The sequence below is a fragment of the Mustela nivalis genome, assembly GCF_964662115.1.
Source record: "Mustela nivalis genome assembly, chromosome: 11".
In the NCBI taxonomy this organism is placed as follows: domain Eukaryota; kingdom Metazoa; phylum Chordata; class Mammalia; order Carnivora; family Mustelidae; genus Mustela; species Mustela nivalis.
Genome location: NC_139030.1, coordinates 81,583,226 through 81,708,326, shown reverse-complemented (window position 1 = coordinate 81,708,326; position 125,101 = coordinate 81,583,226). Strand labels below are relative to the sequence as shown.

The window sequence follows — 125,101 nt, the reverse complement described above, 5'->3', positions numbered from 1 at the left end:
CAAGGAGAGACAGAGAGAGACAGAGCATTCCAGATTGGTGGGTGGCAGGTTTAATAAGATAGGAATTTACAAGGTTCATCTTTGGATGGCCTCAAAATGGGTAGATCTCTGTCCCTGTCACCACAATCTTAAGAGTTTATATAGATGTCTTAGCTGGGCTCAGTCATCTATATTGACCAGATAGCTGGTGTCCAGCTCTTGGGTCAGTCAGCATTCATGTCCTCTTGATGACCTCCTCCATCATGGACTTTCCCTGATACACCCTTTCGAGACTAAGGGCATCCACCTGTCCATGGTTTCTCTATCAACCTCCTTGTAGCCTTGCACTGCCCGTGTTTGATTCCATGGCTATCAACCCCAGTTACCTGTGAGGTCCTTCAGAGCCAAGGCTTGCCTTAGAAATGTTTGATTTCTCCATGCGTGCATATCGCATTGCTTCTCACACAGTATGAGCTCAACAACTGCTTGTGGATTATGGAGGCAATGACTGTTAAGAATACCTCATTTAATTGGACAGACACATGCAGAAAAATAAAACTGGACCATTTTCTTACACACCACACATGAAAATAGACTCAAAATGGATGAAGGACCTCAATGTGAGAAAGGAATCCATCAAAATCCTTGAGGAGAGGGGCACCTGGGTGGCTCAGTGGGTTAAAGTCTCTGCCTTCAGCTCAGGTCATGATCCCAGGGTCCTGGGATCGAGCCCCGCATCGGGATCTCTGCTCAGCAGAGAGCCTGCTTCCTCCTCTCTCTCTGCCTGCCTCTCCCCGTACTTGTGATCTCTGCCTGTCAAATAAATAAATAAAATCTTAAAAAAAAAAAAAAGAAAGAAAGAAAGAAAAAGAAAAATCCTTGAGGAGAACACAGACAGCAACCTCTTTGACCTGAGCCACAGCAACTTCTTTCTAGGAACATCGCCAAAGGCAAGGGAAGCAAGGGCAAAAATGAACTATTGGGATTTCATCAAGATCAAAAGCTTTTGCACAGCAAAGGAAACAGTTAACAAAACCAAAGACAACTGACAGAATGGAAGAAGATATTTGCAAACGACATATCAGAAAAAGGGCTAGTATCCAAAATCTATAAAGCACTTATCAAACTCAACACCCAAAGAACAAATAATCCAATCAAGAAATAGGCAGAGGCCATGAACAGACATTTCTGCAAAGAAGACCTCCAGATGGCCCACAGACACATGAAAAAGTGCTCCACATCACTCAGCATCAGGGAAATACAAATCAAAACCACAATGAGATATCACCTCACACCAATCAGAATGGCTAAAATTTACAAGTCAGGAAATGACAGATGCTGGTGAGGATGCAGAGAAAGGGGAACCCCCCTACACTGTTGGTGGGAATGCAAGCTGGTGCAGCCACTCTGGAAAACAGCATGGCAGTTCCTCAAAAAGTTGAAAATAAAGCTACCCTACAACCCAGCAATTGCACTACTGGGAATTTACCCTAAAGATAAAAATGTGTTGATCCAAAAGGGCATGTGCACCCGAATGTTTATAGCAGCAATGTCCATAATAGCCAAACTATGGAAAGAACCTAGATGTCTGTCAACAGATGAATGGATAAAGAATATGGTGTATATATACAACGGAATACTATGCAGCCATCAAAAGAAATGAAATCTTGCCATTTGCAATGATGTGGATGGAGCTAGAGGGTATTATGCTGAGTGAAATAAGTCAATCAGAGAAAGACAATTATCATAGGATATCCCTGATATGAGGAAGTTGAGAGGCAACATGGGGTGTTTGTGGGGTAGGAAAAGAATAAATGAAACAAGATGGGATGGGGAGGGAGACAAACCATAAGAGACTCTTAATCTCACAAAACAAACTGAGGGTTGCTGGGGAAGGGGAGAGGGTTGGGTTATGGACATTGGGGAAGGTGTGTGCTATGAAGTGTGTAAACCTGGCAATTCACAGACCTGTACCCCTGGGGCTAATAATACAATATATGTTAATTAAAAAATAAAAAAAAATTTTTTTAAAGAATAACTCATTTATTAAAAGAAATGAATGAAATTAGAGAGTCCATATTTTCCTGTGACTGACAGAAGGATCACAAAAAGAGACTGGGATGATTTGTGTTTTAAGAAATAAAGGAAATTTTGGTTTTCTGTCTCTAACATTTTAGTTTGGAAATATGACAGTATCTGAAGTCAGCCCGCAGCATAAATCCAAAGGTAGCCCATGGATTAAGGAGTTAAAATACTCACCTGAAATTGCAGTGAAATTAGAATTCATTTCTTTAAAAATGGCTAGAATAATTGAAAAACTACATGAGACAAATCCAATGTGGTCAGGAAATAAGAGCCTTGAAACTGCCTTATTAACCACCACTGAATTTTAAACAGTTTAAACATTAACTCTTTGCTGCAGGGGGTCTCAAAAGCAAGAGATCTTGTACTGCTAATTGCTAAAACACTTCTAATTTGTTTCTAAGGGTTTGAAACAGTTCTTAATTGCTCCTCTATCTCTGATCAAGGCAAAGAAAAAAAAATCATTAATGTTAAATTCATTCAGTTTTCCCAGTGCCCAACAAAGGGCATATATGTTAGTTTTTTAAATATAACCAAAAATTGGAAAAACGGACATTGGCAGAAATTTCAGTTGACAACAAATATAAAGAGTCAATTGTCTCTTTTAACTGTAAGTCCTAGAGAGTAAGGGTTCCCAGCCTGGTATCTCCTTAACATTCACTTTAATTTTGCAGAAGTTATAGGATTATATTTTTTACTCACCTGAATATTGAAAACATTTCAAGATTATTATATATTTTCATTTCAGTAGCTTGGATATGTTCACTCATATCATTTAAAAAGTTACAAATAGAAAAATAAGGATGAACAGAGCAGAACAGTTAGTAGTGAACACTAAAACAAGTTCTCTTTTAGTAAAAGGATTCCATGCTTCTCTGAAAACAGAACAATTTCACTCAAACAATCTCAACAAACACCAATATAAGATGAAGACATCTGTAGCAGACAACGGGTTGCCCCTCCAACAACCATCTTCCAGCTCTTTCCAGCCCAACAACTACCCTCTTCTGTGTATATGCTCAAGGAAGATGCCCCAATCCCCAGTCCAAGGGTAAATCCAGATCAGTCTTGTCTTCCATAGCAATCTTGTTCCCTTTGCCAGTGATTCCTTTATGGTAGACTTGTGTTCATCAGTTGATCAAGGGAAGACAGTTCCTCTTCTTTCCTTGGAAGCTGTTTTGTCAGGATCACATGCATGGAACTGTAGCTGCCATCTTGAAAAACAGAGGTGGAGGATCTTGAAGGGCAGAGCAGAATAGATCAACAAAGCGGACCTGAATCCTCAGTGACTGTAAGGAGCTCCTCAGTCAATAAACCCAAGGGTCACCTTACCTTGGATTCTTTGTTCTACAAGATGTTAAATTTCCTCTATATGTTTAAGTTATCTGGACCAGAATTTCTTTTTTTTTTTTTTTAACTTTTTATTTTTTATAAACATATATTTTTATCCCCAGGGGTACAGGTCTGTGAATCACCAGGTTTACACACTTCACAGCACTCACCAAAGCACATACCCTCCCCAATGTCCATAATCCCACCCCCTTCTCCCAAACCCCCTCCCCCCAGCAACCCTCAGTTTGTTTTGTGAGATTAAGAGTCACTTATGGTTTGTCTCCCTCCCAATCCCATCTTGTTTCATTTATTCTTCTCCTACCCACTTAAGCCTCCATGTTGCATCACCACTTCCTCATATCAGGGAGATCATATGATAGTTGTCTTTCTCTGCTTGACTTATTTTGCTAAGCATGATACGCTCTAGTTCCATCCATGTTGTCGCAAATGGCAAGATTTCATTTCTTTTGATGGCTGCATAGTATTCCATTGTGTATATATACCACATCTTCTTGATCCATTCATCTGTGGATGGACATCTAGGTTCTTTCCATAGTTTGGCTATTGTGGACATTGCTGCTATAAACATTCGGGTGCATGTGCCCCTTTGGATCACTACATTTGTATCTTTAGGGTAAATACCCAATAGTGCAATTGCTGGGTCATAGGGCAGTTCTATTTTCAACATTCTGAGGAACCTCCATGCTGTTTTCCAGAGTGACTGCACCAGCTTGCATTCCCACCAACAGTGTAGGAGGGTTCCCCTTTCTCCACATCCTCGCCAGCATCTGTCATTTCCTGACTTGTTGATTTTAGCCATTCTGACTGGTGTGAGGTGATATCTCATTGGGGTTTTGATTTGTATTTCCCTGATGCTGAGTGATATGGAGCACTTTTTCATGTGTCTGTTGGCCATCTGGATGTCTTCTTTGCAGAAATGTCTGTTCATGTCTTCTGCCCATTTCTTGATTGGATTATTTGTTCTTTGGGTGTTGAGTTTGCTAAGTTCTTTATAGATTCTGGACACTAGTCCTTTATCTGATATGTCGTTTGCAAATATCTTCTCCCATTCTGTCAGTTGTCTTTTGATTTTGTTAACTGTTTCCTTTGCTGTTATAAAGCTTTTGATCTTGATGAAATCCCAATAGTTCATTTTTTCCCTTGCTTCCCTTGCCTTTTGCGTTGTTCCTAGGAAGATGTTGCTGCGGCAGAGGTCGAAGAGGTTGCTGCCTGTGTTCTCCTCAAGGATTTTGATGGATTCCTTTCGCACATTGAGGTCCTTCATCCATTTTGAGTCTATTTTCGTGTGTGGTGTAAGGAAATTGGACCAGAATTTCTTTCAAGCAGCTAGAGACCTACTAACTGATACAATACATTAAAGAGGCTGTGGACTAGCAAAAGACTCTGTCAGGCTTACTTAGTTCATCAAAATGAGAAAGTCCCTTAGACATTCATTTGCCTGAAAAACTGTGGAGTCTTCAGAGCTCCCTCTGTGCTAAGTACAAATAAGATTTAAAAAAAAAAAAAAAAAAAAGAGCTCTCAGAACTGAAGAGGCTTTGGGGGATTTGAGGGGAGAGCTTGTCTTCCCCATGTGTCTGGGCTCCACCTCCTGCCCAGCAGTTCTCCCAATTTTCCTCTCTTCTCTTCGACTTCTGAACATTTCTTGTACGTGGAACACACACCTAGAGACTCTGCCACTTACCAGCCTTGTAATTCAGGCAAACCACATAATTTCTCTTGGCTTTGATTTTCTCATTTATAAAATGGGAGAAATAGTAGTGCCTAACATGTGAAGTTATTCAGAGTATTGAATTTTGTAATATATGAAAAGTGCTTCTCAGAATAATGCTTGGTAGCTCCTGTGAACTATTACCATTATTATTATTATTATTATTATTATTATTATTAAGTCAGATTTGCCCTTGACTAGGATGGCATTGTGTACCTCTATATTAACTGTAGCATTAAGGACTATGATAAGAATACACAAGTATTCCTCCCTCTTCAAAGTCCATGCTATGCCACTTTGCTTTTATGAAAGACGTGTTAGTACCTGTATTTGTTAACCAAAAGAAATCCAAAAAAGAATTTTTGCTTTTATGAAAAAAAAACAAACAAAAAGCAAAACCAGCATTCATTCCAGGGAGCTATTATAGACAGCACATACCCTGAACAGTGAGGGTGGCCCTGTGGAGCTTTGTCCCCTGAAACTATACCCAGCATCTCGGCTTCTGGCCACTAGAGCTTTGAAATGTGTCTTTGAATATCTGTGTTTTATCTCAATTTATTTTTTGTATCTGTTAGCAAGATGTGTCCTAAGGTATCATAAAAGCTTAAGAGAGGATATTTTTGGGGTCTGAGAATGTTCAAAATTTTTTCCATATAAATTAATGGTAAGTGCTTCTTCACTTTATGCCATTTCAACTTATGAAAGCTTTCTTAGAAATACTCTCTGTATTTGTCCTGATCAAGGCAGATTATCATCATTATACAGATAATGTACTTTTATTTATTTTAAGGCATTTTCCAAAGTGTTCAGAATAGCTATGCTCACACTTTACACTATGAAAATACTTTACTCACAGAAGCATGAATTTAGAAACAGTAGACAGAAAAAGATAATTTGGGAAAATATCTTCAGCATTTTTCCAACTGGCTTGAGAAGACTAATGCCACAGTCAAACACACACAGACACACACACACGAAATACCTTTGTTGCCAAATAAGGAGGAAAAACATTAGGCTAAACGGCATTAAACAGCTTCATAATCAGGCTTGCAGATTCAATAAACCAAACTTGTATTTGTAACAGCACATTCATCTGTTTTGTTCAGTCACCATTGAATTCAAAATCAAGTAGATAGGGGCGCCTGAGTGGCTCAGTGGGTTAAAGCCTCTGCCTTCAACTCAGGTCATGATCTCAGGGTCCTGGGATTGAGCCCCACGTCAGGCTCTCTGCTCGGCGGGGAACCTGCTTCCCTCTCTCTCTCTGCCTGCTTCTCTGCCTACTTGTGATCTCTGTCTGTCAAATAAATTAAAAAAAAAAAAAAACCTTTAAAAAAAGATCAAGTAGATAATGGAGTATTGGAATCTACAATCAATTAATATATCTTAAAATATCCATTTTTTATTATAACTTTTTTTTCATTTAATTTTTTATTTTTTTATAAACATATATTTTTAACCCCAGGGGTACAGGTCTGTGAATCGCCAGGTTAACACACTTCACAGCACTCACCAATTTTTTTTAAAAATTTTACAATCAATGTCATTAAGTCAACTCTTCAATTGTCAGGTTAGTAAAAGTTCAGGGACTTCAGATGCACGTATATATTTTGTACATATGGGAGCTTTTCAGATCCATATTAAGAGGTAAAATATATTAGACTTAATTTGGAGCCAGTGAAAGTCTAAATGTTTGGTTGATATCATGAGGTAATTTATCAAATAAGCTAGGCCAGGAACCCAGGTATTAAGAACCAGAATATTACCTTATATATAAAATTGCATTAAAATTGACTGAAGGTTTAGGCCATAGTAATATAAATTATTAAATAATAAATAAAGAAAGAAGGAACAAATCTTCCCAATAATGCATGAAGAATTCCCAATAATTCATGAAGCTATATCCTCTCCCCTTCTAGGAAGTGGAACTTAATTTCCTTTTCCTGAGTGTAGACTGGACTTAATGACTCACTTCAAAAGAATCAACTATATCAAATGGAAAAAAGAGCAAATTGACAGTGGGAAAACCTGGCAGGAACCACCACAGCTACGTGGTTGGGGGTAGCGTCCCAAGTCCTAAATTCCATGATATCATGGAGCCTGATACAATATGATGAGAAGGGTATTTCACCTCTGTCATATTCTTCTCAAAACCCACAATACCAGGCTCATCAAGAGAAAAACATCAGATACACAAATTAATGGACATTCTACAAAATGCATAGCAAGTGTTCTTGCAAGCCATCAAGGTTTAAATTGATAGTTTGCTGTCAATTGCTTCTAATGAAATTGGAAGCAAGATAGAAACAGATGAAGGAGATATGATGATGAAATGGAGTGTACTAAACCACCATTAGATTCTGAGCCAGAAAAGGTGTTAGCAGAAAAACTAGTGGAAGCCAAAGAAAGTCAAGACTTTAGTTAGTAGTAGTATGGTATCTCTTAATATCTTGGCTATATAACACGTTACTCTTAGAAGAACTTGCGTAAATGATACACCAGAACCCAGTGTGATATATTTGCAATTTTTCTGTAAGTCTAAAATTAGTCCTGCCACTCTGCCTGCTTGTGTACTCTCTCTCTCTCTCTCTTCTGACAAGTAAATAAATAAATAAGTAAAATATTTTTAAGAAATAAATAAATTAAATAAAGTTAGTCCAAAATAAGAAATCTATTTTTAAAAATTGACAAGAAGCTGAGCAGATAAATTCTTGTTAATATCTCCATTTTATAGATTAGAAATCAGAGGGAAATAGATTATGTAAATTGCCTAAGGTTATAAAAGGAATAAAAGTAAGAGAATCTAAATTAGAATATAGGTCACTTGACTCAAGAGTTCTAACTTTTAATTGTTTCTTAAATTATTTAGAATTTCTTTTCCATACATCTTTTCCCTTTCTTGATCTTAAAGGTTAAATACTCAGGCTGATGCACTGGTAGTTTAAATACAGAGCTTTTCTGAAACACAACTGCTATTGCTTACCATCTATAATTTCACTTTTGGATCATAATATGTCCCAAATTTGTATTTGTATATTTCTAGATTAAGCAAAAACTGTTATATCTACTATGCCAACACCTGGATCCTGTGCTTCTTTTCTCAAAAAGTATCTGTAAGGATTAAAAAACTTACCCACAGAGCAGTTTCCGTGACTGGCACAGAGTACACAACTAGTTGGTGTTGGTCTTTTTATTGTTATTGTTATTGTTATTATTTTTATTGCTAATTTCTCATCTCTGATTCTAGTTTATTAATATTCCTTTTAGCTGTGCCTACTCTGACATTTACTCTGCCCACTGAGTTTTTAATTTTAATGACTGTTTTTTCCATAATTTATCTTTCATTCTTTCTGAAATCTATGTACAATGTATTGTTTTATACCCATGTGCATTTTATACTTATTTTCCTCTAAATCATTTTAAATATGTGTCATACTTGGTCTCAGTTCATAGCCTTCCCAGTTCCTATAGAAGACATCTCTCTCTCTCTCTCTCTTTCTTTTATTTTTTGCCATCTGATAAAAAAAAATAGAGTGTTTTTGCATTGTTTCTAATTTTTATTTTGCCCTTATTTTAAGTAACACTTGTTTTTCTCTATAGTGTCAGGGTTATTGAAATGTATGTCTGAAGATGTTTTCATCTTATTCCTACTTCTTATCCCAGTGGAATCTCTGCTCTGAGTCTAATTTTTACGTTAACCTTTTATCCTGAGATTTCTTCAACAAAGGTAATTAAAATTCAGACTCCATATATATGAGATCATAGACTTTATATTTCATGGGAGACTTATTTTTTCTCCACTCTGATCTATATACCTCAGATAAACTTTCTGTGGCCTTCCAGAGTAAAGACATGGCTTATCTTCTTCAAAGTTCTACCTTCCTTAGAACTGCACCCATCAAATTTATACAAGAACTTCAAATTCAATATTGGACCGATACCCACTCCTCCAACTATGTTCTTCATTCTCAGCCTTGGTCTGGATATTTACGAGTTTTGTGGTTCTACATGAATTTAAGGATTTCTTTCTATTTTGATAGGGATTGCATTGAATCTGAAAAGTAATTAAAAGAGTATAATACTGGAATAAAGAGAGACATGTAGACAAATAGAACAGAATGGAGAGGCTGGGATAAAACCACACACATATAATCAATTAATCTTCAACAAGGGTGTCAAGAATATACAATGGGAAACAATAGTATTTTTAACAAATGGTGCTGGGAAAACTGGATATCCAGATGCAAGAGAAAAATTGGACTCATGTCTTACACCACACACACAAAATGAACCCAAATGTATTAAAGAGTTGAACATAAGACCTAGAATTATAGAATTTCTAGGAAAAAAAATTGAGGAAGGTCTTCTTGGCACTGGTCTTGGTAATCATCTCTTAGATATGATCCCAAAAGCACAGTCAACAAAAGCAAAAATAAGTAAGTGGGACTACATCAAACTAAAAAGCTCTGTACAGCAAAAGAAACAATCAACAGTGTGTAAAGACAATTTACAGAATGGGAGAAAATATTTGCAAACTATGTATCTGATAAGTGGTTAATATGCAAAATATTTAATAAACTCCTACAACTCAATAGCAAAAAAAAAAAAAAAATTGAGACTAATAACCCAATTAAAAAATGGACAAAGGTGGGGGGGCACCTGGGTGGCTCAGTGGGTCAAAACCTCTGCCTTCAGTCCAGGTCATGATCTCAGGGTCCTAGGATCGAGCCATGCATCAGGCTCTCTGCTCAGCAGGGATCCTGCTTCTTCCCTCTCTCTCTGCATTTTCTCTCTGCCTACTTGTGATCTCTCTCTCTGTCAAATAAATAAATAAAATATTTTTTTAAAAAAAAGAAAAAAAATGGACAAAGGGGGTGCCTAGGTGGCTCATTCTCTTGAGTATTCAACTCTTGACTTCAGCTCAGGTATTGATTTTGGGTTCATGAGTTTAAGCCCTGTGTTGGGCTCCATGCTGGATGAAGAGCCTACTTAAAAAAAAAAAAAAAAAAAAAAAAGGGCAAAGACCCGAATGCATGTTTCCCAAAGAAGGCATATAGATGGCCAATACTTATGAAAAGTGTGCTCATAATCACTAATCATTAGAGAAATAAAGTTCTTTAAAATATTTTACTTATTTATTTGAGAGAGAGTGTGTGCAAGAGAGAACATGAGCAGAAGAAGGGGAAAGTGGGGGAGGGACAGAGGGAGAAACAGACTCCCCACTGAGCAGGGAGCCCAATGTGGAGTTCAATCCTAAAACCCTGGGATCATGACCTGAGCTGAAAGGAGATGCTTAATCAACTGAGCCACCCAGTGCCCAGGAAATGCAGTTTAAAATTAAAGTGAGAGATCACTTTACACCTGTTAGGATGGTTATTATTTAAAAAAAAAAAAAAAAAAAAAAAAACAGAAAAAGAAAAAGATAAATGATAACAAATGTTGATGAAGAAATTGGAATACTTATATACTGTTTTAGGAATATGAAATGGTGCAGCTGCTATGGAATACACTGTAGAAGTTCCTCAAAAAATTAAACACGGAATTAGCAGACAATCCAGCAATCCTACTTCTAGATATATATCAAAAAGGAAACCAGAATCTATGCATTCTCATGTTCATGGTAGCATCATTCCCAATAGCCAGTATATGGAAATAATCTAAGTGTCCATCAGTGGATACATGGGTAAAGAAAATGTAATATATGCATGTGATGGAATATTACTTGGCCTTTAAAAATTAACACCTTCCTATTAGCAACAACATGGATGAACCTAAAGACCATTATGTTAAGTGAAATAAACAGTCATGGAAGGACAAATACTATGTGATCCCATTCATATGACAAATCTAAAATAGTAAAACTCATAGAAGCAGAGAGTAGAATGGTGGCTGCCAATGGCTGGGGAGATGGGAAATGGGGAATTATCTTCAGTGAGTATAATGTTTCAGTTCTACAACATGAGTAAGTTCTAGACACCTGATGTACAACTTCGTGCCTGTAGTTAACAGTAGTGTATTTGTACACTTAAAAAAATTAATAGAATAGAGCTTTTGTTAAGTGTTCTTTTTTTTTTTTTTTTAGATTTTATTTTTATTTATTTGACAGAGATAGATCACAAGTAGGCAGAGAGGCAAGCAGAGAGAGAGAGAGAGGGAAGCAGGCTCCCTGCTGAGCAGAGAGCCCAATGTGGGACTTGATCCCAGGACCCTGAGATCATGACCTGAGCCGAAGGCAGCGGCTTAACCCACTGAGCCACCCAGGTGCCCCTTTTGTTAAGTGTTCTTACCAAAAAACAAACACAAGAAACATGCCTGGGTGGTTCCATCAGTTAAGTGCCTGCCTTCAGTCCTGGGATTGAGCCCCACATCAGACTCCTTGCTTGGCAGGAGTCTGCTTCTCCCTTTCCCTGTATCCCTCTCCCCTGCTTCCATGCGCTTTCTCTCTCTTTCAAATAAATAAATCAAGTCTTTAAAAAAAAAAATGAGCATAAGAAAACTTCTGAAGGTAATGGATATGGTTTGACATGTCCATACACCCATGGTTTCATGGGTGTATGGACATGTCAAAACTCATCAGATTGTAAACATTAAATATGTGCAGTTATTTTGTATATCAATTATATCACATGTAATAAAGCAGTTTAAAAATTGAAAGGAAAAATGAAATAAAAGGTGTTAGTGTAAAAAAAGAAAAAGACACTCTCCTCTGCCCCTGCATAACCTATGCCATGACCAGGACCAGTCATACCTACCCTGGGGGGTTCCCATGTTGTGGTAATCAACATTCTCTACAATTCTACTGCACGTACTGTTCCCTTTTCCTTCTGGCAAAGTCAGCAATTGTGATGCTTAATTCAACGTGTCAACTTGGCTAAGACACTGTACCCAGATATTTGGTCAAACACCACTTCAGTTGTCACTGCGAAGGTATTTTTTTTTAGACAAGATTGACATTTTAATCAGTGGACTTTGAGTAAAGCAGATTACCCTCCATAATGTGGGTGGGCCTTATCCAATCAGTTGAAGGCTTTATGAAAGACTGACTTCCTCCAAGGAAAAAGGAATTCTACCAACAGACTGCCTTCAGATTCATGCTGCAACTTTAACTCCTCCCTGGATCTCTAGCCTGCCAGGCTGGCCTGAAGACTTTGTGTCTGCCTCCACAATTGCCTGAATCAATTTCTTTAAGAAATAAACACACATGCATTCATACACACACACACACACGTGCATACATTCTATTGGACCTGTTTCACTAGAGAACACGGACTAATATGCCATTTTTCTTTAAGTTTCTTATTTTGATTTTATCCAAAAACTCTAGCTGTTTATAGAAGTTTCTATTTTAGCCTAGTGTTTTTCTTAAAGAGCCACCCATACAATTCTTAATATTTTTATAGAGAATTTATTCACAAAACAAAGGTGTTATGTTTTGTTTCCCTTATCTTGTTATGAAGCTATAAAATTAAAGTTAAAATTTATAAGTGATAATAATTTGCATGGAGGAAAACCTGCCTGAGATAACACCTATCACAAAAACAAAAATATCAAAGTCAATCAACTGGCATTACATGTCACACTTTAATTATCTGAGGAGGATGTTTATATGGAGCACTTCCAGTTTTACATGTGAAGTGACACGCTGCTTTAATTTCTAATTAATCCAAAAGCTGTCATTTCAAAACACCCATCAGCCATTCAACCATGTTAGAGTTGGATTTTTCAGGTTTGATTGTCGGTAGGCAACAGTTCAAAGATTCCTAATAAAAAGCAAAATAAGAAGAGTTTTTTTGTGGAGATCTACTAGTATTCAAATAATTATAATTGTTAGGAGATTGCTATTGGATATACACCCATAATTTCCTGCCTCTGAATATTAATAAAAGACAAGGTTCACTGTGGATTTCAAAGCATCCCAGCTAAAATGACAACCTGAGAGCCTGGAAATCTAATTAAGTCTACTGACCCGAATGTTCCAGATATGCCATTGTTTATTTGCTTGTCACCATAGGCCATTAGATATATTCTTAGTGTGTGGGGACCTCTATATACACACACATATATAAAATGTCATATTTAAAGGAAGTAACAATTACATCAATTGTTACCACAAACACATAGAAAGTGTTTCCTCCCTGATAGTCACCGTCTTAAGTATCTGACATTTGTTGTCTCATCTAAAGCTCTGTATAGCTCCTCAGGGTGGCTACTTTCATTACTCTTATCTTCCAGGTGAGGGAACCTGAGGATCCCAAAGCTGAAGAAATTACACAGCTGAAAACTGACAGGGAAGTGATCCAAATCTCAGTTTTCTCAGTGTAGACAGGGGAGAATAATAATAATAATAAAAATAATGGCCCCTGGATGGCTCAGTCAGTTAAGCATCCAACTCTTGATTTTAGCTCAGGTCATGATCTCAGGATAGAGCTCCAGGTTGGAGTTTGCTTAGGACTCTCTTTCCCTCTCCCTCTGTCCCTCCTCCCTCTCTCTCCCTCTCTAAAAAAATCAAAAATAAAATAATGAAGCTCTTGCATAAAAGTAATTGTGTTTTATTAAACATTGTTTTGGATATTTTAACTGATTTCATCCTTACTACTATAACCCCCATTTTACGGACATGGAACTGTAGTAAAAAATGCAAAAGAACATGCCCAGGACCCCACAGTGAGTAAACAGTGAGGCTGGAATTAAAACCCAGGGATCTTGTTCCACGGCAGCACAACCCTCTTACCCATCATGTGATACGACAGTGATTCTTCAGAGAAAGACAAAAGCCTTTCAGAGGTGCCGCAACATCAAAACTATTTTAATAAGAATACTAAGATATTATTTGTCCTTCCTACTCTCATTCTGTCATGAGTGTTACACTGGGAGTTTTCCAGAGGCTGTGTGGTATGTGATATTGCTGCAAATTAAATGTGGAAAAAACCCATGAGAACCTGCAGTCCTTCTATTAAAGCAGCCATTAAAGAAATACTGCAAAAATGAAAAAGAATGTCATGCTTTGGGAAGAGATAGCTACTTTTTGCTTGAAAAATAATAGGTTGTGGGGCACCTGGGTGGTTCAGTCATTGAGTGTCTGCCTTCAGCTCAGGTCATGATCCCGGGGTCCTGGGATTGAGCCCCACATTGGGCTCTCTGCTCAGCAGGAAGCCTGTTTCCCTCTCTTTCTCTGCCTGCCTCTCTGCCTACTTGTGATCTCTGTCAAATAAATAAATAAAATCTTTAAAAAAATAATAGTAATAGGTTGATAAATAATGGGTTTATGATTGTTCTTCCCTCTTTAAAGGAAATAGTAAATAAATACTAACTTTTTTCTGTTTCAATTTTTAACAGGGTAAATATTGATGAATATAACCCATAAATAAAAACTCTTTGTGGTCTTCAATAAGTTTTAAGAGTGGTAAAAGGAATGTCAGAAACCCAAATTGGGAAATGGCTACTATTCTGTACACTATGCACTTCAGTAATAGTGTCTACTCTTGGGGATGGGAGTTGGTTTGTAAGGATTAAATGAGATAACCAATTTTAAGCACATAACATGGAACCTGGCACATAGAAAATGTCAGCATGTGTCAACTGTTATTGTCATTGTTATTAGACAATGGAACATTCTGGAAGTCACACCATCAGTTAGAAAGCAGGGACTTCCAAAAAGCTCTAATTCTCAAAAACAATGTCATAAGCTGCATTCAGTAATTATTTAAGAAACTTGATGACCAAATTCCCTTCCAGTGAGTAATAAAAGTAGCACAGAAAAGAGAACTGTCTGTAACTAATACCAAGAAGCAAGCTAATGGGGTATAAAGAATTCTGGACAGATGATTACGATCTAGATTCCAGGCCTGATTCTGCCATTACCTAAATTTGTCATCACAGGCAAATCACTTGAAGTGTCTGAATTACTAAGTTCATATGTATAAAACACAAGAGTATAGCTCTCATCTACTCAACAAACACAAAATACCTTAATTTATATTAAAATGCTCTGAAAAGTATAAAATGAGAAAAGAGTTTCCTACCTTACTTCCCACACCAAAATAAATCCCAAAGAGAAACAAAATGTTAAAGTCAAAAATACAACCAAAAACTACTAGAAGAATGTATAGGAGAGCATGTATATCATCCTAGAGTGAGGAGAAACTTTCTCCTACATTCTGATAAGTTTTTTTTGCCAGTGCAAGCAATCTCTCCACCCCCAGTGTTCTCAGCCACTCTACCCACAGGAAATGACCTCTCCATTCCTCTGAAGGGACTAATCCTGAACTGCCTGAGGAAATAGTACTGGCCTCCCCTGAGTAGTTGCCATGAAAGACAATGCTAGGTCTGCTCAGCTGCCACCCTTCTTTACTTCCAGACCTGTAACTAGACTCAAGTCCCAGCAGGTCCCTAAAATGAGGTACAAAATGTGAGGAAGTACACCATACTCCAAAAGAACTACTTAAGTCTTCTAATTTATTCAATCAGAAATCTGGGGAATATGTGTGGGGATGGATACTAAGGGTGTGGGATTATGGTGGAAGGAACGGAAAGTAGGGTCAGACCAAATGTATTGTTATGGACTTCCTAGAAGAGATTCTACATTTAATGTTACATCTCAGGGAGTTAGAAAGGGTTCTAAGAGTAGTTATTTTTGAATGGTGAGATTGTGATCTTTTCCTAATGCTGATTTTATTTTCCCTTTTTTTTTTCTTAGTACAAAATGGATAACTTGCATAATCTTTTTCTCAAATAGAAGTGTATATGTAGAAATTACAGCACATTGGAGAAGAAACGTGCTTTTGACCAAGGCAGGTTGCACAAGCCCTGGTTTTCTCAATGACCTTTGTTCACAAAGACCTTTGGATAATAAGCAAGTCACTCAACCTCCCCAAGGCTCAGTTTCCCCAGTAACCACTTTATAAAGTTGTGATTAGGAGATAAAGTATTTTGAGGTCTTAACATGGTACCTCCATATCATAAATGCTTGGTAGATGTTATTCTCATTATGATTATTATTTTCATCATTATCATTACAATTAAGGCAGAGTCTCCATTGTTTATATATACAGGATACAGGACATTTAAATATCCATATAGACCAATGGCCAAACTGTGCTACCCAGTGGGCTCCCTTTGTCCAAAGACCGAGACATCTGCCAGTGCCCCTCCAGAAGAAGAAATAGTCACCAATCACCACATTCCCTTGTTACTGTAGGGCATTTTTTATTATAACTCTGTAATACCTGTTAGTTGTGTACATCAAAGCCTAGTTAGCTTGTGGTTTACCTGTGCTATTAGGAATTAAAAATGAATAATAATGGGAAAAGTATAAACAAGGTGTTGCAAAGTATAAACAAAAACCCATAGCTATGTGGGCTAACTATGGAGTTAGCCACTTTTTGTAATGTCAGAAAACAATAACATTATGATATGTTATAAAAATACATAGATTGTTACATAATTTAAGATGCAATATATACTTTTCTTATAATGTAAAATATACAGACATTATAATAATAAATAATATAATATCAGAAATCAGGCATTTTTCCAAGTTCCAAGTAACTGACTTCCAAATGAAACTATGTACTGTAACATGCAGGGAACAGAATAATGTCATATTATACACATAGATGTGTATTTTGTGTTGTATACCTTTTGTTACATAAATAATGTTATTTTATATATAATCTAGAGATTATGCATATAAAATAATATACACATAATCTCTAGGTTGTCAATATTTTTTTAAAAATGCAGGTACTAATAGTCATTTAATTATTTTGGTGTTGTTGACTTTTAAAGAAAATCAAATCATGTGAATTAAACCATGTCTGAAGAAGTGACTTACTCAGCTTCTAAAATATTAAACCAGTGATTGAAGATTCTCCTCTGATATCTTTGAAAGAATTAGGGAAGTTACGGGTGTGAACTGCTTTTGATTTCACCCTTGAGGGATCCTGTATGTCTCATCTTTCTAATGTGGGAAAGTATCAAAAAGGCAGAAAGCAGCAATTTTGCTAACAAGTTTTAGGTAAAAGGGCAAAGCTAAATTGCTGGGCAGATTATGTCTTCTACACTTACTATAGTCACCTGGTAAGGGATATGTCTTTTAGATGAAAGTGTCATTTCCCAAAAGTTTCCTTCTTTAATCCATTTGGTCTGCTGTGCACAGACTTGTATGATCTTTTCTAAATTTAAAAGAGCAGCTGGGCTGTCCATGTTAGTTTATAACAGGTCACCACTACTGGAAAAACAAAATTAGAGTGTGGGGGATATCAAAAAATAAATAAAAAGCTGTAACCTTTGCTGTAATGGAGAGTTCATATACAATGAGACAGACTCTAACTAAACTAATCCTTACAGGTAAATATTCCAAGACCTCAAAGGGTGATACTGTCAACTCTTTGGGAGTCATTAACTTACAGGTGGGTTCTAAGGCTGTGCACGAGGGTTAAATTGTCCTCGATGGCAGCAGATTACACTACAGATTCCCAAAGTGCACCAGGGAATCTGCATATTTTGAAAGTGTCTTAGCTCTTAACTACTGATGGAAAACCAATTTGGATACACTAACTTAGGAAGTAAAAAATGACAAGCAAACGAACTTTTCGTAAACTAATCTGCAACCACCCAATGACATTTCAGCAAGACATCGAAGTACATAATCTTTACTTTCAAGCAATTTTGCCATAGGCTGAAATAGCCGTATTTGAAAGAGGAAAGATTTAAACAGTACATCGGGGGGCACCTGGGTGGCTCAGTCAGTTAAGTGCCTGACTCCTGATTTTGACTCAGGTCGTTATCTCAGGGTCCTGAGATCAAGCCCTGAGTTGGGCTCCGTGCTGGGCATGGAGCCTGCTTGGGATTCTCTCTCCCACTCTCCTTCTCTTCCGCCCTCTAAAAAAGTAAAAAATAAAAAGAATGATTCATCGGGTATTTTTGCTTTGGGATGACCTGTTTGGCTTTTTAATCGCTCAGCTGCCCCACCTAACTGAGCAGTGGTTTTGAATTATGAAACAATACTTCCATCTCAATCTCCAGTGACATATAAAATTGAGGGACAGAAGTAAACTAGCATCATGGACTCTATAATGGTATGACAAAGGTTAACATTATACATACTGAACTAATTAGGCTAATTGCCTTCTCAGAAATCTAAATTTGAAGATACTATAAACAGTGGCAGTTTATTCCCATATAGCTAATGTTACAGATGGAGCTCAATCAGCAAATCCACAATGCTCTCAGATTCAATCTTCAAGTTCTGGCAATATCTCTGGGCAAAACATTAGCAGACCTGCAGAATCTCAACCATGTCTCCTTGATAGTTTTTCAACTTTCATTGACAACATGGTCTCATGGCAATCATACTGGGAGAGTTGAAGATTCAGGAATTCTCCAAGTGACCTTTCACTACCAGAATGAGACTTAACCCAGGACCCCTAGGGCAGCTGTGAAACCTGCATTTTTACAAGCTACACATGGTTATTCTGATGTAAGCACACTGCTCAAAGTTCTATATCCAACTTTATCATCAAGTGTATTGGTTAAGATCAATGCATAATCGCTTAAAATGCCTTGATTTGCCAATCTATACAGCAGAAAAGTGACATTTGGATCTTCCTTTCCTCTAGAAATATTGGAAGGATGACATTAATGAAGTTATATTTTTGGAGGGAGGGGTGAACAGAGGGAGAGAGAGAGAAAATCTTAACTGGGTTCCATGTCCAGAGTGGAGACAAATCTGGGGCTCCATCCCACAAGCCTGAGATCATGACCTGAGGCAAAAATCAAGAATCAGATGTTTAACTGATTGAGCCACCCAGGTGCCCCAGTGAGGTTACATTTAAAATTTTAAACCTGAGGGTTATGTTTAAAAGAATAGCTTAATAGTAGTTCAAAGTAACAGGTTTAGCATTAGAAAAATTTGGATCGCAAACCAGTCTACAACTTATTTGCTGAACTGTGTCTCAATTTCATATATGCAAAAAGGAAATAATAACATCAACCTTGCAGTTATATGAGATTTAAAAAGACATATGCAAAGTGCTAGTCTCCTGACTGCCACATTAAAGATACTCAATTAAAAAAAAAAAAAAAAGATATTACTCTGGGGGACAAAGCTAAAAATTTGTTGGATTTTTGCCAAGAGTGAGAAATAAAACTACATTGTTATAGCCATATGACGTAAGTCATATGTCATTTCCTAATATTTGGGGAATGTTTGTTACTGCTGTATAACCTAGCTCTCCTGATTGATACATAGGTCAATTGATGGAGGAATGTTTTGCTTTTAAATAAAGGAATTATTAGATACAGCTTTCTCTCTGACCTTTGGTTATTATGCACATCAAAGTCTTTAAGCAATGGACCATCTGCAAGGATGCCAAGCACAGAACTTCTACTTATACATATCACTTGCGGAAACAAACATGAAGAGCCCCTGGCAGAAATCTGCTTCTTCTTTTTTTTTTTTTTTTTTTTAAATAAAGATTATTTATTTATTTATTTATTTGACAGAGAGAGAGATCACAAGTAGGCAGAGTGGCAGGCAGAGAGGCAGGGAGGAAGCAGGCTCCCCACTGAGCAGAGAGCCTGAAGTGGGGCTCGATCCCTGGACTCCGAGATCATGACCTGAACCAAAGGCGGTGGTTCAACACACTGAGCCACCCAGGTGCCCCAGAAATCCACTTCTTGCCAGATGTTAAATTTCATGTTTAAGCAGATGCCCAGTTGCTTTTATTTTCCAGGCGTAGTTGTTACTAGCATTTGCCAGGATGAGATCTTGCAACATCGTAAGAGAAAGCCTCTCTCAGCAACTCAAGGGCATGATGTTTGCAGCAATGCGTAGTCTCCTGACTGCACACATGCAAGAGTTTCCCCCTTCCCTGGGATTATAGTCTTTCTAGAGAGCAGTCTCTTCAGCTCAGATCCATCAGTGCTATGACTGTGTGAGACACCAGCCGCCCATTCCCTGCTTGTTTACTACACTGGCAGCCCTCAAGCCCTCCTCACAGAGGCCCAGAGGACTCCTTGAATCTTGTCATGTCTGTCACAGATGAGGAGTTTGCACAGAAAGACGCTGATGTAACATGTGTCAGGAGAGAGAAGTAATGATAAGAAACCAGTAGGAGTGAAGCATAATGCCTTTTATTCTTATGGATAAACACCACATAGGAAGTAGAGCGGAGGGTGGAAGGAATACAGAATTTGGAGTCAAAAAGCAGGGATTTGAATCCCAACTCCTACATTCCTGCCGGAAATAACAATACCTGACATTTTGGAGCACTCTTTACACCCAGTATATGCATCTTCCCATTTCATCTTCACAACATACACATGAGATAGCTGCCACTGGATTATTATGACCCTGGCTTTGTGGATTGCAGGACGGAGGGAAATGTAGGGTCTAACAATAGTGTTCCTTTCAGCCCATCAAACCATTCCTTTCCTTTTAAACTCACATGATAGCCAATTCTTCCGTCATCTATACAACGTACACCTACACTCTGCCGACTATATTCAGGAAGCTAGGAGTCTGAAAGGTCTGTGTGATTGATTTCTGGTACAATCAAGGAACGACGGGGTGGTTTGGAAAGCCCTCCTACAGAGCAGCACGGTGACATTTGCTAAAGGTGACATGTAAGACAACAGCATGTGCGTCTTCAACGGAATTGGGCACAACTGGAAAGAAAGAAGGCTTCCTCATTTACAGACTGAGGTGTGTTTTTCAGTTCCCTTACACTGGGTTACATTTTCCTCAGGTATTTTCCTCCAAAACTGTTTCACGTAGATAAACATAATTTTGAAAGCTCTAAGCATCTCATCCTCCCTCTTAGAAACCTTCAGCAGCCCCTTCATACTCAAAGGAAAAGGTCCATAGCCCTTAACAAGGTTCACAGAAAAGCAGTCCAAGGGTTCCCCCTATTTTCTGCTGGTTTGCTACCCATCTCAGATGTTCGTAGCCTTGTTAGACGCATCCCACCCACGCCCTGCCTTCATGCTCCCATGGCTGTCTCCCTATGTAGGCCTATTTCCAAATTTCCCCTTTTTAAAAGGATACCAGTCCTAATTAGATTAAGGACCCACCTTATTCCACTGTGACCTCAATTTAACTAATTACACCTGCAATCACCCTATTTCCAAATAAGTTCACATTCAGAGCTACTGAGGCTTAGGACTTCAATATATGAATCTCAGGGAATTCAGCCTGTAACATCATGCTTCGATTCTTACATCCAAAACTACCACTTCGGGGCGCCTGGGTGGTTCAGTCGGTTAAGCGTCTGCCTTCAGCTCAGTCGTGATGCCAGAGTCCTGAGCTCACCCCCACACTGGGCATCCTGGTTGGCAGGGGGTCTGCTTCTCCTTCTCCCTCTGCCCCTCCTCTCACTCATGCTCTCTCCCTCTCAAGTAAATAAATAAAATATTTCTTAAAAAACGACAATTTCATTTAAAATCATCTCTAAATTCTGAGGTGGAATATAAATTTCTCTCCTCTCAATTTACAAAGGTGATTTACAGGGCACCTGGGTGGCTCAGTGGGTTAAAGACTCTGCCTTCAGCTCAGGTTATGATCCCAGGGTCCTGGGATCTAGTCCCACATCAGGCTCTCTGCTCGGCAGGGAGCTTGCTTCCCGCCCCCCTGCCTGCCTCTTTGCCTACTTCTAATCTCTCTCAATGTCAAATAAACAAATAAAGTCTTAAAAAAAGAAACAAAAACAAAAACCCAAAGGTGATTTACATTGAATGACTTCTGAATGTCTCATCCTATATCTCCTGATACTTCTGTTTCCTGGCTTATTCATCATGTATGCTTTCTCCTGTAGGTAGGATTTATTTCTTGTTTCTCTCCGTTCTTTTCTTGAACATTTCCTTGACCCAGTTGGTGCTTTATCCATGTTTGCAGAATAGAATTTAATTTAATTTCCTCCTTTGGTTTCTTCTCGTGTACTTATTGTTTCATTGTTTTCCTACAGGGAAGCTGCAGCTGCCAACACCAGGGTATTCATTCCCTGGTCACAGAGCTGGCCTGGGAACATGCATGAACTAACCGCATTCCTCAATACTTTGGCTGACATTTTGGAAGCATCAGTGTGTCACACAGATAGCATTTCGCACAAATAACACCCTTTCTAGAATACCAGGTTGGTATTTTACATAGGTAGTTGTATACATATAAATCTTTCTTTTTATTCTTGCTCCACTAGCCAAATGCTACTAGATTTACTGTTAAGAATTTGAAATTGTCCTATTTCATCTGCTAAACCTGCTGCTGAAGACTTCAGATCCCATGGACCCAGTCCTGAAGCTTTAATTAGTCTATACTAGGTGTCATTGTGGACAACAAGGGAGTTTTTCTGTGGATAAAGATTGAAGAAGATACCAGAGACGGCCATTTCTAACAGGATTTCTTTTCCCTGAACAAAATGTGAACATTTAATCACAGATTTATGTAAATGTTAATAAATTTGTGATCAGGGACAAATCAACCACACGTTATAATAACCCAAAAAACAGTATTTAAATGCCTGCATCTAAAACCAGTATTTAAAATCAGTACTTAAAGACGAAAAGACTGAGCTGTTTGAAATGTCTCACATTTGCTATTATTTCTTGCATTTCTGTTGCTTTTTACCTTATCTAAGATTGCCAGCCTGTTTTATTCTCTGGTCTCCTTCTATCCCTCTCAAAGATTTCCAAGAGCCAGAATGGAGAGTTTGCTACATCTTTCTGCCACCCAGCTGTCCCTGACTTTCCTATTTGTGCAAGAAGCTTGTTGGTCCATAGAACCTTTAAGTAAGACATTCTCATACCTGACTGCATATTGGAATCACCCTGGGAGATTCTGAATGATGCTAATTTCTCAACCCCAGATTTTCTTATTTAATTCGTTGGGAAAAGGGCCCGTGCACAAGAGCTGCTTTGATATTTTTAAAAAGATTCCAAAAAGCCTAACACTCAGCCAGTTAGTTTCAGGACCACTGAACCAACTTTAGCCTATGTCTCGAAACCAGTTTCTCAATGTGCGATCCACAGACTTCCCACATCAGCTGAAAATATTAATAAAAAGGGAAATATCCAGGTCTTATCCCAAACCTACTGAATCAGAATATGGGGACCAAGATCCAGACATCTGCTTCAAACATGTCTTACATGATTCTGAGAACTTGGGAATTACTATTCTAAGTCAGTAGTTTCCCAATTTCTTTTGCAGGGGCTCATTTTTTGGGTTACTTTTCGTCATCAAGGGTAAGCCCTGTGAAGTTGTGATATGACACACTCTGTTGGTTGGCTTACTCGGCAATGAATTCTAGTCTTTTTCTCCCTTTTTTTGTGTTTCACTGTAGATACGAAAAAAGCTAAATACCCACTTCTGTCAGCTCCCACACAGCTACTGGCAATGAGGCACTATGACCCAATTTGGAAAATAAGTTACAAGACACATTCACTAGTGGGACTGGGAAACTGGGTTCTTTATAAAAGGGAGTTGGGGGAAATTGGAAGGGGAGGTGAACCATGAGAGACTATGGACTCTGAAAAACAATCTGAGGGGATTGAAGTGGCGGGGGGTGGGATGTTGGGGGAACCAGGTGGTGGGTATTAGAGAGGGCACAGATTGCATGGAGCACTGGGTGTGGTGCAAAAACAATGAATACTGTTATGCTGAAAAGAAATAAAAAATAAATTAAAAAAAAAAAAAGGGGGACTTGTGCAAGCTGTAGGCTCCTGGCTTTAGCCCTTCCCTATCCTTTCTGCTTGGAAACTGGATGTGAGCCTGTCTTATGACTGTGGAAAGGCAAGTGTAAAGACAAAAGATGAGCACACTAGGGCTGACAAAGTAGAACAATGGAGTCCTGATCAATACTATCATCCACCACAGCTTTCAACATTCCTAACTGATAAATCACCCACCTTCCTAATCCATTCCAGAGAAAAACACAATTAAAGAAAAATGACCTACTTAGAAATTCCCATTTGTCTACCTTCCCAAACATTTGATATCATCCAAGAATCCGTCTACAAAACAATGTATAAAGTCTTTTACCCCAGTCTCCACCTCCACTTTCACCCTGTCTAATCCTAAATGTCTTTCATTCTACTGTCCTCCACCCAAAAGAAGAATGTGTCACTGGCTCACCCTGTCCCACCCTCTAGGTGCCTTGAGTCCTTCTCTCCTCCCATGATGTCCTTCGCTCTCTCTTCCCAACATGCCCCTCCTCTCTCTCCAAGGAGGACACATGCTCGTGAGTTGTTTCTGTTCTCTCTTCAGACTGAGAGGAGCAAGGAAAAGCTAAGCAGGGACCAAGGAATGGGAAAGCATGGATTGCTTCATACTGATGATCTTTAACCCCTCACACAAGGAAACCCAAATGTAAAAACACATAGACTTACTTGTTCTAGGACTGAAGGCAAAGGGGAGAGGGTAGCAAGCCTTTGCCCACATCCATCCATAAAACTCCAGGGACCCATTTTCAACCCAGGCTGCCCTTCTGGATCATCATTGGAGCTTTCCAAATTACAGACTCCTGACTAGTACCACCTGAAATTCAGATTCCATAGATCTGGGTGGGACTCAGATATCTGTGTTTAAAACTTTTGGGTGTCTGAGAAGATACAAGACTGGTAACCCCTGATCATAGAGGACAAGCTTGAAGAACAGAACAGAACTCTCAATGGAATCAGGAAGTCTTGTTTCTTCCTCTTGGCTGTGTTACATTTCAAGTGATTCAAACAATGACTAAGGCAATTTCCCAGCCCTCTGGTCACTGAGATTTTATTTTACCTAATTGGAAAGCACTTGCAACTTCACAAAAATGTGGGTTCCTTCTTAGATTCCTCCAGAATCTGTCTGACATAAATGATTTAGCACAAGGCAAGAGTAGCCTACTCATCTACTGTTTTTATACTAAGTCATGTTACTTTGTCCACAAATTGTTTATCCCCTACTTCTAATAGGCAACCTTATTCAATGAACAAGGAACAAATACTTCTCCAAGTATTGGAGATTGAAACTGTTTAATACTTTCACACATTTTCAGAACTGACAGAAATATAACCACCATAATTATGCATAGTAGTAGAGGCTGTGTTCAGCCACATTTTTTTACTTAGCATTCTATGCTTATCTGTTCAGAGAGATAACAGATGAAATATCTTAGTCTATTTCTTATTATAAAATTTTAATTATAGTGATGAAAATCCTTTTCCTTTTGGAAATGGTCTTAGCATCTCCAAATGCAAGATGAAATGGTCTGTGAATATCTACATGAGGTAATAGCAACGTGTCAAATGATATGTATCCTGTTAAAGGCTCTGATAGGAATCAGTGGAATTCACAGTCATTATATCATGGTTCATCTCCAATGTGTCACTATTTGATAAAATTTTCCAACATTTCCTTTCTTTTAGGCTCTCCGTTTCTAAAATAAGGATGAACGTCCAACATGACTTCCAATCTCACCAGCATTTTGAGACACTGAATACTTCCGGGAGTGTAGCATGATTTTAGAAATGACTAAAGGAAAAGTATAATTTCCCCAGCTAAAAGATATTTGTCTTTAGCACTAGTTATTAGTTCATCTATTCAAGTGAAATGATTCTCCATAGAAACTGATCTTTCTTCATTAAACACGCTGAACCCAAATGAAATCGAGGCCTCGTAATTATCAGGGGGAAAGATAAATTGAACTGATACTGTTTCATAAGGCTGTCCTTTTCATTTATTTCCTGTGAATCATATGAACTTCAAGGAGATCTCACACCCATGCTTTTCATCAAGGAACAGGTAATGCGTTTAGAACTTTTTTATGACTCAGTCTAGGGAACACTATGATCTGGCCCCTGGGGTTTTGAAATAAACAAACTACTTTCTCATCAATATTGAGATAACTCCAAGAGAGGCTGAGAGCTCAGTTTCACTCAGAAAAGAAAGAAAGTAATGTGTGTCACAGAGTCAAAAAAAAAAAAAAAAAGCCATTCTATCTATCTACTATCTATCTATCTATCTATCTATCTATTTATCTATCTATCTAATCTACAAGATGATAGAGGTTTTCTGCCAAGGTAGTCACTGAGTGTTGTGCCATCACTACAAGTGTATGGCACAACACTCATCTGAGCCTACAGGTCAGAAGGGTAATTCCCTTTGACACAGCAGATCCCAGGGTCAACTCTGAGAGGGAGGCCATAGATTGTTCTGCTACCTGTGCCTACAGTACAGATTCTCACTGTTCTCCTGATGCAGGCAGTAGATTACCTATTGTTTTATGTACCTACATCATCATGAAGGCACACTAAGAGTCTAACTTCAAGGTGAGCAATACTTGGGATCAGGTGGGGTTGAAGGGCAGGGGATCTGTGTCCTTAGTTGGTGGAACAACATGTGTGCCCCCCACCCCCATAACCACCTTGTATGACACAGTCTTGCTTTTTCTACCATGCTCTCAGTATCGCTGTGCCTGTTGAGTTTATATGTTACTCTTTTTTAAAAACAGCGGTTTGGAAGGCTAATTAATATACAAGAAACTGTACATGTTGAACGTATACAGTTTGTTGAGTTTGGACATATGTATACACCTGTGACACCATCACTACAATCAGGGTAATAGATATATCCATTGCCTTCAAAAGTTTCCACCTGCCCCTGGTTTTTTTTTTCCCCCCTTTGGTGTGTATGTGTGTTAAGAGCACTTAACATGAAATCTACCCTTCTAACAGATTTTTTAAGTGTATAATACAGGGCTTATTTTGGGCATATACCCTTTATAAAAATGTTGTTGGAACAAAAAACCACATTTGTAGAATGTGCTCAAGGAGAAAGACTGCTTCTCCTAATCTTCCCCTGGAAATGCATCTATCATTCACAGAATTTTTTTTTAAGATTTTTATTTGTTTATTTAATAGACAGAGATCACAAGCAGGCAGAGAGGAAGGCAGAGAGAGAAAGGAGGAAGAGGTTCCCCGCCAAGAAGAGAGCCCGATGTGGGGCTCAATCCCAGGACCCTGAGGTCATGACCTGAGCCAAAGGCAGAGGCTTTAACCCACTGAGCCACACAGGTGCCCCTCATTCATAGATTTTATATGATAACTAAATAATGCTATGACTATCCTGAGAAAGGAGAAACTATAGGATATATTCTTCAAAATGTCTTTGTATAAACTCTTTAAATAAGCCAAGATCTAAGGTATATGGACCCAAAGTCATTTCCTTTCCCAGAGATTATTTCTTACCTCCAAATTACATTCATCCTAATTAAGAAGACAGGGTTTTTTGTTCATTAGAAACAAGCACATATTACAAAAATGTCCAAATCTGTTCATAGCATCTTTTGAGGTCCCCCAATTCCATAAAAACCAGCTCGCATTTTTTCTACTTTTTTCCCAGCTATTCAAAATTTCTCAAAGCTTTCCCTCTCTCCAAAAGAGGAAATAGAGATTGGTCAGAGTAATAAAGTCTGCGCACATATGTCAAACTAATGCCCTTATTATCCTGATTACAGTACAAGAACAAATTCAAGCAGTCTCCCTCTCTGACTTCTGCTTTGGTGTTTGAATCTGGTCATCACATGCTCTCGGAAATTGTTCCATCTCTGGCGGAGGTACATTAGGTTGAAACAGAGGAGGAAATTATTGCTTTGGTTCAAAAAATAAGTCTAAGTGGTGGGTCTAATAATTGTCAGGTAGCTAAAAGAAAGTAACCATTGAAAAAAAGGGGATTTTTCAAAGGGGCTCCTGCCCCCCAGTGTTTATAGGAGCAATGTGCATAATACCCAAACTACGGAAAGAGCCCAGACATCCATCAACAGATGAAACAGATGAATGGATAAAGGAAAAAAAAAAAAAAAAAAAATATATATATATATATATATATATATATATATTTGGACAAATATATATATGGACAAAAATGTCCAAATCTGTTCATAGCATCTTTTGAGGTCCCCCAATTCCATAAAAACCAACTCGCATTTTTTCTACTTTTTTCCCAGCTATTCAAAATTTCTCAAAGCTTTCCCTCTCCCCAATAGAGGAAATGGAGATTGGTCAGCATAATAAAGTTATTATTATCCTGATTACAGTACAAGAACAAATTCAAGCAGTCTCCCTCTCTGACTTCTGCCTTGGTGTTTGAATCTGGTCATCACATGCTCATCATATATATATTATATTATATATATATATATAAAATAGAATACTACACAGCCATTGGGAAAAAAAAATGGATGTCTTGCCATCTGCAACAACATGGATGGATTTAGAGGGTATTATGCTAAACAAAATAAGTCAATCAGAGAAAGACAATTACATGATTTCACTCATATGTGGAATTTAAGAAATGAAACAGAGGACCATAGGGAAGGGAGGGAAAAAAAAAACAAAATTAAATCAGAGAAGGAGACAAACCATAAGGGACTTTCTTTTTTATTTAATTTTTTTTCATTGTTCCAAGATTCATTGTTTACACACCACACCCAGTGCTCCATGCAATATGTGCCCTCCTTAATACCCACCACCAGGCTCACCCATCCTCCCACTCCCCCCTCAAAACCCTTAGTTTGTTTCTCAGAGTCCACAGTCTCTCAAAACCATAAGAATCTCTCAATCATAAGAAACAACTAAGGGCTGCTGGAGGGGAGGTTGGGGAAGAATGGGTTAACTGGGTAATGGACATTAAGGAGGGTATGTGATGTAACGAGCCCTGGGTATTATACTAGACTGGTGAATCACTGAACTCTGCCTCTGAAACTAATAATACACTGTATGTTAATTAATTAAATTTAAATAAATAAATAAGAAAAGGAAAAGATTTTTGACTCTGTTTCCAAACTTGATCTCAGGCATGAAGAAATTTCAAATCAGTTTCAACCAAAAAACTTAGTTTACACAGACTGTGTTAGAGGCAGAAGGGGTGATATAAAGGCTAGAGAAAGTTTAATGGAGAAAAAGTTTATAAGAAAGGCCATGAACCATCTTGTGCATGTTCAATGGTATCGCATGTGGTGGCCCATCAAAGTCACTTAATACATATTTGAAAAAAAAAAAGAATGTACTTAGGTATCTCCCCACCTTGTTAAGAAGAACATAAGGTACTTTGGAGTTCATCTTAAGACCTTTTGCGTAGATATGATGAGCAAAAATGAGTTATGACTCAGTGCCTAACTAGAGGAAATGAGTCATAAGATGGTGTATTTGGCCGTTTGAGTTTCAGCATCACATTCAGCCCATCTGACACACAGTTTGTTTGAAAGTTGAGAAGTAAACTTCCTGAATACTATTTTTCTGTTAGTACATTCATTTTCCAACATAAAATACATTTCTTGATCTCATAACTTTGGATTGAACCTTATAATGAAGGTTCAAGAGGTTTAGATTTTCTTCTATTTTTTCCAAGTAAAAATCTGCATTGATCATGGAACTTATTAAAATAACAAGAAACTCATAAACACAATTATATAATCTATGCTCTTTCCCTGTGGGGCATATAAATTCATATGTATTAAAAAGAAGTTAAATTAACTATTTGAAAAACCCAATCATGGCAACTCTGCAGCACCCACATCATAAAATATACAACCTCAGGTCTATAAAATGCTTCATAATTTGTCCAATGAAATACAAAACATCAAATTTTTCATGCTATAGGGGAAAATAGTCTAAATTTCTATTGCATTTGGTTCTCTTATACCCATCCAAACACTTGGATTCATATTCATGATGAATAAATAATCTCTTTTTAAAGCAAAGTAAGACCATGAAGACAATGATAGTTTGTTATATTTTTCTAACTATATTGAGATATAACTGAAAATAAAATTGTACGTATTTAAAGTGTACAACTTGAGAAATTGATAAATGTATATGTTGGGTAATGATTATCATGGCCAGGATAATTAACACATCCATCATCTCAGTTACCTTTTGTGTGTGTGTGTGTGTGTGTGTGTGTGTGTGTGTGTGATGAGAATGCTTAACATCTACTCTCTTAGCAAATTTCTAATATACAATACAAGTATTATTAGTCATAGTCACCATGTTGTACATTACAGCTCCAGAACTAATTCATTTTATAACTGTAAGTCAGTACCCTTTGACTAATAGCTCCCCATTTCCCCTCTCCTATCCCTGAAAACACCATCTTCTGTTTAATGAGATTAACTTTTTTTTTTTTTTTAAGATTCCACATATGAGTGAAATCATCTCATGGTTGTCTTTATCTGTCAGGACCATTTCACTTAAAATGTCCTCCAGATTCATTCATATTATCACAGGTGGTAGGGTTCGGCTCCTTTTCCAGGCTGGATAATATTCTATCTATCTGTCTATCTATCTACCTATGTATTTATTTCTATCACATTTTCTTTGTTTATTATCTGTTGAGAGACACTTTGGCTGTTTCTCTATCTTGGCTATGTGAATAGGGCTGAAATGAATATAGTGCAGATATCTCTTGAAAACCCTGATTTTTGCTTCCTTCACAAATATATCCAGAGATGGATTGCTGGATCATATGGTTGTTCTATTTTTAATCTTTTGAGGGACCTCCATTCTGTTTTCCATTATGGCTGTACCGATTTGCATTCCCACCAACAGTGTACAAGGATCCCCATTTCTCCACATCTTCGCCAACACTTGTTACCTATTGTCTTTTTGATAATAGAACTTCTAATAGGTGTGAAGTGATATCTCATTGTGGTTTTGGTTTGCATTCCAGGATGTTGGGTGATATTGAGTTACTTATTTTGTACCTGTCGGCCATTTGTATTTCTTCTATAGATAAACATCTATTAAGTTTATTTGATCATTTTTTGATGAGATTATTCGGGTTTTTACCACTGAGTTGTTTGAGTTCCTTATATATTTCAGATGTTAACCTTTTAATGGATGTATGGTTTGCAAATATTTTCTTCTATTCTGTAAGTTCCCTTTAAACTTTGTTGATTTTTTCCTTTTCTGTGCAGGTTTTTAGCTTGATGGATTTACACTTCCTGATTTTTTTATTTTGTTGCTTGTATATTGAGGGTCATATACAAAAAAAAAAAGTCATTACAAAGACTTACATCAAGGAACTTGTATCTTAAGTTCTTTTCTAGGAGTCTTATAGTTTCAGGTCTTACACCATTACAGTATGAGAACACTCTGAATTTGGCTATATACTTACTTTTACCAATGAGTTTGATATTTTCATGTTTTCTTATTATTAGTTATCATCCTTTCATTTTAGCTTGAAGAACTCCCTTTAGCATTTCTTATAAGTTAGGTCTAGTGATGATGGACTCTCTTAGCTCATGTTTGTCTGGGAAAGTCTTTATCTCTCCATCAGTTTTTGTTTTCCCTAGGCAATGCCCTGAAGGAGGGTGCTGGTCACAAATAAGGAAAGACACTAACTGCTGAAGCTTTATGGAAATGGAGAATTTCTGCTAGGAATTAACGGGCAATATTCTAGAGTGACATCAATAAGATGGCAAAATAGGAGTTTTCTACCATCACCTTCCCACAGAACGTTACTTTCAACATTCACTCACAGATAAGAGTAACTTTGTGGTAGTTAGGAATCCAGCAGAGGATACTCAGCACACCACTGAAACCAAAAAATCTGATAACAGATCCATTGACGAGGAATACTGAGGTGATCTGCATGGCTGAGAAATTGGGAGAGGCTAGGAGAAATAATACTAGCAGCCAAAGACTCTACAAAATTCTAAACATATACCTTCTTACCCAGAATCTCTTCATATAACCTACGATTAGGTATTTTTAGTCTCAATCTAACTGATGCAAAAGTTGAGTATCAGAGAGTTAAATGCGATCTTGGTCATTAGCTAATAAGGGATATATCTGAACTTGGCACATAGATCTTTTGATCCATGTCCCACACACTTTTTACCATCAATTACTGCCATATAAAGTCCTAAGTATAATTGGAAAAGGAGAGAAAATTTGGCTTCAATATGCAACATCAAACACTGAGTATATTCACATTTATTTAAAACCCTTGATCAACCATCATCACCTAAGGGTGTTGGCAGAATATACAAGCTACTTTTGACAGGTAATCAAATAAATTCTCAAGATTTTCATTTTCCATTAATGATCTTCATGCCTTGATATCCCCTGAGAAATGTAACCTCATCTGATATAGAAAAGAAAATGATAATGACTCAATGATTCACTAATATTTTAAGGATTTATTTATTTATTTTAGAGAGAGTGTGTGTGTGTGTGAGTGTGTGTGTGTGTGTGTGCAAGAGCTTTGAGTTGTAGGGGCAGAGGGTTAGAGAGAATCTCAAGCAACTCTGCACTGAGGGTAGAGCCTGGCATGGGGCTCAATCCCATGACCCCAAGATCACAATCTGAGCCAAAACCAGGAGTCAGTGGGATGCTTCATCAACTGAGCCACACAGATACCCCAGATTCACTAATTTTTTATACTAAAGATCCACTATCTTGAAAGTATTACAGCATTTATTTAAACCAGATGTTAGCAAATTGGCCTTTTCTGTGAGAGATCAGTTAGTAAATATTTTTGGGTTAGTGGGTCATATAGGCTCTGTCACAACTAGTCAACTCTGCTGTTGAAACATGAAAGTGACCATAGACCATATTTAAAAGAATGTGTTCCCATAAAACTTCATTTTCAAAAACGTATGACAGGCCAGATGTGGTATACAGTAATAGTTTTCTGGCCCTTGAACTAAATTATCACAGGGGATTTTATATTTCCTACTTTACATTAATGCAGGCAATAATGAGGAAATGAAAAATACAAAATGGTAAATCTTAGACATGAGAATGATTCATATAGGGCTTTAACTTCTCAGAGAATAACATGTTAAACATTTTCCCTCCCTATTTACAACTGATACTAATGTCTTGGACTGGTAAATGGGTTCAAAATATATTTTGGAGGAAAATCAATAGCAAACAGAACTCACTAATGGGTCAGTGTAACAGAAGAATCAAAAGATGACTCTAGACATACCAGCATAAGTAAATGGTGATGCCATTTGTTGAAATGGGAAGGACTGGCAGGAGAATATTTGGAGACGAGGGGTAGAATTAAAATTTCTGTATTGAAATGTTAATTTTGAAATGTTATGAAACATCAAAAAAGAACTGTCAGTTAGGACTTCTTGAATGTACTCAGATAAGGGGTTTTGACGAAAAAGATAAATGTGGGAGTCATCAGCTCATCGATGGCATTTAAAGCCATGGAAATGGATGAAATTACCTAGGCAGAGAATGTAGAAGGGAAAACAAGAGGAGGAAAGATCTTGATGTACTTTCTGAATCATCCAAGAATGAACTAATCATGTTCAGCTTAGTTAACCAATGCTAAGAGGACTTATACTGTACTCTCAGTCTGGATAAATCTATAATTTGTGGGTGGTAATAAATGCACATTTCTACTCCCCAAGTAGTTTCTGTTTTCAAACTTACTCAACCACATAGCCCTTTTCAAAGAAATATCTTGGGGTTTCTGTTCATCTAAACAAAATTTGGGGAATGCTATACAAGATAATAATGACTAGGGTATTGTATTTAATTTTTTATAAATTCTTTTTCTCATACTTACCACCTGTAGTTTTCTAGTCAAAGAGATAATATTAGCTTTTCCAGTATAAAGAAAAGAAGCAGATTTCAAATCTCTGCTATTGAGACTTCTGCTATATTTTACTTCTATCTGCCTAATATACTCAGGGCATTCCTTCCTGAGGTATTACCCACCCAAAGATATAGGCACATTCCCTGTGATTTAATCATGTGGAGAGAACAGCAACTAACAGAGTGGATACTTTCTTGTCATCTGCTCAAACATTTGTCCTTCTCTTATGCAAGACCACGCTCTATTTTCAGGAAGTCAATGGGAAAAAAAATTGAGAGTGTTCAAGACAAAGGATTAGTGGAAATAGCCATTCCATTTTCAGAGGAGTGGGGAAAGAGGTGGGTGTACTTCAACTTCTGCTAAGGTTGAGTGGCTCCTATCAGACTGACCCTCCAGTAAATAACAACTATAAACTCTGGACAAGATATAAAAATACCCAACTAAAGGTACTGGAGGGTGAACAAAAGCAGGCAGAAAATGGAGTGGAGACAATATTTATTAAAACGGACACTGGGTAAAATTCCAGTTTTTATAACATTCTGGTGGAAGGCAGTCACAAGGACAAATGAATTGATACTTGAGCTACCACCTACTACAGAGGAAACAAAAATTGTCAATTTCAGCTTAGCCAAGTTACCAGCCTGATTTTTAAAAGACCTATAGTCTTCAAATGAACATAATAGAAACAAAAGTTTCTATAACATTTTCTACAATGTTGAGGATACAATACAAAATTGCTCAACATACAAATAAATAAGGAAACATGGACCATTCTCAAGACAAAAGACAAATCCTGAGACAACACAGGTGTTGGGCAATTGGCAGGCTAGGATTTTAAACCAGCTGTTACAATTAACGCCAAGGATAGAAAGGAGAATATTCTCATATTATGTGAAAACTCAGATACCTCAACAGAAAAACAGAAACTCTAAAAAGGAATCAAATGCTAGAAAATGCTATTTCTGAAATTAAAATGTTGCTGGATGAATTCAGCATCTGAGTGGAGATGACAGAGAAGTCAGCTAACTTGAAAATAGATCAATAGAAACCATCCAATCCAAAAAAGAGTAGAAAAGTAGAAAAAATTAAGAAAGGAACAGAACCTTAGGGACCAGTGGGACAATATCAAAAGGCCTACAATGTGTACAATTTGAGTCCCAGAAGAGAAGAGAAACTGTGGGGGCAGAAAAAAAATATTTTAGGAAATAATGGCTGTAATTCTTACAAATTTAATAAAAGCCATAAATATACAGGGTAACACCAAGCAGTATTAATACAAAGAGATCTATACCCACACACATCACAGTCAATTTGGTGAAAGCCAAAGATAAATTTCTTAACAGTAGACAAAGAAAAGCAATACACCGAGCATAAAGGAAAAAAACTCGAATGACTATTGTCTTCTCATCAGAAATAATTATTTTTAAAGTACTGAAAGATTTTCTTTAATAGTCAATGTAAAATCTTATCTCCCACAAAAATCAAGGTCAAATAAAGAGATTTTCAGGTAAGAGGATATTAAGAGTTCACAATGTCCAGACTCGCACTAGTAAAAATGCTAAGGGACATTCTTCAAGCTGAAGGGAAATGAAACCAGATGGAAACCCAAATCTTCAGGAAATAATGAAGAGCGTCAGAATTGGGAAATATTCAATAAATATAGAAAAACATTTTCCCCTTAATCTAAAAAAATACATATGAGTATTTAAAGAATCATACTGATCCAACTATTTGAAGCTAGACTGAATTTTTCATTTTCCATCTAAAATGAAAAACGTTTCATTTTAACATTTTTCATGCTATCAAGCTTAGATCTTAAAAGGTCATCAAATTTTTCCTGGCATGAAACTGACATTTGTATATAATGTGGTGATTATTTTCTGAGGTTAAATATATATATATTTTATCAACATTTACTTATCACATTAATTCTATTTGGATTTTCTCCCCTTTGTAGAGAAATGTGTCTGGAGTTGATAAGCTTAGCAGGCTTCTAGCCTAATAGGATTATTCTCAGAACATCTCTTAAAAGAGAGACATTTTCCTAATGGGCTTCTATTTTGAGAGATTTCGTATTGCTAATCCATGAACTCCCTCCTGTATAGTTAGAATTCCTACATTCCTGGAAGTGTACTTCATTCATTAAGTCTGCTAATATTTCGTTGCAATAAAGATCAAAACATGTTTAGAAAAAGGTAAAATTCATAGGGAAAAGCAATTAAATCATGTCCCCCAAATTACAACGAAAACTCCTCCAAAAAGAAAAGCATAATTGAAAAATTAGGTTAAAAATGCCTTCAAAGGCTGAACAGGGAAAGGATGCTGCGTTCGATTAAAAATCTAGAGCAAAATCTCAACATAAAGTCATCAAAGTTAGACTCAGATTTTTAAGATATTTTCTACAAGTAAAGAAAAAATTTATTTTCCCAATTTTTGCATTTGTCTGCTGGACAGTTGCTTGCTCCATCATTGCCTCAAGGAAAATTAAACTCTCCCTCTTCTGTCTCAAAGAAATTTCCTCTCCTCACTTCCCATTCCTTGATACCACCATCTTCTTTGTCTCTAAAGTTTTAAGCGTAATCATTATCTTTGGTTTCACTCTCATCTTTCATGAAAGGTATTCCCCTGTCTTGACAATCTTTTCATTGCAGTTTCTAAAAGCTAACATTATCTTTCCCTTCCTCTGGCCTTCAGTCTGATTTAACTTGAGCCAAGAAGCCTGGGTTCAAGGACAAAAAATATAAAAGTGAAGAAGGTAGTGTCCATACCTTAATAATAACTGGTGAGTTTTGAGCATTTAGATTTATTCCTCTCATTCTTACTACAACTCTATGAAGGAAACATGATTATTATCCTAGTTTTAGAAGAAGATGAACACAGAGAGAAATTAAGTACCTGCCCAGGTAACAGATATATGTACACTACGAAGTGGGGCCTAGACTGTATCAAGCCCAAGTCTACAATACACATCTTAACTGGGGCAAGAAACACCTTCCAGGGGCTGACACAGAGGCTACAGGCAGCTTGATGACATCCCTGTGTCTCAGCTCCAGGGCAAGTCCTTGCAAATCAGTTAAGTTCAATGTGCAAAAACACAGTGGTCACAGAAATGTGTGCCAGAGGTCAGTCCCTGGTCTATTCTGATGTGCTCTCCTTCACCCCCAGCTTCAGAGGATAGATAAAAATGGAATCTATCCTGGCTAACTGGTGATAGTTTAGCCAATTTGTCAGGGGAAGACCCATTTGGAACACCAGTGGGTTCAGCTTCTGCTGAGGTGGCCCTAATTATTTATAGCTACCCTTCCCTTGGTCACTAAGACCATCCTCTCTCCATAGGAAGAAGTATAAAATGCATGAAAAGCAGAGTTTAACGAGAAATGGCCCTGCCAGCTCTGGAAGAAGATAAAGGGAACAGTTCCTGTTGAAAATACCCATGTCACGATCAGAAAGCTGTTCCTGCATGAACCTGAGAGTACCGAAAAGGAAGGGCCAAGAGGGAAGAGAGAAACTCTAAGGCTGCCAATTCTGCCTCCATGATGGAGCCTTTGCTTTGCTTTCTGGAATGAACCTCCATTCATTCACCATGAAGATGAATGAAATCATCTTCAACTGTGCCTGCAACCTGGGGTACTGGAACACTGTTCTGATTGACCTCTTAGCACAGATTGGAAAGAAGCTCCCAGAGACTGGGCTGGATAGCCTGGAAGAGTAAGAGTATTTGCTCTTTTTGAGACTCCCGGAATATCTCATCCAACTGTTGACTTCGTCAGTGAAGTCTGTATGTGGCTTTCAGCCTGAGGCATGGCTGAAAGGGCCACACACCTGGGGGAAATTGGCAGGACTGGAGCTTTTACATCTGTCAAAAGCCATACTGGTGGGCACAAGAACAGAAATTTGTTTTTAAAATTGAACATGTTGGCCAAATTAATCCCATTAAATAAGTGACATCCCATTGAGGAAAACTCATTAAAAAAGGATGCTGCTACATTACAATTCCTTCCCTACCATAGAAATCTTAGGAAAACAAAATTTTTGTAAATGTCATAGAATGTCCGAGATAGGGATAATCTTAAAGATTACAGTCCACCTTAGAGATCATCCCATCCAACCATCTTATTTTGCCAGTGCTTGGTGTAATGAGAAAAAATTCATCAGAATATGTGAATTACCTGAGGTTTTTTTTTTAAGCTGAAACATATAATATATGAAATATATAATATCTCTAAGATGGTTTATGAAATAAAATAATTTTGATGGCTTCTTTTAGTCCCTTAAAGTAAATCTCATTATAATCTAATCCAAAGCCTCTTCTAAGGATAACTTGTAAGAGTTCATTATGCAAAGTTCTAATTTATACTATTCCTGTGTTGACGCAATTGCCTCCTCTGGCCAGACTGAAATTGTCTCCACCACTAGAATAAACTTCATAAATCACTTTCTTTCTAAGCCCTAACTCATTCTTGGTATGCTTTCTCAGGTTTGAATCCACTGCCTTCCCTTTATCACTAGACACATCTTGACTTCCTTCTCTCTGTGTACTTATCTCTCCATTGAACTTTTAACACGGCAGAAGTTCTTGTTCCTCAGGTTTTGAGTTTCCAATGTCAATCAGAGTTTTGAAAAACTAGGCAAAGTTCAGAATGAGACACACTATCACTATTACTAACAACAATAGCTAGTATATGGAAAGAGCTTAGTAAGTTGGACAATTTATGAAGTGGATGACCTCGTTATTATCATGACACCTGATGTTGTGAGGAGATTGGTGATATATTAAAACCTCCATATCACAAAAAAAAAAAAAAAAAAAGGCTTAGAGTTAGGAAATTTGGTCCAGATCACACCAGTAGAATATCAGTCCCCACAGTCTGATATCAGAGCCCTCTGTCTTGATGACTATGCAATCCTGCCTATGAACCTGTGATAGACCATGGGAGAAACAAAGCTGGAAACTAATTTAGGCCTAGATTTTCTGGGGGGCTTCAAACATTGTGTTGAGGAGCTGCATAGGAAAGGGCCACCTAACCCAGCCTGAGAGGCCTGAGAAATCTTACACATGAATTGCCCTCAGAGCTGAGTTTTGAAAGAAAAGTAGGAGTTAGTACAGCACAGGTATTCTTCAAGCAGTGGGAAGAACATAGAGAAAAGAACAGAGATATAAAAGAGCACGGTGTATGTGGGTATTAGATAAAATATAAGGATCATTATGTAGGTAGGTTGGTGAATAGATGGCTGAATTCATGGATAGACGGATGAGTTTTGATGGAAATTAATATTAGAGAGGAAGGTGAACTACTTCAAGAGGTAAATGTTCTAAATGCTTTACATGCACTTGCCCCTCTCACAGCATCTCCGTGGGGCAGAAGCAGTAGTCATCTTCATCCTCATTCCAGGATCTGAACCCAGGCAGCCTGGCATCATAGTCTGTGATCTTGACCACTATACCAGCTAGCTCCTCGTATGCGTGCAGGTTTGGGTATCTTCTGTCCTAGGGCATAGGGGCCAGGTTGGTCATTTTCAGCTGAGTCTGTGACATATAATATTCTGAGCTTCAGCAGAAAATGCAAATAGTTATACATACCTAGAGGGTTGTGCAATTAAGTTATTTAAAGCACTTAGCCCATAAGAGAACTAGTATTAAACAAGTACCGTGGCCAGTCTAACTGAAGTTTCATATTCCCCCTGGGACTTTCTTGCCAGCCTGGAGATTATGCAGAGAGATACAAATGGTTCTGGTTGCCCCCTTACCACCAGCAAACTGGCTAGCTGACAGCCACTCAGATATGTATCCACATAGACTACTTTCATGGAAAGAAACTATGAAATGAAGGTTTTTATATTTAGTCAAAATGTCTTTTGTCTATCAGGACATAGAAAACAGGTTTTTTCTTTTTTAAGATTGTGTTTATTTATTTGAGAGAAAGCGAGCATAAGTGGGGGAGGGCACAGGAAGAGGGAGGAGCAGGCTCCCCCTGAGCAAGGATCCTGACAATGTAGGGGCTTGATCCCAGGACCCTGGGATCATGACCTAAGCAAAAGGCAGACACTTAACAACTGAGCCAACCAGGTGCCCTAGAAAACAGTTTTCAATGTGGCAGAACTCAGGTACATTGTACACATATCCCCCTCCTGAGGATCTCCTGGAAGATGAGCTTCACCCAACCAAGAGATAATTAAGTAAACAACAGAAAAAGAATGGATGGTGAGCATTAAATATATATAATTGTAGATTTAGGACTCAGCAACCATGAGAACAAAAGAAAGAAGAATGATATTTAAATGTTGTATGTTCTGGCAAGGTATAAATCGTGCAATTAAAACATCAGGAGACAAAGAGGTAAAGAGGGAAGAAGAGTGAGTTCACTGATTCATGAATGGGCAACTGGTGGGTGTCATGGGATAGAATTAAAAACTCACAAACCAGATAATAAAGATCAAACAAGGAAACATGGGCCGGAAACATTTTTAAAAGGAACTAAAAAAGATAACCTCCCCCAAAAAAGTACAAAAATAATTACTAAAAAAAGTAGAAAATGTAAGTACTAGAAAAAATAAAACCTTCCTAAATATGAAAAGCAATTTTTTAAAAAGAAAAACACATCCTGTAGAGAATAAGCCACAAAAAAATACAATACAGGACACAAAGTATTTATAAAATAATTTGAAAAAAAACAAATGCAAATGTCATACCAATAAATGTACATGGGCTTTATTCACATATTATAAGAACAGAATGTCTCAGTGATGCTCACAATGCAAGACTCAACTGTATGCTGTATTCAAGAGATGCAACTAAAATAAAGGGACTCAGAAAGGTTGAAAATGAATGGATGGGCAAGGATAAATCAGGAAAATGAAAATAATAAGGCATCAAGATTTCAGATTGTTATGTATCAAATAAATAGAATTCAAGCCAAAAGTCATTAAAGGTAACAAATGACCATTTTAAATATTAAGTGTTAAAATTCACGTAAAGTTCAAACAGTTACGAATATCATGCATCAAAGGAAATAGAAACTACTTTTATGAAGCAGAACTTCAAAAAAGAGAAATAAGTAGAAACATACTAAAAACAGGAGACTTTAACACACCACCCTCATCTCAAGATAGATCGAGTAGACGATAAACAAAGACATAGAAGACCTAAAGAACATATTTAATAAGACAGATCTCATGGATTTTTGCTGAAATTTGACCTGATAAGAAAGAACGCACTTTCCTCTCAAGCACACATAGAATGCTTACAAACATGATCAAATATTAGATCATAAGGAAAATAACAATAAGTCACATAAAATTTAAAAAAACCTCTAATGACAACACAATAAAATTGATAATTATTAATAAATATTTTTTAAAAAGCTAAAAGTCCCTCCAACCCCCAGAAATTTAAAAAATACTATTGAATCTATCACAGGCCAAAGCAGACAAAGGAGACATGACAACAAAATGCAATATGATATCCTGCATTGATTCGTGGAACAGAAAGAGAACATTAATGGGAAAACTGAAGAAATCCAAAAAAGTCCAGAGCATAGTTCACAGTAATATACAAATGTTGGTTCTTAGATTGGACAGATGTATCATGATCACATAAGCTATTAACAAGAGGGGAAACTGGCTGAAGAGTATTTGGGAACTCCATGCTATCTTTGCAACTGTTCTATAACATAAAATTATTTCAAAATCAGAAGTTTGCTTTGAAAACTTTAAATTGAGAAACACTTCTATCAAATAGCTATTAAATAAAAGGAAAATACAGCCAACATAGCAGCCCTTCTAAAAATATTTTTTTAATTTATTTATTTTCAGCATAACAGTATCATTATTTTTTCACCACACCCAGTGCTCCATGCAACCCGTGCCCTCTATAATACCCACCACCTGGTACCCAGACCTCCCACCCACACCCGCCACTTCAACCCCCTCAGATTGTTTTTCAGAGTCCATAGTCTCTCATGGTTCACCTCCCCTTCCAATTTACTCCAACTCCCTTCTCTCTAACTCCCCATGTCCTCCATAAATTATTTTTAATGCAGATATTTATTAATTACTCTGTAAGACATGACCAAATGGGCCTACTCATCATTCATAGAATCTCTAAAATACATAAGGCTTTCTAGAGTCCATAGACCAAAACCAATGCTAAAAGTCATACTTTTAAAGAGTTATGATGGCAAAATTGAGTGCCTGAATGCTTTGATAATTAACCTGAGTTACAGGCAAGGGTAATCCAAAGAAGACTCACAGTCCCTTTTTAATCTTTATGATGACTGAAACACTGCAGTTCAGAATGTATGGGATATGTTTAAAGCTGTTTGTAGGAGAAAATTTGTAGTCTTACACACTTCATCAATACATAGAAAAGAATGATAAGATAAGCTAAATTCCAGACTCAAAAAAGCCAAACAAAACAACCATCAGTACAGTAACAAAGTACACCAAAATATAACACAAGGAAAGAAGTAATATGAAAGCAAATTAATGAGAAAGACAACAGAAAAACAGCAGATCTAATTAATAAAACAAGATATGAATTTTTTTAACAACAAAGTAAACAAAGCACTAGCTAACTAAATTGAGGGGGGGAAGCAAAAAAGGCAAAAATTCACACAATCAATGACATTGAGGGAAACAAATTCATTGAAACCGAAATTTTTTTCTTTTTTAATAAGACTACTTTGCAGACCTCTATACAAATACACTTGAAACCCTGGATGAATGGATAATTACCTAGGAAATATGTTTTCCGAAATTGACCTAAGTAGATGCAGAGTTCATAAAGATAAATTTCTATAGAAGAAACAGAAGGTTCCTAAATCGCTTGTATAAATTAAAATTTGAAAAATAAAAAAAATAAACTTTAAGAAAATTTTAAACGATGGAGAGGGGAGGCGAGACCACCTATTCTGCAATTCTTCCATTTTGATTTATTTTTTTCCTGTCTGTTACTCTCTTCTGCTATTTCCCTCCATTCATACAAGTCCCTGTTCTTAGGTTGAACACTGGTTCAGCAAGAATTTTCTTATGTCAACTTCTCCTTGGCGCTCCAGTTCATTTTAAGAGACCTCTAGTAACTTCATCAATAATGTAATTTCAGTTCATTTTTCTTATACCTAATCCCAAATGGTAAATATACCTTTATTTTACCCCTCCAAAAAAACCTTATTCTTGCTTGAAATATTAATTTCTTTATTTTTTTAAGATTTTCTTTATTTATTTGACAGACAGATCACAAGTAGGCAGAGAGGCAGGCAGAGGGGGGGACAGAAACAAGTTCTCCGCTAAGCAGAGAGCCCAGTGTGGGGCTGTATCCCACGACCCTGGGATCATGACCTGAGCTGAAGGCAGCTGCTTAACGAACCGAACCACCCAGGTGCCCCTTGAAATATTAATTGCTTAAAGCCAAGGAGAAGAAAAAACAAATTCCAGACAAAAGATTTGGCTTTAAATTTGAAACAGGTACTTTCACAGTGAGACTTGACAAGTGTCTTATGAATTGTCTGAACTAAAACCTGTCACATTTCTTTCTGAACTTCTATAGGAGTCATCTCAGTGGTCTGATCTCTCCCCTCTGTAGCATTTATGTCTCTGTTTTATGAACCAGTAGGGCAGTGGGTCAAACAATAGATTCTTTTGGTGATTTCCCTACTTTTGCCATCTCTGAAGATACTACCATCATGGTCAGACTGTTCTGTTCTGTTTTCTCTGAATTCCATCAGGCTTCCAGCTACTTTCATAATCAACACTAGTGGAAATTATTGACATGAATAATCTAAAGTTGTAAACACTATGGAGTGTTATGCCTCCATCAGAAAGGATGAATACCCGACTTTTGTAGCAACATGGACGGGACTGGAAGAGATTATACTGAGTGAAATAAGTCAAGCAGAGAGAGTCAATCATCATATGGTTTCACTTATTTGTGGAGCATAACAAATAGCATGGAGGACAAGAGGAGATGGAGAGGAGAAGGGAGTTGAGGGAAATTGGAAGGGGAGGTGAACTATGGACTCTGAAAAACAATCTGAGGGTTTTGAAGGGGCAGGGGGTGGGAGGTTGGGGGAACCAGGTGGTGGGTATTATGGAGGGCACGTATTGCATGGAGCACTGGGTGTGGTGCAAAAACAATGAATACTGTTACGCTGAAAAGAAATAAAAAATTAAAATTAAAAAAATAATAATAAGTAAAGTTGTAAATAATTTGCATGGTTCATGCTGAATTAGTCATTCTTATTTTAATGAGAATAATAAAATGCGGAATGACCTTTGTTATCAAGTGATAATTAAAACTACTGCTACTTGATTATTCCTTTTTCTTGAATTTTCTTGGGTTTTGTTGAGCCAGACTGTTAGGAAATAATGTTAATCAGACCAATGCTAATTTTTCATTTATAAATTTGATGATATCAGCAGAAGTTCTTTTCACTGTCCCCTAAAAATGAAAAGAAAATCAAGCTTTTCTTCTAGAAGGGTTGTAATGAATGTACAGATAACTCTGTACAGAAGTCAGATGAAATTGTATCTGTTTAGTTTCAAAGAAAAAATGCAATTGCTTATATATTTTTTCTGAAATATTCTCAATAAAGTAAAAGTTGAAAAATGCTAGCAAATATTCTGTTTGTTTGTTTTTTAAAAATTTTATTCATTTATTTGACAGAGAGATCAAAAGTAGGCAGAGAGGTAGGCAGAGAGAGAGGGGAAAGCAGACTCTCCGCTGAGCAGAGAACCCGATTGGGGGCTTGATCCCAGGACCCTGGGATCATGGCCTAAGCCGGAGGCAGAGGCTCAACCCACTGAGCCACCCAGGTGTCCCAAATATTGTGGTTTTATCCTTCATTTTCCATGGCTTTCATCAGTTTCCTTCTTTTTGTGACTTCTCTTCCTACTAGAGCTTCAGACAAATTTTTTCATCATTATTTCAAGTTAAATTCAGTTGGGAAGGAAGTGAAAGAAGCAAGGGAATTAATAAGTACCAAAATTCAATTCAAATGAAACTCGCTTTTGCATTTTTCAACCTTCAAAGAAGAATTACAGTTAGGTATGGGGGTACTTTGTTCTGTTGCATTATCAATGCCCACTGACTTATTCAGCAAGTATTTCTTACATGCCAACCACTGGAAGGAATGTTGCTGGGCTCTGGGGATACAATGGTGAGGTAAACAAGACAGAGACCCAGCCCCCACAAAGTATAGAATCTAGTCAGGAAGACAGATTAATTAAATAAGTAAGCAATGGTAGAGGCAAGAAAGGAAAGAGGGGTGACATGATAAGCATATACTACAGGGAGATCTAGAAATTCTATCCGGATAGGAGAAGGCTTCTCTAAGGACATGACATTGTAGTTGAGAGCTGAGGAAGGGTATATGGTAACTAGGCACGAGAGTAGGGGGTGGTGAGGGTAATCATGTAGGGGAATGGACTATACCCAGCTTCTGTAGGAAGAGGAAGGTTGATGTAATGAAGAACCATCAGAAGTGCTTCATAAGATAACTTCATAGTCATGCACCAAAAATTTTGAGAAGGAAAAATGGGTTACCATACTCAACACAGAATAAGTGTTAAATAAACTCTGGCTTCTATTACTATCATTGTCCATTTCTTTTTTTTTTTTTTTAAGATTTTATTTATTCATTTGACAGATAGAGATCACAAGTAGTCAGAGAGGCAGGGAGATAGGAGGATGCGGACTCCCCGCTGAGCAGAGAGCCTGATGTGGGGCTTGATCCCAGGACCCTGAGACCATGACCTGAGCCGAAGGCAGAGGCTTTAACCCACTGAGCCACCCAGGCACTCCATCATTTTCCATTTTAACATGCTATCCCCCACCTCTCTGTAGAGAGCTGCTCACCCCGCCAGCTTCCAAACTCTTCTCTCGGCCTCCAGGCAGGGGCCCCCTTCAATGTGTATTCTACAGTCAGATCTGTGACACAGCAGAAGTGTTCCTTGAATACATAAAATTAATGTATTGGCCATTCAACAAATAAATACCCGTGAAGCAGGTTTGTAATTAACAATACTGACAGCTAACTGCGGCTGAGTATATACCATTATGCCAGCCATGTCGTATGGGTAGGGAGCTTTTCATAACAATTTTATGCCATCATTTAACCTGAGGACAAAGAGGTTAAACAAATTCCCCAGGGTTACATGCCTAGCAAAGCTGGGCTTTTAATTCAGCATAGAGTGATACATGTCAATTATTTCTCAATAAAATTGGGGGGGAAAAAAAACCCTCTATCTCTAGACTGTGAGTGTTTAACCACTATTCCATCTTGTCTCTTTTAGGACAAAATCTTGGGGCACCTGGGTGGCTCAGTTGGTTAAGCAGCTGCCTTTGGCTCAGGTCATGATCTCAGGGTCCTGGGACTGGGCCCCACATTGCATTGGGTTCTCTGCTCAGCGGGGAGCTGGGAAGCCAGCTTCTTCTTTGCTCCTCTACCTCTGCCCATCTCTCCCTCTCCCTCCCCCTCCCTCCTGCACACTCTTTCCCTCAAATAAATAAATAAAAATCTTAAGAAAAGAGAGAGAGAGAGAGAGACAAAGAGTCTTGCTCACATAGAGATTACAACCTCCTTAGAAAGAGGTAGGGAGCATGGTGGAAATTCAAGAAAGCAGTAAATAAATACTGGAGTATTTGTGATTAAATTTACAGAGGGATGGGAGTGATCAGGAAATACTACTTTTGAAAGGGTTTTCAGAAATGGCTTCTTGGGGGAGGGGCCCTAGAACTGAGTTCTAAAACGTAGAAAAGAGTTCTATGAAGAGGCAGGAAAAGAGTTCCAGCAGAGGAAACTGCAACTGCACCCATCTGGGGAAAAGCAAGACCGGTAAGAGAAGCCAGAGCAAGGAGGTGAAAGTAGAATGAATTAAACCAGATAATGGAAGACCCTGTGCCCTAGTGGGAGGTTTGAATGTCATGTGAAGGACAACAGGAAGCCAGTGCACATTTGAAAACAAGGACTAGGGTAAAAAGGATCTGATTAATAATTTTAGAATTTCACATTAACTTCTGTTTGAAGAATAAGTAACGGGAGTCAAGAGTCAAAGATGGGAGACTAACTCAGAGTGACTGTCATGAATGCAGAAACGACCATGGTTTATAGTAGGGTATTGACATTGGACATGGAGAGAAGGGAATAGAGAGTGAAATGAAAAGTCTTGCTAATGCATCGAATGTAGAGAATGAGAAGAACGGAAGAACGGAAGATGGCTCCTAGACATTTTGGCTCAGATGACTACAAGTGGTGGTCTGTCCCCAGGGAGGGAAGGGAGGAGCAAGTTTTCAGGGGAAAGTCACAAGTTCCAGTTTGAATGCAAAGTTTGAACTACCTCTGACTTTCATGTGAAGGTATGAAAGTACAGAGTTGTATATGTAAGGTTGGAGCTTAGGGCTAGAGCTGGGTATGTGAAGGGCCATCGACATGTAGATGGTCTTAAAAGCCGCAGGGATCACCTAAGAGCAAAGAAACAAAAAGGCATGCATGGTCCATGGTTCCTAGACATTGCTGGCTAATTCATCATCCCTCCTGGGGTTTCAGATTGCCTATGAGCTAAATGATAGCAAAGCAATGAGGATATTGCCTGCCTCAGGCTAAAGGAAGCCAGGACGAATCCTCTTTCTCTTCCTTCATTCTAGATTGTTCCTCTGCATGACCAGCAAGTAAGGAGATATTTTTATTCTTTTCCCTAACACGTTTGAAAGACTGGGGTGGGCCTCGTAGAGCACAAAAAAAGTAATTCTTCCAACACAGCTCAACCTTCCTTGTGCTGAATCCCACACGTGCCCTTACAGATAAAGCTCCAGGAAGGGGCCCTATTCCTCTTCCTTTCAGGGATGTTCACGAGCGTGGGGTTGGCAGTGTTACCAACCTCTTTATGCAAATCCGACCAATCCGAGTTGACATTCCACAGTCTGCGAAGTGAATAAGCACACATTTCTGTATACCAGCCACGAAATCATATCTGACCATTCAGTTCAACACCCCGATTTACCAGGACCCAGGAGATCCTTTTGTCAGTCGATCAACAAGTATTTATTTACTGAGTGCCCTCAGGGTGCCTGGGTTCTGGACGGAGCTGCTTTTGTGAGCCAGCAAGCAGACGCGCTGCCATGAAAATAGAAATTTAATCACTTGTTCATCCAAGCATTTCCCTTCAGCTTTTCCAATACGCGTTTTTGTGAATGACTAACAGAGTAGCTGCCTCAAAGGCAGCCTGCAAATCCCAGCCAGAGCCCCTGAGAGGAAAGATGACTCACCCGCACCTGACGCTCGGCCTCTGTTTCTTTCAGAGGAGTAGGAATGGAATGGCAATGCCCCAGCTTGAACGACCCAGATGCCCTCCTGAATCCCAAGCGGGTCATAATGGCTTCTTCCTCCCCCACCTGGCAATGATGATTTCAACCCAGAGAAAGTTTAAACTGTGAAAGCTCTAATTTCATTGTCAAGCTGACTGAAAAACTGGCAAAAGGAGTTTTTCTTCTGTCAAGCAATAATTTTTGTTGTGAGTTCTTTTCCTTTGGAAAATGCTGAAGGATGGGGCGCCTGGGTGGCTCAGTGGGTTAATGCCTCTGCCTTTAGCTCAGGTCATGATCTCAGGGTCCTAGGATCAAGCCCCCCATTGGGCTCTCTGCTCGGCAGGGAGCCTGCTTCCTCCTCTCTCTCTGCCTGCCTCTCTGCCTACTTGTGATCTCTCTCTCTGTGTCAAATAAATAAAATCTTAAAAAAAAAAAAGAAAAGAGAAGAAAATGTTAAAGGCATACAGTGTTTTGTACTGACTTGTGTCTTAGTTCTGGCTGCTCTAACAAATATCATATAAAAACAACAAACATCTGTTTCTCACAATTTTGGAGGCTGGGTGCCAGCAAATCAAGATCAAGGTGCCAGCAGATTTCCTGTCTAGTGAAGACCTGCTTCCTGGTTTGCAGAGGGCTGCCTTCCTGCTGTGTCTTCACTCCTGCTGTGTCTTTACAAGGTGGAGAGCAAGCTCTGGCCTCTTTGTTTTGTAAGGACACCAATCCCATCAACAGGGCTCTACCAACCTGACCTTATCTAAGCCTAATTAACTTCAATGGCCCCACTCCAAATACCACCACTGATCTGTGTGGGATATTCTGCGAGGACCAAACACGTGGTCTGGAACAACTTGCTTGCAATATACTGACTGACCACTTCCAGTTTGCCTTTCACTGCCGGATTTCCAAGGAATTTACCAGCTTATATATGGGACAATGCCATCCCTCACTCTGATACTTACTCAAACAGAGGTTCAAGTGTGCCAAGTAAGCCCCGGGTCACAATTCAACAAAGCTCTGACACCCCTGTGTAAAGAGTCAAACAAATTTGCTCTTGGAAACTTTTGGCTATTTCAGCATCGCCTGTATTTGTCTCAGGGCTTCCCAGTCAGGCTTCTATCACTACTTGGTCCCCTGGGCGGCGCCATCTTTCTTCCCAAGGAGACTGGACATCTAATTAATCTAAAATGCTGGTGTCTACTAATGGTTTTCTTGGTCTTCCTGTGAAGTTTCAATTCAAGTCATGTCTCTAGCCACTGCAGTACCCACTGATCACTAAGTGCTTTGAATTTTTATTGCATTAAGCATTGTTATCACTCTTGGAGCATTTTTTCCTATATTAACTTTTCATCACATCTTATGATTTGTTTTGTGGCTCTTGAGAGAGATAACCTTATTTTATCATTGTCTTAATTGTTTTTATTCTTTTAATTAAAGTACCCCTCTCAATGCTTGGCACTAAAGGTTCATCCGGTAAGACTTTGTGAGGCTGAATTGAATTTACATAACGGTAACTTCTGGAACTATAGTCTAAGGCATGAATATAACAGAAGCATTTCAGATATTCTAGCAAGTGGGTAGGAAAGATAATTTGGTGTTATAAGGATTTTGAGGCCCTTTAACATAACCACATATATGCTATTGATGCAGAAAACTATCCCTAATTAACTGCTATCTCTGCCCCAGCTCTGGCCTCAGAGTGACACCGTCACCCAAATCCACACAGTACTGATTAGTAACAGGAAACAAATTATTAATTCACTAAATTATAGTGAGAAGAACCCAGACTATGAACTTGGCACTAGTAGAGGGTAATTCTTTCCTATGGCAGAAGTCTGCTAAGGAAAGTGAAGTAGCATGAGAAGTAGATGCCTGATGCATATTGGATAAGAGCTAAACTGAGATATTTCCAATGGACTTTGCACAGCTCATGCATCATCTTTCCCTTCTTTAGATGGATCACATTGTGGTGTCTTGGAATTGGAATCCCAATCCTTCAGGAAATGCCCAGAGTCACCATGACAGCTTCTTACTCTTTGACTTTCTTTTCTAAAGTTTATATAAATCTGCATCTTCTGAATACTGTATCTTCATCTTATTTCAAAACTCTCCACCTGTTCCCCATGTCCCTAGGGCAGCATTTCTGTGCTACTTGTTCTTATCACTCTCACTGGGATTCTGCCTATTTCCTACCTGGAGGACAACTTCCTGATAGTCCTTTCTTTCTATGCTCAGTCTGGAAACTCCCAAATCTGGGAGTACATCAAGAAAGTGAGACAGTTTTTGAAGTTTATGCTAAGGAGATCCAAATTCCAGGCATCTACTGGAGAAAAAAGGGAGCATCATAAATAATTATTGGAGATCAGACAGGCAGATGGTGTATGGTTATTATGTATAGAGCTATAGGGCAGCCGGAGGCTTAGAAGGGAGCAATCATTAAAGTAGGAGGCATAATGGCACTCGATTTTAACTCTATAGAAGTCAAATGTATGATGGTATAACAAGAATCCCAATTATTTTAAAAACAATAACCTGAAGTGAAATAACTTGATTAATGTCACAGCTTGAAATAAAGCTGAAATTTGAACAAAATTCTGTCTGATTCATGCTTTCCTGCACTTCCCATTGTAGGCTGAGCCCAAGTGTTGCTGAGCCCCAGGATTCAGCCACTGTATTCCTATTGACTTCCTACTGGTTTTCTGTAGGATGTCCTTCTCTGCCAATACTGATTTCAAATTGAGTTGTAAAAGTCAGAGAAATACATGCATGAAATATCTTGAATGTTATCTCACCTTTACATCTGCTTCCTTATCCTCTCTCTTTTCTTTTTTTTTTTTTATTCCCCTTATCCCCTTTCTAAAATAGATCAAGTCAAATGAATTTCCCAACATATGTATAAACTAATGTTCCTACAGCTTGAATGAACCTTCATTTTCTGGCCCTACCATCCATCCAACAGAGTTCCTACTCTTTTTTCTCCCATTCCTCTCCCCTGAGAGCTCTGAATGTCAGTAATTCTGCAGGACCATCCTCCGCGTCCTGAAACTCCTCCGAGGACCTGGCCCGACTCTGGAAGATTCCTCCTCCAATATTCTAGGTTCTAATAACGCCAATAAATGTCCTTTGTTTCCTGAGAATGGTAAATATTTCCTGCAGCTAGTATTCACTGGCATTCCCTTTTAGCCTTTTCAACCCTCCATCCTGTGTAATGACACCAGACACCAGAATCTTTTCTACCTCTGGCTCACTTGTGTCTTCATAAGGAACCTAAATAGTTGGTATCCCTGCTTGCAGAAGTCCAATCGGCACAACACTGTCAATGGCATAGACTAGCGTGTTATTCCTTGGAGTGTCAAGATGTTCAACCTCTCTACCGACGACATTGTGGCAGACAGTAGGAGAGTTGACACAGCCCTGAGTCTAAAAGGAAGGAAGGATAGAAGGGAAGAAGGAAAGAAGGAAGGAAAAAAGGAGGGAAGGAAGGAAGGAAGAAAGAAAGAAAGAAGGAAAGAAGTTAAAAAACAAGGGGGAGTTGAGGGAGAGAGAAAGAGAGAGAGGAAAAAAAAAGAAAAAGTGACAAGAAACAAAAAACCAATCCTGCTTTGAATACATTCTGTACTGTAACTCACAGGTAGGGGTGCTTTTCAACCTTAAATAATGATATCTTTAATCAAATGTTCCTTGTTCCTGGTTTATCAGATAAAACCAGATAAGAAGCCAATACAAGAGGGATGAGCTCAAATAGGAGCTTGATGGAAAACACGAGATAAACTTTTGGCTTTGGCTCCTATAAATTCCCTGGGGCTGCTGCTATATTTGGTCTCCTGAATTCAAGTCCACATCATAAATATGGTAACTAAGAGGAGCCTGATGGAACTGATATACTGGCTGCTCCTGCCTTCCGGGGTGTAATTCACACGTCAACACCAGTTATTCTTATTTTTCTGCGTCATTCCCTCTCCAGGGACAACTTTAAATTATCTGTGGGTAGACAGTTCAGCCAACTGAAAGTAAAATTGTTAAATTTTCATAAAACAGATCCTGTACAAATAAAGAAAGTGGGCATAAAAACACCTTGTTCTCTTTTTGGAGTGTTTTTATTCTATTTGCTTCCTCTCTTAACACAATAGCCAAGGTCATTCAACCCAGAATGGGTTACATGCTGAATAGATGCTCATACCTTCAGAAAATATTTAGTGACCATTGCCATGTACCCTGCCTGTATACTAAGCTCTAAGGATAAAATGACCAAGACAGAGCCCCAGGTATTCAGAAACTTAAAATCTAGAGAGAAATACAGATAAATAGGCAAGCAATATGAAATGCTAAGACAGAGAAGTAGTAGAGAATATGAAAGTACTAAGCCTGAGTACTCACCACTGAGTAAGGGTAGGCAGGGATCCCCACTGAGGAGGGGCAGGAGGAATCCCCACTGAGTGAAGGTAGGCAGTGATCAAAGAAGTCCTCCTGAAGGTGACATATAATCCTGAGATAAAGACGTTAATATCGGTCTTTTCTTCAACAAATACTTTTGAGCATTTCACCTATACAACATTTTTATAGGCCCTAGGGAGACAGTAATGAGTTAAGACAAAATTCCTGCCTTCCAGTAGCTTACTGAAACAGATATATATTCTTTTTTTTTTTTTTTTAAGATTTTATTTATTTATTTGACAGAGAGAGAGATCACAAGTATGCAGAGAGGCAGTTGGGGAGGGGAGCAGGCTCCCCACTGAGCAGAGAGCCCCATGCAGGGCTCCATCCCAAGATCCTGGGGTCATGACCTGAGCCAAAGGCAGAGGCTTTAACCCACCGAGCCACCCATGCACTCCAACAGATGTATATTCTTGACTGAAGTAGTAGTAACAGCTAAAAGAAACTAAAGCAAAGAAAGTGAAGAAATAGGGATAAATTGTAAATATAAATACAATTTATTTTAATAAAAAATAAGGAAATAGAAAGTGATTAAATAGTCAAGAAACGCCCCTTTGATTAGCAGGCGTAAAAATAGAAATGAGCAAAGTGAGGAAGCCAGACCGTTGGCTCTTTCTTGCCAAATTGGTGGTTGTAACGAATCATACACAGTTATCTGAAATGCAATACAGCCAGTGCTGCCCCATGTCTGGGGGCTTGCCTTGATGGCTCCAGTGATCTTGGCCACAGTCACAAACCAGGGGTGAAGTCCAACATGGTCACAGCAAAACGGACGAAGAGGAGAGTGATCTGAAGACAGAGATGTTGACAGAAGCCAGACTCATGCAGATTTGATGGCAGCTTTTGGAGACTTTTGAGAAAAGTGCCATGATGTGATTATTATTTGAAAAAGATCACTTGTTACTCTAGGGTAGACTTCAGTGAAACAAAAGTGGAAGCAACCAGCTAAGGGGCCTTTATGATATCCTGGCAATAGATTCTGATGGCTTGAACTAGGGTAGTAAAGGCAGAGGGGATGGAAAGAGATTTTGAAGAATCTTTTGAAGATAATCCAACGTGTCTTACAGGTGGACTGGATGGAGGTGGGTCAATGAGAGAGAGAGATAACCCAGAAGAGGGTTCTGCAAGCTGCACTCACCACTCAGCCCTACAGCAACGTAGAGTGTGTTCTTTTTGTTGTCCCAGACACTTGTCCAGAGGGGTAGCATTGCGTCTCTTCTGCTATTTTCATGGCACCAGCAGATACAACATAAGATGGTGTGTTCCTCACTCCTGATTACTAGTGGAAAGATGAAGTATGAACTCTGTAAAACTATTTCACCTCTTTAATTCTTAAGTTCCTCTTTCAAATGAAAGTAATCAAGGCACCTGGGTAGCTCAGTCAGTCAAGCATCTGACTCTTGATTTTTATCTCAGGTCATGATCTCTGGGTCATGGGATCAAGCGTGGATTAGAGTTTCACCTTCAGCATGTAGTCTTCTTGTCCCTCTCCCTCTGTTCCTTCCCCACTCATGTTCTCTCTTCTTCTTTCTTCTCAAATAAATGAATCAATAAAATCTTAAAAATATATAAAATAAAGTAGAAGCCATCACTGACAGGACCAGATGAGGATGTGGAGCAACAGGAACTCCCATTCATTACTAATGCAAAGGCAAAATGGCACTGACCACTTTGGAAGACAGTCTGGCAGTTTCTCTAAAAAGTAAGCATGCTGTCCTTCAATAAACAAAGGGATAAATAAACTGCAGTATATCCAGACAACAGAATAGTATTCAGCACTAAAAATAAATGAGCTATCAAGCCATGAAGTCATGGAGGAAATTTAAGTGTGATTTACTAAGTGAAAGAAGCCAACCTGAAAAAGCTATGTCCTGCATGGTTCCAACTCTATGACATTCCGAAAAAGGCAAAACTATGTAAACAGTAAAAGGTCAGTGGTCACCAGGAGTGAGGTAGGGGAGAAATAAATAGGCAGAGCACAGAGGATTTTTAAGGCAACAAAAATACTCTGTATGTTATCACAATGATGGATACATCTCCTTATGAATTTGTCGAAACTCACAGAGTACACCACACCAAGAGGGAAGCCTAAGGTAAACTACAGACTCTGGGTAGTTATGATATATTAATATAGGTTTGACCTTTGTTTAAAAAAAAAAAAAAGGAATGTATCAATTTGCTGAGTGAGGTTATGCCTGTGCCAAGGTAGGGAATATATGAAAAATATCTATACTTCCCTCTAGATTTTGTTGTAAACCTAAAAATGTTCTAATAAAATAAGTTCTTACAAAATAGTGAAGTAAAATGAGGGTAATAATAACCACTTTATAAAGTTGCTATGAGACAGTGAGCACCTTCTATGGGCAACACCCTCCCCTAGGGGTGCCATCTTTACACGGAGTGAAGGCAGCATTCTCCATGAAGTATTAGTTCTCTGGGTTGTTAGTAAGTACTCTCTGGGAAAATGTTCCTATATTCAAATACATTTGTAACACACCAAGTTAAAATATCTCCTCACAGCTGGGGATTCCAGAGCCTGCAACAGGCTCAGATGTATGGTGACTTTTAAAACAGTTTTTAGCACAGGACCTTATTTTCCAGAGTATCTCCTTCAGTGACTTAGATGTGTCACATCCTGGGAAGTACTGTGGTCAACGCAGCATATCCTAGGGGCCCCCGGTCAACACTCAGCAGAAATAATCCTGAACCCACTCACCTCTCCGGAGGGAAGTGGGTGTGATGAGGGGGGAGACGGGTGGTGTGGAGGAGTGGACTCTGAGGTCAACTCCACGAAGTCAGTCGCCAGGCAAGGTGCTAGAGTCACACGGAACTGGGAGGACAATGCAATCAGGGAGTTTGAGGTCAGAGATCAGAGGTGGAACCCCAACTCTAAGAGCCCCAAAGCTAGGAGAACTGCGAGAATGGAGGAGTGTTGAACATAGGGTATCAGAGATGCCTATCTTTGGTTTGGCATTTTCTCTGTGGATGAAGGGTAAGGTCTTTAAGAGGCAAGGACTGATTTGCATGGATTTGCCAATGGACAGAAATGGGTCACTTTGCACCAAGGCAGGTACAAGGCAGGTACCTCTTTTGGAGCAGCAAACATGTAGAGACCCCTTGGAGGTAGGGGGGTGGTAGGCAGGGCTCAAGGCAGGAATTGGGGAGAGGAAACTGAGATGGACCCCAAGGGTGAATAACTTGTTTTTCTGTGTTGCACAGGCTCAGCTGGAGCCCCCCAAGATTTCTCTCATCCTAGGTCACAAGTTCACAGAGGAGTCCCATGAAAGACCTAGGTAGCTCCAAAAACAGCCAGAATTTTGAAGCACCTGAAAGATACAACCACATTCCTCTCTTGCCCTCTTTCTATGTTCGAAGTTCCATTCTTCCATTTTGAGTGTATTCTTGGCCAATCTAGAAACACACAGAAGTTCATTTTTAAAAACATCATGAGCCAGGAATTTAGGCTTTCACTCAGCTGTTTCTTTGGCAAAGTTCCTCAACACATTTATCATCTACCCACTCACCAGTATCACAAATCAATTTATTTTTCGACTGCGGTATGTATGTATCAGAACAATATCACTGCAATAGCTCCATCCTGCTCATCCAAGTACCCATAACTGGGTGTAGCTGACCTTAACTGAGCACTTTCTAATGCTCAGGCATTGAACCCCAAGCTCCTACAAGCTTTATTTCATGTAATTCCCACAAGAGTCTTAACAAAGAGGAGGGGATTTTCCCCCACTGCCCCCCCCACCCCATTTTACTGATGAAAATATGGAGAGGTTGGACAAAATCCAAGATCCCACAGAGATTAAGTGGCAGAGCTGGGATTCGAACCAGCTCCAGCTTAACAACCCTGAATCAGATACTGAACAAGAAATTCTAGTCTAACTCCAGCACCAAAGTAGGAATCTGAAGATGTGGATTCCAGTTCCAATTCTGCAGTTCATCGTCCAAATGGGAAAGTCACTTGCTGAAAAGAGATTTATTTTACATTTATTCAAAATTTTCTCATTTATAACAAAGACAAGGGATTATGAGATGATCCTATTTAAAGCCCTGTCAACTACAAGAGTCTGTAGCTGTTGTGCTTGTTTTTTTCTAAATTTAGTACACAGATAAATTTTTCTAAATTTAGTACGCAGATAAAAGGGTACCCACTGCAGTTTTCTTTCTGAAAATAGGTGTAATGAAAGGTTTGGGATTTTTTTCCCATTCAGCCCTTTGAGGCCCTCTGGAACGCTTGCCCTTGCACACCCAGAATCCGTACCCCTTCTCCAAAAGTCTCTCATTTCCTTGTAGGCAATTTGTATTCTGGCATGGGGGGCCCAGGGCACAATCTGGGCAATAGGGTGATTGTGAGCAGCCGCTTCCCTCTGTTGGGTTCTGCCTTTCCTAAGGGAGGTTTCCTGGACTCTCCATCAATATGGTGCGCTCTCTGATGGCCGGCCAACCATTCTCCCTCCTCTTCTTTTCTTTTTTCTTGCTGTTCTATTACTTTTCTTTTGATTCCTTTCTCTTTTTCTTTCTGAACGAATCTTTTGAACTTGCCTTTGGATTTGGTTGATAACACCCTCAAGAAAACCAGTCTCATTAGATCAACATGCCTTATTTTCACCTAAACAAAGGTTTGCACCTAAGTCAAACCTCCACTATATTCACCAGACCTGATGTCCAAAACTTCCAAGTATCAAATTGCTGGCCAGTGATTCGAAATCGGAAGATTTGGGAAGAAACCCCATTGCTGCCTCCTAACATCTGTGTGACCATGCTCAGGTCAATCACTTTCTATGCCTCGGTTTTCTTAGCTGTAAAATGGAAACAACCCAGACTCGGTTAGCGAGTGAGGACACAAACAGCAGTCACATGATGGGAGCTCAATATTCATTTGGTCTTTAAGGGGCTTAAAGTGTGGTATTCTGTAGGCGAGTTCCAGAAGAGGAATTCCAACATGGACATAAGCCATAGCATCAGAAAGGACTAAGCATAGATCTTTGCAGCATGAGGTCTGTGTTCATTTGGATCTTACACGCCAGCATTTCAGCTTCAAAAACAGTCAGAAACTAGAGGTGCTCTGAATGGCTACTAAGCCCAGCTCTGCTGAGCCTTTTACCTGGGCTGGCTTCCTTCCGGCTATGCCACACCAGCCGGCAAGCAAATGAGGGAAGAATGCTCGTTTCTTCAGGACCAGCCTGGCTCAGAAATTGGGTCCCCTGTGGACCTCTCCCAGCCCAAGATTGTTGCTCTGTTACAAACTCCTTGATTCTTGTCCATGAGCATGATTCACTCCAAGTTCTTCTTATATTCCAGTGAGGAACTACTAAATAAGATATATATGAACGGGCAAGTGGATGAGCAAACAAAGAAATGAATCAGTGAAAATCTTCCCATATTTTCTGGATCAAACATATGAACAATATCTATCCCTGAGCCCTTACCTTATGTCACCACTATGCAGCCCTGACTATGATTAACTCCTGTTTCTTTGTGTGTGAGCTGTCTGGCCTGAATATGATGATCTCATCTGACAGAATCATGAAACGAACTCTTTGAAGCTGCCTCACCAACTCTATTTCTGTGACTATAAATGCGGAAAAGAGGTGACTATGGCAAAGTAATAGCCAAAAGTATTATGATGCTACATGATTTCTAGAGTTTTTGGTTGTCTGTTAAGTTAGGAGAGACAGAGGTCTAAAAAAACTAGACAAAATATAAATGTAAACCAATAAACCAAGCTGGCATTCTGCATAGAGGCACATATTTTAAACTTGAGTAAAAATAATATTAGGCTAATAAATATAGCATGATATTAGGATAAAAGATGTAGCAATGTGTGTTTTTAAAGTTTTTTGTTTCTTTTTAAGAAGGGAACCAAGAAATTGTAGACTCAAGTCAAACAAAATAACAACAAAATAACAAGCATTAATTGGGAAAGTATTGTGAATTTATTCATTGCCCAATCAGGAAATAAAAATCTTTCCCTACTTGATGCCAGACTGTGAGCTGTGGGCACAAGAGGCCAATCTCTGCCTTCCCAGGCTCCTCACAGGTTAGTGGGGGGTCCGATGCATAGTCTGGCCAGGGCAGCTACTTAAGAGCTGTGTTGATAGAACACAGAGGATGAGGCACCCTCCTCCACCTCCACCCGTAGGTCCTACAGATGAGAAAGTAGCCTCTGGCACATCACGGAAAATGGAAATTTGGGGGAACCATTACCCACCAAGCTCTCTTTAAAGCTGGGTTCTAGGGGCTGAGAACATGGGTCCCTGGTCTCAAAAAGCATACATCCTAGTGAGGGAGAAGAGGGGGGGAATAAATGCAGAGACACGTGCAAACACAGGTAAATAAATAGGTCAACAGCCTAACAAAGCCAGAGGATAATTTCAAATAATGTGCATATTATAAATAAAACAAAATGGGGTTATAGAATGAAAGTGACAACTGGAGGGATTAATGAAGGACTCGCTGAGGAGGTGGCATATCAGCTGTAGCTTCCAAACATGCAAAGTTGTGGAAGAAAGCAAGAACATATCACATGTTGGGGGCACCACTGAATGAGGGGCACAATGATGGGTGAGGCCAAAGAGATGGTGGCAACACTGACTCCCATTCCAGGGAGCTTGGACATTATCTTATGGGCACCAGGGATTCACAGTAGGATGAAGGATAACACAGGGAACAGATCTGACCTATAGCTCAGCAGTGCTGTGTTCAATCACTAAGAAATCACTGGCACAGAGCCTGGGTTAGAGAATTCCTCTCAAGTCTTCATTGGAAAGACTGAAACAATCGATCTGATCTCATTCTCTGAAAAGAGCTAACAATGTAAATGATATCTAATGTCTTTCATCAAAACAAAAATGTGACCCTGATCATATTCCTGGCCAAGGCTCTGAAGCCAGACTCTTACAGAAATAGCCACAAAGATTCCATGTAATGAAATATATACAACCTCCCTATAGTCTCCAGGTTCAGAAGGACATAGAAATCAACTAAAGAGCATAAGAATCCCATCCAGCCACACGATACTCTGCAGAAAAGGAGGAAGGGGTCCTGGAGGCTTCCAGGAGAAAGAGAAGCTTCCTGAAGTGAGAAGAGTGTGTCCTGAGCTAGGACATGTTCCCAAGTGGGTTGTGTGACCTTGGGTATAATTTCCCAGCTACGAAGGGCCCTGAGAGCCAGAACACAGGAATCAGGAGCTGTCAGAGTCCACTCCTTAAGCCAAGACCTTCACATTCAAGGCAGAATATCACGAAGTTTTAATATGCATAGTTTATCCCTAACTGCATGGAGCATTCAGGAGTGAGAAGGTCTGTGAGCCTGGCAGGCCATAATGGCTTCCTACGATGGGCAAAATGCATCACCCAGATCTGTGGTCCTGGTGAGGTATCACTTTATTTGTGGTAAAATATCCTCTTAGGTGAATCACTTAGTTACCAAGCAGTCTTCTCTCCTGAGCACTTAAATTGCTCTCAGTTTTTTGAACTATTAACCATTGCAAAGATCACCTTTGTCATGGAGATTTTTCCATGTGTTGAATTGAACTGTTCCTTACATCAGATGGTGTGAAAAGGCCCAGATGGTAAAAATACCAGGCTCTGTGGGCCAAGCAGTCTGTCTGTCCTGCCCCTCACTCCTCCTCCTCCCCTTTCTTCTCCCCCTTTTGAAAATAGTTCATTATACTGCACACCTGACACTAATATACACTGAGTGTTAACTAACCAGCATTAAAATTAAAACTTAAAAAAAAAAATGAAAATAGTTTAAAACCTTGCAGACCGTCCTTACTTTCCTGGCCATACAAAAACAGCCCATGAGGTTGAACCTGGCCCATGGACCAACTTGCTGACCTCGGCATTCGATTCTCAGAGTCCCTGGGTCAAAGGACGGTGACAGTGTTATTGACACACACTGACAATCTCTTCTTCAGCAGGCTGTGCTCTTCAGCTGTGTCATCCGGCCCTAGAAATTATGTTTGGTGTTCCCTTTTCTGCTAAATATGATTTGCATTTTTGTGAAAGAATTTGCTAGGGATTCTTCTTCATTCCTTCAAACATGCCAATCTTACTGAAAACTTTCAAGAGTTTGGGAAATGGGGGCACCTGGGTGGCTCAATGGCTCAATACCTTCGGCTCAGGTCATGATCCCAGGGTCTTGGGATGGAGCCTGGAGTTGGGCTATCTGCTCAGCAGGGAACCTGCTTCCCTTCCCTTCCTCTCTCTCTGCCTGCCTCTCTGAATGTCAAATGAATAAATAAAATTTAAAAAAAAAAAAAGTTTGGGGATGCCTGGGTGGCTCAGTTGGTTAGGCAGCTGCCTTCGGCTCAGGTCATGATCCCAGTGTCCTGGGATCGAGTCCCACATCGGGCTCCTTGCTTGGCAGGGAGCCTGCTTCTCCCTCTGCCTCTGCCTGCCTCTGCCTGCCTCTCTGTCTGCCTATGCTCGCTCGCTCTCTCTCCCTCTATCCCTGACAAATAAATAAATAAAATCTTTAAAAAAAAAAAAAGTTTGGAAATGGAGCATCTAACCCTAAAGAATTAAAATACCTCATTATGTCTTTTTTTTTTTTTTTTCCTTACTGTCCTGTGGAGGGACAGCCTCCCCAAATCATATAAGAGAAAATGTCACATCAGACCTTCAGCACACTGAGGAGATTATGCTCCAGAAAACACTAGCCTGTGGCCTTTCAAGTGTGTGCAAAAATGAGCTTTATCATTTGGGGATAATGCTGACTATGTCAAAGAAAAAGGCTATTTTAAATCGAGAGTTTGTCTATGATTAAAGTTTTTCTTTTGTCAGTTTGCCCCTCTTGGCCTCAAGGGTGATATTAGCCTCGTACTTGCTTTGTCTGGGAACACAAGAAATTCTTCCTGGCCAGCTACAGGCAGGGGACCGGAAAGAAGCCCCCCAGGGACAAGGGGAGGAGGAGAAGCCCCCTTCCCCAAGAGAATATATCCCAACTTCTTTGCCATAAAGAAATCATCTCCCTTGAGTAGAATATCTGAGAAATCGACACAAAATACCAACCTCTGCTCCAGTCCCTTTTCTTTGTTCTAGCTCCAGAAAGCTATTTTGAACAGCACAAACCCTCTTCCCAGTGATACAGTTAGCCTAGCTCTCCTGCCGCTTCTCAAATAAATCCAGAAGAGAAACCCACAGCCGCAGCTGACATTTAACCAGCAATTACTAGGGTCCAGACCCTGTAGTGAGCACAGATGAAAAAACTGAGGCCAGCACAAGTTTCCTGCGCAAAGTCACACAGCTGGCAGGTGACAGCATCCGGATAGGATCTCTGAGACTCCAGGTGTAAAACCCACCTCGTTAACCAGCGCAGGGATTCTTGGTGCTAAATTCAAGAGTTCATCAAATAGCCTATGTGAAGAGATTTCCCTGGTCTCAGCTCTCAGAGCGCTGACAGGGCTGAGGAAGGCCCACCTCTCCCCTCACTCCCATGCAGGTCTGCCTCTCCTGCTCCCTAAAGGGACCAGTCCTAGATGGACAGGCTGCCCTGGGCAGAGTGAGAACCTCCAAATCTGCAAAATTGCCAGTTATAGATACGTACCTGTGTTCACTTCATTTCCTTCCCTCAGGAGCATGGAGATACATTTTACGTCAAAAGAAACAAAGCTGAGTCTCCTACCCGCCCCTCCCCACCCCACCCTGCCCATGTCCACCGGGCTCTCGGTGCATAATCCCAGTAAAGAGGAAAGACCCAGTCTGGTCAGTGACTCCATGGTGCCCAGCCCCCAAAACACCTTCCAGACTTTCCCCTTTTTTGGTCTCCATAATTATTTGTTTTCACATACCATCATCCCCAGTGGTGGCATCTGAATGGGCTGTGTGCTAGGAGTGCCCAGGATAATTTACCGGGACTCACAGGGTTCGAAAGTCTTATAGCCACTATTGCAGGGTTTGTTTTTTTGTTTGTTTTTGTTTTTTTTTTTTTGTTTTGTTTTTTTAAAGATTTTATGTATTTATTTGACAGAGAGAGAGAGAGATCACAAGTAGGCAAAGAGGCAGGCAGAGAGGGGGCGGGGGTGGAAGCAGGCTCCCTGCTGAGCAGAGAGCACAATGTGGGGCTCAATCCCAGAACCCTGAGATCAGGACCTGACCCAAAGGCAGAGGCTTAACCCACTGAGCCACCCAGGCGCCCTGCCACTGTTGCCATTTATTGCAGTCAAAGGACATGGAGCAGAATCAGCACAGGCAAGAGGGTCAGAAAAGACAAGGTGCCAGCTTCTGGGTGTCCCTCTCAGTGGAATCCTATGGGGCTAACCTGAACTGTGCAGCAACAATTTGCAAAAACACATGCCAAGGGCTGCCAATCAGGGAAGCTCCCCAGCCTTGGGATCGGGAGGTTTCACTGGGGATCAGTCCTGTTGGTACTCAGGGCCCATGTGACTGAGCTCAGGTCCTTGGGCTCCAGGCCCCAACCCACAGCAAAAACAAGCGTTCACCATAAATCACACTGTCAGGATAAACTTGTCTGGCCACACCAGTAGATCACTGCCCAAGCCCTGAGACCTGCGAAAACACTCTTATCAGGCAGAACATTCCAAGGACTCAGAGGTTACGCCAGCCTAGCCTGGAGGAGGCAGGTTTTTCTGCTGAAAGTGCAGGGTTGGACCCACCCAGACCTGCTGAGTTAGCCCTTTCCTACACACACATTTCTGATGTATGACTGGATCCCTGAAGCTTCGGGTGACTTGTTTGATTTCATCTTCTGCTGGGTCCCCAGTGCCCTTCGCCATGCCCAAGACACAGTAAAATGTCAAGAAATGTTTGCTGAATGGGAGCTGAGTGATGAAAGACTGGGTGGAATGTGCCAATGAATTGGCCATGGTTGTTTCTGCGATGGAGCAAAGTGATTTATAAAATTAAAACTGAGCACTTAGCAGTGGTACCAGATGGATATGTTTTGTCTCTTGCAAAAGAAGACACGGAGAAGCTTTTGGGTTTGGACCAGAAGGGAAGCCACCACACTTCTGGGCCAGTCTTCATTCAGTACCATTTCTGTGACCGGCACACCAGGCTTCTACGGTGGAACCACACTCACGGTGCACAGCTCAGCTTAGCCCCATGGGATTCTACTGAGAGGGACGGCCGTGAACCTCTTATGATTCTTCAAAAACCTTCCAGTAAGGGAGTACTAAGAAAAATGTGCCTTTTTAAAGGGGAGGCTTTCACTTTCTGATCTTATAGATGTTGATAATTGTGTTCGTGTATGCAAGACACTAACGGGCCCTTTAGGAGAGTCAAAAAAGTGATCTCTCTCTCTCTCACACACACACACACGCACTGCTCTCAAGTATTTTTAAGCAAGAGATAGCACATGTATTTGAATATCTATAATACAGAATTAAAGCAACGAGTGTCCTGGGAAGCATGTACCTACCACAAAGAGCTTGCAGAGAAAGGACAGGAGAGGAGGGCCATGACGGAAGTGACACTCGGGTCGTGTATTAAAGCATCTGGATATAACTGAAGCAAACAGTGCTTCAGGTAGAGGAATAAATGGAACGGCACCAGCAAAGAAGAGAGTAACACGCTGACCTGTGAAGGAGTGCCCAGGAGATTTAAAGATCCAGAAGGGGTCAGATTATGAAAGGTCTCAGAAGTCAGACTAAGAAGCTGCATCAGCAACCACAGAAGCAGAGTGAAATGTAGCACGGGGGTCAAAATGAAAACCCCCACCCCCTCTTCAAGCTGGCTGAGTCTATAACTCAGTGAAGGGGGCAGATATAATGGTGAGGACTGCAAAAAGCAGCAGTACATGCCCTCCAGCTCCCAGTGATTCTCCAAAGCTGCAAGCCCAAAGTACTTGCAATTTTCCAAGCAAAGCAAAAAAAAAAAAAAAAAAAAAAAATTTAATTTTCATGTGAAATCACTCAATTGATTTAGTTTTCTTACCCAGTAAGAGCCAAACAAACAAAATCTGTATGCAGGTTCAGGGTTCCCTTTGGGAGGGACCCGGTTTGACCTTCTAGAAAACTGGCACAATGTGTGGGTAGTAACATCAACATCTTTCTACTGCTCAGCAGCCTACTCTTCCAATCAGATTTATTATCCACCCTCCTCTAGATAATTAGTTGCTTGTATTAGCTCTAAAAGGGGCTATGTTTTTCCATTATCTGACAATAAACTTGATTACCCCATTTTGATGCTGCCGATGGTAACCCATGATCATTCCACGTGTTAGTTTGGGTTCGTGGCTGAAACAAATCCACCATGGGAGTTCAGTTCACAATTGTTTCTTTCGGTCACATGGAAAGGTCCCATGTGCCTGTTCCTACCTAGTTAGCTCTCCTGACAGACTTTTTTAGGCTCCTTCCATCTCATGACTCTACCTTCTCTGGATCCTCAAGTATTTTCCTTCAGCCATAACAGGGAAAGACCGAAAATGAAGGGTCATGGGTGGAAATGTTTTATGAGCCAGACCTGCAGCGTGGGGGTTCTGTGAGATCAACCCACATTCCACTGGCCGTCATTTCACCATGGAGAAACCACAGCTGAGGAGGGGCTGGGAGATGAAGTCCACCTGCGTGCCCAGGAGGAAATAAGAAACGATCTCATAAATGAGCAGCTGGTATCTGCCTCATTTTTTCAAGCAGTGTTTGGTTTCATCCCACACTGACTCCTCAGCTCAGAACCAAAGGCAAAGGTTTTCTTTTCATAGTTAGGTACAAAGAGAGTTGAAATGATAAATTTGAGCTACATACAGGAAGCAGTCACTGAATTCAAGGATTTTTCCAGATCATTAGCTACTTTTATTCAAGACCAGCCAAAAAAAAAAAAAAAAAAAGTATTCATCTTCTGTACTCCCTTTCCTCTGAAATATGTAAGAAGTTCCACCTCCAAAACTCAACAAACGCAAACCTGGCAATTCACCCTTTTCCTATATTCCAGCAGTAGCGTTTTTTTTTTTTCCTACTCCTATAATAGCATATCCCTCACTCAAAGTGCACTCAATATACTTCATCTGTATCATTTAAAAGGGTGAAAAACATGTTTAAATGTCATTAGGCTTGTATTTCATACCAGGAAAACAAGCTCATCAAATACTTTCATGAGGTAAGACCTTTGAAAAAGACAAGGTTTAATTAAGCAAATGATTTAGCACTGAGACCTGATCAAAGTGTAAAATGTTAATGCACTGACTCCTCTTTTTTCTTTGTATAACGAGTAGTAGAGATTAGCTCACTTCCAAGATCCTGATTCTAACTTTCCATTCATTCCAAAGGGCAAGTTCATGAGCCTTCTCAACAGTACAGTCAGTACCAGTACAAAGGTCCCCAATTTCTAGTCCATTTTGATGTTCTGACCACAAATATGATACCTAGTCTTATGGCTCAAAAAATCCCAACAGTAAAAGTTAGGACTCATGGTCCCAACCAGTGAGTAAAGGTCCACTTGTTTGCTCAGAGAGACTGATGGCTGAAAATCATATATAAAGATTAAAAAAAAAAAATCAAGCCATTGTTCCCCACCACTTCAAAAAGTTCACAACAGTGGGAATTGTATTTGACTAGTATTTGGATGGTTGCCTCAAAAAAAAAAAAAAAAACCCACTTCAGAAATATTTAGTAATTATGTATTTTAGCTCCTACAATCTTGAATTTAGAACACACTGACAAAAGGCAGAGGGCTAGAATTAATGTCAGCACATGTAATACTTTCTAAACTACCGAGTTAGTCTCATTTTTCTTCATGATCTATCATTCTTCAGGTTATCTGCTAAAGATTTAAATTTTCTTCCAACTTAACCTGCTCTATTTTGTTAATTACATTTTATTTTTATTTGTTTTTTCATTAACATAGAATGTATTATTTGCCCCAGGGGTACAGGTCTGTGATTCATCACAGACAGACATTTCACAGCACTCACAATAGCACATACCTTCCCCAATGTCCATAACCCAGCCACCTTATCCCTACCCTCTGACTCCCCAGCAACCCTCAGTTTACCTTTCATGAGATTAAGAATCTCTTATGGATCTCAGGGTTGTGAGTTCAAGCCCCACACTGGCTTCCATGCTGGGTGTGGAGCCTACTTTAAAAAAAAAAAAAAAAAAAGATGAAGCTAAAACAGCCCTAGCTATTATAGTCCTTCCTGTTTTTAGCTCTATGTCACAAAACATTATCACTGTCGGATACCAAAACACACTGTCTATGAAAAGAGTTTTTTCAAGTTTGTCAAAATCTAAAATAAGAATTGAAGACAATTTTAATGGCCCTCCCTTTAATTACTGAAAAATAGTCACTGGCTTATTTTACTTACATCCCAGAGCATCTGACTGGACTTAATCCAAAATGGCAGGAACCATGTGAAAGAATACATTTACATTTACCAACAAAGTTCATTGATTAAACCTTAGAAAAGTAAAGTTAAACACAGTTCCTCAGTGGTGTTTCATAGTGATGTTACAAACAACATGAATCCTAGAGAGGAATTTCTAGAAGAACAACAGCTGATGAAAAAGATTTATCATTATTTTAGGAGAATTGATTTGGAAAATGAGTTTGAATGAAGTGAAGATTCACTTACTTTGTCACAGTAAATGCCAACTTTATATTTGTTCATGCAAGAAAAGAAATTACTAGATTTAAAGAATGATTGCATAACTAAGTACATGCAAAGAGATCAGATTATCAAAATGTGGCTGAATGGGAGTGCCTGGGTGGCTCGGTCTGCCTTCAGCTCAGGTCTTCGTCCCAGGGTCCTGGGGTAGAGCCCCACATCAGGCTCCCTGAGCCTGCTTCTCCCTCTCTCCCTGCCCCTCCCCACCAATGTTCTCACACTGCTCTCTCTCAAATAAATAAATAATTTTTAAATAATAAATAAGTAATATATAATCTACAAATAATACATAATAAATATACATATATAAATAATATTTTTATATGTATATATATATATATATATATATATATATATATACATAAAGCATTAAATAATCTCTCATCTGCTGTCACATGACCATGAAGTTGCTCCTGGATGGTAAGTACCAAGAAAACAAAGAGATCATGCTAAAGGAACTTCACCAGGAAGTGTGGGTAGCAATTTCAAGCATAAAATTGGGTTAAAAAATAATTATATTCATAAAAGTACACTCAAGTTTCTCATTAAAAAATTTAAAAACATTTTATTTGTAAGTTTTATACAAATTTTATATTTACCTTTCACTTGGTAGTTTTATTACAATTATATAATATAAAGAAAATATAATGATTATTTTCACCAAGACCCACATAAAATGCCTCCCAAATCCCTCAAATTTAAACAATGTGCTATATCATTATGTTCATTTTCGAGGTGAGACACTGATACGGAGTCTGGAAAGCGCTACACACAGCTCAACAGTGTCTAATGTGGAATTATCCAATTTGAAAAGAATACAGAAATAAATACCTTCACCCCCAAATGGTGGAAAACTTCAAAAGAACCAGAAAAACTGTGTTGATTTACATAAAGCCCATCTCTCCAAAACTTTTTAAAAACAGAGTTCCACCATATTGACAACAAAAAAAGCAAAACCACAAATCGGAAGACATAAAATAAACATAAGTAATCAAAAATGACAGTTAAACTTCAACCCGATGCTATCACTGTAATCACATGGTTAATTTGAGTACATATCAAATATTAAAAGCCCAATAATTCCTTCTTTTACTAATCTGAGTTATTTCTTTTTAGTAATGACTCTAGAGAGGAATTGGTCAATTTTTTCTTCTGTTCCTGTGGTCTCGTCTTGTTTTTTTCCCCTAAATCTATCTGGCGAGATGAATCAAAGAGGACATTTTTTTTCCCCCAAAGAGGACATTTTTTCCATCATGTCCCCTAAAGATCTACCATATAGGATCTTCTAGAGACAGATTACAACAGCAAGCACACTCTTCCCATAGGAGAAGCACTACAGGCCCCTAACTACTCCGAAAGGAATGATACCAGGCCTCAAAACCAACACTGAAAATGCACAGATACAACATCAGAAGTGGGACATCAAGACAGAATATGAGCTATTTCCTTATAATGCCTGATCACATTTACTACCTGGGTATATAGAACTTTCATTCCAGGAAGCACGAATGCAACACAGGCACAATAATCATGGTCAGCAGCAAAATCTGGGACATGAGGAAATAAAAAAGGAAGAGCATCTGCCATATAGGCTGCAACAATAGTCCATTCTCTAAGTAAGCCTAATAAACAGTAAGTCTTCAAATACAGCAGATATACATTAAAACATATTTGAAGCAAAATCTCTCAAGCAGGGAGGGCTTGGAACCTCAAAAATTATTAAAATTATAGTCATAATAATAATAACTGCTGTTGGTATTAGTCTTCATTATACTATTTTTATAGTAAGGGAAGTCATACACACTGTATCTCCAGACGTCTCAAATCCTTAATAAATACACAGAGTTGGTAGGAACCACAGCCTTATCAGAATGCCCTTACTATTCAACTAAAAGGTAAAATTAAAACCTCAATTAGATAGCAGCTTCCAAGACATCAAAACCATTTAAGTCCCTTATTGTCTTTGGTTATTTTCCTTAATTCCAACCCTGAAAAAATAAATGAATTCAGGACATTAAAATCAGATACATTGTATCTGGACTGAAATTACATTTTACTAAGTATGTTAAAAATGCCTAGCATTATGTATAAACTCTGAACTCTTAACGTGACTTGGAATTATTACACAATTTAAAAAGCTAAACATTTAGAAAAGAATTATTAATATAACATATATCTTACATTCAAAATCATGGGTTATTACAATACAGTTTTCATCTGTCAGTAGAGGATCAAATGCAACAAAAAACATATTGCAAAGCATTTATTTAAATTAGCTTAAAAATATCACATGGAGTTCAAATGTTGCAAAAAAACATTCAGTCAACTGAGTCACAAAGCAGTTATTTGAACATCCAGACTACAGTAAGTAGGTATATACAGTATAATACAGGTATGTAATAATGATAAATATATTATGTTAAACAACTTTTTGCTAGTTAACAAAGAATCCCTTTTAGGTTATTTTTGGCATGATGCCGGGGGCTCTGTCAAAGAACTGGACGCCAGGCATTGCTCAGGTACAAGCACCCAGTGCATAGCCCTTGGACTCTTCAAGTAGATTCACAGCTAAAATGCAGGCTTGTTCATATATTCTTCCATTGTCTGAAAGACAACAATCAATTAGAACAATTTCCCCTTAAACCACAGCCTTTAGCAGAATGTGAAACCTTTTTTCACTATTTTACTTACTCATTTTTTGCTGTTCCTAAACAGAAGTTCCTGAAACATGTATGCACATAAATCTTTGCCTTCTGATCAAGAATGGTGGTTCAAAATTTGAGAATAATTTGCATACATCTCCATATGGCTGGGACTAAATAACTTTCAAAAGAGAAAAAGCTGAGCTTGATTATAAAAAGAATGTCGGATAAGAAAAATACTAAAGCGTCAGCTGCCAGTATATATCACTGTTGACTTCAGATAAATGTGCCTACTGAAATGATCATGAACACCCCCTCCAGGCACATGTATTTGGGAAATCTCAACTGTATTTGTAGAACATAAGTACTGCCATAGATTCTGTACAACACACTTACTGGCAAGCTATAAAGGATAAACGGACTATGATTCTTAAGAATTTCTTCCATGGGGGCACCTGGATGGCTCAGTGGGTTTAAGCCTCTTGCCTTCAGCTCAGGTCATGATCCCAGAGCCTGCTTCCTTTCCCCTCTCTCTCTGCCTGCCTTTCTGCCTACTTGTGATCTCTGTCAAATAAATAAATAAAATCTTTAAAAAAAAAAAAAGAATTTCTTCCATGTATTTCACAACAGCTTTCCTCCAAAGTATGCAAACTTTCTTCATTCCCATCAGCTAGCAAGTTTGCTAACATGACACAAGACAATTTTTTTCCAGTACTTTAAAAAACAAAAATGTTTGGACAGATTTGCAATTACAGGTAGAGTTACAATATTGCGAGCCCTTTACTATGCAAGATAAATGGACTTTCTCTTGCATTCTTTCCTATTGTAAACATACATATTTGTATAACACGGTGGCTCTTGGGTTGAATCAATAAGGAAGTCCAAGGGGGCAGACTTGGGTAATGGCCCTGCCTCTTCCGTGTGAGCCACAGTCAGCTCAATCAGCAACCGTCAACCTGTTCTTAGGCTTGAACCTCAGGGTGCATGATTCACTTGCACCTGCCAAGGAAGCTGATAAGCACGGACCAAACGGAGCAAGACCATGGCTAAGCAACATTGCTCTGAGGTACTAAAGTTAGAAATCAGGTGTTCTGACTGGTTTTCACCAGCTCTGTTTAGAATTCCAGGGCTCCTCTGCTGAAATACTTAGGCCCAGTCATCCACACTTTCTTATGAAGTTCTTAAACCTCTTAGATGAACACTAACGGAGAGAAGCCCACACCCTAAGATCTTTGCCCTATACCTCTTCTTACAGAAGCTGGGGGTGTCTTTAATGTTAGCAGGAATAGCACATTTGCCTGGGGCCCTTGTATATTTTGTAGCATCTAGAGTTTATAGCATGAAAAAAGGAACATAAAGAGGCACTTTGGTAGTTCAGTTGGTTAAGTGTCCAACTCTTAATTTCAGCTCAGGTCATGATCACAGGGTCGAGCCCTGTGAGATCGAGCCCCACATTGGGGCTCCATGCTGGGTACGGAGCCAGGCTTAAGATTACCTCTGCTCCTCCCCCAACCCCAGTTTGCACTCTCTTGCTCTCTCTCTCAAAAAAAAAAAGAGGAATACAAAAATACAGATAAAATTGGGCATAAAGTTTATTTAGAATGGGAAAAGAAATATCATGATATATTTTTTTAAAGATTTTATTTATTTATTTGACAGGGAGAGATCACAAGTATGTGGAGATGCAGGCAGAGAGAGAGGAGGAAGCAGGCTCTCTGCTGAGCAGAGAGCCCGATGCGGGGCTCGATCCCAGGACCCTGGGATCATGACGTGAGCTGAAGGCAGAGGCTTTAACCCACTGAGCCACCCAGGTGCCCCTCATGATAATTTTTTTAAAAGATTTTATTTACTTGAGAGAGAGAGAGAGAAGGAGAGCACAGAGGGAGAGTAAGAGGGAGAAGGAGACTCCCTGCTAGCAGGGAGCCTGATGTGGGGCTCGATCCCAAGACCCTGAGATCATGACCTGAGCTGAAGGCAGATGCTTAACCAAGTGAGCCACCCAGGCACCCCAAGATGATAATTTATTTTAAAGGTTTTATTTATTTATTTGTCAGAGAAAAAGAGGGAGAGAGCACAAGTGAGGAGAGTGGGAGGCAGAGGGAGAAGCAGGTTCCCTGCTAAGCAAGGAGCCCAGTGTGGGACCCAACCCCAGGACCCAGGAATCATGACCTGAGCTGAAGGCAGATGCTTAACCAACTGAGCCACACAGGCATCCCTCAGATGATAAATTTTTAAAAGATGACAAATATCACAAAATTCAGAACAGCGTATAGTTTTCATTCATTACGTACCTGACACACTTTATAATATATTCATTATATGGGCACATATGCTTTGAAGTTAGATATCCTACCTTTGCAAATCTGGCCACATGAGCCTGCAGCATTGGAAGGGGCCTGGGCCAGCAGGCTCTGGAATTGTCACCTGACTGGCTTCACAGCCCACTGGCCTCTCGTTCTCGGGCCTGCTTCACTCCACTGGCTAACTCAGTCTGCTAAAGACTGCACAGACTGCTGTTTCTGGGTCATGCTCTTCCCCAGGTCATATGAACCAAGAACACACAAGGTTTGTATTTTCTTGAGCTCCCCCCTTTCGAAGTTGGAACAGACTTTTAAGGCTGACACAACCTTAAAGAGCTCTGCCCTGGCCATTCACAAGAGGACCCAAATCTCTCCCTCAGCACCCCTTCTGTTATCCATCCTGTACCCCCAAGTTTCTTATGTATTCAACACTGTACATGTTGCAACTTTTTACTGAACTATGGCTTCTCTTAGCTGTTAACATGGGTTTTGTTTTTAAGGATAACCATGTTGGGGTGCACCTAGCCATTTCTACACATATACAGGCGAGGTATCTTATTGCCTGAACTAATGAGATACCCTTTTGGACCCTCACCCCTCATTCTGTGGTGAAACCTCATCTCTTGGTCGCCCCCGCTGGTGATGCCAGGAATTACAACTCATGCAGGTAATGAGTACCATCCCCCCCTTTCAGCTTCTGTTCCCTTCTTCTCACTTCACACCACTGTCCACAGGTTGTCACCCTCAAAATAAGGCACCTCCTAAAGTCACCCCCAACCAATTAAACTGCTCTCTTCTTAGTCCGTATCACTAACATCAAGCCCCAGTACACTCAGAATAATCTTTGAGCATTTGGACATTTAAGACCATGTACCTTCTTATTAAATATGCAAGAACAGCTTTTCTATTCTAAGAAACCTTTCTTAGGTAGGAGCTGGGGAAAGTTCCAGGGGCTAAAAGTGCAAGCAATATTACAAAGGCCTCCCTTAACCTTTAGTAGCTACAAGGATGTGCTTAGGTCCAGAGGACAGGGGAAAAAAGAAAGCAGTCATTTCTTTTCCTGAATGTAATTATAATACTTGTGCTCCTTCATTCTAAACTGGTCAGATAGACAAGTTTATCTGATCAGATAGACACAATCAATTTCCCAAACAGTTCCCCAGACGTTCACTGATTCAATGACTTAGCTGAAGTACCCAGAGCCCAAGAGAGTGCTGATAACGCAGTCTCTATTCGGCAGGTGCTGTGATTTCACCAAGAGACATTTGGAGGGCAATCATGATGTTGCCTGCTCACTAGGGGGATGCAGGGGCTCAATGGAGGGGCTCCTGAGGCCTACCCATTAAGACCTCCCACTCGATCACCAGGGACATGAACTACCGGTTGGCATTTACCTGTGAAAGGGCTCTCTCCTAAAATCCATGCTTCCCATTGTTCCGTGGGACTGGCAGCATCAGGTGCACAGCAAACTCTTTAAAACTCTATGTATGTCTTACAGAGGAGGAATTCAAAATAACTCAGGTGTGTCTTGGCCCCAATTCAAAAAGCTTTGATTTAGAGTGCCAAAGACCCTGCTAAAAAGTTCCTTTCTCTGGTAAGGCTTAGACTCCGCAGTCTGAGCCCTGAGGGTAAAATTATAAATAACCCCCAGCATATTTTAAGAAAGGTTGTTCTGTGGAATTTCCAAACCACTGAGTTCTCAAGTACCTTGTAAAATTCCCTTCCTGTGGCATTTGGAGAGAGCCAAGTAAACAGCCGAAAGTTTAAATGCGTTTCTTGAGGGGAGAACACTACTGGGAAGAAATGCGAAAGCCTCTGAAAAGGCACGCGCAGACATTTCGGGGTACCTGCTCCAACAGAGGTCTTCCTCAGGGTCCATTCACCTGAGGACTGCTTCCCCTGGATGGGCAGGAAAGTCATCAGTTCAGAGACGTGCCAAAAAGAGTGGCTTGGAAACCATGCCTGATCTTGTTTTATTAACATAATCAGTATCTTCTTTCTCAAACAGCAGGGAGGGTGGCTTTAATGCCAACTTTTAAGAGAGGGTTTAGGATCCTCTGGGATCTCCTGACCTGCTACTATAAAACAGGCAGGTGGAAAGACCCAAGGATGCTGCGGGAAGAAGGACCCAGGGGTGGTGGAGCTGGGACAGAGCTCAGTTCTGTTCCAGGGTGTTTGGGGTCACCCCATTAGGGAGGCCAAAGGTCAGAGCGGTGATGTGGTCTTTCTCCATGTCCTTGGCAGGAGGGAAGGCGCTGATGTGGATGAGTCCCCTTAGGGGGTATGATGCCTATTTAGACTGCTTCTAAAAGACCCACTGTAGTTTATATAAATATCACAGAATCAGGAGCACATGTATGCTTCTGGCCCATTTGTACCTTGGCAAGCAAGCCACAGTATCCCCAATTTATTTATGCAAATAGGAGCACACATGCAGCCTCGCTGGGAGGTGTGAGAAATTTTAATTAAAATGATAAATGCCATCTTCAATAATAAAGGTCTAATATCCCTGGCAAAGGAAATAACGATGTACTCCTATTCTTCTTTCCCAGGGTAGCACAGATATTTTAATGAGAATCTTTTTTTTTTTCTTTTTAATGAGAATCTTTTTATACCTTTCATAAAATCCTTGAAAAAATAAAACAGCACCAAGCTTTTGCTACCTTTTTGACAGGGAGGTTTCCTCAGTCAAACATAGAGCAAAGATTCTGGAGCTCAACATCCTCATTCAAATCTCTATTCCACACTTACTGGCTGTGTGATATTAAGCAGGCTGTTTAACCTCTCTGTGTCTCAGTTTCCTCAGCTTCAAAGTGAGGGCAAAAATGCTACCCACCTCTTAGAGTTACAGTGATCATTAAATGAGTTAAACCAGATAAGCTGCTTAGAAAGCTGCACTTGGCATAAAGCAATCACTCAGTATCATCATTACCCTCACCATCACCATCGCCACCCTCCCCCGTGATACCAAGACTGGGTACTGACCTCCTGTAACATGTCAGAATCTTCAATGGCCTTGACAGCAGATTTTTTGGACGTTTCCTGAATTTCTCCGCCCATTATAAACTCATCAAGGATAAAATAAGCCTTTTCAAAATTAAAGATAATATCCAGCTCACAGACCTGGTAGGACAAAAACAGATGTTTTGAGAAACTTGCGGGAATATCAGGGCAAACCCATGTCAGCATCTCAAGACGTCTCAACAGTTACACCCATGCAGCACACCAAAGACAGAACCATCGGATGGAACTGGAAGGAATGGGAAACAGAGTGAAGGGATTGCAGGCCTTAGGCAAAAGTAAAACCACATTCCATTATGCAGACCATGTCCCTAAGTAATATTCCTTTATGTCACAACAAGAAATCTGAGACTTGAGACAGGCATCAGGAAGCTCGGTTCATATTTCCATGGGCATGAACAGAAGCCAAGTTGCCACAGCAAGTCAGGCAGAGGACAGCGCCTGCTTCCCCCTGCTCTTCTGTCTAGAAATCTTGGCTCCTAGCTTTGGGACTCTCAGAAGCTCACTCTTCAGAGGCAAATTAACCTAGCTGTGCTAATTTCTCTCAAAATCATGTCACAAGCCAGTGGTTCTCAAATTTTAGAGTGTATCCGAGTTATCCAGAAGGCTCCCTGAGGGACACACTGCTTGGGCTCCAGCCCAGGAGTTTCCGATTTGGTGGGTCTGCGTAAGGACTGAGAGTCTGGACTTGTAACTGGTTCCCAGGTGATGCTAATGGTGCGGGTCTGGGGACCACACAGGGAGAACGACTGTCACAGACCAAAGCAGAGTCCGACAGATTTTGCTGTGTAAGGAAAGCAAGTGGCAAGAGCTACCCCCACTCAATAATCCAAACAGGGCTTGTTTCCAATTCCCCAACCAGGCACCACTCAGGCGCCCTCCTGATGTTCTCCTTCTTGCTCATTCCTCAAGTCCCCAGCACTCCTCTTTCCTGTTCCACACCCTCTGGAAGGTTTCCACCTGCAAGTTTTCAGCCCTCCCCCTCCTTGACCTCCCAGCAGCACCGGATACCCTTCAGCAATCTTTTTCCTGAAAATCCTCTCTCCCTTACTCCCTGACTTTGGCAATGCCATTCAATGCCTGTTCTTGTCTTCCATCGCTGTTGAATCCTTCTCAGACTTGTTGGATGAGTTCTCCCCCTGCTACTTGGGGGTAGCATTTGGTTAGGAAGTATTTATGGAGTGCTTGGGACATAATCAGCAAAACCCGGCCTCACTGCTACATGTGGCTTACTTTCCAGTGACCCACTTTCTGCTTAAACGCTGGTGTTTTCCATGAAAGCCTCTTCTCTTAACCCTGGGTATATTCTAGAATATCCCACGGATGCTCTCTGGCTGTGTCTGGCATGCGGGTGTCTTAACAAACCTAGGTGTCTAACCCTAATCTCCTTCTGGGGGGAGTCCCGTGTTTCCACCTGCTCATTAGACCTCTCTGCCTGGATAGTCCTCAGCCCAAGTCACCAGGTGCCAAGTTGTGGTTAAGAGAACTTTTTTCCCGTAGACCTTGTTTTGCTTTGTAGCTGCAACCTCTACCTGTGGCCCAATCGAATCATCCCACGGGTTCAACTTCCTTCCCCTTCGCTCTCATCCTTCTCCCTCCTTCAGTCTCATCCCTCAGTCTGGTCACCAATTCCTACTTACTCTGCCATGTAAATAAAGCCCAACCCTTCCTGTCTTCTGCTCACTGCTCAGACCTGCAGTGTCTCTCATTAAGGCCACTACAATGACCTTCTAGGTGGTGTCCATCCCCAACCAAAGCCAACAACCACTAACACTCCAGTGAGCTGTGATACTGTTCTTCCCCGTGTGGAGTCTTATACTCAGGACGAAGCTTCCATTCCTCCGCCTGGCACAGAGGACTCCTGGGCACCCGGCTGGGGCGGGCTCTCTGCAGCCCACGTCAGCACTCAGCCCAGGTACACCCACACTCCACTAACTCGCAGGGACTCTTCTGCCTTTCCCTTTTGCAATTCCTGGGATGGCCCCCAGATGGCCTTTCTTTATTCTGCTGGCAAAATTCAGCTCATTCTTCAAGGCCAAATTCAAAAGTCAGGGGCACAATGATTCCACCAAAGCCTCTTTCCCCCATTCAGATGTCACTCTGTGTTGCTCTGTGTTCTGTTATATCTTGTGGGCACTAGTATAGGCTGACTGATCAATCTCTCCACCAGCACTTGTGTGAGCTCAGGCACAGACCTTATCATATCAGTCATCTCGTTATCCCTGGTACCTAGTGCTACATAATAGGACATAATACACATCTGTAGGATAAATGAGTCACTCACCACTTAGGCCTTGTTTCTATGATGCTGGGAATTAACGGCTTCCCAGATCAACAATTCTGTGACGCTACTGAATGCTATAACTTAACATAAAACGGATGTCAACATTTTAGCAAAGGTTCCATATACTTAAGGTTTAGGTCAATAAACTTGCAGACTCCATAAGGTAAACAGTTAGGTAAATACCACTATCATAAATGGCCAGCTCAGAAAAACTCACCTAACTCATCTGCAAAGGTCATGGTCTCATTTAGAAAGCAGCATCAAATAAGTAAATCAACCAGTGGGTGTATAAATCTAGAGCTACTTCCCTCTTCCCTCAATAGTCTATCTTTGCCTGTCATGATCACATGGAAATTCCATGTAGAAGTTGGAAACGAAGGAGACGGATTTCCATGGATGGCCATGGGGGAAAAAATAAAGAAGAACTTGCAGGATAATATGCATAATACAATCCCATTTAAAAATAAAACTGTATATGTCTAGAAGGATATGTTAAAAAATGCAATTTTAAACAATACAGAGAAACAAAAAGAAAGCACAATAGATCAGACATCCATGCTCATTAGAAAAGGTAGAAGAAGCAAGCAGTTACCAGAAGTCAGAAGAGGCAGGAAGTCAGGAGTTACAGTAGCAAGAGCTGAGGAACCTCAAAGTTCAAGGCAGGTGTAGACCAGCAATCTGAGACAGACGGGAGCCTCATTAGGAGAAACCAGCAATCAGAATCCTGCAAGATGAACTTGACAGATACTAATGCAAGTTCTCTGGTTCTCTAGGACCATCTCAAACCCCACTCTCAGAGTGACAAGCTGTAGGGTTGGCCAACAGCCATGGGGCAATTAATTTACTGCATCTAGTTTCAAGGGATGGGAATAAAGTAACATGGCACCCAAAGCCAGATACACACACACACACGCACGCACCCACAACAGAGGCAACCTGGATATACAATTACTATATCTAGATCATAAGGAAACAGATGCACAAGTTCTACTGGAATTATAGAGAGTGTTACAAATGAGCAACTATTTCATATAGAGCAACTCCAAAATGCTCCTTCTATGGTTATTCTTTGAGCTTAACCCCAAGGGTTTACTACAGCCACAAGTAAGAACAGGAAACATCTCCCAGAGCACCTTAGACCAAATGCAGACCAATTACTCAAATACTTGTGAGTCCACCTCAAGGGTACTGTCCCAGTACATCAGGAAGATGCCCTTGATACTCAAATGACTGCATTTCATCTAATAATGCAAAAAACAAATGATTTCCATGTTTATAAACATAGGAGCCTGTTAGGATTTTTTCTCATTTCTGATGTATCTGTATTCTGGAGGAAAGCTTATAAAAGGCAAAAACAGTGATAATTTAATTTTACCCTGATCTCTTAGTCTATGCTTTACTATAATTTGGCCTGAGGGTCTACTCCTATAGCAGAGTACATGATGCAGAAGATTATTCCTGGCAATTCAATAACTCAATACTTCTGAATGAGTCTAAGAACTTTCTCTTACTAAATTCTGTTCTTAAGTAAATACAAAAAGCTTAAATTATATATAGTAAATGTATAAAACCAGACACAATACTTATACAGTGTAAGACACAACAACGTAGCAACTGACAGTCTGTAAAAAGTATTGTTAATTACACTGTCTCTTTTATCCTCACAACAGTCCCATGAGATTAGCAAAGTAAATATTTCTATTAACATTTTTGAGTGTTATTTTTCTTATATGTCAATTAAGGATTTATTCCCCAGCCAAAATCATGGGTCTGGTGAGTGAGTGATGAGTGGACACCAGGACCCAGCAGGACTCAGAGCCCTCCACGTCCTCCCAGAAAGCGTCCTAAGTCAAGGTCAAACTTCTCTGGAACAGCAACTCCCATACACTCTGAGCACATCTGCAAAAACTCACACTGTAGTCTGTAATGGGAAAATATAGCAGGTGCCTAAATCCTCAGACAGACTTTTATCTAGTGGGAGATTCTGGGGTATTTTCTCTTAGCCTCCATAAATTGGGGTTAATGCTGTTTACTGAAGATCGAAAGATTAACTAGTTAATCCTTGTAAATCTCCCTGGAATTGAAAAATGCTCGAAAAACACATAAATTAGTAGCCAGAGATTCTGATTTATCTGTCATAGGAAGATAATATTTTCCGGTGTTATAAGAGAAGCTTGGTACAAAGTCTTCTCTTCAATAATATTAAGGGCAGAATTCCAGGAAACCTTCAGGATTAACACAAGAGGAAAAGAGAGCCAAAGAGAAATATATTATTCCTGAGATGATGTCAATGAGAATCAGTACTAGTAGGCTTTGCTCATCACAGTTAATTAATAAGAACTGAACACCGACTGGGCAGATAGCCTTGAATTGCTCTTAGCTGCTCTTAGCTTAATAAAAGATTCATTTAATTTTTTAGTGAATTAAATTTTGGTCCATGGCAAAGACAGAGCGTCTAAAGGTAGGCCAAAAATAGGATGAAAAATTAATGTTAGAGAAATAGGAATTCATTCTGATTCTCCTTATATCTTAACTGGGCTCACTCAGCTTTGGTGAAGGTGATTTAGATTCTCTTAAGAAAGCAACGTGATCTGAAATATCTAATATTTGGTCAGATAAGACTGACATCAAAATTTAACCCCCATTAACATTACCACAGTCAGGGAAATCTAGGAAAACACAACAGGTCAAACCAGAGTACAGAAATTAAGGAGAGAAGGCAGGTCCTGGGAAACCTGGGCCTCAGGAAAACACCTTCAGGCCTTTACAAAAGGCCAAGGTTGCAGTGGATTTGACAATGTCAGGCTTCCTTTGAATAATGGAAAGCATAAAATTAAATAAACCCATGTTCAAAAACATGCAATTATACACTTGCAAATCTCTCTTTAAAACATGAAAATAAACATGGAGAGCTAAGAGAAAGAGAAAGGGAAATGGTCTGGCTATCTTACTCTCTATACACTGACCAACGATCTAAAATCTCCCAAGCAACATTTAAGGTCATCTTCTAACATCATTTACAAAGGGAAGTAAAGGGATTGAATAAAAAGGATGAAGGGAAGGAGGGAGAGAACATTCTTTCAAAAGCCTTTCGAATACTCACCCTTGTGGAAATAGTTGCAAGTAATCAGATAACCCCCCACACACACACACCAACACTGCGAATGCTACTCATTCCATTGACCGGAGCACAGAAAGTGCTCTGTCCCAACAACACTTACTAGAAATCCTCAGTGAGCTGGAACAGGGAAGGTACCTGACTGAGAGAAAATATATTCCAAATCCAATGATTTATTTCTTAAGACTGTGAACTGGCTGGTATGTTCCTGGAACATTTGCTAAAATCTGCCCCAGAGTGACTCACAAGTGTTGGAAAAAATCAAACAACTAAGTGCCAGGTCATGATTCCAAGACACTTACGGTCTGGTGTTCATACAAACCTTGCACAAGTGAAGGATGATACCAGGCTGTTCTACGTCGCCAGAGCACTGAGCATATCAGGGGTGAAAAGAGAGAGAACAGTGAGAAGGTTGGAGAAGTGGTCTGGGACTGATGTTTAGAAAGCTTGAACATCAGGCTAAGAAGCTGGGCTTTTATTCAGTATAGATGCTGGAAAGTGGCTGAGGACGACCGTCACCTGGATCCATGCACTGCAAGGAAGACAGTAACTAACAAGGCAGGAAAGGGAAGCAGAGACAAGCCCAGAGGTGCAAAGGGCCAGAGATGAGGTTTCAAGCAAAAGCAAAACTGCTATCTCAGGTAAGCCTGTACTACTGAGAGTGGAAGGAAGGGATGGTTTGTAGACCCATCTGAACAGACAAAGGCAGCCTTTAGCAAAGGGTGGAGGAAGAAGAAAGAAAAAAGCACTGAAGGATCCTGGGACATAATAAACTCAATCACAAGACACAACAGGTTTGCAGAAGAAGATTTTAGCTCTTGATATGTTTCGACTGAGACGGCTAGGAGAAGCCCAGAGAAGACCGTCCTCGGCAGAGGGAAAGAGAGCCATCTGGTCCCAGATTCCAGAAGAAGGCAGGCAGGGAGACAGACATAAAGTAGAAAGGGCAGGGGGAGGAAGAGAGCTAGGGGCAGAAACCAAGCCATTAGAAACAGGAGGAGAACCAGCAGAACTCAGGGTTGTGGCAAAAAAAGAAAGGGGAGCAGGTGCTGTAGGGAGGTCAGGGGAAGGCTGAAGAAGCCTCCCTAGTCCTGACCATTAGGAAGGGGCCAGTGGTACCTTCATGATTTCCTGGGAACCCTCAAGGAGGAGCCCAAGCCATAAGAGTAAATGGGTTCTAAGGATGGGGGCACCTCATACAGGATATTACTGGGCAGTAAGTGCACGGAAATTAAATAGCAATAGGAAAAGGAAAAGGATTTTGGTTTCCCTGTGTATGTGTTTGGCATTTTTTTATGTATAAGTAATATTAGAGAACACTCAGAGCGTACTGAAAGAAGCCGGAGAGGGGATTAAAAAGTCAAAATAGAAGAGAGATGACAGGCGATGAAGAACGAAGAGGAAAATATCAAGGAACCCTGCACAATTAAATTCTCATTCATTGAACGAGCTCTCTATGGTGGTTGTGGTCTGAAGACAGAGAGAGACACAGCCTGTCTCTTGAAAGCTTTGGCTCCTTTGTTTACAAAGAACCATGGGAAGGGGGAGAATGCCTCATATTCTGATCCTTGTGCAAATGCAATTCGTACTTTAGACTTGAGAGAGGGAAGGAATGTGATAAAGACAGAACTGACGTAAGAGCTGAAATAGGAACTGATTCCAAAGAGACCAGAACAGCACTCACATTTCCAAAGTATTTGTCCAGCAACTCCACGTAACGGTGCACGATCTCGAGAGTCAAGAGCTCATTGTCCTGATTTTCTACAGCACAGCAAAAATACAAACTAGCATACCTTGAAAGGAAAAACACGAAGAAAGAAAAGTAAAATAAGATGACGCATCCAATACCCCAAAGATGGTGTTTTCTGCAGTGAATATGCAAAGCTCCCCCCATCCAAATCCAAGAAAGAAGCCATCATGGATCACACCCAATAGCCTCCCAAGAGGCTATTCTCCCAAGAGAATATATAAAAATAGCATGTCCATTGGGCTGTACGGATTAATTACATAAAAGACTCTCAACACCGTTTTACCCTGAGGAACTATAATCAGGCAGACGTGGTTTTCGGCCCACCGTTATGGGGAGGGTGCCTGCTCACACCCCTCCGCGGCTTGTGAGTGTCCTTTCTAAACCTCAAGGCTTGGGGCGCCTGAGTGGCTCAGTGGTTTGGGATGCTGCCTTTGGCTTGGGTCATGATCTCAGGGTCCTGGGATCGAGCCCTGCATCGGGCTCCCTGCTCCGCAGGGAGCCTGCTTCCCTCTCTCTCTCTCTCTGCCTGACTCTCTGCCTACTTGTGATCTCCGTCTTTCAAATAAATAAATAAAATCTTTAAAAAAAATAAAAATAAAAAATAAATAAATAAACCTCAAGGCTTTGACCCCAGCTCTCACCTGACATGGTGTTGCACTCCTGTATGTGACCGGCCCTCAGCCCATCCAGCCCGTCCTCCAGTGACTTTCTTCCACCCGAAATCCTCTTCCCCACCCCCACCTGTGTGGTTAACGCCGACTTCCCCGCTTAGCTCTGAGTGTGGATGTCCTTCCTCCTGGAAACCTCTGACCTCCCACCCTGGGCTGGATGCCGGGCTCTGCCCTCCTGAGCCTCTCCCATCAGAGCGGCTAGTGCTCTTCATTGCCCATTTCATGGCCTGTCTCTGCCCCACTAGGTCACTGGCTTCCCAAGGGCAGGCGCCGAGTCTGCCTTGCTCACCATGATGTACTCAGGCACTGCAAATATCGGTTGAGAGAACTGTTAAAGCCTATTCTTCAAACAATGGCTTAAATCACAAATGAACTCAAAGGTTTTAAAAGCCAGTAGGCAGAGAGTAGATAGGGACAAGCTTCTTGTTGACAAGTGCTTCCTGGGACTTTGCCTTGCTGTTCCTGGGATGCTTATTAAAAGGGGCCTTCACGGACATCTCTCCGGAGGCTCGTACTAAAAGCTTTAACCTTGGACCCAGCAGCAGCAGCTCTGCCCGGGCACTTCCTGGTAATTTACTCCATTAAATATAGCCTGCCAAGTTGTCTCTGTTTTTGCCTTTCAGGTTTTAGAAACACCCTTTGCAAGAGCCTTCCCAATGTGCATTTTGCTTCTGGAAGTGGCAATAGGATGCTGAATGCAGAGTCCGGTTGGCTGGGTTCTGGTCCTGGCTTAGACATCAATTATTTGGGCCTATGGGCAAAATGGCTTTACCTCTTAGATAAAGTTTCCTTATCTATAAACTGAGGTTGCTTGCCAGTACGGTCTTGCTATGGCAAGCACGTGCAATAGTGAGAAAATATATAGGTTTTAAAGCCAGAAGGAGGGGTGCCCAGGTGACTCATCTGCTTTTGATTCAGGTCATGATGTCAGGGTCCTGGGATCAAGCCCCAAGTGCGGCTCCCTGCTGCGTGGAAAGCCTGCTTCTCCCTCTCCCTCTGCCCTTCCCCCATCCCCACTCATGTGCTCTCTCTCAAATAAATAAATAAAATCATTTTAAAAATTTTAAAAAAAAAAAGCAAAAAGGATATGCATCTGAATTCCGGCTCTCCCAACTGCCCCTTATTTCCTGTGATTGAAGACTAATTACTTAGAAACTCTCTGTGGCTTCAGTTTCCTCCTTTGCAAAGATGAGTAATAATAGCAATAATAAGGGCTGGCCATCGCTCTAGCCCCTTCACCTGCATTTTTTCCCACAGCATTTGTTACTAACGGGTAGGGTTTTGTTTGCCTGACCGATGAGTACGCTCCGTAAGAGCAGCTCTGGTGCCCGTCTTGTTTGTTAAGGCATCTGCAGTCATTAGAGGTGCTGGAAATGTAACAGGTGCCCAGTGGCTATTTCTTTTTTTTTTTTTTTTAATTTTTTTTTTTTTTAAGATTTTATTTACTCATCTGACAGACAGAGATCACCGAGAAGCAGGCAGAGAGAGAGGAGGGAGCAGGCTCCCCCGAGCAGAGAGCCCAATTTGGGGCTCGATCCCAGGACGCTGGGATCCTGACCTGAGCAGAAGGCAGAGGCTTTAACCCACTGAGCCATCCAGGCGCCCCCCAGAGGCTATTTCTTGATGCACTGCATTATCCACATGTAGATCACATCCCTAGAATCCATCCTGGCACATCCTGGCACACGGAAAGCCTTTCAATAAATGAGAGCTCTTTTTCTGTTAGTCTACTGGTACAAATATTTGGGCTCCAGACTCCAAAGATTTCAGTAAATGATGCAATTGGTGTTGTAATAAAAAATGTTCAGGATTAAACAATCCAAAGCAATAATGAGAAAGACAGATCTCATAGACAGTTACTCACACCTTTTATAAACAAGTTTTAGCTCCTTCCAGTCAACAAAACTGCTTGTTCTCTGACCACGAGAGAGAATAATCTGAACAATTTCCCGGGTGATCTTTTTCCTCTCTTTGTCAGGGAGAGTCGTGTACCATTTCTGCAGCCGCAATTTCCCCTGTCTACTGAAAAGCAATATGAAATGTATCTAGAACAAACAAAGGACAGAGAAAAACAGAACTTGATCAGCTAAATCATTCTACATAGACACTGGAAATTAAATGGCAGGGTTTACAAGCAATGATAATTCTGCACAAATGAAAAAGTTCTCACCAGTATGAAACTATCTCATCTGAAAATTACATTTAACCCATCCAAGAACAAGGAAACGTGTGCATCACAAACATGACTTATTGATATTAGAGGGGAAAGATATGAGTTTCAAATATTATTCCCTTTTGGAGTCACAAATTATTACATGCAAAAAAATAGAGAGTTACATACTCTTACTGAGAAAACAATAAAATTTTCCTTCACAAGAATAAATAAAGTGTTAAAAACTGCAGAAGAGTTTACTTTAAAAATTACACCCAAGTTCCATATCACAACTATGGCAACATAACGACAATAGAGGGAAAAGGGAGAGAAGGGAAGGAAAGAAAGATAAGGCACTAGAAAAGGGTGAGAAAGCAAGAAAGGGGCTACATTCTCAGTCTTTTTTTTTTTTAATAAAAATTGTATATATTGAATGCATACAACAGAGTGATCGAATCTACATCTGTCTATAGTAGCATGTTTACTATAGTCAAATTAATTAATATTTCATCTTCTCATATTGGTTATTATTGTGTATATGTGATAGAGTCCTTAAATCTACTCCCTTAGTAAGTTTCCTGTATTCAACCCAGTGTAATTAACTGTAGTCGTCATCAAGAACAGCAGATCTCTAGACTTACTCATATTAAAACTGAAACTCTGTGCTCTTCAACCAACATCTTCCCATTTCCCTCACCTCCCCACTCCTGGTAATCACGGTTCTACTCTATATGCCTCTATGACTTACAACTTTTTAGACTCCTCTTCATATGTGAGATCATGCACTATTTGTCTTTCTCTGTCTGGCTTATTTTATTGAGCGTGATGTCATCCAGGTTCACCCATGATATCACCAATGACAGGATTTCTTTCTTTTTTTTTTTTTTTTAAGATTTTATTTATTTATGAGAGAGAGAGAGAGAGCAGCACGAGCAGTGTGAGGAGCAGAGGAAGAAGCAGACTCCTCGCTGAGCAGGGAGCCTGACCCAGGACTTGAACCCAGGACCCTGGGATCACGACCCGAGCCAAAGGCAGACGCTTAACTGATTGAGCCACCCAGGTGCCTGATTTCTTTCTTTTTTTATAACTGAAAATATTCCATTATATACACACACATGCACACACACAACACACACACATACACACATACATATACCACATTTTCTTTATCCATTCATCCATTGATGGACACTTGGGTTAATTCCATATGTTGGCTATTGTGAATAATGCTGCAAAGAACTTGGGAGTGCAAGTATCTCTTCAAGATTCTGATTTCAGGGCACCTGAGTGGCTCAGTGGGATAAGCCTCTGTCTTCGGCTCAGGTCATAATCTCAGGGTCCTGGGATCGAGTCCACATCAGGCTCTCTACTTGGCAGGGAGCCTGCTTCCTCCTCTCTCTCTGCCTGCCTCTCTGCCTGCTTGTGATCTTTCTGTCAAATAAATAAATAAAATCTTTAAAAAAAAAAAAAGATAGTGATTTCATTTCCTTTAAAAATATACCCAGAAGCTGGCTGCTGGATCATACATCAGTTCTATATTTAATTATCTGCAGAACCTCCATACTGGTTTCCATAATGGTTGCACAAGTTTAGATTTCCACCAACAATGTTCCCTTTTCTCTACATTTTCATCAACACTATATCTTTTGTCTTTTTGGCAACAATCATTCTAACCAATGTGAGGTGATCTCTTATTGTTGTGTTTTGCATCTCTCTGATGATTAATGATGTTGAGCATCTTTTCATATACCTGTTGGCCATCTGTACACCTTCTTTGAAGAAATACCTGTTCAGGTCCTTTTTTTTTTTTAAGATTTTCATTTATCTGACAGAGAGAGACACAGCAAGAGAGGGAACACAAGCAGGGGGAGTGGGAGACAGAAAAGCAGGCTTACCAGCCGAGCAGGGAGCCCCATGCAGGGCTCAATTCCAGGACCTTGGGATCACAACCTGAGCCGAAGGCAGACGCTTAATGACTGAGCCAGCCAGGTGCCCCTGTTCAGATCCTTTGTCCACTTTTTAATCAGGTTACTTATTTTCTTGCTATTGACTTAAGTTACTTATATATTTTGGGTATTTACCTCCTAACAGATGTATGATTTACAAAGATTTTCTTCCAGGTGGTCTCTTCGTTCTGTTGATTGTGTCCTTTGCTGTGAAGAGGTTGTTTGGTTTGAAGTAACCTCATTTATCCATTTTTGCCTTTGTTCCCCTTGCTTTTGGGGTAATATCCAAAATGTCTCTGCCCAGACCAATGTCAGAATGCTTCTTCCCTATTCTTTCTTCTAGTCATTTTGCAGTTTCAGATCTTACAGTTAAGTCTTAATTCACTGTGAGTTGGGTTGTTTTTTTTTTAATATGGAATGAAAGAAGGGTCTAGTTTCATTCTTTTGCATGTAAATAACAAATTTTCCCTCACCACTTATTGAAACTTGTCCTTTTCCTACTGTGTGTTCTTGATAGCTTTGTTGAAGATCAAACTGCCTTAATCCAAAGGTCTTTCCTCTGCTTTGTGGGTAACTTAGCTGAGAGCATTAGAATAGACCATCTCATGTAGGAGTTGTCTTTGTCATCATGACAGAACTGTAACAATTGAGATAGTGTGTTGCCTATCTGGAAGCAACCGGATCTATATTCAATTAAGTTTCAAAATGTGTATTTTAAGTAAGGGTTTATTCTAACGTATTTTAAAAGCTGTAAATGAATGGAAGACATCATAACATGCAGAAATGTACTTTGGTAACTTGGAGGTACAGTAGATAATGCTTTTCAGAAACTGTCAGATGGTATATTTATTTGATGGGAGATTAAATTTTCTCAATGCACCATGTGAGAAGTTTAGAATCATAATTTATTTCATCAGATTTTTGCTTTGTTTTCTTTTCTTAAAAAAATAAAGTTCAGTAGAGGTTAAGTGTGTTATGGAGAGAAGAATGATATATACTGGAAGCCAAAATAATTAAAATTTTAAAAACTTTTTTTAAAAGACTTTATTTACTTGAGGTGGGAGGGAGCACACACAAGGTGGGAGGGGCAGAGGAAGAGAGAGCAGCAGAATCCCCACTGAGCAGGGAGCCCCACGACTCTGGATTCAATCCCAGGATTCAGGGATCATGACCCGAGTCAAAGGCAGATGTTTAACAGAATGAGGCACCCAGCTGCCCCTTTAAAAACTTTTTATAAATAAAATATCTACCTCCTTTTATTGAAGAGGTTTGGCTCTGAATATCAGAACATAGGTCATAAAAACTCACTAGGCGGTGATCTGAGAGCCAAAAGTAACCAGGTTCTTTCCCCAGAGCTCCTCGTACCTCCAACCTACAGAATTTGAGGTCTTCTTAATAAGGTTATATTGTGTCTTAGAAAGAAAACATCTCTTAGAACAAGGACTTAAGGACCAAGGTATCATCAGCGAGGAAAAGCAAGTGTGAAAGCCTTGCTCATCTAGCAAATTTAAGAAACATCACCCTCAGACTGGAATTTTAAATATCTGCTGAGAAGGCAGCATTTTCTTAAATACCCATTTCACTGTCAGCACAGGTATAAATAATTCAGTAAGGGAATACAGTCACTGTTTTCTAAGAATTGAATTGAGAAAGGTATTTTTACTTCCAAGAAGAGATCATCCTAAAAGTGACATTCTGAAAGTACAAGGTGGAAATAAATAAATAAATAAATAAATGTATAAGGTGGAATGGTGATAGAATCATAAAATCTCAGAATCTTGAGAACAAACCTCAGCTTTGGATCATCACCAATGAATAAGTCTATTTAATCCAATGTCTAGCAAATGGTCTAGAGATGTCTAGGAAAATGAAATTGACACATTTTCTTAGTGTTCACTTTGCATTTCCTGTCAGAAAATTTTTTTTCTTCCCATCTAACCTAAATCCCTTCTGTTAAAGTTTAAACCAGTTTTCCCTGATTTTATCCACAGAGTATATTAAAAGATGGTATGTCGTAACTAAGTCTACACATATTTGAAGACAGCCTTTCAGGTGACCATGAATCATTTTCATTCCAGGAGAAATAACCCTGGATTCCTGTTGTCTTCTTACTGTTCTATCTCCAGACCTCAAAGTCATCATTGTGATTCCTCCCAGATTTTTCCACAGGCTAAGTAAGTGCTACTTTTAATTGGGGGCACTCAGATGGATACCCAAAGTTCCAGAGAGAGGCTGGAAGTAGGGCTGAGTTTCATTGTGGATTACTTTCTAGTTCTTCTACATTGCAACAGTCTCTCAGGATCAAGGGCCTCCCTTCTTAAAAACAGATCAACAATGTAGGGCAATGAACAAAGAGCAACTCTTTCTCCTAACAACCAGTTCAAAGAGAAAAGATGATCAGGAACCTGATACATAAAAGCCCATATAAATAGAAATACGTTCTAAATTCAAAAGAAGCAACAAATTGATTCAAGTTTATCCCATAATTGCCTTGCTTAAGACAGTGTTGAGAGATTTAGCCTTCCCAAGTTCTCCTCTGAGATAGAACATAGCTCGTGTTTGTGGTGTCTGGTGTCTGTCATGCCTCCAGAGTTAGGGTGGCTTGAGAGAACGAGCAGAATGAGTTGTAGTGACTCACAGGAGTTCATCACCTCCAGTAATTAATTTTATCTAATTTATCAATTTAGTCATTCAAGGCATCTTTGAATAATGGGTTTCAAGAGGTTAATCAAACATCTTTATTGATTCGCATTAGCTTGAGAGTAGGAAGAAAGCAATTGGAAGGATTCTTTCAATATTTACAAAGAGCCAACTTACATTCAAGTGATGTCATAAACAAACTTCATCTGACTTCAGAAAATAACGCCCAGACATTCCCCTTCCATAGTACTGCTGAGATAGGAGGAGTAATAGAGAGGCTGACTGGTAATACCTTTCTGGAAAATGCTAACTCCAGAAATAACCATAAAATCCAATGAACTGTGTTGAGCGGGGTTGACTTCTTACATTTAGCCCAAATGCTTTGGCCTCAGGTGGACACAGCTTCACCAAGACCCCCCGTTCTTATCTCAGAAGCCCTTCGGAGGGGTCTGGTTCTGTACCAGATGATCCTTTAAATCCAAACATGTCTGGTTAATCCAAGCATTCTTTGTCCTCAGAGTGTCCACTAGTATAATCCTTGACCTAACTGGGGATAGCCCAAATTTGTAACTTTGACCCAGAATGCAAACTACTCTGAGCATTTTCGTAATTTTATTTCTGAAGCATGTCCAGGGAGGTACCCTTAGGCTTTTGCAGGAAGCACAAAGCAGACCAATACCAATCTACTTAGCCTGCTGTTTTGAACCGGTGTTAGCATCTTCCTCCTCCTTAAAGATAAAAGGTGAAAGCATCCAGAAGCAGCTTTGGTTCTTAAAGTTTACAAATCTAGTAGACCCACGACTAGCTTACAAGAAGAGAGGCATCCAGGAACCTCTTCCTATCCCCAACACTGTCACCTCACCAACACCACATATGCAGGGCTGGCTTGTATTTCAAGATCTGAGCTGCAAATATAAACCCATACAATCCTATGGCACCCTATAACCCATAATACATCGCTTAAATAACACTATTTTTGGAGTCCTCACCTCCTTAACCCCCTTTCCAACTGCTGCAGCCACTCAACAAACTCCCAATCCAGATCAGCCCATCCACCCTCCTCTCTGCTTCTCTACTGAAGCATCAGCCACTCCTGAGAAAAACTGCAGAGGGCTTTGCAGATCGGTACTATTTTATGGGTATGAAATCTCCAGTGTTACTTGGAAACTCTCCATCTACCTCTTCAAGTAAAGGGGTTGCTAAGCAACTGCCCCCTTTTATTCCCCACAGGGGTTATTGCTAAGTCACGGCCAAACCCCTCCTATTCCTTACCTCCATCCTTACTCCCTGACTCTGGGAAGATAAAAGTCAAGAGGATCAAAATCATTCCACAGGATTTCCTTAGCTCCTCCCACACCAGTACACATCTATACCCACAAACTCAGTCACCCCCTGCACCCCCAAACAATTGACTTGTTCCCTATCACCTTCTGTTCTGGTTGCCCGCCCTCATCTATGTCTTCAGGAAGGTGGATTCAGCATTCTGACATTGTCCCTCCCTTCTGAGACTCCTTACATGCACATACTACATAATTCCAAGTCTCTCTCATGTTTAAAAAACAACAGTCCTCTCTAGAATCCCAATCTTGACTCAGCCAGTGCCAAGAGTCCAAAAAGTCCCCATACCTTTTGACCCAATGACCCTACTGTTTAAATCTGGACTAAGGATGTACCTTAAAATGCAGATAAACATTTAGGCATTAATGCTTACTGTAGTTCTTTATAGTAACACACAAACTATAAAACTGTAAACTAACTAAATTACCAACAATAGAGACATTTTTAAATGCCATTTGTTAAATGATTCAATAAGTGAGAAGGCCTACAGTATAATGTTACATTTAAAAAAAGAATATAAAAAGGTACATGGAGCATTACAGCAACAATTTAAAACTATACTTACGTAGACATTATATAAGGGAAAGACATGAAACTGCTCATGGTGTTTATGTTGGAAGACTGGAATTACAAATGTTATTTTCTTCTTTGTACTTACCTGGAATTTCCCAAATTCATATGGATGATTTTATAATTCGAAAAAATGCTTAATGAAAAGAATATTAGCAAGTTCCATAAAAATTAGTCAGGATTCTATCTGAAGGCCAAATACTAAGTAAATGTCAAAGTGTTTTCAACAAATAAAACTATACCTCAAGGAGACTGCACGCTCCTCGCTACTCAAGAGATCCTGCAGACAAACGCCTCCTCCCTTGGTCCCCCCATGTCCCCCTATGGGACACCTCCACCAGGGGTGTGACCATGGGACTAAGCCTGCATAAGGAGAAGGAGGATAGGGAAAGAACATGAAAAATGGTTATTGTTGGATGAAGAACCTCAATGTGAGAAAGGAATCCATCCAAATCCTTGAGGAGAACACAGACAGCAACCTCTTCAACCTCAGCCACAGCAACTTCTTTCTAGGAACATCGCCAAAGGCAAGGGAAGCAAGGGCAAATGAACTACTGGGACTTCATCAAGATCAAAAGCTTTTTCACAGCAAAGGAAAACAGTTAACAAAATCAAAAGACAACTGACAGAATGGGAGAAGATATTTGCAAATGACATATCAGATAAAAGGGCTAGTATCCAAAATCTATAAAGAACTTATCAAACTCAACACCCAAAGAACAAATAATCCAATCAGGAAATGGACAGAGGGCATGAACAGACATTTCTGCAAAGACCTCCAGATGGCCCACAGACACATGAAAAAGTGCTCCACATCACTCAGCATCAGGGAAATACAAATCAAAACCACAATGAGATACCACCTCACACCAGTCAGAATGGCTAAAATTAACAAGTCAGGAAATGACAGATGCTGGCGAGAATGCAGAGAAAGGGGAACCCTCCTACACTGTTGGTGGAAAGGCAAGCTGTTGCAACCACTCTGGAAAACAGCATGATGGTTCCTCACAAAGTTGAAAACAGAGCTACCTGGGCGACCCAGCCATTGCACTACTGGGTATTTACCCTAAAGATAAAATGTAGTGATCCAAAGGGACACATGCACCAGAATGTTTATAGCAGCAATGTCCACAATAGCCAAACTGTGGAAAGAACCTAGATGTCTGTCAACAGATGAATGGATAAAGAAGGTGTGGTGTATATATACAATGGAATACTATGCAGCCATCAAAAGAAATGAAATCTTGCCATTTGCAATGATGTGGATGGAACTAGAGGGTATTATGCTGAGCGAAATAAGTCAATCAGAGAAAGACAATTATCATATGCTCTCCCTGATATGAGGAATTTGAGAGGCAATGTGGGGGTTTGGGGGGTAGGAAAGGAATAAATGAAACAAGATGGGATGGGGAGGGAGACAAACCATAAGAGACTCTTAATCTCACAAAACAAACTGAGGGTTGGGCGGTAGAGGGGGAGAGTGGTGGGGTTATGGACCTTGGGGAGGGTATGTGCTATGGTGAGTGCTGTGAAGTGTGTAAACTGGACGATTCACAGACCTGTGCCCCTGGGGCTAATAACACATTATATGCTAATAAAAAAAATTTTTTTAATTTTTTGAAAAGGTCATTGTTGCCCTACTAAGATGGGGGCCCATAGTTATTTTTCTGTAATTTCAAATCAAGGCTATTTAATTCTGGCAATGAAATTTTAAAAAAGGGAGAATGAGCAAAAGCGTGAGCCAATAGTTTAGGCTCTATTCACACGAACTAGAGCATTGCTTTTATAACAGGCTGACAAACTCAGGCATCACAATCAGCATGTCTTTAATTAAAAAGGACAGAACGGAACACAGCAGAGCTATCATGGATATCAGGGGTGTGTGTTTCAAGCCACCTGCTCCTATAGCATATACTCAGACTGGGCGGTACTGTCAAGTGCATGTCTTGCTACCACTTGTGCCTGAAAGAAGGAGGGGAGAAGGAGGAGGACACTGGAAAGAAGTCAAGGACAAAGTCACTGAGCCTGGTGAAAAGGTCATCCACAGGGAGGTAAAGAAGCAGGGAAAAAAATATGTTTATGCAAAGCTGGTCAGTAGGGAAATGTTAACAGAAAAGAGCAGCTCTTTATTCAGTATCGATACTGAAGCTCTTAGAGAACTGCCCCGACCAGGAAGAAAACTCCCATGAACAACACTGTTTCCCCAGTCTGAGAAGCCACCATTTGGTGAAGCAAACCATGACCTTCTACGAGGTGAGAAAGCCGAGTTCCAGGAAGGGCAACCTCAGGCCAAAGAACTAAATCGGTGTCAAAGAGGAAGATGCCCTCTTTGGAATAGGAATGAACTGAAACTTCTTTTTTTTTTTTTCCCTCCGTGCAGACAAACTAAATAAGCAAGTAAAATGGAGGGAAATGCCTCACTCTGTCATGGGTGCGACTCTGCCCTTAGAACAGGGAAAAAGTACACAGCTGGAAGCGGTAAGAAAGCAAGGAGAAAAGAAACTCTCACGGGCCCTTCTTCGTCGGCACAGTTCTCCAGAATCACATCCAGTTCTGTTCTTGGCTCATAACTGAGACACAATAAATACGGGTGGGACTGGCGAAGTTTGAGCAATGGCACCAAGCCCTATAATACCGAGCAGAGAATTGGGTTTTCTCTAGGGCTTAGAGAACATGAAAGTTTTCTTGAGATGACCTTTTAAAAGCCCGGGGTTTTATTGGACATCATAGGTTTACCACTGGAACCACTTTCCTCTAGATGAGTAGATGAGTATAGCCCTTGGATCCCCCAGATCTCCTGGGTGCTTACCCGGGCTGGTTGAACAGTCTTCTGGCCCCGAATGCAGAGAAGTGTCCACAAACTCAGAGATGGAGCTACTCTTCTGGAATCAGTTATAAAAGGGTTGCACACAACTGCTCTGGGGACTCATTCCTTCAGGGCTACAGAGTTTGTGTACCTGTGACATGCAGCTCAACAACTGTTTTAGATTCGGTCCCGAGTAGGCTATGCCTTCACCATGAGGCCCGCCCAAATCTGATTAAGGAAATGCATCACCAGGCTGGGCCCTGGGGGGCTGCAACGGTATCACCCCCGTCCGCCTCCGCCTCCGGCCGAGTCTAGCACAGAGAACTCTCAGTAAATGCTTGCGGTTGCTCAGAGTCACCAGGGGGGCAGGTCCGCCCATTGACACCGCCCTCCCTCTTCACGGAGGCCAGCACCACGTCCTCTGCTTCTTCCTTTAGAATCGCTGCACCTCCATCTATTTTCCCTCACTGGTTCCCACACTGGGACGGAAAGAGGCTCTGGCAGGCATTCCGCAGGGACACAGAGGGGCATTCTGCTGATTCTTGGGGTAATCATAAGCCATCCAGTTTCTACTCGACCTGCTGGCTACCTAGTCCCCTTCGTTACCTTCCCAACCCTCAAATACAGAGGTTGCCCCAAAGACAGCCCAAACTTGCCCATAAGTCGCTCAGAGCTCCTTTCTCTCTTTGACTGCTGACCAGTGGTCTTCTGGTTGTCTCTACTCATCCTCTCCAAGTTCTCTGTAAGGCGTGTGCTTCAGGCTTTCCCTTTTTTTCACCTATGTGTGTGTGAGACTCCAGTTTCCTTTTCCACAACTGAGTGACAACAGTTCATGTGTTAATTAGTGTTCGTCTCCTCTTCCCCACCACCCCCCCCACCCCCTGCCAGGTCCTATGGGGGGCGGGGAGGCAAGGGTTAGCAGGAACCATGGGGCAGGTGTGCCCCTCCACCAGCCACCGGCTTCCCACTCCAGGCCCTGTGTCCTCCCCTATGAAACCGGAGAGCCGGTCAAATACTCAAATACCTTTCCCGGGCTGGGTGCAGAGGCAGGTAACCTTTCAAATGAAGGTAAAGGTTCAGGGTAATATAATAGGGGTCGAAAACACAGAGTGAGACTGGAAAGCACCTGTCCTGACTGAAGGGACAGGCACAACTCAGCCACACTGAAGTATTGCCATGAAAAAGAAAGATCTGACGGTATTGCTGGATCTTCAGATTGTTTGGGTTTGTTTTTGTTTTTGTTTTCCCCCAAAAGAAGCCTGAAATCTGATAACTATGTAAAATATTGGGATTATTTTAATGTTGGCCATTAATCTTAGTACTAATACTACCAAAATAGTATTCACGCTAAGCCAAGCACACTGTGATGGCTGTGGGCATTTGGGCTACAGGTCTCATGTTACACTGCTGCATTAGGGGACAGCTGAAGTCCCCTACTGTACTAATGTCATTCTGTAGCATGTGGCCACACAGTGGATTTCCTTTCCTTGTTATTTCTGAATCTCTCTGTTTGAGGAAGCAGCCCACCAACCTGAGAACCTTGCTTCCACATCTCAGCCCCCTATTACTGTCAAATCTATTGTAAATCAGAATCTCCTATTAACCAAATTCATCAAATCGTATAGGTTTCTTTTCCTCAAGATTTCCAGCTCTGGTTTCTGTTTCTACGATAAAAGAAGATAGCATTAAATGGAAAGAAAGTAAGATCCACGAAATCTCAGAATCACATTTTTGATTCACTGTGTCAGTCTTTTTCTCCCAGAATTAAAATACTGAAAAGCAGCCCCACCAGCAAACGTCTTTCAATTCCTTTCCTGATCCTTGTACACCACCTGGTGGCAGAATGGTCTGCTTCGACCAAGTGAAATGCCCAGTGAAGCAGGCACAGAGCCAGGCCAACGAGGAGAGGAGGAAAGAGAAGAGCATCAGAGGGGCAGCGAGAGAAAAAGAAAGGAATGATGTCAGAAACAAAAGTTATAGGTAATCCATAAATGAAAGGATAAACTGCTGAGAATTAGCTGGTGACCATTTATGTACACCTTTAAAGCTCCTGTGAAGAAAATTCCTTATAAAACTGTCCAGTATCCATCCACCTATACTGTACAATAGCATTTACTGGAAGGAAGGAAGGAAGGAAGGAAGGAGGGGAAGGCTGAGCAGGTTGCAGCTAGAGGACAGGACAAGCAGGCTACTATGGGTTGGTCTGCATTACCCCAAAATTTGTATGTTGAGGTCCTGTCCCCAGTAGCTCAGAATGTGACCTTGGTCACTGCAGATGTCATTAGTTAAGATGAGTTCATACTAGAGTACTCCCTACACCAGAATAGGGAGACCCCCTACTTCAACATGACAGGTATCATTCTCATGCACACAGACAGGATGCTAGGGGAGACTGAAGGCAGAGGAGGGGATGATGCAGCAGAAGCCAAGGAACGTCAAAGATGGCCAGCCAACACCCGGGAGCTAGGAGAGAGGCATGGATCAGATTCCCTACCTGGGTCCCCAGAAGGAATCAGCCCTACTGAAACCTTGATTTGGGGCTTCTAGCCTCCAGAACTTTGATAAATTTCTGTTGTTTAGGCCAATCCATTTGTCATCCTTTATTACACCAGCTTTCCGGTGGCTTTGAATTTTTTTTTTTTTTAATCTCAAAAAGCATCACTACTGTTTTCTATGTTATTACAATGCATATCATAAAACCAAATCATCTACATTCCAAAGATAAGGTGGGCAGATTCCATTCAGCTTTGTAAATATTTATACACTGTCTACCACAGTGAGGTATTTAAAACGAAATAATCACTCATTCCTGGACTCACAAAATGCTAACATCAGAAAGGACAACAGAGCTGCTTTGTGCAAACCTTCTCCTCTGAAGAGGAGGAACTGCTGGCCCAGAATGCTTATGGCTGGACCCTCTGCTGCTACTAAGCAGCAGAGTTAAAACAAGCTCCTGCCTTCCAGAGCTCCCAAAAGCCTCCTAGCCCAAGGCTCTTTGTACTTGGTGCCTTCAACCACTTTTTGTTTTCCAGCAAAGCTAAAATTACTATTTTCCCTCATTTTTTCTTTTTATCCAAATAATTGTAACCAAGTGAGTCTTTTTTTTTTTTTCAGATTTTTTTTAAATTTATTTTTTATTTATTTTCAGCATAACAGTATTCATTGTTTTTGCACCGCACCCAGTGCTCCATGCAATCCGTGCCCTCTCTAATACTCACCACCTGGTTCCCCCAACCTCCCACGCCCCACCACCACTTAAAACCCCTCAGATTGTTTTTCAGACTCCATAGTTTTTGACACAGAGAGAGAGAGACAGCAAGAGAGGAAACACAAGCATAGAGAGTGGGTGAGGGGAAGCAGGCTTCCCACTGAGCAAAGAGCCCAACATGGTGCTCGATCCCAGGATCCTGGGATCATGACCTGAGCTGAAGGCAGACTGAGCCACCCAGGCACCCCATAACCAAGTGAGCCTTACGCTAACACCAGAGACCTACTTATATTGGTTGACATATACTGGGCATGTGGTAGTCCCTATGCTAAGCACTTCACATGCAATACCTCATTTAATCCTCACCAAAATGTTATTATTACCCCCATTTTATTGATAAGGAAATGGGGCCCCCCAAAAGTGAAGTCCCGTGCTTCAGGTTAATCAGGTAGAAGACTCCAGACCTGGGCTTTGGTTCTAGAGCCCACCGTTTAAGTGGTTATGCAACATTGCCTTCTTTTTTTTTTTTTTAAAGATTTTATTTATTTATTTGACAGACAGAGATCACAAGCAGGCAGAGAGGCAGGCAGAGAGAGAGAGGAGGAAGCAGGCTCCCTGCTGAGCAGAGAGCCCGATGTGGGGCTCCATCCCAGGACCCTGAGATCATGACCTGAGCCGAAGGCAGAGGCTTTAACCCACTGAGCCACCAGGTGCCCTGTAACATTGCCTTCTTGACGAGAAAATAAGTCCAGGACATGGGCACCAACTGGGCTGCCATCACCACCTTTAAAGTCACTATGATACTGAACCGCCCTTTGTCACTAGAAGGCAACATTTTTCCATGACTGCTTGAACCCTGTTTAAAACAACTTTAAGCCGCAATGATGTCATCAATGGCGAACAAACAGACCTACCAACTACTAAATCACTGGTGCGCAATGAAGACAATCCACTCCAGGTCTCAGATCTTCTATTCCCAAACAGAAAGTCTTCCTCTTTCAGAAAGCTAAAGCTTTATTCAAAGTCAAATGCTGCCAATTGATTTTTTTTTTTTTTAATTTATATCCAAGAGGAGTCAAGGGGAGCCAAAATGGCAAACAAAAGTTAGATGCTGTTATGGGTATAATACCCCAATTTTGTGATGCAGCTTTGGTGTTACTAAGTGTTACTTCTCAGAATTCCACTCCTAAGTGCTTTTCGCTTCATGCAACAATTAATTGGTTTTATCCTAACAGCATGATGCCTTGCATGAGGGCAGAGGTGACGGGTCCAGCCATATTGTGTACTCAAAGAACATTGCTCTTGAAAGGCCCAGGACGGCAGGTCACTTATTACCACAGGGGTGAAAACAGGATGCCTGTGTTCAGGAAACATGTGGGAAAGTGGACATAACTCAACCGAGAGAGAAAGAGCCATGATGATGGAAGTATCAGCTCCAAAAGACATTGAATAACAAGTTTAATCTACCTGCCTTTGCAAGGTAGAATGGACAGTAGAAATGTGGAATGCAAGGCTGTCATTATTCAAATTCAAGTAGAATGCTGAACTGTGACCCACCCTATCCTGCATCTCCCCTTCCCACGGGCTAAACAAAGGTCTTGAGAAACAAAACAAAACACCCAAAAACTCTTGGGATAAGAGTCAGGTAAAGTTAGACATGCAGAGTCTCCCAACCAATGCTGATGCCGAGGTGAACACTCCTAAATTTAGGTACCCCCCCACAGCTCAGGCATGACAAAACAGCCATCAGGCAGTGGCTGAGCACATGTCCCAAATGCTCCAGGTTAGTGGCTGCGGATCTGTGCTGCCCCCACGGAGGCGAACCACTACTTAACGTCACAATGCACACTCAAGTGAACACGTCTGCTTTGCCAATGCCATAATTCCCTTTCTTCCAGCTTTCCAGCTCACTGACTGCAAACTATGGGATGACAGAAAAGACCTGGATCTTCTGGACCACATGGAAGGAAGGGAGTTTTTAAAGTAAGGATATTAAAATCTGCAAATTGTGTTTGTATGTATGTAGGTAAAATCTGCAAATTGTGTGTGTTTGTATGTAGGTGAAATCTGCAAATTGTGTTTGTATGTCCACCTCAAACAGTGACTCTTGGGAAAAGACTTCATTTTGTAGCAGTGCTAGAGGGAATGGGCATTTTAGTGCTGGTTAGTTGAAAATCACCTTCAGCCAACACCTGACATTATACAGGCTTGGAACATGTACAACTATAAGCCATGTAAAAAGACCCTGTGAGAAAATACTCATGGAGAAACCACCACGGAAAGAATTTGCCTCTGAATAGCCCAGCAAAGAATGCGCCAGCATTGAACAGAAGCCTTGACAACTTGTCAGTGGGCTTAGGAAGAAAAAAATAGGGACTACTGAAACTTTATAGGTTTACGATTTCCTGAAATACTTGTGGAGACTGTGTTTTCTGCCATTAAGTGGCAGAAAACGACATACAGTGCCACGCTTCTCAAGTCAAGACAAAAGCGTTTAGTCTCAAAGTTCATTCTGCCAAGTACGTGATCCATAAGATACTTCAGATGTGTATTGAATACCATTCTAAGTTACTTCAGAGTAACAATGCATGCTCAAGTATATGCTAATGCTTTACTGTAGTTGAGAATCCCATCTCCCTTCTTATATACTTCTTTTTAAAAAAAAAAAAATGTAGTTTGGAATATTACTCAGCCATAAAAAAGAATGAAATCTTGCCATTAGGAATGATGTGGATGGAGCTACAGTGTATTATGCTAAGTGAAATAAGTCAGAGAAAGACAAATACCATATCATTTCACCCACATGTAGAATTTAAGAAACAAAACAGATGAACATAGGGGAAAGAATTTTAAAAAGAGAGGAAGGCAAACCAAAGAGAGGCTCTCTCTCTCTCTTTCTTTTTTTTTTTTTTAAAGACTTTATTTGACCCAGAGAGAGAGAGAGCACAAGAAGAGGGAGCAGGAGTGGGAGAGAGAGAAACAGGCTCTTCACTGACCAGGGAACCCGATGCGGGGCTCGATCCCAGGACCCCGGGACCATGACTTAAGCTGAAGGCAGACACTTAACAGACTGAGCCACCCAGGCACCCCCATAAGAGAGACCCTTTAACTATAGAGAACAAACTGGGGGTTCCTGGAGGGGAGGGGAGGCAGGGGGTGTGTTAAAAGGGTGATGGGTATTGGGGGGCACTTCTGATGAGCACTGGGTATTGTATTTAAGTGATGAATTACTAAATTCTACTACTGAAACTAAAATACTACATATCAACTAACTAGAATTTAAGTAAAAACCTGAAACAGTAAGAAAAAAAAAATTTTTTAATGCAGTTTGGTATCTAATAGGCTGATCCCTAACCTATTTTGCTTTGAAGTTTCAATGAGTTAAGTCTTTTCTTTTCCTTTTGCATTATGCTTTCTACCCAAGCAATATATACAATTTAATTATAATGTTTTTCAGAACGTTTGCAAACAATGATGATTCTAAGATTAAACCTTTTACTGTGTGCCCTCACTAGTCTGAGTGTACCAGAAATCTCCATTTCTAATCCTGATTCATCAAGTCCAGAATCAAATTTGTTAAAGGGGAATATGGTACTGTACCAAGTAAAGGTTAGAGAGAGAGAAAGAACCTCAAACTTCTAACGTCTAGAAAAATAAAAATACAGGGGCGCCTGGGTGGCTCAGGGGGTTAAAGCCTCTACCTTCGGCTCAGGTCATGATCCCAGGGTCCTGGAATCGAGCCCCGCATCGGGCTCTCTGCTCCACAGGGAGCCTACTTCCTCCTCTCTCTCTGCCTACTTGTGATCTCTCTCTCTCTATCAAATAAATAAATAAAATCTTTTAATAAATAAATAAATTAATTAAAAAAAATAAAAATACAGATAGACTCGCTTACAGACACTAGAAAAACTGCATAGCTCTCCAGCAGGCAAGCTTGCCAAGTTAAAAAGAAACCAGACAGGTTCCAAATGACCACATGCTTTCATTACTAAATGTGCCAAACCCAAATAACCCCGGGAATCACTCCAGTAAAGTAAAACGCACGCCCTGTAAAATTCACAGTCACATTTCAGTTTTTGAAATAAACAAAGGATTACTTTATATCATTTTGCCTATAATTTCATGTGGCTGATTATTTTTATATCATATTATATCATTTAGCTGTGTTTTAGATCATTTTTGCTATCATTTTATATCATTTTTTTCTTCTTTCTTTTTTTTTTTTAAGTGGGGGAGGTAGAGGGGCAGAGGGAGAGAGAGAGAGAAAGAACCCCCAGCAGACTCCACACCCACCGTGCTGCCTGACACAGAGCTCCATCTCACCACCCTGAGATCATGACCTGAGCCAAAATCAAGAGTCAGATGCTTAACCAACTGAGTCACCCAAGCACCCCCATTTTATATCATCTTAGACTCTCCCTTTTACTTACTTTTGAAAGTTGACTTTATACTTCTGGTATTTAGAATATATTTACATTCTTTTATATACAAGTGGCTGAGATTGTTAATGTTCTTTCTTGGGGCCCCAATAATTTCAGATACCATTCATGTTTATTTTTTACAATATTTGAAGGAAAAAGTAATTGTATAAACAACGTTGCAAGGTTCGCTCAGGCATCATTTCAGGTGGTTTGTATTTTCCTCTTTACATTTGTTTTTTGCAAATTTTCTGTAATAATTATGCATTAGTCATAGTTTTAAAAATTTAAGTGAAGATTGCTAGGGAACTACAGAATACAGTGTCTACCGTAACACAGGAAGGCGAGAACTGGGTTTTCTGGGATGCTGAGCAGCTGGAGGCAGAGCTGTCACTCAGGGGCATGAGAGGGGCCCCAGACTCTGCCACACTCCCCAACCCTGCACCCCACACACCGTGCTCAAGAAAATAAGGCTTTGTGGATGTGAGCCTTAGGTCAAGAAACAGCCCAGTATTTATTAGCATTTCCTTCATCAAAAGTGAAAAAACAGTTAACATAAATTCTTCTCAGAGGACAATTATGACCCAAAACACAGGGAGGAAAGCTAGAACTGAGTAGCGACGTAGCTAGAACGGAGCCTCGACGATCTGGAGAACGCCATCTTGCTCTGATGGCATCACTGGTAGCTTCAAGCCAATCCTATCTATCCCTGAGGCCCCAGGGATCCAGGCTGGGAAGTGCTGCTTCTGCTCCTCCCTGGGCAACCTCCTCCCTTTGGGTACATTTTAAATTCTAGGTTATTACAGAGAATTTTTTTTTTTAAGATTTTATTTATCTGACAGAGAGAGAGAGAACAAGCAAAGGGAGTGTCAGGCAGAGGGAGAGGGAGAAGTAGACTTCATGTTGAGCAGAGAGCCCACCGTGGGGCTCGATTCCAGGCTGGGATCATGACCTGGGCCAAGGGCAGATGCTTAACTGAGACACCCAGTCACCCCTATTACTGAGAATTTAATCTAACACTACATGGAAGGGGGATTTGTTTCTGCTTTGGTTATTCCATCGGCCACCAGAAACACAACAGGAGAAAGGATTCTTTTCAAGCACATTTACATGAGAGAGTGGTATACTGTATAATTTCTACTTTTAAACAGTTCATCTTTTTCATTAAGGTAGACCTAAAAAGACCCCTAAATTTTAATACTCTCATGGTAAATCAACTAAGATGCCCTAGACTAATATTAGCACTAGAAAACAATGCAACTCAATTTCCTTAGAATACTCGACATTTTCCTTTCAACGAGTTTTAACAGGTTAGTGAAGTTTTAAGAGACTTGATTAGACAGGTCATAAAAATGACCTCATCCATTGCTCCCTTCCATCTGTTCTTAATAAAGCAGCCAGACTGAATAGAGGATAGGTCACTCCCCTGCTCAAAATGTTCTCTCCAAGAAAAAGCCAAGTCCTTACCATGACCCACAAGGCCCTACTCAATGTGCCCCTCCCTATCTCCGCCATCACCAAACACTCTTCCCCTTACTCCCTGTATCCTAGCCACACTACCACACCCTACCTCAGGGCCTTTGTACCAGCTGAGTGGTGCACGAGTCACTCCCTCACTCCATCAAGACTGTTCAAAAATCCACTTCTCAGTAAGGCCTACCCTGACCATTCTATATAAAACGTGCTACCCCCACTGGTCTGCCTCAACACTCCTAATCTTCCAACCCTACTCCAGTATTTTTCCAAGTATTTGTCACTTGACATTTTATTTTTTTAAAGATTTTATTTATTTGAGAGAGAGCGAGAGAACACGAGCAGTGTGTGGGGCAGAGGAAGAAGTGGACTCCATGCTGTGCAGGGAGCCTGATATGGGGCTCTTTCCTGGGACTCCAGGATCACGACCTGAGCCATCCAGGAGCCCCACTTTATTATTTTATTATCGTTATTATTCCACAGTATACAAAGAATGCTCCATGAGGCAGTCCAGAAGTCTTTTGCGTATTGATGTATCCCAACCTTCCAAAACAGTGCCTGGCACATAGTAGGCCCTCAATAAACGCTTTTTGAATGAATGAATGATGATGGCAGATCTGCTCTTGCAGGAAGACAATGAAACAGTAATTTACTCAACAGTAGTTCCATAATACAAGAAAGAAAAGCTAATGTGTAAAATGTAATTATTTAGCTAACAACAGAGCTGTGAGAATTTAGAAGATTAATGTGTAGAATAATATTGATGGGTTTTGAATTATGTCTAAATCAACCACTGCTTCACCTCTTAATGGCAGATTTTTGCCTGTGGGAGAGAAGATAAATTAATTTCTTCTGGGCAATGTTGATATACTATCAGCATGCAAGTATATTCGGTGCCAATCTTTGGTGGATACATCCAGGACAACAGATGAAAAAGCAACATGAGAACACTATGAATTTTTTTTGCTATAAATTTTAGAGTGAAAAAAAAAAAAAGAATAATCCATCATCTAAAGTCAAAGAAAATCTCTCTTAGCCCATTTATTGGAAAGACTAACAATCATGAAGTAATTGCCATGGGGACGTGACATTTAGTTGATTAACATTTAACTTCTCAACTAGATACAAATATCTGTTCTTCCAGCACATTCGATACTACCCCTCCCAGAAAAGGAGATGATCAACTATCAGAAAAAAGTTACAGCCAAAGAACCTTGACAGCACAACAGGAGACCAGGCTTGCATCTAGCATGTACCTAGATTATGTGGACTACCACAGTACAGCAAGTAGAAAGCAAATCTCTAAACGTTAGCCTGTGAAATTTTAGGTAAGTAGGAAGTGAAAGAATTTTCCTAAAACCATTCATTACAGGTAGCCATTTCACTTTTTTGTTCTCCTGGGATAACCCTGTTTTAATTCCAAGCCAATATTTTCAGAACAGGGATCCAAGCCTCTGTCAGCATCCATCCCTTCCTGTTCTCCTGCTTTTCCAGGTACTGTTCGAATAGCAGAGGAGCGGCAGTGCCCACCTGCGGACTTCAGAGGGAGGTGATAACAGATTCCATCAGCACCAGTATCAAGGGAGCTTAATGGTGGTTTTCTTTTGTTACAGAACCGAGAATGACCTAACAGAACACCATCTAACATCAAGATGCTTTGACATCTTTGTCCACGGCTCTTCTCAAGTCTGGGCTATCTACTGAGTCTACTGGGTCTCCTACTTTTTCTTCAAAAGCAGTCTTTGAGGATTTTTTTGATTGAGAAATGAAAAAAGAGCTAGACGGACCGAGAGCCAAGAGTGAGGTGTTTCAAAATCGGTATATGCACTAAAAATCCCAACGCATGACCAGAGAGCTCACAAAATGCTAAAGCTGGATAGCACTACTGGATACAATCTAACAGAAACTCAGTTCCAGAAGAGAAGGCACTGCCCACAGTTGTATCAGTGGTAAGCAGTTGAGTCAGGATGACTTCCTGGGCATCCTGACCTCAGACACTGTTGTCATGTGTTCCTGACCTCAAACACTGTTGTCATGTGTCTGTGTGTATGTGTGTGCATGCACACACATGCATATGTGTTTATTTTAAATTCCAGGTTACAGCTGTCTTTTGACCAAAGCAAAATGCTGCTGGGCTGGTGAAAATTTAGACTAAGTGGCTTAATAAATGACAGAGGGAAATAAATGATACCTGACCCCCTTCTTTCTTTTGCAGTTTTTTGAAATACACTACTATGAAGTTTGCAGCTGGCCCACAGAAGCGCTGTTATTTCCTTTCTTGAAATAACACATGAAGTAATGTCTACTTATCTAAATGCAAAGGTCTGCTGTTCCACTTACCAAAGAAATACTATCCAGAAAAGGCTCAACAAATACTGTGTGATGGAGAGAAATCTCCCAATAAACTAGACAGCCATTGTTTCTAATAGACCATTAAAGATTCCTCTCTTACTGGTCCGTTCACTGCAATATTCTATTAAGAAGTGCCTGATCATTTTTTTTTCTTTTTTTTTTTTTTAATATAATTTTTTATTTTTTATAAACATATATTTTTATCCCCAGGGGTACAGGTCTGTGAATCACCAGGTTTATAGGGTTTAAAGTTTGGCTCCATTTTTAAGGATTTAAGATTTTTACTTGTAGTACAATATACCTAACATAAAATTTGTCATTTTAACCATTTTGAAATGTATAGTTCCGTGGCGTTAAATACATCCGTAACATTGCACAATCATCACCACCATCCATCTCCAGAACTTTTTCATTTCCCCAAACTGAAACTCTGTCCCCCACTGAACTGAACAACAGCTTTCCACTCCTCCTTCCCTCCCCCCAGCCCCTGGCAACTACCATTCTACTTTCTGTCTCTGTAATTTGATACTCTAGATATGTCATATAAGTGAAATCACATGGCATTTGTCCTTTGTGACTGGCTTATTTCACTTAGCATAATGTCTTCAAGGTTCACCCATGTTGTAGCCTGTGTCAGAATATCCTTCCTCTCTAAGTCTCAATAATATTCCATTGTATGTATATATCCATTCATCCACCAGTGGACATTTGGGTTTCTCCCACTTTTGGGTGAATTATGCTGTTACAAACATGGATGAACAAATCTTTTCTTTTTTAAAGATTTTATTTATTGGAGAGAGAGAAAGAGCACTCGCGGGAGAGGGGCAGATGAAGAAGAAGAAGCAGACTCCCCAGTGAGCAGGGAGCTTGATACAGGACTCTACCCCAGGACCCAGATCATGACCAGGACTGAAGGCAGACGCTTAACTGAGTGAGCCACCCAGGTGCCCCCACAATCTTTTCAAGTCCCTGCTTTCAATTAAGCATTGAGTACATGCCCAGCAGTGACACTGCTGGATCACATGGTTATTCTGTTTAATTTTTTAAGGAAACAGCATACCATTTCCATAGCAGCCGCATCATTTTCTATTCCCACCATTTCATTTCAAACCTAAGAATTCCAACTTCTCCACAGCTTCGCCAACACCTGTTGTTTTCCGGGTTTTTTAAATAGTAGCCATTCTATGTTTATTTTTTTTTTTAAGATTTTATTTATTTGACAGACAGAGATCACAAGTAGGCAGAGCAGCAGGCAGAGAGAGAGGGAGGGAAGCAGGCTCCCTGCTGAGCAGAGAGTCCGATGCGGGGCTCAATCCTAGGACCCTGGAATCATGACCTGAGCGGAAGGGAGAGGCTTTAACCCACTGAGCCACCCAGGCGCCCCCAACAGTAGCCATTCTAATGGCTTTAAGTGCTATCTCATTATCATACCGATTTACATTTCCCTAATGAATCGTGATGCTGAGCTTCATGTGCATGTTGGGTCTTCTTTGGAGAAATGTCTATTCAAGGCCTTTGTCTATTTTTTCATTGAGTTGTTTGGCTCCATTTTTAACAATTTCATCTATACACAACTGTAGATGCTGGGGGCATTCTGGTTTGAGGGTTATTTGGAACATGTGAGTTGTGTTTATGCCTTGGGGCCTCTTAGACATAAGCTGTAGAAATTAGAATATGTGATTTGGTAGGGTTTTTTTTTTTAAGATTTTATTTATTTATCTGACAGAGAGACAGCATGCACAAAATGGGGGAGGGACAGAGGAAGAGGAAGCAGCAGACTCCCCACTAAGCAGAGAGACCAACACAGGGCTTGATCCCAGGACCCTGGGATCATGACCTGAGCTGAAGGCAGACTCTTAACAGAATGAGTCATCTAGGTTCCCCAGTGATTTGGTGTTTTTAGGTGCCCTGTGAGTAGTTTAAGCCTTGCTTATTCTCTACCTATTTACTAACTGAGTCAGCAAAATAATAGCCTTAGGAAAAACAACAGAGCCTAGCTGCATCGACTATGGTTCCAGTCCCGGATTTTACCAAGAACCAGTTCCATGAGACTTGGCAACCTAACCGGCATCTCTGGGGTGCTGGACCTGAAATGATTTCCACAATTCCTTTCAACCCCAACCACATGACACTAGATACCTATCGCACAAGGCAACAATAACCACAAATTCTTTCAAATGATAGGATGCAGAGAGTGCTTCTTAGATGGACAGTCATAAAGCAATTTTTCATACTTCTCAGAAAACCAAAGATTCTAGGAAAACACAAAGTTTTTCTTTTTTTAAGATTTTATTTACTATTAATTTGACAGACAGAGATCACAAGTAGGCAGAGAGGCAGGCAGAGAGAGAAAGAGGGAAGCAGGCTCCCCGCTGAGCAGAGAGTCCTATGTGGGGCTTGATCCGAGGACCCCGAGACCAAGACCCGTGCCAAAGGCAGAGGCTTAACCCACTGAGCCACCCAGGCGCCCCACAAAAAAGTTTTTCTGACCAAAGTCTTCCCTCCCTGCCCTCCCCCCCCACCACCCAAGATATGAGAGCCATTGCTTTCCTGGAATAAGGCAAGCGCGATAAAACATGGTTCTCTTCTACCCTTTGCCCTTAGAGAAGTGGTTTTCAAGTTTGAGGCTTTTTGTTTTTTGGGTTTTTGTTAAACATGAAGTCTATATCTAAACAAAAGTCAGGGACAAAGAGTCAAAAGTGAGAGCTGAGCAGCTCTGGTTAGAAACATTGGGGGTTTTCAGGGATCTCCACGGAGCCTTGCTTGAACACCATTGTCTCATTGGTCAAAGAGCTGGGGGGGGGGGGTAAAGCCAGGATTGTGCCATGAAGTCACAAAAACAAGTAAACTGGAATCAAAACTGGTCATATAGCCAATGACAAAATAGCCTGTTCTTTTCTTCCACCATTGCCTCATGTATGCTATGCCCTTCTGACCTCCAGTAATGCCAGATAACATCCTCAGAAGCAGAGGTACTCTTCTGAGTGCAAGAGGTAACAAGGAAGGGGCCAGCCTGACATCCACAAAGGATCTCAAACTTAGAATTGTGTATTTATTTAGGAGGTCACAGGGAAGCCCCAGGGAGGCCAAAAGACAGAGATGTTCTTCATACGGGATATAAGCTTGTGCCCATTTCCAGACTAAGCTCCTGGCTGACACAGTGCATCAATACGTGTTTTAAAACATTTTGCAAAACATTTTGCAAAAGGGAAAATGAAAGTGCACGATATTTTATATATGCTACATGCATTCACTTGTTAAGCATAAGGCTTGAAAAACTGCCACAATATTTATAGCCTGGCTTAGCCACTTTGTTTTTTTTTCACATGCCAGTGGCTTCAGAATATGGAAGTGGCCTAGGTTTCGAACCCCTACCCCTGTTCCCCTTGTGACTCTCACTAGGAGGAAGAATATGCTAAGTAAGTTTGAGCAAAACCACAGAGAAGAGGCTGCAGTGGGCATAGCTGGAATCATTGAGTATCTCACACTCCACTCTCTTAACAATGGGAAATGGTTATTCTCTGCCTTTTGTTCTCTGTTCTGCTCTGTCTAGTTCAGAGCCTGCAGCCTAGGAACAGAAACCACACCCATCAGAATTGAGTTTAATAAAGAGGCAAAATGACAAAGGGTTGGTCTTTCTGCTTCTCAGACATCACAATATTCTGAAACCAAAAGTATTTGAAAGTAACATTTAAACCATCCATGGTCACCATTCCAGGGTCATGTGGCCAGGACCACTTTTCCAAAGACCCTAACAAACTTCAGGAACAAAATTTTCACTGGTCATGGGAACATTCGCCATTTGCAAAACAGGCTCATGCTTCAAATACAGAAACTCTTGTTTGTACTTCAATCAAAATGAGGCTTGCATATTAAACTAAAAAATATAGCAAGAATTCTAAGACTGTACAAGAGATTTCAGGCTGACAGTAATAACAGAGACCCAACTTTATTTTAAATGAACGTGATTTAATTTTTGACTTGGACTTTTAATTCATTTTACCAATAGGGCTTCATAGAGTTAGTAAAACAATACCACTACTTCTATAAATATTCTATAAACCACACTGGAAAACATCTGAATATGTTCTGCTATAAAACTAAGGACAGTCTTTGATGCTTCTTGCATGGTAACTTTTAGTCATGGGCTCATGTAGGATACACATTCTTTGGGAGGAAGAATCTGGAGGAGGTAAGTCTGGGAGAAACTGTCCAGGGTTGATTTTGGATTCGATCCAGAGAAAGCTGAGAGACTGGGTTAACTAATTCCAGAAAGACCCAAGTAATAATTCTTTTAGGTTCTGATTTAACCTTCAGATAATAATCATTTTCCTTAAAGGTTTATGAACCAACTTCAGACCTTGGCACTAACTAACCTCAAATGAATGATACACAGATTTGTAAACCAACTTAACATGTGGACCTTGTCAAAAAAACTAAAGCAAAGGATCCAAGCTTCTGAAGAAATCTAAAAAGGTATTAATTCCACAGCAACGAATTCAAGCCCATTAACCATTCTTATGTGTGCATTACTCTGCATTCCACAGAACACTATCCTACCAGACAGAACTTTATCATCTTAGTTTAATTGGCTAACGAAGAATGGGATATAACACAGGTGATGATAAGCCACTATGACAGAAAGTGGATAATTATTCCTTTCATCTCCATACATGTGAAAACAACCACTTCAGTTGGTCACTTGTCAAAAGTAAATCAAGAGATCACAGGGCCTCTTTCTGAGCAAAGTCAGGGCTCCAGGCCATGGACACGCTGCGTTGCTAAGAGAAGCAGGAAGTGTGAGTAGCCACAAACCATCACAATCACGATAACTACCAGCAGGAAACAGATAGTGAATGTTGATACGAGGCCCCAGACAGATGTCCTGGAATAACCATGTCAGTGACTAACCTCAAAGGTAGTCATTGGCAGAGAGGGATTCCAACACAGATACATCTGGCTCTAAAGCCTGAGGTCTTGCCACCATCCACACATCAATCCTTCCTACCAACCGGAGGCAGTCTTTGAATGTGCACAGCATACATGAGACTGCTAGTTAAAGCTCCCCAGCCTTCCCTTTAGTCTGTGTTAAATAGATGCATAACACTACCATCTACAACACCATGCAATCGAAGACTACAGGTAATCCTCATAACCTGACAATTAGAATAAAATAGATTAGCTAGATAAGCTCTCTACAGAAGACACAGTTCAATCAACCATGGTGTGGTCATTCCACCTCAGGGACAGCAACCAGAAGAAGGCTTCAGGATCTACTCAACAGTAGTTTGTCTGACGACAGCTGTGTTAGCAGCAGTGGTCTGCTCAAACCTTGGGAAAAAAAGACAATTTGGAAGAAGTTGTGAACACAGCTCCAGGAGAAAAGATGCCCTGTCTGGCCTCTGTAACTTCTCAGGGACCCCTTCCTTCAGGAAGACTCCAGTCTGTTGACTACGGTTGAACACAGTATTCCACATGACAATTATACTTATCAATAAAAACGACCCATTGCATGGCGGGTACGGTTTGGGGCACATTTACATATATTATACTGTTGAATCCACACACTTAGGTGACGTATTATATTGAAGATAAAAGACATTACGTTTCTGACACTTAAAAGACTTTCCTGGAGTCATCAAGAAATATAGGTCTAGGCATTGCATTCGGGGGGAAGGGGTGCGGGGAGGGGTGGTCATCGCAGTCCACCACGTGTCCACAGGACTGAAGATGAACTTAACATCTTCAATTTGAACAACTGTTTTTCTTTTATGAGATCTCCCAAACAGCATGAAGTATTGGGGGCGGGTGTTTGTTTTTTGTTTGTTTGTTTTTTAAAGATTTTATTTATTTATTTGCCAGAGAGGGAGAGAGAGAGTGAGCACAGGCAGGCAGAGTGGCAGCAGAGGCAGAGGGAGAAGCAGGCTTCCCGCCGAGCAAGGAGCCTGATGCGGGACTCGATCCCAGGACGCTGGGATCATGACCTGAGCCGAAGGCAGCCACTCAACCAATTGAGCCACCCAGGCGTCCCTGTTTTTTGTTTGTTTTTTTAAGGGAGAATACAACAGATATTTTGGGGTCACTTTTGCTGGAAATAACAATTCTTTACATCACCCAGTAGAGAAACTGGCAATGTTAGAAAAGCACACTCTATTTTCTCACTTCTTTCCCTTGCACAACATCTTAAATTGTTATTTTAAAATCCAGAAATCAAATCTAATTTTAGCAGTGTGTAGCTACAGAAGAAGTGATGAAGTCATTGGCACCCATAAATGTGTGAGTTGGCAGTCAAACTGATATTTAATCATAAATCTTTCAATGATGTTATAAAAAGATACCATCCCAAGATGCATTGGTCAGTTCTATCTCAATAAAACTGGGGAGAAAAAAGATGCTTTTGTAAAGAAAAGGAAGTCCTACTCTGTTCATGAATGTCTTCTTTTGCAGCTAATAAAAAGAACTTCACAGCTTTTGGGGGTCACTTTTGCTCAAGGTCTAAAAATTTTAGCTCCCACAGTCAAGACTCTACTACAGAATATAATTCTAAATTGGAAGTATGTCATAGAAGCATTCAGGTTGTAGATATTTGCTAAAAATACAATGATTATTGAAAAGCTATTCTGTTCTTTGAACTCTTACTGATAAAATGTAGTTATATTCACTGTGTATAAGAAGGAACTCGGGAAAATGAGATTTAAAGGCTGGTTTTATTAAAAAGTCTTTTTTTTTTTTTTGGTGCAAAATGGTGGCTTATTAAAGAATGGGGGCAGGAGCTGTGGGCAGAAAGAGCTGCTCTAAAAAGTCTTAATGTCACTGTGTTAGCAAGATTTAGTGTGGTCTTTAAAACCTCAGCATTTTGACCCTGAAACTGATTTACATGGGGCGGAGATAGCACCAATGCAAATTTTACTGGATAATGTTTGCTAAGCTAGTTGCTCCAAAAATTACTTTCTACCATGATTTAAAAGACACTTTTGATATGGACTTTACTCATAAATATGGATAAACATCACTTAATCAGACAAGCCTATTATTTCAAAGAAGGTCATTCTGAACAACCTTTTTCTCAGAACAAACGTTATTTCTCTCACAGATCTAGACAAGGAGCCAAAGTTGAAGCCTTCACATTCAGTCCTGCATGCTTCAAAATGTTTTATTTTTAAGTAAGTGTAATGTTTGAATTTTAATAGGCATTGACATATAGCCGCTCAATAAATATTTACTGCCTGAATTTTGTTTTAAAATGATCATAGACAGGATGCCTGGGTGGCTCAGTGGATTAAGCATCTGCCTTTGGCTCAGGTCATGATCCCAGGGTCCTGGGATCAAACCCCACTAGTGGGGCTCCCTGCTCAGCGGGGTGCCTGCTTTTCCCTCCACCTGCCAGTCCCCCTGCTTGTGCTCTCTCTCTGTCAATCTGACAAATAAATAAGTAAAATCTTTAAAAAAATAAAGTAAAATTATCATACACAAAGATAAGCTCAAGTTCTTCTGAAAAATGGGTATAGTTGTTCAACTTAAGACAAAGAAGATGAACATAAAACTTTACATTTCATTTTAACACCTCAAATCAATAGCATCTGTCTGTATACATACTGCTTGTCCCAAGCAGGGCTTGTCACACTGCTCATCGTCCACATCTATGACACGCTGGTCCTGAACAGAAGAGAAAAAAAGCCAGACCTTCCTGGATGGTCCTCCAGATGAATGACATGGAGAAAATCTCCTGTCTTTCAACACCCTCCACCGAAGTACTCCACTTTTTCTTCTGTACTAGATATCTGGGTATTTTGGAGAAGTGAGTGTGTGTGTGTGTGTGTGTGTGTGTGTGTGTGTGTGTGTGTTTTGTGTTTTCCAAACTTGTTCCCCCACGCACCCATGCCAGGGGGCTTCCCGCCCTGAAGCACCTCCTGCCCAGACGGGTCTCACCATCTGGCCCCTCCTCCCTGCCCATGTCTGAAATAGGCTCCTCCCCCAAAGCAGTAACATGCTTTCAGGACTCCTGTGCAGATGTCTGTCCACTTCCCTATGAACCCTAGCCCCTGCGGACCACAGCTTCATTTCCAACATTCTTTGAAGAAAGCCACAGTTTACGGTAGCATACAAGCTGCTCTACTTACATGTTCCCCCCCTCCACGCCCCCCACCATGGGGTCAGAAGCATTATCAGTTCGGTTTCCTTTCGAGCTCCTTCTTCATCTCCAAGTCTGGGTTTAGACCACAGTAGGTATTTGGTAATTTTTACCTAAAGCAAAACAATAATGCTGTGCTTCTTTTACACTTGACCTGACTCAGGCCAAAACTGCACCTACTACCATGCCTAGACTCTGTCAACAAACAGATGTGTGAGCCGCGCAAGTGACTCACTAACTAGTTATGTGCGCTCGGAGTTGGTGGGGTCATCGTTCCTTCGGGCTGGATGCAGCCATGAGAGCTCCACCTGCACGCTGCAGGGAGGACAAGCCCAAACCTCATCGGCAGCAACACAAGGACACACGGGTCAGCAACTGGGCATCAGGCCAGCCCTGCCTCGGATTCTGACCCATTCGAAATAGTGTGTTAGGTTCGGAGAGGCAGAGGATTTTCTTGTGGCTCATCACAGACTGTGAGAGCCAGAAAGGATTTTTAAGACTATGCCTCAGGTCCATGCTTGCTTCCTGGGACAGCAAGAACAGGCCCAGGGAGGTAGGGGAGTGGGGAAGGTAAGAGCAATGAGCAGAGCTGGGTGACGGCCCGAGTCCCCTTAGCTCCAGGGCAGCCATCCTTCCAAGTGTTAGGCTCTTCTGTCTTTCTAGTGATGTCTCTTATGCTACTATTAAAATGACCTTTCCTTCTCTTCTCAAAACTATATGAAAGTGGTAGAAGAAGTGGAGACAGAGCCGCAGGGTAGGCGAGGGAAAGAACAGCAGAGGGTGTTTTAGAGATATACAAGGGAACTAACCCACTTGGGAGACCACACACACACACACACACACACTCTCTCTCTCTTAAACATACCTGCAATTTCAGTAACACTGCACCTTGGCTGGTAAGAAGGCAACTCATCTCCAAAACCAAGCAGTGGAAAGAAGGAGTGAAGTGAGATGACTCCTGACTTTGAACAAGCCTCAAGCACTTTTGATCCATTTTCCCTAAGCTTGAGGAGGGTATTAACATCTTTCTTACCTCTAAAATTTAAAAAAAAGAAGAAAAAAAAAAAAAAACTTTGTCCTTTTGAGCTACCTGGAAAATCCACTTGTGAGAAAGACTCCTTCCTAGATAATACCAGATGAATCCTGGGCTAGTGGGGCTGACAAGGGGTGTCAGTGAGACACCAGGCTCTCCTCCAGGATTTGCATTTCCTTTTAACTGCCTTTCTTTACAGTCTGCTTATTAACCCCTTCCACTGACACACACATCGGCACGCACACAGTACGCTCTCTTCTGAAAAGCTGAGGGCAGGATCGCCCTGCCCTTCTGGACTCAGTCCTGAGCCTCTCTCTCTCCCACGAGCCCCTCCCAAGTCCTGCGCCACGGAATTCCTGCAGCAATTATATAATCTGAACGACACATTTTCGTGCTTAATTGTCCACTCCCACACTCATCTAGATTTGCTACGCATGTCACAAATGTCTTCCCAACAACACGAGTGTCTTATAAATCAAGGAACAGATCTTACACCTGTGGGTTTTGCTTTTCTAATAACCTCCCCAATTAAGAACTCAAAGAAGAGGGGTGCCTCAGTGGCTCAGTGGGTTAAGCCGCTGCCTTTGGCTCAGGTCATGATCCCAGAGTCCTGGGATCGAGCCCCACATCGGGCTCTCTGCTCCACGGGGAGCCTGCTTCCCCACCCCCACCCCCAGCCTACCTTTCCATCTACTTGTGACCTCTGTCTGTCAAATAAATAAATAAAATCTTTAAGAAAAAAAAAAAAGAACTCAAAGAGGAAAGCAAGTGAGGAAAAAAAGAAACAAAAAACCTGAAAAGTGATTCACATATTATTTCTTCATTTATCACTTCCTCTGGACAGAGTAATCAATTGGGAATACACCAACAATACCTGTTAATCATTTAACTTTTGTCTCATAGTAAATACGCCTCTCACTAGGTTTTTTTCCTGGAGTCTTCTGAGAGGCAGACTGGCTTTCGGTTCTGTTTCAAATCATTTAAGGAGCAAAAAGATACTGGAAATAGCAAACATTCCAGGCAACCTTTCACTACGACTTTGAAGTCGAATGAAACATTAATATCTTGGGACCCTATTCGTATTTCATAGTGATGCTTATTTGATCTTTTTTAATGCGAATTTTTTTGTGATCAGGAACAAACTTGGTTTGAGAGACTATGCTTAGTATGCAAACTTCAGCACCCTGCATGGTAATGACCACTTAAATGTTGATTAAGAACTTTCATTTTTTTCCTACAGCAGCCTACCTAGCTAGCACTCATTAAAAATCTGTCCCCAGGGCCTTTATACCTTGACAATGATGTCTACAGCCTGAACAAAATTTGTTAGGAGGCGGGAGATGGCATATCTGTCAACTTCTTTCAAAGTTCAGGTTCAATATGAGAGACAGATCTGCCTGGCTATACAGTTAAGTCTCCCCTTCCCTCTTAGCTTTTTACCAAGACAGTTGATGTAGATTATCTGAATCCTTAAAATACAGAAGTCATGGGACTGAATAAACTTTGAAAGGTAGGACTCATGCACCCTGCACCTAGAATTGAGGACTTGGCTTCTTAGTAAAGAAACTGAAAGTACTTGTCTAAGAAATAAGAGAAAAATGTCTCAGACCTACGCCGGGTAATTGAATCCCATTGGGAAAACTAATCTTACAATAACCCTTACCTTCTCCCACCTCCCCAGTGTTTACAGTCTATGATATTTTGTTCCGTTAGTTCATTGGTTCAGCTAAGTTTCCTAGGGAGAGAAAAATTAAAAAAAAAAAACTTTATGAACTATTTTTAAACATTTTTTTTCCTGCTTCTCTTAAAAATAGCCTTGCTTACATTGATGGAATGCGTTCTAGGTGCCAGGACTCACGCAAAGGGTTTGTTTGGACTGAATTATCTTGTTCGATCTTCAGGTAAATTGAGGAAGTGGGCCCAGTGTGAGAGGGATAAGCAGAGTGGTCAAGATCACAGAGCTTACATGCAGGGCCTTAGGCTGTCTGCCTCATCTCATTCTCTTCCTGGACACATTGCCCTGACATCTGACACCCGCCTCTGCAAGTGGCTGCAGACGGTGGAGGGGGTGGGGGGGGGGGACACGCTGGGCAAAATGCCCTCTGTGTCACTTCCACAGGGAACCAGCAGCTAAATATTTACACAACAGAGATGTGTCTTCCAACAGCATGCCCTGTCCCCCTGATGAAATTCTGACACTTCTCTTAAAAGTCAACATTTTTTTCAAGTCTTTTCTAGTTTCACCTGCATAACAAAAAGTTGATACCTTTTTTTTTTCTTTTTCTTTTTCTTTTTTTTTTCAGAAAGGCAAGGGAAGCTGGGGGTGTGCAACAGACACTGAAATTGGGGGCAGAATAATTGGGCGCCTGGGTGGCTCAGTGGGTTAAAGCCTCTGCCTTCGGCTCAGGTCATGATCCCAGGGTCCTAGTCTGCTTCTCCCTCTCTCTCTCTGCCTGCTGCTCTACCTACTTGTGATCTCTATCAAATAAATAAATAAATAAATCTTTATTTTTTAAAAAAAAAGGATAATTCAGTGATAATCAGAATCTGATACCACATTTGATGGGGCTTCTGGGTTTTTTCAGAGACATGACTTCTTAATCTCCACTGGAATGTCTGGCTCTCTATTGAATGCAGAGAGGCCAACCCCAGGTGATCTGACAGCCGTCTCTGTACTTTAATGGTTTAGTCCTATGAAGCAACCAAGAACATTGTTAGCATAAGTTTTGAGAGTCACTGAAGTGAGAGAGATGAATCAGATTTTTGCCCCCTCAGCTATTCTCGATTCTTACATGAAAGCAAGGTACAAACAGAAATCTCAGACATCTGGCCAAGAGCTTAAGTTAGAGAAAGCCTCTGTGTATGTTTGTGTGTGTCTGTGTGCGTGTGTATGGATGCGTGCGCGCGCATGCGTGTGCACATTTTCAGGGAACTTCTGTTTCCATCCAAATTCCAGACACATCCAACCTTAAAAAGTTACAAAAATAGGGGAAAATAAAATAGAACTCTCCAACTCTGTTGGAGAAGTAATATAAATAACAAAATTTTTAAAAGTCATTTTTTATATAATTTAAAAAACATGACATTCCAACAGAGGAAACTGAATGGCCGAATAGAGCATACAATAAAGAGTGAAACTTTATCACACTAGATGTTTCGAGCCCTTCTCAGAAAGAATCACTGTTTCTTGTATACCCTGCTAGAAGTCCCCAGTTTCTATATGGGCATATCTGCCTTATTTTACACAAATGGGGAGCTAATTTACAGGATTTATGTTGATAAATGATACCACACCCAGATTTTTAGGGCCGACCAGGGAGGGGCTGAAGAAGCCATGACATCTGGCACCCAAGTCTCCATGTGACATGGACAAAGGCAATGCCTGAAGAAGGGTATGGATCCTGAACTCTCTGTCCAGCCAGAACTGGTTCAGGAAGTGACCAAGAACCAGCTGAGGTGGCTGGATGAAGGGACCCTCCTCCTTAGGCCACAAAGGGTTGAAATGGCAGAGGCTGACATAGCCACCAAGGCCAGGACTGCTCCTAATTCCACATGCCCCAACTGGTCCCTACATTGCCCACATCAGAAATGTCCGCAACTTCCATGGAGTAAAAAAGAGATGATGATTTTCTAATGCCTTATAATAGCTTCTTCTGTGTAATTGATACAAAATATTTAGAAAGTTCAGAGAACTTCCCGCCAAGAACATGGGCTCCAGGAAAGCATGAGCTTCCGGTTTATGTATGCAACCTCTGGGGCCTAGACCCAGGGCTAGTTTCCATGAACACAGGGTCCTTACCCGGAGCCCTGAGTTCAGAAGGATCCTCAACTTGGTTTGATGCTCTGCAGTCATCTGGAAATTCTTAGTTATTTTGAACAAGGGACCCCACATTTTCATTTTCTATTGGGTGCCACAAATGATAAAGCCAGTCCTACCCGAAGCATTGCCTGTCATAGGGCAGGTGTCCAATTCATTTGTCAAATATACAGTGAAGTAATGGAAGTTACCTTAGAACACAGTCAACAAACCATAGCCTACAGCCCAGTTCTGGCCCTCCACCTGTTTTTATAAATAAAGTTTTATTAAAACATAGCCACACCCATTTGCATCTTGTCCATGACTGCTTTCACTCTGTAAGAGAAGAGTTAAGTGACAATGCCAGAGACTAGAGGATCAACAAAGCCTAAAATACTTCCAACCCAACCCTTTACAGAAAAATTTTTCTGACCCTTGCCTTAGAACACCAGCTCAACTTTTTTGTGAGATGTAGTGTGCTAATCTTAAGCAGTTGGCCATAAACAAGATATTTCTTGGGTTTTTATATTTAAAGTTTGTACAAATTTTGCATCTTGGACCCAAATGCATTCGTGATTTTGTGTAGAGGTTTTTAATCTAAGATGATCTCTATATGTCACATTTATCCCTTGCTGTTCCCTCTCTATAAGAATGAGTAGATGAGGGACGCTCAATCAGTTAAGCGTCTGCCTTCAGCTCAGGTCATGATCCCAGGGTCCTGGGTTCCCTGCTCAGCAGGGAGCCTGCTTCTCCCTCTCCCTGTTGCTCCTGCTGTTTGTGCTCTTGTTCTCTCTCTATGTCTCTCTGACAAATAAATAAAATCTTTAAAAAAAAAAAAAAAGAGCAGAAGCACAGCAGCTTGCAAGCAATGGCCTCAGTTTCCCCTCTTTTTTTCTTTTTTTAAAGATTTATTTATTTATTTATTTAACAGACAGAGATCACAAGTAGGCAGAGAGGCAGGCAGAGAGAGAGAGGAGGAAACAGGCTCTCCGCTGAGCAGAATGCCCGATGCTGGGCTCGATCCCAGGACTCTGAGATCATGACTCAAGCTGAAGGCAGAGGCTTTAACCCACTGAGCCACCCAGGCGCCCCAGTTTCCCCTCTTTAATGACACAGTGTGGAAAGAAAGCTCCTGTAGCATTTAAGTATCCACACACCTACCATTTCTTACCAGCTCTGAAGTCCTCCTGGAAAAGATCCATCAAGGACATTAAATTATGGAATCCTGAATGCCCTTTTTGACCTAACGTACTATAGGCCTGTGTCCCATCACACTGAGAGACTAAGGAAAGCTTGTATTCTTTTCCCCCCAAGCACATTTCAAAAACTCCTTAGAGACAGCCATTTCAGATCTGAGTTCTCAGGCTTGAGACTCAGAGTTTTTCCAAAGGCCAGGTTCCTCATAATAGTCAATGGGATTTCATTCCTACTGTAAATAATTTGCAGCACTCCTTTCTCATAGTTAAAATCCACAATTTATCCTGCTATCAGCAGCCACATAATGAGCACATTTTCTCCAGCTGGTCAGGATGCTGGCAAGACAGCTAAATCCAGCCTTGAGATGATTCAAGGGGCTTTGCGCCTGGCTTCTGTTTACATTCTCTCCTGCCACAGGATCTGGGGGATCCAGGTAGTCAACGGGAGTTTATCCTGGGTCAATGACTATGATACTTTGGGGAAAACAAAGAATTCCATTAGAGAAGAACAAGACATGCCAGAAAGGAGACTTTCTCAGAGGCAAGTAAGGGTCCAAGGAAAGAAGTGACCCCAGGGGAGTCTTGGACCACTGGGGGAACCTTTGGCCATTGTAACTACAAAATAACATCGAAGGAATGAGTCTTGGAGATACCCAAAACTGCTTATCTCTAGGGACTCGTCAAGGAGTTCTCTTTGTTGGTGTTAGGGGATAGAGTGAAGAGGAGGGTTAACTTTGGTCGATAATGAAATCATTCATGGGACCCAAAAGGACACGCTGAAAATGCCCTGTGGGAAATACACAACCTGCTGACCATTTCCTTCCAGCTGCTGTTAGTAAAATGCCATAGAAAAATCACAAGCTATTCATGGTACTTGCCACAGAAACCAGTCATGGGAACTCAAAAGTAAAATTCCTTCGAGGGGTAAATACAAGTCTCACTGATGTTGCTGGGAGACCTTGGAGAAGGGCTGTGGTGGTTTATCCTCTGGGGACAACTGAATTCCACAGAGGGGCAATCCCCTCCCCTATTCCCAACCCTCTCTACTTACCTCTGGCCACACTCACCTCTGGCCAGCAGCCCAAACCAAGTCTCGGAGCAGGAAGGCACTCATTACTATAATAAACGACTTCACCCTCGAACTACAACTTAAACTACCAAAATAACTACACACTTATTACAATTCCCTTAAGGTGGGACAATTAAATTGATACACTGGGTGGGGAGAGAGGGATCATAGCAGGATACAGGTTGTTCGACTTCTCCCCCTCAGCCTCTGCACTCCCCGTCACCCTTCCTGTTCCCACATAATACAATGAGATGAGAATGATCATGAGCAACTCTGAATTACTTGATTTAGGGAAAGGGTGCATTCATGCTGTTTCAAACTAACAACAGTTCTGATAAAGAAATGGCTTCACAGTTCAGCTCGGGAAGCTCTCTCTATCTCTCTAAAGGAAGATTTAAAATCACACCAAAGAATCCATTTTTTCTTCTTCTTTTTTTAGTGTAAGCAAATCTCACTTGGGATAAACAACATCCATTATGAGAACTGGCTCTGCAACACAAGATGATTCATATTTCAAAAAACTCTGAGCTTCTTTCAATGGGTAATTCCTCTATTTTGTTGACAATGTGGTTTAAAAAGTCACTTCAACTTTTCAGAAGCATACAGACTAGATAGAGCAAAACTGACTTGCGTTTTTACTAAAGGTGTTCCCACAGCTTTTTAAACATCACCCTCTAAATCCTCACCGCTACCTTTTTACAGAAAAACAGAACAAAGAAACAAATAAAAGAAAATCCTCCTTCTTCCAACAACACTGTCAACCATTCAATAGTAAATTCTTCCCGCTAAGATGTTTAAATACACTGGGCTCAGAAACCACGGGATTCCTTGAAACACAATAACCCTACGTTGTTCTCCATGCCAGAGGTTTCAAAAACAAAGATAGGCTACAGAAGTACAAAGTTGATTCAAACAAGATACTCCAGATACAAACACAGTCCCGAGATTCAGGAGGTATGAAGTCTCTGTGCTAGAAATCTGGACCACCCACACAAGGGAATGAAGAACCATTTCCTTGGGGAGGTAGCAGACGGGATGCTGTAAGCCATCTTCCAGTTTCCTAGAGTGAGAGTTGGCAACAGTCAGGAACGGAGCAGGAGAAAAACAAGGAGTCAGCAAGTGGCCCTCGAGGAAAGGCCAAAGCTGCTGGGGGGGAGGGGGGGGTTACCTCGTGGCAGGAAGAACAGATAACATGCCACAGTCCCTGAGCTCTTACAGCGGGCAAAGCTGCTCTAAACTCATTCACTTGCATTAACTCACAGAGCCTGTCACTGACTCCTTTACACTCTTAAAAATAGATGGCCCCCAAGACCTTTTATTTATGTAGGTTGTTTCCTTTGGTACGTACTGTAATACACATTTAAAATTTTTTAGATATTTACTAATTCATTTTTAAGTAGTATTACACATTAACAGAAATGACTTTCTCATGGACAGTCACAATATTTTCCAAAGAAAAAAAAATTGTGAGAAGAGTGGCACAGTTTTTTCAAATCCCCTTCATGTGCGGCTCAATCAAAGGCAGCTGGGCTCTCTGAGTTGCTTCTGCTTTCAAACTATCACACTATCCCAGGGCATGTTGGCCTCAAGCAAACGCCACACTGAGTCACATACGGAACAAATATGAAAAAGGCAAATAACATCATAGTGCTATTATGAACTATTATGAAAATACTTGGGTCTTGCAGACCTCTGAAAAATTTTAGGGACTCCTTAGGGTCCCCAGACTGCACTTGGAGAACTCCTTCTTATTATCCCCATTTCGCAAATCAGCAAACCGGCACGGAGAGGTCAAGGGGACTGTGTAAGGACACAGTGCTGAAACAGGTCAGAGCAAGTAAAAGGCAAAGAGCATAATCCTTACCTTTATCCGGTTGCTGCAAGGATTGCCTGAGACGGTGAACGGGAAGGGTTGAGCATCCCACCTGGCCCATCAGGTGCTCAATAATAACATGAACATTTCTGTTGGGCAAGGCCTGGTGGAAAAGCTAGGGAAACTTCACATACTTTTGATTACCTGATTATATGACACCAGCAAGGAAAAAGAAAACTCCACAGCAAGTATTGTCTAGAGCAAGGTTCCTGCCCCTGCTCTCAGGGTGGAAGTAGCATTTGGTACTCAGAAATGCCAGGGCGGTATTCCGCAAATGATAACGGCAAGCTAGACACACTGTCACCGTGTTCCTTGGGAAACCGGAGCAAGCCAACAGAGCTGCTCCATTATTTACAGCCTTCTTTTTGCATCCCACTGTTCTTACAAGGAACCCTCAACAAACAACCGAGCCACCTCTAGTCTGTGCAACCAGACCTCCTCCAGGAACCAGCATCTGTGGCCCTCCTGTCCAGGGGCTGAGCACCCCACTGCACTCCTTCCCCACCGATTTTCTGAACCCACAGGCGCTCCCACTCCTGCCTGAAGTGGGGGCTCAAGCCCTCAGAGTGCAGGTCACTTCTGTTCCTGCTTTCTTTTGGGAAGTGAAGTCACCTGGGGAAGTGGGACCCCCGTACTCCCAAAACACAAACCCCAGACTGAAGGCGTTGGTAGAGGCGTGGGAAGCTACTGTTTTCATCCAACTGCTGGCCAGGATCTCTCACCTGGAGCACCAAAACTCCTCTCCCTGTGTCTCCTTGTTTCTACATGGACACCCCTCCTCACACACACCCCAGTTCACTCTCCACCAACAGCCTGAAGCATTTTTTTTTTTCCAGTGTAGAAGGAATGAGGTCTGTGATCTTGCTAAAACTCTCCCAAGACTCAACTCCGTGGGAATAAAACCCAAACTCCTTCAAACTTGGCTTCTAGGACCCGCCTCAACCGGCTCTCTGGCCTCCGTCTATCTTCCTGATACAAGCCAGGGTTTCTTCTCTCTCGGGCCCTCGCTCTGTCCGCGCCCACTACGGGCAGGGCCCCTTCAGGACCTCCAACAGCTCAGACGTCCCCTCCCCAAAGGGGCCTTCCCCGCCACCTCCACCCCTCCATCCGGTGTAGCGGAGACTTCAGAGCGCTCACTCGCAGAGGTACCCTTTAATTCCCGGCAGACGACACGTCTCCCCGCGCACCCGCAGCCTCCTCCGAGAACGTAAGCACCCCCCACCCCACGCCAGCACAGGTCCGCCGGGTCCCCCGCGACGCCGGGAGCCTGGCCCCGTGCCCCGCACGCGCGACGCGCTCAGCGAGCGACAGAATGAATGAAGGAGCTGCGCTCGTGGCCGCGGGAGTCCCGGCGGGCGTCCGGGTGGCCCGCGCGTCCGCCCCGTCCGGCGGCTGGACCGCAGGCGCGCGCGGGCTGGGAACCGTTCGCGGCTTCCGCCCACCCCCGGCCCCGCCGCCGCAGGTGCCTCCCGCCGGCGCGCGCTCCAGGCTCACTCACCATGGTGGCCGGGCCTCCGCCGTCCCCGCCCGCCGAGCAGCGAGCGGCGAGCGGCGAGCGCGGTGGTCACGAGGGCGCGAGGCGAGCGCAGGAGCCGGGCGCGGCTGACAGGTGAGGTGCCCGCCTCAGACCATGGCTGCTTCCCACAATGCCCTCGAACGGAAAGTTCGCAGACTCCTCCCCGCGCTCCTCCCCTCTCCCTCCTACCCCTCTCCCTCCTCCTCCTCTCCCTCCTCCCCGGCTTTCTCCTCCCCTCCCTCCTCCACTTCCTCCTCCCCCTCCTCCTCTCCCCCACTCCCCCGGCCCCGCGGCGCGGCTCTCCCAGCCCGGCGCCCCGCGGGCGGCAGCAGGTGCACTGGCACCTGCCGCGCGCCTCTGCACCCCCGCACTGGGAAGCGCTGAGCAGGGAGCCCCGAGGGAGCTGCTTTCCGGATTCTGCCGGGGGAATGTGCCATTCATTTATTTGAGAAACGTGTATCTGCCCTGGCCCTTGCGAATACACTTAGGGAAAGCGGCAGAGGCAGGCTAGTCCTAAACCGCGAGGAGAAGCAGTGGTTGGCACATCCGGAGCTAGAAGCAACTACTTGCCCTGATTTCTTTCTTTCTTTATATCCTTTAATCCTGAAATCCAAGGACACAGATTGCTTTCTACAGGCCCGGTTTTATAAGATGTCTCTGCTAAGACGTTGTGGCGTCGAGTCTCCTGTCTTCTTCTCCACTTGATTTTTCTTAAGTCTGGAGTTTTTACCTGGGGTGGTAGAAGTCTCCAGACCCCCAGGTTGTAAGCAGAGTTTT

The 125,101-nt window shown here is 40.9% G+C and overlaps 1 protein-coding gene across 1 annotated transcript; it reads right to left on the bottom strand.

Moving 5' to 3' along the window:
• Positions 1-67,559: 67,559 nt before the first annotated feature.
• On the bottom strand, positions 67,560-124,476 carry AP1S3 (adaptor related protein complex 1 subunit sigma 3). Its single transcript, XM_082690590.1, has 5 exons — positions 124,307-124,476; positions 84,674-84,852; positions 82,071-82,179; positions 74,949-75,086; positions 67,560-69,625 (listed from the first exon to the last, which is right to left on the bottom strand). Exons 1-5 carry the CDS (start codon positions 124,307-124,309, stop codon positions 69,590-69,592), a joined length of 465 nt encoding a protein of 154 aa, XP_082546716.1. The 5' UTR covers positions 124,310-124,476; the 3' UTR covers positions 67,560-69,589.
• Between the last annotated feature and the right edge of the window lie 625 nt (positions 124,477-125,101).

Excerpts from the sequence above, each read along its gene's own strand:
- AP1S3 (XM_082690590.1), bottom strand. Across the intron at positions 82,180-84,673 it reads CTAAAACTTGTTTATAAAAG|GTATGCTAGTTTGTATTTTT; the intron begins GTGTGAGTAACT and ends TTTCCTTTCAAG. Across the intron at positions 75,087-82,070 it reads TGGACAAATACTTTGGAAAT|GTCTGTGAGCTGGATATTAT; the intron begins GTGAGTGCTGTT and ends TTGTCCTACCAG.